This window comes from Conger conger, chromosome 6 (genome assembly GCF_963514075.1).
Source record: "Conger conger chromosome 6, fConCon1.1, whole genome shotgun sequence".
Classification (NCBI taxonomy): Eukaryota; Metazoa; Chordata; class Actinopteri; order Anguilliformes; family Congridae; genus Conger; species Conger conger.
Genome location: NC_083765.1, coordinates 17,461,328 through 17,598,254, shown reverse-complemented (window position 1 = coordinate 17,598,254; position 136,927 = coordinate 17,461,328). Strand labels below are relative to the sequence as shown.

General features: G+C 41.9%; 6 protein-coding genes across 10 annotated transcripts in view; 4 read left to right on the top strand and 2 right to left on the bottom strand.

The window, feature by feature from the left end:
- Positions 1–11,750, bottom strand: part of iqgap1 (IQ motif containing GTPase activating protein 1) — a 40,235-nt gene extending 28,485 nt beyond the window's left edge. The window contains exons 1-2 of the mRNA XM_061244632.1: positions 11,494–11,750; positions 8,578–8,680 (exon numbers count right to left, since the gene is read on the bottom strand). Of these exons, the coding sequence (XP_061100616.1) occupies positions 8,578–8,680; positions 11,494–11,539 (149 nt within the window). The 5' untranslated portion in view covers positions 11,540–11,750. The remainder of the gene's footprint in view (positions 1–8,577; positions 8,681–11,493) is intronic.
- A 4,993-nt stretch (positions 11,751–16,743) lies between these two features.
- Positions 16,744–19,601, top strand: cartl (cocaine- and amphetamine-regulated transcript-like). The gene is made up of 3 exons (XM_061246739.1): positions 16,744–17,004; positions 17,377–17,451; positions 17,982–19,601. Exons 1-3 carry the CDS (start codon positions 16,870–16,872, stop codon positions 18,087–18,089), a joined length of 318 nt encoding a protein of 105 aa, XP_061102723.1. The 5' UTR covers positions 16,744–16,869; the 3' UTR covers positions 18,090–19,601.
- A 20,250-nt stretch (positions 19,602–39,851) lies between these two features.
- LOC133131196 (cocaine- and amphetamine-regulated transcript protein-like) lies at positions 39,852–41,118 on the top strand. Its single transcript, XM_061246429.1, has 3 exons — positions 39,852–40,097; positions 40,281–40,364; positions 40,737–41,118. The coding sequence occupies exons 1-3, from the start codon at positions 39,939–39,941 to the stop codon at positions 40,842–40,844; spliced, it is 351 nt and encodes a 116-aa protein (XP_061102413.1). The 5' UTR covers positions 39,852–39,938; the 3' UTR covers positions 40,845–41,118.
- A 6,029-nt stretch (positions 41,119–47,147) lies between these two features.
- On the top strand, positions 47,148–53,938 carry tubgcp4 (tubulin gamma complex component 4). Of its 2 annotated transcripts, XM_061244922.1 has the most exons (19): positions 47,148–47,302; positions 47,775–47,903; positions 47,997–48,119; positions 48,762–48,815; positions 48,976–49,032; positions 49,184–49,263; positions 49,646–49,847; positions 50,656–50,821; positions 51,036–51,160; positions 51,335–51,385; positions 51,477–51,582; positions 51,665–51,772; positions 52,170–52,314; positions 52,649–52,826; positions 52,919–53,053; positions 53,173–53,289; positions 53,414–53,553; positions 53,638–53,670; positions 53,705–53,938. In XM_061244922.1, exons 1-18 carry the CDS (start codon positions 47,225–47,227, stop codon positions 53,648–53,650), a joined length of 2,007 nt encoding a protein of 668 aa, XP_061100906.1. In that variant the 5' UTR covers positions 47,148–47,224; the 3' UTR covers positions 53,651–53,670; positions 53,705–53,938. The 2 variants fall into 2 exon arrangements, with proteins under 2 accessions (XP_061100906.1, XP_061100905.1); XM_061244921.1 differs by having other exon boundaries at positions 53,638–53,938.
- Positions 53,920–74,456, bottom strand: tp53bp1 (tumor protein p53 binding protein, 1). 4 transcript variants are annotated; one of them, XM_061244916.1, is made up of 29 exons: positions 74,302–74,456; positions 69,363–69,574; positions 68,992–69,079; positions 68,796–68,877; positions 68,435–68,526; positions 67,903–68,043; positions 67,742–67,802; positions 67,014–67,186; positions 66,629–66,755; positions 66,124–66,218; positions 65,791–66,005; positions 64,262–65,678; positions 64,039–64,155; positions 63,652–63,867; positions 63,320–63,386; positions 63,005–63,106; positions 61,583–61,970; positions 61,094–61,162; positions 60,782–60,931; positions 59,999–60,222; positions 59,122–59,286; positions 58,422–58,807; positions 58,083–58,274; positions 57,649–57,825; positions 56,607–56,795; positions 56,013–56,107; positions 55,321–55,517; positions 54,647–54,783; positions 53,920–54,234 (listed from the first exon to the last, which is right to left on the bottom strand). In XM_061244916.1, the coding sequence occupies exons 2-29, from the start codon at positions 69,540–69,542 to the stop codon at positions 54,050–54,052; spliced, it is 5,727 nt and encodes a 1,908-aa protein (XP_061100900.1). In that variant the 5' UTR covers positions 69,543–69,574; positions 74,302–74,456; the 3' UTR covers positions 53,920–54,049. The 4 variants fall into 4 exon arrangements, with proteins under 4 accessions (XP_061100900.1, XP_061100901.1, XP_061100902.1 ...); XM_061244917.1 differs by lacking the exon at positions 74,302–74,456 and adding an exon at positions 70,942–71,057; XM_061244918.1 differs by lacking the exon at positions 59,122–59,286.
- A 5,262-nt stretch (positions 74,457–79,718) lies between these two features.
- On the top strand, positions 79,719–126,030 carry map1aa (microtubule-associated protein 1Aa). Its single transcript, XM_061244224.1, has 8 exons — positions 79,719–79,788; positions 84,916–85,017; positions 115,891–115,973; positions 116,253–116,393; positions 116,734–118,563; positions 118,606–124,678; positions 124,817–125,049; positions 125,184–126,030. The coding sequence occupies exons 1-8, from the start codon at positions 79,719–79,721 to the stop codon at positions 125,337–125,339; spliced, it is 8,688 nt and encodes a 2,895-aa protein (XP_061100208.1). The 3' UTR covers positions 125,340–126,030.
- The last annotated feature ends 10,897 nt before the right edge of the window (positions 126,031–136,927 follow it).

Here is a 136,927-nt window from a genome sequence, read left to right as displayed (position 1 = left end):
GGGCTCAGAACCTTCTGGCATCTAGAGTGCACTGCCTTCAAAGAACGCACTTCAAAGGGGCAAATGAAATATTAACACGTTTCTGCCAAACTTAGCACAGGGACCGCTATAGCCTCCGCTGGCTTTAGCTCACACACCCACCGCGAAAGCTCCCGGTGCGAATAGCAAACACACATTCCTCCGCACAGAGACCCAAACAACCTGCCAGCGTGAATGCGCGATACCTCTAATCCCTCCCAGAGCTTTGTTCCTGCTGCGGACCACAAACAGCCATTTCCTGGCGAACACAAAGAGCCTCCAGTGCCCCAGTGCTGCAGCCAGGGTACCTCCTGTGTGCAAACAGGGTGGGGACGGCCACCGAGGCTAAGATACCGGGTCGGTCTGAACCAGAACTGCGGCACACGCACACGTGAGGGGACGCAGGCGGGGAGCGTGACGCGGACCCCGCTGCACGCCTGAGTTTGTGAAAAGTAATATGTAAACCGCAAAAGCCGTACCACGTGAGCGCAGGCAAACGTGCGGCCGGTGTATTCAAACACGGCTCCCTCCACCACCTCTGAATTTCCACAGAACGCTGAGATGACAAAGGCAGTTTTCCAGTAGACTGTAACTAAGGAAACTTGTCTTTATTGTGTGAAAACATTAATGCATCACGCCGTCCGGGAAGGTCAGTGAACTAAAGCCGCGTTACTCATTTCAGAATGTAGCCTACATCGCGTCTCTGTGCTCCCTGTAAATCAGAGCAGGGTTACATGGGAAAAGAGTGTGGGGTGACAAGGGCACATTGTGCACGGGCAATCAAGTGGAAATGAGACGGGATTGGGCTGCCCTGAAATTACCCACACAAACTGAAACGCACGTCTGTTTTCCCAATGAAACTGGACGCCCGGCCAGCGCTGTCGTGGAGCAAGTACGGGACAACTCGGAGAGAGAGAGAGAGAGCCTCTCGCTATAAACCGGCCAAATACGCCATTACACGCTAAACTGCAATACTGGAATGTGGTCCGGTACGACCTCTCCCACCAGGAACACTGATAGAAAGGGTACGGCTCCTTCAGCTCCTCGCCATGGCGACGCGGGTCACGGCGGCTAACAGGGATGCCAGCTGGGCTTTTCCACTATGGGCGGTATTAACAGCACGCTCAGCCCCTGTGGAAAGCGCCCTGTGTGAGACCTGTTGCTGCTCTGTGCCGTGGGGTGGGGTGGGCTGGCACAGATAGCTCATTCATCAGGGCAGAGTGCTGCACAGAGCAGCCTTTGACAGGGACAGCTCACAGGAGGCTGGGCTGGAGGTGCTATGTTTGTGGCAGTACCTCCCTGGTCCACGCACCGGGGGTGGGGGAACACATTCACCTACACGCTGAGGTTCGCCTAACAGACGGAGGTCAGCAGCCTGTCTCACGGTCCCAATGCACACATATTCCAGATGTCAGCCAAGCAAGATGATCCAGGTACTGCATCACATTGGCCCTCAGGGGCCTCTCTCTCCCTCAAAAGGAGGGATGGTTACTAGAGGGCAATCACAACAAGTATGTGTGGAAACGCACACACGCACACATAAACATGCGCAAACGCGCACACACACGCGCGCGCACACACACACACACACACACACACACACACACACACACACACACACACCACAGCTGACACCACTCCCAGCTGAGTAAAAGCAGCAGGATCAGGGATAGACTTTCGAGCCGTGCTGCGGACCTTCGGTCTGAGCGCCCTGCCCGTGTGACTCACGCCAGCTTCCTGTTCTCTGCCAGGCAGTGAGCGCACAGCGAAGGCACGATGGAGGGACAAAGGCTGTGGGTTCTCTGTTCAAACAGCGCAGGCGGGGAGCCAAGGCAACAGGAGACCCGGCTGTTTAAAATGGCCGCCACCAACACTAGCAGGCCATATGAGGACGGTTTGTGGCTGCACCTCCCCTCCCACTGCTCAAACCAGAGCCGGCTGTAGGACTTTGGTGGCCCTGAACAAGGGAATGCCATTGGAACTGGTTATGGAACAGGGTGGGCGTTGGTGGAAGCAGTTGTTGTAAATTAACATACAATTACAATGAGCCCCAAAACTCATTTTTAAACTTGACTAGTGGGGCACAGGGATGGTTGTGGGCCTAACAACAGCACGGAGAATATTAGAGTTCATTTACCAGCTTGTCAGGCACCTTCACCCAAACGCCCCTCCCATGTTCCCACTGAGCGAGTGAACCAATCAAGGCTCTGCCCCATTCACCGCTGACAGTGAGGTTTTTGCTTAGGGTTGCCAGGCAACCCGTGTCACTCACAGGTGACAAATATAAGTAACAGCTCTCTGGAGAGTTGTACACCACAGCACCAAACTACAGAAATGCTCACACATAGCAACCTGAGGCAGCCACTATGAGAAAAGGACAGGGGCAGGTTACGCACAGAACAAGCAGTGCCCCTGCACCCAACAGCAGAAGGGGTGTGTCCCAGAAATATGCCACAATCAGTCGCTTACGCAAAATTACCTTCAAGCACTCTCACAGAGCCTCCTGTGTGTGCCCTGGGAAACTCAATCTGTTGGGTGGGGCTGACAGCGGAGGTTTGAATAGGGCCTTTTCTGTGGCCAGCTTCTCTTCCAGTCAGGTTGCCAGGTTTACCGTTTCACACCATACTGGGATACTTTGAACTTTTTAAACAGAAAACTGCCTGCAGCACGTCATACTTTTTTTGGGTGTACACCCCACCACGCCCTCTGCCACCGGTTCTGGGCTACCCTGGTCTACTTTTGTCCAGGTTTTCAACGCCTTTCGTCCTTTTTTTTCACGGCAATCCTCCTCCCATGAGGCACAGAGGCAGAGGAACAGTGCACTGCTGTCAGCCCAGCCCTCCGCACCGAGCCAGTGTGGCACAGGAGTTTACGTAACACTCCCTGCGGCCGTACGAGCAGGCCAGCACAACAGGAAATTACACCAAAATGGCTTCTGCAACGAGCCACACCGCCTGCCCGGAAACCTTCTGGGGATACAAGGAGCAGGGAGACACTCGGCCTGCAAGAAAGCCAATTTGAGATTTATAGTGTTCATTATCACCAGGCCAGCTGGTATGCTGCAACGCTGCTCAATTAATTTTTATTCCCCCCCATTTCAAGCTCAGCTGCGCTCGGTGGGGAGAGGCTGCTGTAAAGTGTTCGGTGCAGAGTACGTCTTGTTGACAGCTGAAATTCCGCAGATACGCACGACCCACAGAGAGAGGGCGCGCGGTTCACGGAGAGGAAGCCAACGGCACTGTGGGAAGTCATTCATCACACCTCACCCTGTCACAGACAGACTGGAGGGAGCTCACCCTTTCATCCTGACCCTGCTCTTACACTCAGCAAGCCCACTCACCCTCACTGTCATACACCCATAGTCAGTAAGCCCTCTCATCCTCTCACACACTCAGACAGTCAGTAAACCCTCTCATCACAGTGCACTTATAAAGAGTAAACACTCTTTTCCTTGACATAATCTTATAAACAGCCAATCACTCCTCTCACACTGCTAAACACAGGCCCAGCCTCACATAAATATCCTGATGGATGTCTTCAGAGGGCTGACATTAGGGAACCCCTAAATAGACAGAGGATCTAGGAGGATATGCGTACAGACATATGTGAACAGAAATGTAATAATTCAGAATATAAAAAGTACACATCAATTTAAACATGAATTTACATTGATATGCTACATTCAAAACAACACTGTTTCAACCACAGTGAAATCTCAGAGATATACTTAAAATGCAAATAATTCTCATGAGAAGTCTCTGCTGAAATAGTAGAACATTTATTTTAGGTGGAGCTGTATAGTGTCACATTGGGCTAAAGTGATGGTTCTGAATGTGGATCCAGGCCATGGGAGGTGAAAGCCTCACCCTGTGAGGGATGGGATTCCCAGCACCATCACACAACGGCCACGAGAAGAAAGATGGGCAGTCCTCTCATGCACTGGACGGAAACAGTCCTCTCATGCACTGGACAGAAACAGTCCTCTTATGCACTGGACTGAAACAGTTCACAGTCCTCTCACGCACTGGTCTGAAACAGTTCACAGTCCTCTAATGCACTGGACTGAAACAGTCCTCTCATGCATTGGACTGAAACAGTCCTCTCGTGCACTGGACAGAAACAGTCCTCTTATGCACTGGACTGAAACAGTTCACAGTCCTCTCACGCACTGGACTGAAACAGTTCACAGTCCTCTAGTGCATTGGACTGAAACAGTCCTCTCATGCACTGGACTGAAACAGTCCTCTCGTGCACTGGACTGAAACAGTCCTCTTGTGCACTGGACAGAAATAGTCCTCTTATGCACTGGACAGAAGAAAAAGGCTGTATGCCTGAAACTATGAGTGCTAGTCTGCACCCCCTTAATGCACAGCTTACAGAAACAGGGATTGCACATGGTGTATAAAAATAACCCACGGTTTACAACAATAACCCATTACTCAGAGGAAGTTATGGTTTAGGCAATATTATTTTGGTTAAGTTGCAGTATTGTTACTGTGTAAGTTTAATCACTAACTTACACTCAGCTAGCTCTCTGTTCCCTCGGACAGCAACAAACTAGATCAGAGATTCTCTGCAGGGCTGACGTCTCTGTTGAAACACCTGAAGAATCTGGCACTGAGAACATTGGGCGTAACTGGTTTCCTGGTGGAAAAAGACGAGCTCTGTGTCAATCGAGGCACTTTCACCCCACAGCACAGCGCTCTTCTGAATACCAGAAATGATATTGTTCAAAGGACTAAGATAATGTGGTAAATAAACACGGCCCCTCTATGTTCTCAGACATGTAGCAGTAGAGGAAATAACATTCCCAGCAAGCAGTCCTTTTTCCGGATTGGCTTCATGCAAACATACACAGTATGCACACATTTCACAATACCTCCTGGAATGAATATGAACTGGCCAACATCTCAGGCATCATCAGCCCTTGAGAGCTTGTTTTTAGGAAACATTAAACAGGATGAAAACAGCCTGGCTTCAACAGGTTTTCATGCCGATGCAGATGGCTTCACACAGTCCAGGAGCTTCACCCCTCCTCCAACACTTAACCAACAGCAGTAAAGTTGTCATTAGCCAGGCAGTTTGGTAAATGAGGGCTCATCTGCAATTACTCTCAAAACCTGCTGTTGTTCAGCGGGGGGCGGGGGGACCACACGCACGCCCTGGGAGAAAAGAGGAGCGACATGCTGCCTCTCACACCCCTGAAAGTGATGACACCCCTGAAAGAAACACACCCCTGAAGAGTGAACGCACACTGCGCATACAGCCCGAGTAACAGGAGAAGGGCAAGGCCGCAGCTGGACACCTTCAGCACTCAAAGCCCACAATGCAACAGGAGCCACTACCATCCTGAATAAAGAAGTTGGTGAGATTTGGTGGAATGCATTAGGTCATCACAAACAGTGCTGAAAGCAACGGTGTCTGACTTGTGTGTTAGGAGGTCGGAGGTCTGCCATCACACCAATAACTGAACGCTCTGGCCTGGTTCTATATGAGGGACATTTTATAATACAAGCCCTGCTACTCTCACATCCAGACATACTGTCCTGGGAACATGTTGAGCTGCATTCCCTGTGACAGCCAAGCAGAAAACAGAGAGATGGCGATGTATGCTGAAAAAAATATTTGCATGACTAAACAGAAGCTAGACATTTTGATATGACAGCTAGAAACTGTCGGTCCAACAACAAATAAAAAACGTAACTGCATGCTTCTCAAAAGCTCCTTCTTACCCAAATATAAAGTGATCTTAACTCGTTTTGGTTGATTTCCCAGTTTTGCTCCATGAACAGCAGCTCTGGGCTGGGGCAGCACAAGATCAGGCAAAAAGTCCACGACAGCAGTGGACCTGACAGACGAACAGGAGGAATTATGCTATTGGCTATTCCCTTCTCACCCTAATCAGGTAACAAAGGTCTTGCAGAGCAGGAACGTGGCAGAGCAGGGAAATTGCAGAGAATGGAAATTGGTAGATGACAGCGGGTTTAACGTGTTTGCATTTGATAGCTGCCTCCTGAACACTGCTCAGCAGGACATGCAGCAGAGCATTAGGCCGACTGCAGACCTCAGGGTGGAAATGCCTTACCCCTGCTCACATACTGTACAGCCTGCAAGATGAACATATACCATAAATAGCAAAACGCACGCCGAGCAGTTATAACCAAAAACCATACTCATCGTAAGTGCAAGATTTTTTCTTTTTATATAGGATGCACAACAGGGAGGACAAAGGTACAGTTTGAAGGTGTGACATCGAAGCAGCAGCATGGAGACTCCAAACACATAGGCAAGGCTGCACTTCACCAAGGGAGAGCTCTCAAGCAGAGTGATGTCAGCACACCTGAGAACGCATTCCCATCATTCCATGGGCTGGGTGCTTTGCATACACGCACTCCAAGCATTCCACCATGTTGACATTTCTCCCTGAAGGCTACAGTTTCCACCAAAAATCGTTCCACCAAAAACCTTTGCTTTGTGAAACCAAACAGTGCAAGTTGAAAACAGTAACAGCGACTAGCAACAGTGACAATTCCAGGATGCCAGCCCCCAATCAACTATGTTGTGTACTGCTGAGGAAATGGCATGGTAAATAAGGCCCTGTCTCAGTCCAGGGTTGATGAGGTAACTGGGAAGACACCGTCTCAGGCTACTGACAATGAACTAAGCTTAGCATAGCTTTGTGAGGAGATATATATATATATATATGACAGAACCTGTGATAAATGTGCATATAGGACCACAGTTTATTGTTATATTGCAGTACCTCACCACACACATGCATGGTAAATACAGTACAAGTAGTATGCTTGTGTGAATACAAAGTGCAAACACTCAAGCTTTCCCCTCTAGCATGCACACACGCAAAGACATTTGCACAACAACAAACAAATGTTCTCACACACACACACACACACACACACACACACACACACACACAAACACACACAAACACACACACACACACCGGAACCAATCTCCATAGCAACATGAGGTTTCTACAGCAACAGGGCGAGATATTGAGATCAGCAGGGACTGACTCACTTCCTGTTGCACTCAATCGTTCCTTCCACACTAAGACCACAGAGAAACATGTGAGACATGGGGGTGAGTGAGTACTAGCATGACAGGGGCTTCTCCTGTCTGAAACTATGGAAACCTCCATAGTGATGCTGATGCCCCAAACAGCACCTCCATGCACAAATGTCAGCGTCTCTAGGCAACAGGTCACAAAACCCAATGAAGCAACAATTCTGCAGATATAACCTTGCCTAAAAAAGAAAGTGTAATGGGAAGAGAAACTGAAGTAGTGTACAGTTTTACTGCCAAGCACAGGAAAGCACTCGACTTCAAAAGGGACCATTGATAAAACAGGAGAAGAAAGAACAAAACAAAGTGCAAAACAAAGAGGCAGAGCAAATGATCACTCAAGTGAAAGAACAATACATTCTTTCACTTGGAATACATAATGTTAGATGATAACAATGGCAAGGCAAATATTAAGACCATAAAGATGAAAGAGCAGGAAAGTACACGCACTGAAACACACAGTCACTGACAATCAAAAACACAAGCGCCATCAGCTTCATTCCAGCAACATCTAAGGATGAAATAACAGTTTCAGAAACATGACTGATGTTTGCCTGGTCTTCCGACAGTTTTCTATGCACTAAACAATGGGCAGAGAGATATTCACTACCGCTTCAACACAGCAAACTCAACTACCGTCTGGACATAAGACCACGTCTTAACACACAAGCTATCATAATGAAGCCAAAATGCACACAAAAACTAAAAGTTTACAGAACTTCCTATAAAAGACTGTTTAAAATGGTGATGCAATCTCCTGAGGAACCGCAGGTTTTCCTTTGCTAAACCCTGTGGTGCACTGTTCTCTGTTCTCAGACAGAGTAGGAGTAATGACTCATGGTAGTGCAGAAATGAACTCCATGGTCCTTAAGCCTGAAAACTGATAAGACTCATTTTTAGGGCCGGTTTCACAGACAGAGATTAAGCTTAGTCCAGGGCTAAATTGAGATTTGTATGGAGAAATTTTAATTTAGTCTAGGACTAGGCTTAAACAGCGCTTGTGAAACTGGCTCTTAATGTCACAGACTGATTCTCTAATACTACAAAATCTAAAAAGTCTTACTGCAGTCACCCAAGCAGTTTGCAAGAGATGAAGCACATGTTGAGTGCGCTTGGTATGTCCAACCTCACACTTTCACAGGGGGTTTGTTTGGAGAAATCTCTTTGGCTTTTCCAGGAAAGCCAGAAACAACTAAATGATCAGCGACCAGCAAAACCACATTTCATTGATCAAAGTCAGACCATCAGAATCTTTACCATGACTTTACCTAAACATTGAGGCCCCACTCATTGTTTTGAAGAAAACAACATTTTTTTGCGGTTTACTGGGGACAGAAGTTATTTTCCTGGAAAGCAGTAGCTGATCCTGATCTACAACCTCTGTGTTTTAACATAAATATTGTTTTTATTTTATTAATTTATTTCAGGTTGGATTTCTTACTAAATGTACTGAGAATCAACTATCCTCCTTACCGTTTGGCCTCCTCCAGGTGGCACAGGTACTCATACGCCATGTTCTGCTGCCTCCGCTCGTCCATCTCCTCTGCTGTGAGGCGCTCCACTCCATCCAGGACAGCTGCGGTGAACAACACAATATCGGTTAAAATGTCCACCGTGAGAGTGTGCTGCCTCCTTGTCATCACTGATTGGTCTGGAGAAATTCTTTAGGAGGCCATGGCCAATGACAATACAGGGTGTACTGCAGGCAAGAGAGAGGAATCTCACCCACATACTAATATGGGGTACAATCCAGGCCTGCCCTGCTCACATAACCACAATCATGAGAGCAGAGTAAGAGGTGAGAAATGGACAAGGGACACAGGGACAAGCAAGCAAGACCTAACAGACCAAAGCAGACCAAAATAAAGAAAGGCAAGATTTCAAACATTCTGATTCGTCCCCATTCAAATAAAATCCAGGCGGTTGGGGGAGGACTATGGATTGGGTCTCAGACAGTTTGTTTGTTTGCATGTTCGTTCGTCACACTGTAGTATTATGTGTCTACAACAAGGGGGCGATAAAGCAATCATAACTTGCCTCAGTTCCATTTGACCTACAGCTACAAGCCAGGAGCCGTTTTGTAGCTTAGCTTAGGATATAGGAATGCCGTTAGGCCACTGTATTGCTCATATTAATCAGGCTATTGGTGAATGCATTAGATGGCCTGATCCAGAGCGACATACATTGTACATTGGTGCGTTGTAAGTCGCTCTGGATAGGACCATCTGCTAATAAAGCTAATGGGTAATGTCCACTGTGAAGTTAACTAGGCTACTAGCCTAGGTAGGCAGATCAGATTGGATTGTAGGTTCAAATATGCTGCAATTTGCTAGGTTATGCGATCTCCTACATGGCATTCTTCGGAACAGTGTCGTGTGATTTTAGCTGAGTACTTCAAGTTAGACTACCGTTTATTAAATGCTCAGCTTCATAGCTACTACCAATTTCAGATGTCAAGCAGTTGTCCCCCACCCAAAGAAATCAGAGGTGGCGACAGTGCATGGGGGTGGGGGACAACATGTTTCCATTTGCTAGTTTCAGATTGCATAACATGGTTGATGTTACAGCCCTCTGGCTTTGCCCAAAGGCATGTTTCACACATTGGGATGTTTTACAAAGGTCTATTGAAACATTTTGGCCATAGTTAATCATACTCTTCCCAGGCTGCTGCAATGCATTCTGGGAATTAAAGGGTGCTGTGGGTCAGGCCGGGGAAGCTCGTCATCATTCAACAACTCTCCAACACCAATATCCTTGGAAAGACACATGCTCGGCATTTGGCTGTGCTCATGATATTACAGTCAAATAAACCAGGAACAGGAAAAGCAGGCATTGATATCCTGGTGCTGCTTGGAAATTGTGGGAGTCTGAGCCAGATTTTATCTGGGTTTGTAGTGTGTTTCTAACTTTGAATAACAAATTTAAACAAACGTTACCGTTGCTATTTGCACAATATTTTGGCTAATAAAACAAATCTCTATATTCCCTTTACAGTATGTGAGCCTCTCTTTGCATAAATAACTTAAAACTAAATTATAGCCTAAAATTACAGCACCATAGAACAATTCTCAAAAACAGAAATTGTGAACCTTCTGTAACATGTCAACCATTTTCCTTTACAAATGAAAACAGGAAGCCAAAGTAGTTACATTTGAAGCAAAGTTCGCAATTGTCCAATAATTCTAATAACCAAAAGCAGAACTTGTCCCAGTCAGCTGTGAGACAGCAGTGTAACGGACTGCTTTCTACTGGAACTATGTAGGCTACTATGGAGTTCATTTAGGCTACTTTGTCCCAAGGAACCTGCATAACCTGGGTTACGAAATTATGACCTCATAACGATTGATGACAAGTAGGCTACATTCAAGAGCTGTGACCTCCTCCACTGCCACAGAAAGCCCGTATTAGGAAGATCTGAAATAGTTAACCAAACCGGAAATATCTTCCCGCCTGCAAAATAGTCGCCGAAAATAGATTTTTTTTTTTTCTAGAGCAGAAGCGGCAAAGGTCGGGGCACGGAGCAGAGCGCGCGCATTACAAAGCACATAACCCTCTACTTAAGTGCGTCGGCTCTTGACACTGGAACAGCAAAAAGTCCTAGTAGCCCACGCCCTCACGTCTTAAGATTTGCCATCAAACCAAGTGTATGGCGGGCCCGCGTGGAGATAATAACTAAAGCAAAAAAGTACTGCTTTAGCTAGCTACTTGTTTGACAAGTATCGTCATTTATTCGGCCAAATTTGATAGAAATATCGAAGTCTGCTCGAAATGTGTGAGATACCGTTTTTGAAGTGCCAGTAGGTTAAGGTTACCCTTCATAAAATTAAAATATAGGTATTTATAAATAAAGAGGGCAGTTAAAAAAAAAAAAAAAAAAAAAGAGCCTAACTTTTCTTCGGTTGTGTTGTGGAGCTTTGAGAGGAAGCTACCTAATCTATGTAGGCTGTTAGATAGAACAGACAGTCCTGTTTGAATTTGAAATTTGGGAATGGTTTGCCAGAACTGATTACGAAAAAGATGTCTTCATTGGTCTCGCATTATTAATTTACCGGTCGGTAGGCTACATACATTGACGGGAGCCTCAATCGAACCAACAGATTAATAACATACAACGACGACTGTCTGAATGCATAGGCTAAGGGCAGTAATAATAAATCACTGAACTGTTATTTCAAAACGCGGAAGTGTGGTTTGCCACGCTGTGTTCACCATACACTTTTCATTTTTATATACGCTACCATGAGTTAGGCTTCTGGTCTTTGAAAAGTTAGGCACATAGTTGCAGTCTACTGGTCTAAAATCACTAACTCAACTTCCTCCAGTCAATGCTTGCCAGACAACTAGCCTGCTAGCTATGTGAAGAAGAAAAAACTTTTTTCTGATACTTACACCCATATCGCGGCCGGATCCCGTCTGCCTCTTCTGAAGTTGACATTTTTTCTGAAGACCCTATTAGATCCCCACTATCAGACTAACTTGTTGAAGTTACAGTTAGGCGAGTACAGATTATTCTCACTTATGTGTTTAAAGTGGAAAAACTGCGATTATGGAAGGCACCCCAGGCCCCCTTGTTGAGCTACACTTCAGCGTCCGGGTAAGATTTTTTTTCTCCTCCAACCTTAGCCTACTGATGTCACTGGGTGTGTTTCTTCCTAAATCCTAAGTATGCGTTTCAGGAAACACCCATCAACAGTCACTAAACCAAACTTAATCTGCAGCTCCCTCTGCTGTGCACTGTTGGTACGCTATACGGTAGGCGGTCCCATCACATTTAACCTGTTTTTGTTTCCGTTTTGTCGTCATGCTGTTCAGACATTTGCGAAGATTTAACGATAAAATAATGTGACTGATTCATATTCACTTTGCAGCGTCATCCTGCCCTATAGGCTACTTGAAAAAATTAAATAACAACAAGTCTCTGAGTATCATATATTAATTAGGGCTTTCCAAAAAAGTAAAATAATATAAATAAATAAATAAATAATAATCCTCACCTCAACTCAATGCAGATTACAAAATAAAGGATACAAGGTGTGCCATATATTTGAGCTCAGGCAAAGGTAATAGGCCTACAGCAGGGGTGTCAAACATCAGTCCTGGAGGGCCTGCTGGTCTGCTGGTTTTTCATGTGCGTCAGCACGAGAGATGAGTTTCAAAGTCTTTCATTGGCTAAAGAGTCCACACAGAGTCCAAAGGCCTTAATTGGCTGCTAATTGAAAGGAAACCACAAATACCAGCAGACACTGTAGCCCTCCAGGACTGGAGTTTGACAGCTCTGGCCTACAGTATTCTGTTATTTGAAGACAAGTCATAAGTTTGAGTCTTACTTCCACATCACAAACTATACAGTTGGCTAGATAGCTTAAACTTCAGAAAGCTTTTAAAAGCCACAGATAATTTGATAACCCTCTTCAAAGCAGTAATGTATAATTGTTTATTTTAAAGCACAGCTAAAAATTTTAGTACCAATAGAAAATGCACTAGCCTACTACAACATTGCAAGCTAGAGAATTATCCACTGAGTGAATCAGAATCAGATTTATTAGCCAAGCAAGTTTGCACAAACAGGGAATTTGTCTCAGTCCGGTAGACCAGTGGTCTCAATCAAACTCATTGCTACAGATGGCTGTGTGCATGCAGGTTTTCATTACAGCCAATCAATGCCACTTTAATTTATACCAACTACTAATTTAACTGTAACATATGTAGCATATGCATTTAACTGCATTAAAGCACATGCAAATATAGGCACAATTTGTTAGGCTATTTAGACAATACAGATAACACATTTCACATTATATACATTAGGTACAAACCTATAGCACTAATTCAGCAAATAATTGAACAAATAACATAATCAAGATCTGAGAATAAAAGACAGCATACATAGCCTTCCAGTTTGAAACCACTGCTGTAGACCATACCGTATAAGACAATACACAATAGCAACCACAGCAAAAAGATTATAAGTAAGGCATGTTAAACAAATCAAATATAGAAAATAAATAAAATGAAGGTATATAAAATGAAACAAAATAATTAAATATAAAACAGATCAAATGAATAGAATTACAAAAATTCTACAAAGATCTTGAGTGTATTGCACAGGGATATGAGTATGAGAATAGTAATAATGGTAAAGTATTAACATTGTAATACTGTAGTATACACTCACTGAGCACTTTATTACGAACGCCTGTACACCTACTTATCCATGTGATTATCTAATTAGCCAATCATGTGGCAGCAATGCAGTACATAAAGTCATGCAGGTACGGGTCAGGAGCTTCAGTTAATGTGCACATCAACCATCAGAATGGGGAAAAATTGTGATCTCAGTAATTTTGACCATGGCATGATTGTTTGTGCCAGACGGGCTGGTTTGAGTATGGCTGATCCTCTGGGATTTTCACGCACAACAGTCTCTAAAGTTTACTCAAAAAGGTGCAAAAAACTAAAAACATCCAGTGAGTGGCAGTTCTGCGGACGGAAACGGAAATGCCTGGTTGATGCGAGAGGTCAACGGAGAATGGCCAGACTGGTTCGAGCTGACAGAAAGGCTATGGTAACTTGGATAAACACTGTACAAGGCGGATGAGCTACAACAGCAGAAGACCACTTCGAATGCCACTTCTGTCAGCCAAGAACAGAAAGGTCAGGCTGCAGTGGGCACAGGCTCACCAAAACTGGACAGTTGAAGACTTGAAAAACATAGCCTGGTCTGATCTTGATTTCTGCTAAGGCATACAGATGGACCCAACCTGCCTTCTGTCAACAGTACAGGCTGGTGGTGGTGTAATGGTGTGGGGAATGTTTTCATGGCACACTTTGGGGCCGTTAATACTAATCAATCATCGCTTGGATGCCACAGCATATTTGAGAATTGTTGCTGACCATGTGCATCCCTTCATGGCCATGTACCAATCATCTAATGGCTACTTCCAGCATGATAATGCACCATGTCACAAAGCAAAAGTCATCTCAAACTGGTTTCATGAACATGACAATGAGTTCAATGTTCTTCAGTGGCCTTCCCAGTCACCGGGTCTGAATTCAATAGAACACTTTTGGGATGTGGTAGAACAGGAGATTCACAGCATGAATGTGCAGCTGACAAATCTGCAGAACATGGAACAGAATCTCAAAGGAATGTTTTCAACATCTAGTGGAATCCATGCCGCAAAGAATTGAGGCTGAGAGCAAAGTTTTTGGCCCTCAAATGTAAATCCGGCCCTAGTTTTCTTTTCTCCTGGATAATTAGTGCTACTGATTAGTGCTGACCTGACTCCCAGATAGAGCAGTTCTTGGCCCTCGAGGACTGTGAGTTGCTGATCCCTGGTCTAGGGGCTAGATACCAGCTGTAGAGAACAAAATGCAATGGTAAGTGGTCTACATTCGGTTATTTATAAGGGCCACTGCCCAGGGAAAGAATCTGTTCTTGTATCTGTTCTGTTCTTGAGTGAATTCACACTTTGGAATTGTCAGAATCTCTGAATATTAGCAACAAAGCAATTATAGAAAGCTGGAACTTGAATTGCATATGTTTATATATAAATATTACTGTACAATAATTCCAATCTGAAAATGAAAACCAACATGTACATCTGGTGTGGCATGTCTAGGGTACAGTCAGTATTTGCACAGTGAGACATTTGTATTGTTTTGGCTCCAATAACTTGGGTTTCTCCTGCTCTGAAGAGGAGCCAAAATCCCTCTTCAGAGCAGGAACTTCTTAATTTTATGTACCTTCATTTTATTTACCATTGTCCTCATTCTACAGGATTTATTAAATTAGTAATATTTTATTAAATTTTTCATGCTGTCTCATATTTTAAATATATCTGTGTCAGCCTATAAGCAGAGTAAACAAGTTCCCTCTACATCTTGGCACAATTTGTGTAATGTTAAAAAAATAATGAATTGTAATTAATCAGTGTACCTTAACAAATGCAAAACAATCTCTTCTGTGGAAGGAGTATTGATTGATAGAGGTGATCGCTGTGTTTGTTTTCAGTCAATGTGAGAGTGTTGATGTGAAAATAATGGATGTGATTAGTGATGGTTTCAGAACCAGCCCTCCAGCAGGGTCAATGAGGGCAGTTGCTGGCCTATGTAAATCTTGCAATGGCCATCAAGGACTGCAATAAGCACTCACTATACAGTATGTTAACTATACCCCTGTGTCCTTCAGTGATCTACAAAATTTACAAGCCTTTAACATTGATCTCTGCATGGTATGTCCTCGTTTTAAGAATGACAGGCAAATCAATACAATAAGATGACTCTACTTGACTGTTGAAACAGTTTAGCTGGGACTGAAAATAAATTATATCAGCCACAAACAGCACTACCTATTTGTCCTTTGCGATCTCCTATGTCACCTAAATTGCATTCACGTAAATAATAGGCAAACAAAATCATTATTGATTGTCTTGCACCAGAGAATGAATTTTGAGGTTTGAAACATTTTAGGTTAATTGATATGCAGTAATGTGTGATTTACTCCCATTTAATTACCAAATCACAGAGATTATTCACGAATAATAATCTAAAATGAAAATGGTCCTTATAAGGGACAGTATGACCTTATATCATCTGGAAATATACACTATATATATATATATATATATATATATATATATATATATATATATATATATATATATATATATATACACACACACACACTCAGTGAGTGTATTTAGGTATTTATTGGACTTATTTTTTTTTTTTATTAAGTGTTCTGCTGCTGTAGCCTTTCCACTTAGAGGTTTGATGCATTGTATGTTCAGAGATGCTTTTCTGCTTACCACTGTTGTAATGCATGGTTATTTGCTTTACTGTCACCTTCCTGTCAGCTTTGACCAGTCTAGCCCTTCTCCACTGACCTCTTTCATAACAAGGCATTTTTGCGCGCAAAATAAGGAAGTTGTAAAGGAAAGTGCCACTATAATCATCCGCAAAGAAAGCTGAGATAATAATAATGGTTGTATGGCTGACATTTTATACAGTTACAGAGGGTCAAAATAAGCCCATACAACACATGCAAAGTTGGTACAGGACTTAGCACAATTAGCACATGTTTACTATTTAATTCTGCCAAAATCGAACATTAAAAAAATTATACAGTATCAAGATAAAAAAAAGTTAACTGGTTTTTAAGAGATGTCAAACACAAAAAACCCAAACATAATAGCCAGGTTGAATGCAAAAGTATAGGGTTAGTTGTGACAAATTTGGTTGTTTTCCCTCTGTGCTGATCAAATTAGTATTTTCAAATCAAATAATGACTATGGGGCAAAATTCTCAATGTCTGCATTTATTTTTTTTAATTAAATAGTTTGTGAACTGTATTACAACAATGCCATTACATTGAGTCAAGTCCCCCTATACCAAGTATTGGTATGAAGTTACAAAACTTTGTCCCAATGTTCATATTGCACTCCATAATTATTGTGTGAATGACTGTTCACGGAAATAAGGTCACAATGCACAATACAGAAAAGCTATTTCTCTTTTTCTGATAAGGAAAAAAGGGTGGAATCTTAGATGCTCAACTTCCGATCTAAGGCCCTCAATTGGAATAATGGGTTTGAAGGCGGGGCTAGCCTGATCATAAAAGCTGCATGATTATTGTTTCACCTTTCAAAGAAAGTAGGGGCATCTGAGGTAGAGGGTTTGCTACCTCCAGCTAGAGCTCAGTGTGTTCTTAGTCCCCTTCGACGCCGCAGGAATCAACGCCGTGACACGGCCAAAGTTAGTACCATGGAGAGCTCAGGGATACTGATCGGGCTACTGTGCATCAGCCTTGTGTCCGTCATGTGTAGCGGACAATCGCGGGAAGTGTCCGCAGAGGATTTCGACGCGAAGAAATCTCCTGATTCCACTGAGAAAGACCTCGTAAGTAACAACATTAGTTTAAAAATATTTTTTTTTAATTTTTTTACAAATTTCATGTTTAGCCTACTTAATTTTAAACTTCTAAGATACTTTTTAAGAATGTCCTATAAATTGGTGACGTTTTACATGTATTTATAATTAGGGATATAATATATCTCAGTTTATAAAATTAAATGGCACACTGTTAAAAAACGTTTGTTTTGGTCATGAGAAGCAAATACTGACTGGCTATAATAATTAATAGGGTACTGACTATAATAGTCCATTAATTTAATTCAGACTAATGTCATAGGCTATTCGTGAAATAGCATACTGTTCAATTTTTCACAATTATGAAATAGAAGTATGCAAATGTTTTGTCCTTGCGCTTAGCTGGAAGCGATGGAGGAGCTGCTGGTAAAGTTTCAGAGCAGACCGTCCACGGAGAAGAGAGGAAGCATCCCGCTGGTTAGTTTATCCTGCATCCACGCTGTCATCATACATAGCAAAAAATAACATTTATACTATAAGGGCTGTGTAAACGTGTTTGTTCTTCATTTTAGCTGTGCCAATTGCCAATTGTTAGCCTATACAGTGACGTTGTGCCATACATTAATTATTTCAGCATGCTTAGTTTGTTTTCGTATTCTTTGTTTGAAATGCTGTTCTTATTCTTATCGATCAACAAACTTTCTAAACGCTCAGTTACAGCAGTTCAATTTTACGTCAGCCACGCGGAACGGAGAACCAATTAACAAGGTCGGCGAATGTCAGCTTTATTCTTCAGGCGCGAAAACAATTATAAGGCGATCAAGATAGTAGACATGCACTAATTAGCAAAACCGATTCTCAAATAAACAGGGAACCACAGTCAAGCCCTTTTCTTTTGAAATATTCAACTAATTAACGATGCTTTAATTGTTTGGCTTCTGACGGAATGCATTTCATGTTTGCGTAGCGGTTCCAACGTTCATTATGTCTCTGTCTCTCCCACATAGTGTGGCGTAGGGGACCGTTGTGCTGTGAGACTGGGGCCACGCATCGGAAAGCTGTGTGACTGCGCAGGGAGACGCAACTGTAACTCCTTCCTCCTCAAGTGCCTGTAGACCCATTTCTTCCTCTCTCTTGCACGAATTCCGCCACAACTAGAGGCAGAGCGAATTATTTCTGGCCTGGCTGAATATAACCATTTGTCTTTTATCAAAACAGCATCACCCCAAGAGCTTCCCAAGTTCCACGATTTTAGATGTAATGAACGCCTCATACTGTATGTACCTTTTAAAAAAACATAATGATGTTCTTGTTTTTCTGTTTTTTTGGCCTCTCTTGAATATTCAAATGAATAAACTCAAGCTGTGTGTTTTGCTTGGATATTATTTATGTATGCATTGTTTGGAAAATAAATAAATGTATTGTTCACCACCCTAAACAATTTAGACTTTTTTTAAAGGTGACAAACAGATATAGACTTAAACTCAACAACCAAAGGGGACAAACAGAGAGACATGGATAGACATGTACCTGACACAGACTAATGAGGAGAAGAGGTTGATCTTGTTATTATGAAGGGTATGAGATTTACTTTTGTAAATTAATATCGATGATCATCATTTGTTTTTCTCAATGGCTTTGGCCCAATTGTGGAATGACAGTTAAAATTCTCAAAACAACATATGAAAACCACCACACATTAACATCACTGGTTCACAGCAGAACGCAATTTCTCAATGCTTTCTACAAATCGCAAATGTGAAGCACATTTATGCAAATTATTAAGTGCGATTGTCTACAATTGACCCAAATATAAATCAAATAGTTCTTGCTGATCAGAATAGATTATGTTGTTTGATGTTGAATAGTTTTACTCCCAAACACATCTGTGTAGCTACTCTTTGTGTATGTCACCATGTGCAAAATGGTCATAATATGTCAAGTAGATATTCCCTAAATGTGAATAACATGGTATTGATGTAATGTCAGCTGTCACCTTGTCACACTATCAATTAAATGTATTCTCAATAAGTAAGATTGTTGTCCAATCTCTTACAAGTGTTCATGCTCTTCCAGGGTGCACTGTCCGAATGACTATATGACTAAGCATTATGACTGTCTTGATTTTAAACAATGATAAAGGGACTATTCATTTTGATGACACTGACTAATTCATTTAAACAATGATTTAATTTGAGACATGAGTTAAAGATTTTGAAAGTGGTTCTTTTGGAGGTGAACCATAATGTTTTGCTGTATGCATAAACTATTTAGGCGAATGCTCCTTTAGTTAAGAGAACATAAAAAATGTTGCAGGAAATGGGCCAAAGCGATTGAGAAAAACGAATATCATTGATAATATCAATAATATCCTATACTGAGAGCAAGTTGCAGAGATATCTGCTGAGGAGGGGAAGGGGTGTGGTGAATTGTATTAGTTTTATGATGTCCTTGATTTAGATACAACAACCACTATGTACTTTTTGTATAATGTTTTTATTTTATGTTTCTGTTTCTGTTTCTAGGCCTCTCTAACATTCAAAGGAATAAACTCAAACTGTGTGTTTTGCATAGATATGAATTATGCATGTATCGTTTGCAAAAATAAATAAATATAATGTTCTCTACCCTAAACAAATTAGACTTTTTATTTCAACATCAAGACACAAAATTGTGTTGCATTTATTGGGATAATTAAAAACAGGCTTTCTAAAATTCTCTTCGTAAATACCTATTTTATTTTATTTTATTGAATACAGCATTCTCAGTTCCAGAAAATTAGGCTATGTCCTTCGTGTATATTCATTCTTTCCCTTCCATACATGTATCTAAATGTATTTAATTTAGGTTACTAGCTTCAGTTTGTGACATGGTAAGAAAATGTGGGTTCTGTTATGTTATGGTGTGACAAAATGTTTCACCACCTTATTGTATTTACACACAAAGAATGTCTAATCAACAAAAACCATTCACATCTAATGATCCTTCAACTCAAGAGGTCTGACCAATTAGCATCAACTATGAAGATCATGCTACTCTATAATACATTTTATGCTGTGTATGTGTGTGTGTATGAAAGCCAGGCACTAATTGTAACATTGTTATAGAAATGCATATAGCTTACTCATGATTTAGAGACACATGCAAAGTGTAGGGGCAAACATAACATGCAAAATGAGCAAAATGCTGCAATGAAATTCTACAGTAGCGTCCGTCTCTGTCAACAAAGCTTATTGTCAGTGTACCCTGCACACTCAACAGTACCCTGTCATCACACACTGAAAACCAGCAAACATTAGTTATTCAAAAGATCACTCAGACATGGTTTTGCATCATGTACCACATGTGCCTATTGTAACAGACAGATATTGATAGTGATGATAAGCTCAGGCACTGAAGCTGGTCTCTTGTATTGTTTGTTTGGTTGGCCTTGCATGTGGCTTTGAATGAGGGGTTGGCTGAGACCTGGTGCCTTTGGGCTGCCACTGAGCCACCTCGTTCACACAGCTGGCTTCTCTGGGAACAGCGTCATTTCATGAGGACTCCTACGGTTGGGCTCTTCGCAAAACTCTCTATGCTGACTAGGAGGGAGCTGAGCCTTGCTTCAGGTAGACAGGTGCTTCAGAGCAGAATGCTCATAAATATTGTGCATACAGTACATTCTTGCATTGGCATAATCTTGCATTGTGTGTCCCATAATTGTTGAAGTTGTAAGAAAGGCACTTATCTCCATTAAGAAGTCAACATGTACTTTTTCTGAATCATTCCATCAATATTTTATAGATAATGGATCTATATTGAAATCGGTTTTTGATACTAAAAGAGTTTTATTCAATGGAAGTTGATACACACTTACTTTCTCAATCGCTTTAGCCCATTTCCCAGAACATTTTTAATGTTCTCATAACTGTAGGTGCATTTGCCAAACAATTAATATGGCAGAACATTATGGTTCACCTCCAAAAGCGTGTACCTCACTCAAAATCAAAATCTCATATTTCAAATGTAAAAATTGTTTCAATGAATTAGTCAGTGTCATCAAAATAACCAGAAAATACCCTGTTGAACTGTCAAATGGATAGATGTTCTGTAGTTTCAAGAGATTAGAAAGCACCACACTTCACTAAACACATACCAGCAGTTTGTAAGGGTACAAATCCATAAAACGTAATTAATGTGACTACAGTTCTTTTAAACATCCTGCAGTTCCCTGCCCCCAGGGTGGACAGCAAGTGCAGAATATACAATTCTCTTGTTGAACCAAACAATCATTCCTGCATGCAATAAAAACAAGTTGTCAGCAACAGATCTTTATTGCTTAATCTCATAGTGCTCCACTCCTGCTTGGCCTAAGGCAATACATAAAGGGCAATGCGGTCTGAGTTACTCAATGCCTTGGCCTCTGTGGCAATGCGAGATCTTTAAGGGGGCATCAACAATAGAGGCAGATAAATATTTTTTTTAATTTCCTGATGCCTCTGTTGAAAATCTGACTAATACTGTACCATGGTAACGACTTGTTAAACCTGAAAGAAAATACATTTGCTTGGGAAGACAGGACATCTGTATTACTGCATACTAGAGAGCGAAATGATCCGAAGAGTCAGATAGCTGGATCACATCATGTCTCTCTGGAGTTGAGCTGCATGGAGGCAGGCTCTAGGGCTTGATTTCCTGCCCCGCCTGTGGACGCAGCCGCTAGCTCCAGGCACAACCCTTAGCTCTGACGTGTTAAGAAAGGTGAACGAGTGTGTCCCCATTCTGCTTGAGCTGAAAGATAAATTCAGGTGACAGCAAGCTTATGGGGAAGTAATGTTTCATGTCCTCTGGTGTTGAATGGTTTAGCGCGACAGTTTGCTTTGACATAATGAAAAGGTGAAGAGAGAACAAACACCTTCAGTGATGAGGGTCTGCATGTTAGTGAGTTAGCAGTGCTGGCAGACCCGTGTAGGTGCTCAGTGATGAGGGTCTGCATGTTAGTGAGTTAGCAGTGCTGTCAGACCCCTGTAGGTGCTCAGTGATGAGGGTCTGCATGTTAGTGAGTTAGCAGTGCTGGCAGACCCCTGTTGGTGCTCAGTGATGAGGGTCTGCATGTTAGTGAGTTAGCAGTGCTGTCAGACCCCTGTAGATGCTCAGTGATGAGGGTCTGCATGTTTGTGAGTTAGCAGTGCTGTCAGACCCCTGTTGGTGCTCAGTGATGAGGGTCTGCATGTTAGTGAGTTAGCAGTGCTGTCAGACCCCTGTAGGTGCTCAGTGATGAGGGTCTGCATGTTAGTGAGTTAGCAGTGCTGTCAGACCCATGTAGGTGCTCAGTGATGAGGGTCTGCATGTTAGTGAGTTAGCAGTGCTGTCAGACCCCTGTAGGTGCTCAGTGATGAGGGTCTGCATGTTAGTGAGTTAGCAGTGCTGTCAGACCCATGTAGGTGCTCAGTGATGAGGGTCTGCATGTTAGTGAGTTAGCAGTGCTGTCACACCCCTGTTGGTGCTCAGTGATGAGGGTCTGCATGTTAGTGAGTTAGCAGTGCTGTCAGACCCCTGTTGGTGCTCAGTGATGAGGGTCTGCATGTTAGTGAGTTAGCAGTGCTGTCAGACCCCTGTTGGTGCTCAGTGATGAGGGTCTGCATGTTAGTGAGTTAGCTGTGCTGTCAGACCCATGTAGATGCAGCATGTCTGCAAATTCACTCTTCCTGTCTCGCGACCTCTTATTAGGTTAGAGCAGAACACTGCCGCATCTGTGTCTGCTAGCTGCTGACACAATGCTGTGCGCTTGACTGCTGCAGGAGGCTGGGTTGTGCAGGGAGGCCGTGCTAATTGCATTTTTCGATTGTCATGTTATCCTTGCCCACAGGAAACAAGGGACTGGGTCGAATGGCTCCAATTTATGTCTTGACACATCTTCCCCTTTTGTTGGATAACATTTCTGATATACCACCCTTCTCTCCAAGAGACAAATGAAGAGTGTTGTTGAAAAATGTAGCTATCACACTGAAGGGGGGGATATCTGAAGCATGTACAGCACTACATTTAGGCCTCCCAGCAGGGCCAGTCTCTACAGGCACTGACTCTCCCATGGACAACGATAAGTTAGAAATATTGTATGGATGTGTGTGTGTCTGTCTGTGTTTTCATTCTCTTTCTTATACATTTCTAGGTGTCCAAACGGGTGAGACTTTTATTGCCAGTGTTCCCTTGGACTCCCAAAGTATATATAAAGTAAGAATAATTATTTCTGATTTAAAGCTGGTGGCACGGATGGTGCAGTGGTTAGCACTGCCGCCTCACAGCAAGGAGGTCCTGGGTTCGAATCCCCGTTGGCCGGGGCCTCTCTGTGTGGAGTTTGCGTGGGTTTCGTCCGGGTACTCTGGTTTCCTCCCACAGTCCAAAGACATGCAGGTTAGGCTGATTGGAGAGTCTAAATTGCCTGTAGGTATGAGTGTGTGAGTGTGAATGGTGTGTGCGCCCTGCGATGGACTGGCGACCTGTCCAGGGTGTATTCCTGCCTTTCACCCAATATATGCTGGGATAGGCTCCAGCCCCCCTGCAACCCTGAAGAAACATTAAAGATTTGAGGTCCATGTGTGCTTCAGTATCCATGCTACAGTACATGATGAGACATAACCAATTATTTACTTTGATATATTGTATGTATTAACCATGTACCAAATCAGATTATATAGTATGAGTAACACACCTTTGATTATAAAAGATGAGGACTGCCTTGCCTGACAGCAGCAGCAGATTAAATTAAATAAAGTGTACAGAAGCATCTCATCAGCTTTAGTTCAATCGAATGCCTCCAAACTCATTGGATGGTGCTTTATCCCACAGCAAGGCAATGATCCAAACACACACCAGCACTCTCTGTCCTCTCAAGCCTATTGTTTAGCCTATGCTAATATGTTTTTTTCTTCTTAGTTCAGCTTCATAATGGCTTCCTTGACTTTCATTGGCTCAACTCATTGGCTGAACTGTGGTACTCATGTTGAAAAATGCCAATAATAGACAATAAAAGACAATCAAAAACCTTGAATCAAGATTAGATACTGAAAGCTTTCTCACATACATGTACAAAGGAAGTGATTGAATACACCTGACAAATCAGAAAAGACTGAGAAGCCAGCTGTCCAATTACTTTTGTATACTATGCTATATATAAGAAGCAATGTAATTCCTACATGTATCACCCAATATGGATGCAAATATCCTCAAATTAACGGTGACAGCCTGAACATTATCCTCATATTCATCGGTCCATTTCAAACCCAATGTGCTGAAGTACAGAGCCAAAAGAACATACATTTTATCATTGTCCAAATACTTACAGATTGCACTGTATATAGTTTGTATGGCTTGGATGATATGAATTGTATGGTGATAAAAGTATGGTTATAAATAATGCAAAGCAAATTATACTTTATATTAAACAAAGCACATTTTAATTGTACTTTGTTATTAATTAAAATATGATTTGATAAGCTTCCCTGTAATTACCATATTTAATGAAACAGAAAAGCCCTGTTAATCAAAATGACCAAATGACTAATTGGGCAGGGGGCTATTTTCCGCCCAGAGGATGCTTTCATTAACTTTAGAATGAGGCCTGCTTGATAAAGTCTTTTTATTTTCAAAGCATAAAGTCAATTGAAACTAAATTGAACATAGAGAATGGGTATGACTGTGGTATAGCTATAAACTGGGTGGATTAATTTCCACATCCACAAGTCTATTGAATACTGAAGTGTGAAATTAAGATATTAATTAATTAATTGCCATGCCATATGTCCAACTATTAAGAATGTAATCATAATCTTGCCACTGGAACATCCAAGCAATACCATTGATTTCATTCACATGAACTACAAAAAAGCTAAAGTATAAGTCACTTGATAACTATTTTGCTACATAAGACTAAGAGAATAAGACTAAAACTAAATAAGACTGAGAGATTACCAATGAGTTGAGTCTGACCCAATCCCAGATTTATCAATGGGGTAAGACTTCACTTGTCAAACAAAAAACAAGCAATATTTTCTTGAGATAAAAGCATAAGTTTTGAAATCTTGTTACAGGTTTACATTACATTACATTATTGGCATTTGGCAGACGCTCTTATCCAGAGCGATGTACAGTTGATTAGACTAAGCAGGAGACAATCCTCCCCTGGAGCTGGGTTAAGGGCCTTGCTCAAGGGCCCAACGGCTGTACGGATCTTACTGTGGCTACACCTGGATTAGAACCACCGACCTTGCGTGTCCCAGTCATTTACCTTAACCACTACGCTACAGTCGCCCCTTTGTTTAAAAACAAATATTTTTGCAGTGAGCTGAAGAGCTGAAAGCTCTCACCACTGATGAGGAAAAATAACCCTGAACACTGTATGACCTGAACAAAACCACCTTTGAGAGTCCTGAGTTTTGCTAAAGATAGTTTTGTGCATTTAGCAATACACATTTAGTATACTTATATTTTATTATGTTTCTTCAAAATTGTATCACACCTCGTTCAACCTTGGGAACCATTGTGCCTTACGAAAACAAGCACAACATACATAATTTATTTTCAGAGTGAACATCATTTCCCAGTTTATATTATATTTGCCAATTATCTGAAAGTAACCGGCTAATTATTGGAAATAGTTACAGTCAATTGCCAAGCTCCAGGTGAAAACGGCAATGCCCTGGTGAAGATTTTAACTCATTACCTTCTAGTTATAGATTCAGTTCACTGTTGGCTGCTCTACAGGACTGAAACCATGGTTGTGTATGACTCAAAGTAATACCTCCCTCAGGCAAATATTAACTACCCATTTATCCCAGGCATAGTGCAGGGCTGATGCAATGCTTTCTGCTTGTGAATGTGCTTTCTGTGAGAATAATCAGTCCTCAGAGAGGTCTCTCCTTCTGGAGCGCCAGATATGGCTGCTCCTATTTTCCATCTTTTAAACATTAAGTGGTAACATGCATTTGTCCAACCCTGCCCAGCAATCACAATCCTGGTGTCAATGAGGACGGGTTTTAGTGAGGAAGGCCCCTACTAACTGTGCCCTCTGTTTTAATGATTGAGAAGTCCAATTTTATTTTTTGTGCAAAATGTACTTCTCCCTTCCTTATAATTGTCTTTTTTATGTAATACTTGAAAACATTTTATAGGCGGCATTTACATTAAAGTTTTTTATTGATTACACTAACCAACTAAATCTTGTTGGTTAGTGTTTGTTGGATTGAATAATTGTCTAAAGTGCTAACTGATTCTAAAATCTTCATTTCAACAGCTAATATTCAGATATTCAGCTCTTCAAATTCAAATTCAAATTCAAATACCATTGAAGCACATTTTTCTTCCATTGCTTATTTTATAAGCAAAGTATTATTTTATCAACAAAGAAGCATCTATAAAAGGGCTAGAGAACCTTGTTCCCGGAGGGCTGAATCTGTTATTGGATGTCAACTCTGAATTATTTAAGAACCCCAGTCATTTATGTGACATGATATTTTAGTTACATGTATTTATAAGCTCAGTAATTACAGCTGAAAACTGTTTGAGTCTAATCTATGAGTGGACTGGCATTGGTCTAATTGAGACAGTAATTAGTGGAAACAAACCCTGCATATACACCAATCCTCCTGGAATGGGTTCCCCCACCCCTGATCAAGAAGTGTTAACTTTCTTCTGTACTGTTTTACAATAAGATAACACTGCCACCCATTGGTTAGTTTCAATAATACACAAACTAAAGAAACTGCAGTAAAACCTCAGTTCTATCATAACTAGTCTAGATTTCTTATGAAATACAATGGTAGCATTAGCTAATGTACAGATACACTGATTTAACCATACTGGTATGTGCATACACTGGCTTAAATATTACAACTGTCAAATGAATAACATTTTCTGAAGCAGTTCTGTATACATAGATATAATTTTCCACACACATACATTGCACTGCTGCCACATTATTGGCTGATTAAATAATCGCATGAATAAGTAAGTACGGGTATTCTTAATAAAGTGCTAAGTGAGTGTATAATACTTGTAGTTGAAACAGCACCAACATTTTAACCAAGCAGTTACAAAGTATTGTGTCTTCTTTGATCGATAAGTAATTCAATCCAAACCCTGACATTTATTGCTTTGATAAAGCAATGTGCTTGAGTGAAAGCCCCTGCCAGAGATGGTAGATGGAGAGAAAATTGTGAGATTGTCTTATTGTTTTGACAGGCCACCTTTCTGTCCTTCAGCTTGATAGATTTGTCTTTTGGATAAAGTGTATATGGCCACAATGACAACAGCTAAATATACCTGAGGCATAAACTCAATGCCAGGCTACTTATCTTAAATATACTATATGATATTTAAAGGGTAATGAACAGTACATCACAGTAGATATAAAAGACAAATATCCTACATTTACATTTACATTTTAGTCATTTGGCAGACGCTTTTAATCCAAAGCGACTTACAAGTGCATAGGTTCTACCATAAGTCAAAGCATCACATCCAAAAACTAGCAAAATACACATGAAATGCTGTTCTAAACATAGTTGTCATCATAATTGCATTTTTTTTTTTTTTTTTGGGGGGGGGGGGGGTTAGACAAGGATAGGGATATCAGAAAGGAGGGGCAGGGGAAATCAGGAGGGAGGACTAAGGTAGAGTTTGAAAAGGTGGGTTTTGAGTCTGCGTCGAAATAGGGGGAGGGATTCTGCTGTTCTGACAGTGGTAGGCAAGTCATTCCACCACTGAGGAACCAGAACGGAAAACAGGCGTGAACGTGCAGCTCGACGTAGAGCACGTAGAGAGGGAACCGTAAGGCGACCAGAGCTGGCAGACCGGAGCGGTCTAGCTGGGGAGTAGGGAGTGATCAGGGATTGTATGTAAGGTGGGGCAGTCCCCTTAGCAGCCTGAAATGCCAACACTAGGGCCTTGAAACGGATGCGTGCGGCAATAGGAAGCCAGTGGAGGCCAATGAGAAGCGGGGTGACATGAGCCGACCTGGGCTGACTGGTGATCAGGCGGGCTGCAGCATTCTGGACCAGCTGGAGGGGCTTGATGGCACACGCTGGGCTAGGAGGGAGTTGCAGTAATCCAGGCGGGAAATGATGAGCGCCTGGACTAGGAGCTGGGTGGCTTTCTCAGTCAGGAGATGACGGATACAGCGTATATTATACAGAAAGAACCTGCAGGTTCTGGCAGTGGAGGATACTTGTGGAGCCAGGGTGAGGCAGTTATCAAGAGTCACCCCAAGATTCTTTGCCGTACGGGAGGAGGAAACTACAAAGTCCTTAACAGTCAATGAGAGGTCGATTGACGGAGAGGACTTAGCAGGGATGTAGAGAAGCTCAGTTTTGGCAAGGTTGAGCTTCAGGTGATGGGAAGTCATCCACGCAGAGATATCAGCCAAGCAGGCAGAGATCCGTGTGTTGACTTGGGTGTCGGGGGGGAAGGAAATGAAGAGTTGGGTGTCATCAGCGTAGGAATGATAAGAAAAGCCATGGGAAGAGATAACAGAACCAAGAGACATGGTGTATAGCGAGAAGAGGAGAGGCCCAAGAACCGAGCCCTGCGGGACTCCAGTTCGTAGGGGGTGAGGGTCGGAGACTGAGCCCCTCCAAGTCACCTGGTAGGAGCGACCAGAGAGGTAGGAGGAAAACCAAGCGAGTGCAGAACCTGTGACACCCATCCCAGACAGCGATGAGAGCAGAATCTCATGGTTGACTGTATCGAAGGCGGCCGACAGGTCGAGGAAGATGAGGACAGAGGAGAGGGATTTTGCTTTAGCAGAGTGGAGTGCCTCAGTGACCGCGAGCAGGGCGGTTTCAGTGGAGTGGCCACTCTTGAAGCCAGACTGGTTGGGGTCATGGAGATTGTTCTGGAGAAGATAAGTGGACAGTTGGGAGCAGACCGCCCGTTCCAGAGTTTTAGCGAGAAAGGGAAGAAGACAGGCCGGTAGTTGTTCAGGGCAGAGGGGTCAAGAGTGTCTCCATTTGATACATAACATTAGTTAAAAACATCGTAAAAAGAAACTGAAAATGACCCTGCTCATTTAAACCTGCCTGCAGTGGGGTTGTGACAGCCTGGAACGTGTTTTATTCCCATTAGATTAGTTTAGCAAGAAATAATGTTCCGTCTTTGTTCCATTCCATTTCATTCATATTTTCTTCAGCTCTACATTTGCACTTTTAGTCGTTTTTAGTAGCACTACTAGTTTGTTAATAGTAATAATGCCTACATGCCTATGACACATTACCAACTGGTCCTTAGCCCTGTATAATGCTGGGTGGAGGCTGCAGAAAACTGGTATTTCTTTGTACAATGGAATGCAATTCAAAGTTCCAAGCATTAGAGGGCAGTCTCTGTCTCCAAATGCAATTAGCAAAGGCTTTTGTATCAAATGCAATGTTTTCACAGCTTTATACCTGCCAGACATGAGCCCCATCAGTGCCAGGTCCTCCCCCCACTCACTCCCACTAACATGTCCCCTACCCCTTACGCCCCTGCAGCCCAACATCATCTTGAAAGATTGAGGTGTACTGATGTTGCCATAGAGGACCCTGAAAGGACTGAAGGTCTGAACTATTTGGCATCTGGCATCTAAAGTTGACCCACGACATTTCAGTAATGAAATCTCTGACTGCTAGGTCCCCACGCAGGCAATAATTCTGTTTACATTTCATAATTTTGCAGATGCATGGCACTCAGCTCTAATTACCTGACCCGACTAAATAAAGATTCTGTGCACAGTTTATTCAAATGTCAGAATAATTGCATTTCTTATTAGATTCAAGGTGACACATCATCTGCCTTGTCTTTAAAGGTGCAATATTCCAGTTTGTTTTTCAATGAAGGAGTCTCACAAGCATTTTTAAGAAGTGGAATGTGAAGCAATACTTGTTTTGTCCACTCACAGTCTCTATTTTGAGCAGCACACAGCATATAATTTCAGTACGGCAGATAAAGACACCGTCATCGCCAACACAACAAAGCAGTATGCATTCATTGTGAGATAGAATATTGTGGGGGTGCGTGCGTGCGTGTGTGTGTGAAAATAAATATATTTTTTAAATCAAGACAATTTACTGAAAATGTATATATGTATAAGACTGGGAGGAGGAACATATTTACTCACCATCTTGGCTGGGAGTCAGAGAACGGAATTCCCTGGCTGTGAAGATGAGGTTTTCAACTCCCCTTGTTAGGAGAAGTAGATGTGGGGGAGGAAAGTAAAACAGCTGACAGAGAGAGTGCTTATAACTCACTGCAAAACTCTCAAAGTCCCAAAATCAGCAAAATATCAATTACTAATAACAATCAGTCATAATAAAAATTCCAACATACTGTATTTCAAAGAGGTAAAGAAAAAGCTGGAGTTGTTCTTAGCAACACAGTATGATACTGTACATTAGGGTCTTTTTTTAATGAACATGTTTAACATGTAGGCAGGTCATCACTGCAAAAGATAGTTGAGTTCTTAGTTGACCTTCCTGGTTAAATGAAGGTTAAATAGAATAAATAGCATGTTTTCAAAAAGGTCAAAATGTTTCTCCACCATGATAGACATAAAAGAACAAATGTGTGTAATATGTGGCTGTTGGTCGACAATAAAATTATCTTCTCCCTTCCTCCTCTACAATTATTAAATCTTTTTTTAGTTTGGTTAAAAGTGAGTAATTATTCCAAAGAATTCATTGTGTCACTCATATCTGGTTGCTTGGAGAGGGATGAACTTTGTGATTTGATCATTATTTGAGAACAAATTCAGAACACTCAACGAGAAAGCTCAGTGTGGGAGTACTTAGGAGAGTATAGATGATTTTCAGCATTATGACAAAAGATAATGTCAAAGATATAAGACATCCATACATTGTAATTAAATAAATAAGCATGTTCTTTCTTACAGCAGATAGAGCTGCACAGGCCCTCTAATTACCTCAGTATGACGCAAGAGGGGCAGGGCCACTGAATCAGAGCTGTCTCATAGTTTAGCTGCATTGACACAGAGATTCTGCTTCAGTATTAATAACGGTAACAACAGTGTCCTACAAAGACATGGACTTCAGCATTCTCCCTTCCTCACAATAAAAGAATGAATTTATCTTTAACAGTTGCCAGTCCAGCTTGTCAGAAGCCCACGGTGAAATGGTACTAGGTTGTACTAGGCTACAGCAAGGCTACATCGAGGAAACTTGTAGAATATACACTCACCGAGCACTTTATTAGGAACATTTTTACTTTATTACACCTGCTTATTCATCCAAATATGTAATCAGCCAAGTTTGTGGCAGCAGTGCAATGCATACAATCATGTAGATACAGGTCAGGAGCTTCAGTTAATGTTCACACCAAACAACAGTTTGGGGAAAAATTATTGTTGGTGGCAGATAGGGTGGTTGGAGTATCTCAGAAACAGCTGATCTCCTGGGATTTTCATGCACACTAGTCTCTAAAGTTTGCAAAGCATGGTACAAAAACAAAAAAATTCCAGTGAGCAGCAGTTGTTGAAACGCCTTGTTAATGAGCGATGTCAGAGGAGAATGGCTAGACTGGCCAAAGCTGACAGTAACGCAAATAATCACACATTACAACAGTGGTATGCAGAAGAGCATCTCTGAACACACATCATAACTGAATGTGTGTAAGTCGAATAAAATGCTCAGTGAGTGTATATGTGATAGCAGGTAATAGCAGTTAGTATGCAGCAGACAGTGAACTGTAGATCTCTAGGTCAGTGGTTCTTAACCTGGGTTCGATCGAACCCCAGGGGTTCGTTGAGACAGTCTCAGGGGTTCAGCAGGGGTCAAGACACACACAGTATAGCCATTGTGCACTAATAAAATATATACCTATGTTTTGAAGAAATCATATTTAATTTTTCCAATTACAAAGGGTTCGGTGAATGCACTGATGAAGCTTGCAAGGTTCAGTACCTCCAATAAGGTTAAGAACCACTGCTCTAGGTAGAAGTTGTTGAACTCATGGGAACTCACGTGAAAAGATGCACACAAGTAATTCTGCATCTTTGCAAAAGCAGTGCTCCACAGTGGTTCCAGCATCCTCAGAAACAGGCATCCCTCAAATGGTTTGTAAAAAAAACAAATAAATAAATAAATAAACTCCACCGCATGACGTGCTGATAGTTGCTATGCAGCAAAGAAAAACAAGTGGGTAAGGGTCTGTCAATCTGGAAAAGAGTAGATGTGCACTTCATGAGCACTTCAATTGCACAAGAATTCTTTCACTCTCACATGCCAAAAGAAGTGTTTTAGCACACGCTCACAAGAGCCAATCGCATCCTGATGACCAGCAAGGCAGTCACCATGAACAAGAGACATCACTTCATTGCTGAGTACAGATGGAACAACAATCTGATAATCTACTTTATAGACGTTTTGAACTGAAGCGTCGATTGCTCTCCATTTTCTCATCAAAACACCACCTTTCACAAGGTACCCATTTGGCACCAAAGAAATTTCCCCTTGCATTTTCAAAGAGAGAAATAACGTCTTTCCTCTGCTTAGAAATCAGCTCCTCTAAAACCCCTCGACACCATCAATCTTACTGTCTCCCATTGCTGATTTTACCCTTGATGAAGCGTTGTCTACAGTAAAGCTGTATCAGGAGCATATTAGTGTGCAGGCTTCCTTCTTCTCATTGTTCCTCGTCTGTAACAGTAGAGGGAGACTGTAAATCAGAGCTTTGTAAAGAGTCACTTTGTGAAGAGTTTGTGAAGTCATAGGCGCCATCTGACTCATAAACATTGCAAGCCTTCAGTGTCGGGGCAAGTCACAAGTCCCTTGGACACCATGACAGCACAGGCAGGAAATACATCAGGGTTTTTCTGTGTAAGTTTGTCAGGGCATTTGACAAGAGGGAACAGGCTTCATCTCATGGCTAGCCAAAATTCTGCCCCCAGCTAAGTCATTTCCTAAAATGAAGGGTACATGTCCTCAATAGTGCGACCCACCACAAGGTCAGGCCTGAGCAGAATAGCATGCAGTGGCACGTCAATGGAGCCCATTTCAGATCCCTGTGCAGGGACACTGGTGCCTAAGGAGGTCCTCTCTGACAAAGGCAATATATCCTCCACAATGAAAGACTGCAGCACCAGTGTCTCTCTGTATTTTCATTGGTTTCAGAAAAACAGGCTCATTGGGAATAGCATAGGAATAGCATGTAGTCCTGGAGAGCAACATCCTTTCTAGGGGATGACAATGCTCAGGAAAGGACATTTTCATAGGAGAAACCCCTTTTCAGGATTCCTTCCTTTTCTTCAGGAACGGACAATCATATTACATTACATGAATGTAACAAGCAGTTGTTCATGACGTGACCAAGTGTCTTACAACAGTAATGCACTCTCCCTTTGGATCCCAGGTCCTCCTGCTTTCCACTGCCTGTTCAATCCTTGTGTTTGTTAAAATTGATGGAAACACGCTTAGGCAAAAAGCCTCTAAACTCCACAATAATGATTTGCAGAGGCGTTCAAACGTATTATACCCTTGTTCAGTTCCCCAGTGGTAAAACATACCCTCCTTCTTATGAGCAAAGGTTTAGCTATCGGCTTTCCGATACTGCCAAAACTTCTGACAATAAGCCTTGTGTAAATACTCATATGCCCTCAGCACTGCAGATTTCACCACCTCAGAGTCCTAGGCTTTACCAACCAACACACGCTGCAACAACAGCGGCCTGGCATCCCTAGACCACCTGAAAATTGATATGGCAACCCGAACATTGAGAAATATTTATCTACATGAAAAATATTTTTTCTGATCAAATTCAAGTGGCTGTACTATTCAAGCCGGTACAGTAGCTTTCATCTCTAACTCCCCTAAGCACACATTCACCTCCAACTTTCCTCTCTGCCCTAAGCGTTTACTTCCAATTTCTTGTTGTTTAAGCTGAACCATAGCGCACTCTTTCTTAATAAGGGTTGATTTCCTAATGTTAGCACCCACAGACAGTATTTGCTGTTATAGCAATCAATCCATTACCTCACTGTAATGACCTTACTGTTTTGTCACAGAGTTGACCACATTTTAAGGTAGTGCTATTAACAGAAGGTCAACTATACAGCAGCTGTCCAACTGAATGTTGGGTCATTGGCAAAATATCCACAGAAACACAGGCTGGCAGAATTCAAAAGTAAAGAGTTGTGTCTCTAAATGCGCACAACAGTTAAATAACAAAATCACAACACTCGTCTGGTATAGGTATGTGGTATGTGGCAAGACAGGGTACCTCAAAGTGACACACCAAGCTAGTGCTACGAGTGGGACCCAATGTAATACCAAGCAACAAAGTAACACTTACAAACGAGAAAAATTATACCATAAACTATACACAAAGTAATACTTAGCGAGAAACCATGCAACAAATCACAATGCTGGCACCACATAGCTGCCAGAAATAGAAACAAGCAATAAAGCAGAATAAATTGAAAATCTGTGGTTCAATCCCGGATGAGCCCCCAATCTGTTATGACCCAAAATCCACCATGTTACAATATACCAAATACACCAAACCACAACTTGAAAGGGGACCCAGCTGAGACAAAACTGATGTTTTCAAAGGATGTGTAAAAAATGTATGCATAAAAGCAATATCACACTCAAGGTGGCTGTGATTGGCTTTGGTGCTCAGCCAACAGCCTATTGCCTATGACTGCACTTCTTATTGCCCAATAAGTCAATGCTGTTTGTTCAACTTTCTCATTATGATGGTACTCACAAAAAATGTGGAGCCTTGGGGGAAGTAAGAATATTCCCCAATGTTCCTGAAATGTTTTCTCTTAACTGGCCTGATAGGTGTAGAAAATACTTTTCGCACCTCGGAAGATGGGTTCGCCTCTTCCATTCAGTGACGTCATGCTGCGCCTGGACCCACACACTTCACCGGGCAAACAAGCAGACAGAGACACTGCGTGACAGCATAGCCTCTTCCCCAGTCCTATGAAAAAGTAATTACATGGGGGAAAACAGCAGAAAGAACCTTCTGGGCTCAGAGGGCATCACGCTGGCTCTGTCACTGTGAATGAAAATGAGGTGGAGCATGAGGGCATGCCTTCACCTCACATCAGACCACCAGCTGCTTTAAGCACAGCCTGATTGCCATAGACACATTGAGATAATGGGCTTTTAATAAACAGGACTCAACCCCTGTGATTATTGATAATTTACCTGGGATCTACATGGCTCAATTGCACTTCTTAGCACCGCTTGAATCCTCTTCTTATGAGCCTTTCGGAGAATGCCCGTGCCGGAAGGCACTGTGGGAGGTATCAGGGATCACTGCAAACAGAAGAATCTGAAGAAATTGAAACATTGCAAACATGTTCTAATAAAATAAGAAGGGCCTGTCGCATCCATTATAATCCATTATACAGCAAACTAAAGTCCAATTAAAGCTAATTTAAAGTATAAAGTAAGTGTGCACATTTCCCTCATCATTACACAACAAGGATGTTCTACTGGGTTCATGTCTGGTGACTGTGATGGGAATGTCATTTTAGAAAACTCCCCTTGTTCTTGTGAATGTATTCTTGAAAAAGAAGCTAAATTGACGTATCATAATGGCATTATTCCTTGATAAATAATGAAATCAACCAGGATTTGGTAGTGTCTCAGATTTTGGTAGTGTCTCAGTACAGGATATTGGTTCAGAAGGACCATAGTTAGAATTGTTATGAACAATCTTAAAAGGAAACACAGTTGTGTTTGGCAGTATCTGTTCTGGGAGCCCCCCTGGCCATCTACACAAGCATACATGGATAAGGCAGGGATAAGGCATTTCAATTAGTTATAAATTAAAATACAGATGAAAAACACAGATCCCCTGAACTTCTCTGTAACATGCCTCTTAACTCAAAATGTAATTGTTTTCCTCTTAACCTTGATTACATCTTTTTTCTCTTGAGAATATTTAGAGCAGTAGAGAATGGCATGCTCTATAGTTTCTTCACATTTCCCTGTGTTATGTTTTCTCATTATAAATAACTTACTGAGAAGTCGTGTCGAAGTCTTGATATTATTGCTTCTTCTCTTCTGTTCCTGTGCATCTCACTCCCACTGCTTTTCCTTCATCTCATGTTTAATCATATCCTTAACCTATGTTTATATTTATATCCAAAATGTATCTGCCAACTCATTTCCTTTCAATCCCGCAGGAGCAGGTACCCTAATGAACCCTCAGTCCCATCATTTCATATTGTGATATTTCCATCATGATATCTTCTCTGACCTGAGCATATAAATAATCTCCACCTATTTCATGACCAATCATTGAGCTCTGGACAATAACAATAACAGCTACTTCAACTCTACTACCATCATTATTTGATGCATCTGTAAGAATTTTAAGAAAATTATAATATTTTATGTCTTTAATATACTGTATAACTCGTTGAAACAAAAGAATGGGTTCTCCTTTCTGAAGAAGGACATGCCTCTCACATCTTTCTCCAGATACACTGAGCGATATGGACATGTTCAATTGTTCAATACATTGTATCTTTCTGAGTAATAAGAGATTATGAATTAGATTAGCATTAGCGTTCTAGCATTATGGCAGATTGGGCTGCTTGTCAGACTTGGGAATAAGCCAGATGTTGCTTGGCTACATAAAGATTGATACAGCATAGACAATACACCCTTGACATAGTACAAATTATGTAAAAACAAGACATTCATTAGTATGCAAATCAAGATGTCTAAGTTGAGATGCCTTTGATGTGGAAATCTATGATGTTGTTAGCCTTTTTTCATCCCTGACAAAAATTGCATGCCATTTTACTTGGCCCTCTGCAGTGTGTTTACAGTAGGGGATGATCTCTGACCTGCTGCTTCTATCTCAGCGGCTGGATTGACCAGTGGGGGTTACTCGTGTGTCAGAAGATGCTTTCATCCCAGCCAACGGAAACCCTCCCTTCCCTGTACAGCAAAAGTCATGTGATGATATCCTCTACACATTTTATTAGGTAATTGATTCCCTTGGCCAGGGTTATAAAATAAACCTTTGAGCTGAAATTTCTCCCTGGCATATTACGGAGTTAGGTGTCCTTCTGTTAGATGTCCTTTCCACTTACCTTGCTTTCATTAAGACATTTCTCACTGACTGTGATAGTGTACTCTGGGCTCATGGGCTCAGCAAACAAAGGGGTATCAGTACCCAAAAAAGGACCACAAGCTAAAATCATGTTTACAATACACAGGTCATACAAGGAAAATAGAATCTAATTAAAAAGGGTGAACAAGAGAGCAATTAAGTGTCAAACTCAAGCAGAAATGAGATAGTGGGCTTTTTTTATTGATGAGAACCTTGTTTTGCTCATTTAAATCCAGGCTGGCTTCTGTGATTACCTTCAGATCAATAGAGGACATCAATTGTACCCTTTGCCCTGGGGGCAAATTTGTGCTATATCATTTGGACACACAAAAAGAATAATGAAGGTGACCCGGATGCCCTGAAATAAAGCCATGTTACCCCTTATCCTGGAATGCTCAACTCAGTCTGAGTTTCGAACTTACCAAAGTGGTCATGGCTTACAAAAAGACAAAATTGAGAATAGGTACTTACATGGGGTACTGTAACTAGTACATGACATGGACAAAGTGTGGAAAAACTAGGGACAAAAAAGTGAACTAGTTCAAAATATTTCACAGAGCCCATGGAATCTGCCGATCTCTCATCTCTGAAATTGACAAAAGGAAAATATGCTTTTCTCTAATCTTTGGGTCCTCGTCCTAAAATAGAACAAGCCTAATTTTCTACTAACATTAATATTTGGAAATGAAAAATGAACGCAGCTGTTATCCCTCACAATCATTGCATAAAAATAAGAGCTAAGGCAGTGAATTAGAATCTATAGCTGCAGTTCTCATCAAAAACAAAACAGAATCAAGGTCAAAAGGATTCATGAGAATGTGTAAAACCAGCCAAATAGATGAAATTAAGCAGCCACAGTTCAGCTGAGAATAAGAGTGTGATCCTCTTGTGTTCTTTGACGCCTACAGAAAATTGGAGTGGATCTACAGTGCTTGAACTTTCTCACAGCATATTCTGGTATTATTCATGGCATTGCGTCAAAATCAGTCCCACGTTAATTATGTGATATATTGATATTTCAAAAACTCTAATCCACCTTCCTATCTTTGAATGCAAAACACATTTGGGGCTTTAAACCCTGTAGTAATGAATGGAGCCAGATGATGTGCAGTTTAATCTCCTCATTAAAAGCCTCTGTCTCACACAGGATCAATTGTAGCTTTGGCTTTGCTTGTATTGCAGATTCCCCTACCTGATTTGGAAACATTTTCATATAAGACAATATTGTACTAAATAGGGTTTATTTAATTCATGTGGATAATCTCTGTGTAATCTCTTTGAGATTGAGTATTGTTATGAGTTCATGTGATCATGCCTGCTTCTCACCACCTGGGCTTGGGCCACCCCCTGCTGTGTCCTGTGTTATGTGAGGGAATATTATGTTTGCATAGCAGGTGTCTGGAGTACAGAAGGGATAGCAACACTAGAATGTGCTGATGGTGTGGTATGTGATCAATCTCAGTGCATTGGGGTTGAGAATAAAAAAGAATGCAATGTTCTCTCATGGGTAGATTTAATCATTTTTTCAAGTGAACAAAATGGAATACAGAATCTGCAAAGGGCAGGATTAATGGCCATTCCTAACAATGTTCCTGCAAGCTGAAGCACAGCTTGATCCTCTGTGTTAGTCATGCAATGCAGTTCAGGGGATGCACATAAATGTACTCGAAGAATGTTTTCTCTCCAAAGTGAATGTTATAAGGAAGGAGCAAAATATATGTTAGTACAAATGTGATACTCTTTTTAATACATATTATTGTCATTTTTCATGGTCATGTATTATGTCTCTGTTATAGCATAGCTGCACAGCTGGATTTTAAAACACCGGTTTAAACCACTAGATCAACAATGTAACATTATCAATATCTTGGATATATATTTTTTTAATCAGTAAAATGCTACCTTGATGAATAAAAGTATCAATTTATTTCAAAAACATACACATTTCTCAGAGATTCCAAACTTTTGAATGGTAGTGTATCTTACTGGAGTACTGGCGGTCCATGTATCACTCATCCAAATAGTTCACATTGATTAACTCCAATGCCTACGTAGCTGACATTGGACTGCACAACTGAACACCGTTTGCATTCCTTTCCAACAATATCAATGTGTTTAAATAATTCCATGAGTTCCATGGGGTGGAGTTCTGATCATGCTCATTATCTGTGCAAACATTACTTTAAACACTCAATGAAACTATTCATTTTCTGTAGGCTATATACAGTTTCAATAATGTTAAATAATATACTTTTAAATAATGGTATTCAGTTTGGACTGGAGGACGCACTGATGGTTTCAAACAAAATAGTAACCCCTAAAACGGTATGGGTAAAATAAAGTTAAATGTTTTGTCATTTGTAAATCAGGAGTAAATTACATAATATATACAAGACGAGTGATTTAAGATGCTAAGTATCCATCTCACTGTCGTGTTTTAGGTTTATAAAGCTACGGTTGATATATGTAGCCCCATTCCAACATTTCTTCTACATAAGGCTGCTTATTTGGAACCTACTACCCACTATGTTTTGTATAACATTTCGTGTGTTTTGCTACTTTTCCAATGGCTTCATTATATATGTTCATTAAATGTCACGAGACACGCCCGCTGCAGAGCCGAAAAAGACATTGCCAGGGTATTCAATCCCTTTTCTTAAAATATACACGAACTACCCAGGAAGTTTACGCAATGAGTCACCCATGCAGGCTTTCTTACGTATGAAGAAATCAATGGCTGAGGAGGAGCAAACGAATTTAAAATGACCAGGAATCGTGTGGAATAGATAAAAGTGAGAGTACTGCAAGGAGAGGGCATTTGAACAAGAATCGTCGAAAAACAGAACAGAACTTCGTTCAGGACCATGGAAAGCTCAACACTGTGGACGATAACCCTGGTTGTGCTGTTGTCTGTCGTTAGTGGGGCTGAAATTGACGATTCGGAATTGAATTTGAATTTAGATACAAGAGCCTTAACGGACTTCTACCCTAATGATCCTAACCTGACCAACGAAAAACAGCTCGTAAGTTTTCTTTTTTGTTTCCAAAGCAGTTTATGGCAAGAAACATTTTGTTGTTATAATAATTAACTTTTGAGGATTTATAATTATGCTGTTATATAAAATTATGACATACTGAACTATCAACTTACAAATTAAGAGAGGAGATGCATTATCCAATAAATGTTTGTTATGTAATTTCAACAGCTTGGTGCTCTCCAAGAAGTTCTGGAAAAACTGCAGAGTAAAAGAATTTCGCCATGGGAAAAGAAATTTGGTCAGGTTCCTACGGTAAATATAAGATGCTGAGTATTAACAGACTACTTTTAAAAAAAAATCACTTAAACAGCAGGATGCAGTCTATTGTCAATCTATATGTCTCTGTAACTGCTGCCTTAGTGAGAAATTCTCAGTGCAAAATAAAGTCATACGTCATTAACGACGTCTTTACCGGAGTTGCCTTTTGGATGCAGTTATTCATTAGCTAGTGCTGGGACTTCACACCCAAAGCTGACTGCTGCTCCAACACTCCCTTCTCCAACTTCAAACGCTTTGTTTTTTAGTTTTAGAGTGATTGAGACAGACGAAAGAAGAGTTCAGTCACAATAATGTTAATAATGTATTGGGTTGCAATACAGTGTGTTCTTTCTCTATCCTCTACAGTGCGACGTAGGGGAGCAATGCGCGGTGAGAAAAGGATCTCGAATCGGCAAGATGTGCGACTGTCCACGCGGGGCGTTTTGCAACTTTTTTCTGCTCAAATGCCTGTGAAAAATATTGATTTGAAAAGTATCGTACTTTACGGTCGGGTGTAATAGAAATGGATTTACCATACATTCAAAGTATACAAATATTATTTGCATAATTTTGTAACAGAACAATAATACTCTATTGTCTAATACGCGCCATTCTATTGAAGGAATGGCGCGTTTGATAGCGATGGGGTATTAGATGACAAGAACTCACGAATATTATTGAAATACTTTACTGTCAGCTGTAAGTAAAATGTATGACTATTAAAATATGTCATATCTTGTTTTGTAAAGTGTGGTCTGTGCATCAACTATTTTTGCTGACATTTACAAACTGTCAGGGTGAAGGCAATGAACTACCAGACAGAACGTGCGCGCGGAGACATTGGACAGTTTTTCCACATTGTGCACGGTGCAGCAGTATTTCCATTCAGTTTAACACCATGGCACGTCTTAAAGCAGGGCTGCCCAACCCTGTTCTTGGTGATCTACTGTCCATGTTTTCACTCGAACCCGAAAGAAGTACGTGTTCGACAGCTAGAGGTCTCGTTGAACTGCTACTAGAATTAAGTGTGCCAAATTATAGTTGAAATGAAAACATACAGGACGATATGATCAGGAACAGCCTTGGATTAAAGCGTTTGGAAAAAAATCTCAATTTGTTATTGAGAACGTTACACCATGTGCATACAGTACAGGTGCTACACATAAATACATACATGCACGGAATTACAGCAAGTGTGTTAAACGTTAATTTAAGGGCGTTTATCCTATTAAATCATGCATGCTATTAAACAATTTCCAGTCAGCCCTTAGACAATTTCTGTGAAAAAAATATATCTTAGGGTGTTCATACTACAGATACCTATTACGATCCTGCAATTGCCAACAGTGCCCTTCCCTGGAGACAGGTATAAAAATAGATAATTGTTCATAGATTGCATAATACATATTTCATGAGCAAATCCATTTATTATCTAAGAGAGAGTACAAAAAATTCCCACGATTGCTTTTTCCTGTTCTGTGTTAAGTGCTCTAGTCTTAAAATTACTTTTAACCTCATAGTACTTCTCTTGGAGCTGACGTAATACAGCTTTGTTTTTTAACACCAGATGATGTATGGTCCAGATGGAAATTCACGCCACAGATACATTTCTGCCAGGGGTGTTCAATCCTGAAGGATATAAAATAACCCTTTGCACAGAAAATGAATGGTCATTTGTTCTGGAGAGTGATCCATTGGGATAACAAGACCACCCTCTGTGTGCCGAAACACTGGAAGATTGGACATCGACAACTCAAGAGCGTCCCTCAGAAATATCCAGTGATTCAGCATAGAGGTTTAAAATTGCAAGTCAGAATTTACAAAGTAATCAGCTCATTAAATGTATGGGTACCTGCCATTCATTGGTACAAATACTAATGTTTAAGTATAAAAGTATTTCTCATAACTATGTTAGGTCAATGGTCACTTATGTCAATCATGTTGTATTTGAGAAAGAGCATGGAAAGTTATTTGCTGTATTGAGTCAGTAGTGTTTGGCAGGTTCATGGAGCCAAAGGGGCTAAGTGATGCTGGCAGACAGACAGACAGCGAGCAGTCGACACTGGAGAGTGAGGGAGAACAGATGAGCAACTGAAATTAGCTGAATACATTTAACAACTGAGTCACAATACAATATGTCCGCAGAAATGTGATGAATAACATAGTCATCATGTCAAATACATACACCAACAGCTGACTTAAACATATAGTAAGAACATTTCAGGCAGTGCATGAGCTTCAGGGGAATAGGCAAACACTATTATTAAATGTAAAAGTAAATGTGTAGGGCAAATCAGTCAGAGATTTCAAACAGAGTAATCTTTACTCACTTCCTTTGACATGACAAAGTCATTCATAGACTAAAGAGAGAAAAACTCATATCCATTAGCCAGTGTACAAAACTGAGAGGCATTTATAGCAATACAATTTAGTTAAAGGTTCATGAGATATCATATCATATAGATGTCTTTAGAGTATGAAGTTTGTGCACCTCATTTCTGTTTTTGTTTTTTTCACTGGGGACTCATCCATTGCTGTTGTATGTGGGTTTTACTAATTAACTGCAATTTAGCTATCTGTTCCGCTGCTACCTCTATGGCTTTGAAGTTCTGTTGTTTAATCTCCCTCTAAACCACAACGTGTCATAGCTGTCATTCTAATTCATCAGTGACTCCACCCTAGCAACAGACAGCTCAATCTCTGATGAAGAATGAAGATGAATTAAAGCAACAAATAGCCTTTGGATCAAAAAGTACAAGTCCTACTCATGTGTGCCACAGGGACCCTCCTCTTATAAAGCCTGGCATTAAGTCACTAAGACAAGCCCCCGTGTATCCCCAGCAGTCAATCAAGCCCACCGTCTATCTGACTACTTTCACACTCTGTTCATTTCATTTATGCTTATCAATAATTACCACAGTTCCAGGAGGGATCTCTCTCATGGGCAAAGTTGGGCAAGTGGATGTATCTGGAATTAGAATCTGCAGTCTGGTTTCTCTCACACACACACTTACAACACACACAAATGCATGTGGGCACTCTATCTCTCTCTCTCTCTCTCTCTCTCTCTCTCTCTCACACACACACACACACACACACACACACGGCACACACACAGCTGACTAATAAAGATCTATGAAAAAATGATAAAAGCTGTCACTTGGAGAAAACACTGCGAGCTGAAGAGCTGACATTTCTATTACAGGGGCGATGAAGCTGGATGTTGATGATGCTTGACAATTAAAAGTCACTACGGGATTATTATACTCAAATAAAAGATGTCTAAAATTAACTACACCCAGTGACAAAAACATTCTTGTCAACAAGTCAATAAAAATAAGGTATTACATTTTAATTCTTAAATGAATACCAATGTAAGTGTAAAATAACTGTAATTATGAATGCCAGAGAGCTAGTTCCAGCAGCTAAAATCAATAAATTGTTTAATTAACATGAGGAATAATTATCAGGATTCAAACGACCTCCCTTGATTAGAAGAGACAATCTTTGACTTCTTCAACCAGGGGGCATCTCCAATTAAATTATATGGCAGTGGACAGACTTATGCCTTAATTGACTTAATCAATGTTCTAAGTCTATGGCTGTTTTTCTTGCCTCATTATACGTATGTGCTTGCCAAGTTGCCAAGGACTAGAGAATCTTGATGTAAGTACAAATACATATTACCAGTGTATAATCTGAAAAATACTGAAATAAAACAGAGCACTATTTTAAAACCACAACAGTTGTGCTGCTCACTGCTCACTCACTTCCCTGCAAAGAAAAATGCTTTAATGTAAAATTGCATAGGCAGATTACCCTGTCATGAAGTCCTGTAGTGACAAACCCAGAAGGGCTCTGCAGTATTGCTACTCTAAAAATGTAGTGCAATGTATTCCACAAATATTATATTGGTCCTGTAGCTGTAATATAATATTCCTACCACATAATTATGACTCTCTTCATTATGTTTTATTTATTTATTTATTTTTTAATCCATTTGACCATATAGATCCAAATTTGTATATTTGTATACATCTCTACAAGCACTGTCTTCAAACACTACACAGGCCATGATAATTAATAGTGTTTGACCAAAGGAAGACAGATATTGGATATTCACATGTTTAGGGGACCACAATTTTTCTTTGTTGTGCCCAGTCAACACAAATGAACAAAATAAAAAAGGATGGTATGTATTTGAAATCCTCACCTTATTTAAATGAGGATGTATGTCCAATGTAATAAACATAGCCATCATGAGCCCACAGGAAGATTTACACAGTGGGAGAGAAGGGAATACAAAAAGTGCAATGCCTGCCCTCTACAGGCTTAAGAAACAATTGTCAGTTCAGTGGAATGGTAGTCATGTCCTGACATACTTTATACAGTAGCTTCCCTGTGATACTAAAACATGTTATTCTACATATATTCTTATGAAGGCTTAAGCCAAAATATTTTGGTGTTTTTAGATAGTTGCATAAAATGCATATATTTAGAGAAGCACTGTTTGTCCCATACCATTTCTCAAATAAAACTGTTCAAAAACGGTGTTCCACTCCTTGTGAATTGAATACATTTTGAAAACCAAAACATATAATATATATGAAGCATGGATATATACAAAACATGTATTAAAGGTACAATAGGTAATTTCGGACTTCTAACTGTCAAGGAATTGCAGCAACAAACATCCTCAAACCACAACACTGTTTATCCCTCCCCCTTTTCTGTGAATGTGCTGATGTTGAAACAACATTGGCTGTGGCAATTAGAACCAATTTTCAACCAATGAGCTTGAATTATTGTACAGCTATACAATGTTTTGTGTCGGTCCGTCAGCTGTATATTTTGAAACCCGAATTTAAGAACTATAAACACAGGCAGAGGGTAAGTCAACATGTCAGTGAGCCTTTTTCAATGATAGGAAGGGATTTACAATGGTCTTGTAACAATGTTTTAACACAAATATCTTACCTATTGTACCTTTAAACATAATCCCATTAATAAATAAATAATCAAAAGAAACAAATATTATATTTTCTAAAATAATGTAAATGCAATGAAGCATCAAATCTTGTAAAAGTGCATGCCAAAAATTATAGAATGAAGCAGAGAATATTAGATTAATTGTGTCCCATGACATGTCTAAACTCCAATTCTACTGTACAGGTCTGAATAAAATGAATTAGGAGTAAGCAACCATTTCCAATGTATTGGTCAGTTTACTGTTAACATGCCTGCCTGGATGATCTTTTTGACGCAGTCATGTTCCTGCTGTACAATTACAATCCATTTTAACACTCTGCACACAAAAATAATAGAAAATTCACCCCATAAAACTACAAACATTGCTAGGCAGCAGCATCAGATTTTTACTTTACTGTCATTTAGCAGCTTCTCCAGAGCGACTTACAATGCAAGCACAACTGAAACAATCATGTGTCAAGGTGGAGTAATTCCCTAGAGTGGGTAAGCATAATTCCAAGACAGCAAGTTCAAGACTCAACTAACAACTTGTCAGCTACCCTATTGAACATAAAATAAAGTTTCACAAACAAGAACAAAGTTCTGAAATGAGTATTATTGAGGTGCTAGGTCTAAAAAAAAAAAGTACCAGAGGGTGGCTGTTTCAGATTATTCTTGTCAAGAGATGACATGATTTTGTAGAATTGCATCTTCTGTTGATATGTTCATAGCACATTTCTCCACAAACTGCAAGAGATTGTCCAAGCCAAGAGAATGGTTGAATTGTGCAGCTGTCTCTGCCTTCTTCATGGTTGTACTTATGTCCATACTGTAGACAGGCTGGCAGTGCAACTCAAACACCAGCAAGGGGGACAAAGGGGCAGATTAAATCGACCATGGACACCTCCACACAAGTCTAAAGGATTTCAGAATGTTTCATGTCTGACATAAATCCACTCACTGCCTTTCACGTTCAATAAGACCTATCATGCTCAATGCAGTTTCAGACGTCAACACCTCCAGTGTGCGCCAGAGTACACCCTTCTCCCTACACCCCCCTCCCCCCAAGACATTGCCGCCACTTCTTAAAGCCTTTGAGTGCTCAACCCCTCTGTCTTCTAGTGAGATTAAAAAGGCACCCCTGTGGATATATGATTTGAAGACCACAACCAACTCTAATTGGGGAGATGGCACCCAGTCTTTTTCATCTTACCAGAACAAGAGAACCAATAAAAAAATTGTAGCACTGAACTATGTCAAGGATTATAATTGTCATCCGGCATTTGAGTAAAATGGCCAAAGGATGACGTGAGACTAGTGCACATTTCATACACCAAATGGAACGAAGGAAGAAATTGAAATGCAAGTTGTAAACCCTTTTACAGCACAGAGGGAATTCCTATTCTAGACCACGGGCCAGAAAAGGACAGCCTGAAATAGGTTGGTGTTGCCATGGCAGACTGTTGGGAAAGGTCTTAAATTATTAATATATAGCATATGCACCATTATTTGCAACTGATCATGAACAATGTATGAGCATCTCTCACCAAGGTAATACATGGCCCATGATGCAAATTAAAGAAATAAAGATATGTAAAAATAATAAATACAAACTCTACAAACATGAATTAATTACAAAAACAGATACTTTCATATAGTGTTAAAACTATGCAACATATCATGAAGTATTTCTGCGCCAAACGGGTTTAATGGATGTAATGTAATTCTATATTTTTGACGTTGACAAAGTGGAGTGGAAGACTACAATCACCCACAATGCAGCGCGTTATTGTCATCGTGCGTCATTGAAATGCGACGGTAGAATCGGCGGACAAAATCTTAATACAAGCATACAATCGAGTCCTTCGAATGATCAATTAAGCAAAATGATTCATGAGATATTGTTGGCGTTGAGTGGGTACCCTGGTACCATTTTCACATGGAATAAAAGGACTGGTTTGCAGGTAAAAGGCAGCGTTATCTAATGTATACATGAAGCTTGCTGGCTGCCTGCAGGAAGTCAGCAGTTGACTAACTATATAAACTGCAGCTCATATAATCTATGATTTAAATATCGATTGGAATATATCGGATAGGTCTGATGTATGTTTTCTTGCCAGCTAATGTCAGCTAAACTAGCTTATACGTATAGCTATGTATTTAGCATATTAGATGTTCTCGCTTTGCAACGAGAGGGTAGATTTCTGGAATATTATTCTAAATAGTTAGCTAGCTAAGAGTTGGCTTGCTGCAGTTGTCCTATGATGTTTGCTTTAACGTTAGTGGAGCTAGCTAATTGTTTTTTTCGTTAAATAAATAAAAAAATAATAATAATAATAATAATAAAGTTCATAGCTATATTGTATCTGTCCTATGTAAAGAATGTAATTCATGCATGACACTTCAGTGTTCAGAGCTCATCTGATATTTCCACAGGTGTCCCAGGACTTACCCTTCCTCCATCAGAGTGAAACCGCAGTGCTGAACCGGCTTTGTAAACTTGGTTCTGACTACATTCGATTCAGAGAATTCATCGAACAGCACACAGGCCATGTACATCAGCAAGTGAGGGATCCGAAATGGAGTGTCGGTAATGTTTTCAAATGATTCATCATTGATTTTTTTTTATTAATCCTGTCTGATTAATGCTTTTTACAGGAGCACCATCCTACCCAGCCAAGCCAAGGTGGACTGCATGGGATCTACCTGCGGGCTTTCTGCACGGGTTTAGACTCTGTGCTACAGCCCTATCGACAGGCCTTGCTTGACCTTGAGCAGGAGGTAGGATACTCCGTGCTTGTACTGTGTTAAAAAAAGGATAGTAAAGCTACATACACTCACCGAGCACTTTATTAGGTATTTATTAGACTTTCACTGCTGTATCCACTTAGAGTTATGATGCCTTGTTTGTTCAGAGATGCTCTTCTGCATACCACTGTTGTAATGTGTGGTTACTTGTGTTACTGTCACCTTCCTGTCAGCTTTGACCAGTCTGGCCATTCTTCTCTGATGTCTCTAATTAACAAGGTATTTCTGTCTGCAGAACTGCTGCTCACTGGATTTTTTAAATTTTCACCATTTTTTTTTACAAACTCTGGAGACTAGTGTGCATAAACATCCCAGGAGATCAGCAGTTTCTGAGATACTCAAACCACTCTATCTGCCACCAACAATCATTCCATGGTCAAAGTCACTTAGATCACATTTCTCCCCATACTGATGGTTGATGTGAACATTAACTGAAGCTCCCGACCCGTATCTACATGATTGTATGCATTGTACTGCTGCCACACAATTGGCTGATTAGATAATCACATGAATGAGTAGGTGTAATAAAAGTAAAAATGTTCCTAATAAAGTGCTCAGTGAGTTTATCTTAACAGTCTTTTAAAAACAATGCCATGCCTTTCTTGTTTATTTCAGTTCCTTGGTGACCCACATCTGTCAATTTCTCATGTGAATTACATACTGGACCAGGTAATGTGCAATAAAGGCATACTGTTTTATCTCTAAAGTCTTTGCTCAGCTTGTTGTTCATTTGTTGTGTTTAGTTTGATTTTAATACATTTGGATTCATGCTTCGATAGAAATAATTCCAATGTTTTTTCCCCCAGTAACGTTTTCTACTCTCCTCCAGTTTCAGTTGCTGTTCCCCTCTGTCATGGTGGTAGTAGAGACAATCAAGTCTCAGAAGGTAAGACCTTCAGCAATGACTCATAAGGGTGATGAAGTGAACGATGATCTATATTTTCCATCCTTGAGTTATACACATTTACATGAATTTAAGTCATTGAAATAACAGTTCGGTGACCCTGCTTATTGTGTCTTTCCCATCTGTGAATCAGATCCATGGTTGCCAGATTTTGGAGACGGTGTACAAACATAGCTGTGGAGGGTTGCCACCTGTACGTTTAGCCTTAGAGAAGTGAGTACCATCTGTCTGTTAAAAAAATGAAGTGAACATCATTCTTAAACACAGTTTGGCTGAAAGGACATTGCTGTTCTCTGAAAAATTATTAGTAATGAATTGTCAGAGCTTCATAAGCTGCTTAAACTGTAATGTTTATTTTTCTGGTCCATAAATGAACAAAAAATCACAGAAAATGTTTAGCTAGGACATGCCAAGCACAGACTATGACCATCATCAATTTCCTGTTTACTTAGTTTTCCATAGAACATCCTTTGGTGTTCCTTGTACAGAGTAAAACCTGAAACCACCCCAAATCTGGAACATGGACTGACATAAAAAGAGCTGTTCCGGGTTTTACTCGGCATAGTTAACTAAAGTGATCCTGCTTTCCCCCCAGGATTCTGGCCGTGTGTCATGGAGTGATGTACAAGCAGCTTGCAGCATGGATGCTGCATGGACTCCTGCTGGATCAGAGCGAGGAGTTCTTTGTGAAGCAGGGCCCGAGTGCTGGAGGCGCAGCTCAAGCCCAGGAGGAAGAGGAGGAAGACCTGGGCATCGGGGGCCTGAGCGGGAAGCAGTTACGGGAGCTGCAGGATCTGGTACGGGAGCACCCTATCTGCCTTCTCTGTGCCTTCTCCGCCCCCCCCTTCTGATACCCCTATCCCTGTCTAACCCCCCCCCCCCCCCCCAAAAAAAACAAAAAAAAACAAAACAAAAAAAAAAAATATTGCACTTATATGACGACTATATGTTTAGAACAGCAGTCCAGGTGTATTTTTCTAGTTCTGGATGTGATGCTTTGACTTGTGGTAGAACCTATGCACTTGTAAGTCGCTTTGGATTAAAAGCGTCTGCCAAATGAATAAAATGTAAATGTAAATGTAAATGTGATGGATAGATCTGGACATGATCAGTCACTGGGCATCCTGGAACTACTGTCGGATGGGTTTAGAGCTGCAAAATTATTTGTTGCAAAATAATACCAGCGTGCTTTTATATTCAAAATTTGAGAGCCAGCATAGATATGTTGTAAATGCGCCATTTGAACTGCAAAACTTGGTGTGAAAGAATAATGAATGCATTGTCAAGATGAGACTGGTGCTGATGCATGTTTTTAGACAGTAGGATTAACAAGGGGTTTTTATGAAGGGGTTTGGTGAATAGAAATGAGATTCTTTCTTTAAGGCAGGGAAGGGATCATGAAATCCTGGTCCGCGAGGGGTGAGAACTGCTGGTTTCCACCCTCCCTTTATCTGAGAGTCAGGTGTGAAGACAGTCCGGCCAGTCCCGTAGCGACAATTGTTCAGTGAATTACCCAGGAGAAAAGAAAACCAGGGTTTGATTTGGAGTAAGGGCCAGATTTTATGATACCATACAAAATGTTCTGCTTTTTCTGACTTGATGCAGCGGTTGATTGAGGAGGAGAACATGCTGGCTCCGTCCCTGCAGCAGTTCTCTCTCCGCATCGAAATGCTTCCCTCTTACATCCCTGTCCGTGTGGCTGAGAAGATCCTCTTCGTTGGGGAGTCAGTCCAGATGTTTGAGAATCACAACCAGAACCCATCTTGCGCCGGTGAGAGTTCACTTTCACTGCCCTTCATCAATTATTCACAGGCATTAGTGCAAGGGCCAGTTGCTTCTTCCATTTTATCAAGTTAGACTGGCATCCCTGTGGCTTTTCTGTGCAGTAAGCACTTTCATAACTTTTCTGTTTCTTGATTGGATCTCATGTGTAAAGGTCTTCCTTCTTGTGGTCGGATGGTGTCACATTTGACTTCTCTTGCCAGGCTCTATTCTGAAGCACCAGGAGGATACGTTTGCCGCTGAGCTGCATCGCCTCAAACAGCAGCCACTCTTCAGTCTGGTGGACTTTGAGAACCTCATTGATGGAATTCGGAGCACAGTTGCAGAGGTGGGGTTGACCTGTTACAATGTTATTATTCTGCTTATTATTATTATATTATTTCAGGCACATAATCTTTTCTTGTTTCAAGCCCTGTATCCTGGGAATAAACTAGAGTAAAGATGAGCCCAGATGTTTACTCAGACAACACAGACCTATTGATTCCTCCATCTTATGTTCCAGCATCTATGGACACTGATGGTGGAGGAGTCTGACCTTTTGGGACAACTGAAGGTTGGGACAAAGTTTCACCCCTTTTAGATGCTTTAGATGTAGATTTTAAATTGTGCTTGCAACTTTAGCATTACTCTGGGTTTTATTTTAGATCGTTAAGGATTTCTACTTACTGGGTCGTGGTGAGCTCTTCCAGGCCTTCATTGATCACGCACAGCACATGCTGAAAACACCACCCACTGCTGTCACCGAACACGGTAAGAAGGCCTCCATATTCTACATATTCCACAACTCTTCCCAATATTGTGGTTGATTGTGTTTTGTCTTTCTCTCCACTAGATGTCAATGTAGCATTTCAGCAGGCTGCTCATAAGGTGCTTCTAGATGATGACAACCTTCTGCCTCTCCTGCACCTGACTATCGACTACCAAGGAAAAGAGACCAAAGGTATGGCTGACATGCTTTGAATATCAAAAGGGTAAGAAATGTGGAGTATATAAGACCACAGCTCTGAGATGCCATAAACAGACTCAAGATTTTACCCCCAGTGGTGGAACATTACACTGTGGTCAGGTCAGCTGAATTACTGGCCGTCTTCAGATGCAGACTGAAAGCCCATTTTCAGACTGCGTCTTAGCCCCCCCATCCAATCCCCGCCCCTAGGACTCTTATATATCTTATGTATTGATTCATGTTGTTATGGTTTTATTTTTTTAGTTTTATGGTTTTCACAGATGACATTTCCAGTCAGAATTTGTAGTTTGGTTGCGCTTATCCAGAGCATTTGCTCAATGCATGGAATGGAATTGAAATGTGCATGACTGGGGATCTGTTGGTGTTTTAGAGGTGGCTGGAGGTCGTGAGGGCGCTACCCCTCCCCAGGAGTCCTCTCCTCGGGAGGCTCCGCCCACCGGCTGGGCTGCTCTGGGATTGGCCTACAAGGTGCAGTGGCCTCTGCACATCCTCTTCACGCCTGCTGTCCTCGAGAAGTGAGTGTCAAAGTTTTGTTGCTTTCTCCACTGTGGATCATTTTCTAGGGCTGACATTAAGCCATCAATGTAAATTCCTTTTGTATACTTGTCAAGCTAGTTGACCGGATCAAAAATCTGTTGATGTTTCTAATTTAACCATGAGGTTGCAGCGTGGGTTTTTCTTAACATACTAGTACTTTAGTCATAGAGGGTTTCTTTCTACACCAAACAACGACCTCTGTGGTAATTTTCTCAACAATTTTAAAAATGCTTTGTCGGCATATTTTGCATGCATTATTCTTCTCCTCGTGCACGTCCCCTCCCCTCAGTGTGCGGCCTCGCCTCTCCTCAGGTACAACGTGGTGTTCCGCTACCTGCTGAGTGTGCGCAGGGTGCAGGCAGAGCTGCAACACTGCTGGGCCCTGCAGATGCAGCGCAAGCACCTGAAATCCAACCAGACCGACGCCGTCAAGTGGAGGCTCCGCAACCACATGGCCTTCCTGGTGGACAATCTCCAGTACTACCTACAGGTGTGATGTCCGTACCGCGGAGCAGGAAGTCCTTTCCCCTTCAATTCTCAGCTCGCTTTAACCAGCACAGTCCTGCCTTCTCCTCTGCGCAGGTGGACGTGTTGGAGTCTCAATTCTCCCAACTGCTGCATCAGATCAACTCCATCAGGGACTTTGAGAGCATCAGGCTGGCTCATGACCACTTCTTGAGCAACCTTCTGGCACAGTCGTTCATCCTGCTCAAGTCGGTGAGTGGGGGGCTGAAAAAGAACAATACTTTACATCACTTTACACTTCTCCGTCACAAATTAATTGATTTCATGAGGCTCGGGAGTTCAGTCGTGTGGCGTTCGCTTGTTTGACCCAGGTGTTTCACTGCTTGAACGAGATCCTGGAGCTCTGCCACAGCTTCTGCTCTCTGGTCAGTCAGAACCTGGGCCCACTGGATGACCGGGGCACTGCTCAGCTGGATATCCTGGTCAAGGTTGGGAGTCTCCACCCTCCATACACATGGCTATGGTTTAGCAGAGATAGATACAGGCTGGTACAATTTGACTGGTATTAAGGCACAAATCATGATTGAGCCATTTTTTCTTCTTCTTTCCCAGGGCTTCAGCCGGCAGTCTTTTCTGCTGTTCAAGATCCTGTCGAGTGTTCGCAATCACCAGATAAACTCTGGCCTGGCCCAGCTCCTCCTGCGGCTGGATTATAACAAGTACTACACCCAGTCAGGGGGAACCCTGGGCAGGTATGTCTGATCACGCAGGGGGCTAACGGAAGGTCATTGGGTATGTTGTGACGGCAGAATCTAAGACTACTTTTTCTTTTGCAGTTTTGGAATCTGAGCCTGAAAATATCCTCTCCAGTATTACAACAATGGAGGAGTAAGGCGGACGCCAACGTATTCCCATGTGTCATTAACCCAAACCAGTGTCCTCTTTCCATACCGACTTTACGTTGTCCACTAGCCATTTCTCATGTTTGACAGATGGATATGTGCGGAGATTATTAATGAGCGAGCCTCATTGCATCACACAGAATCTGTAACTCTTTCGGAAATGTATAAAGTGTAAATAAATTATCTATTGTAAAAGACTAACTCGAATAAAACTGATAAAATGAAACAATCACAATTTATTGTTTTCTTCCATAAAAACAGAGGAATTAAAACTATATACAGAAATAGCATGCACTAAAACTAACACAGGACAATGACGGGTCGGGGGTGTCTGGGTCGGGTGGGACTAGGGCGAGTAGTTGTGCTGGAACTGGGCGTGGCTGCTGTAGCCCTGCCGCTCTCCACAGACCAGGCTCTGGATCACCCACTCCGGCGACAGCACCGGCAGCCCCAGGGATGCTGCCCGATTCAGCACGGACGGCGGGCAGGACTGGCTACTCACCACCACGTCAAGCGTATCTGCAAAGTAGTCTGCCCAGATAAACAACAATGTGTTATCACCGTGTTGCCAAATCGTGGGAATTTGTCTCCAAAGCTGGCTACTTTGAGAACCACAAGGACACCTAGGACTCAAACGACTTGTTGGGTCACGTGTGACACTTCCCCATTGTGTATTTTAATATTGGTTTACTTTTTCTTAAAACGTCAGACTTTTTGAGGTGGTTTTGGGAAATTTCAGTGGACACTGGACTTATCAAGGACCAACTTCCTTTCAGAGTAGTCAAGCTAGTGTTAACTGAGCACACCCTGAGATAAGCTATCTGTAGGGTGTCAGGCATTTGTAGTTTACTTGCACACATAGCATTTCCAACATGTTTTTGCATTATAGCTAGGTATATACAGCAAATGAAAGGATGTGGTCACATTAGCAAGCTGAACTCACCTGGGCTGCTGCTGTCCACTTCATGGTTGCATGTGGAGGCAGCTCCACCCATCTTCAGCAGCTCGGCCCAAAATTCTGCAGACTTATCAAAGACCAGCAAGACCTTAAGGGCCTGGAACGGACTGCGGCGTGGATGCCTGTAGGAACAAAGACCACATGTCACTCACCTCAGCAATAAGAGCCATTTTCTCTGGTATATCAGATATGATGTCAGTAATATTTTCTGTGAGTTTGCCTTGAAGAATGGCAAATTGACAATTACAAATTGTATTTCTTTAACAGTCTGGATAATGTCTTATGCTGGGTCTAATGTCTGGGTGCTTAATTGTACCATATTCAATTTTAGATTTGAATAAGTAATGGGGAAGAGAACCTGAAAGCGAATGCGCTGTATTAACCCTTCCAGTCCCACGAGTGGCATATGGCACTCGGCCTTGTACCTACCTTTTCAACCAATCAAAATGACTGCTATACTATCGTTTTGAGTTCCTATTAAAACCCTACTAAATTCTAAAGTTTCTCAATTTCCTCAACCAAAGCCAAAACTCGTGATTTGGTTGGAGCCACTTCATATTGGGCTGTATGGACCTATCATATGGCAGAACATAAACCTGGCCTTTCCATCAGGACTGCTCATCTCTAATGTCTCCTGAACATCTTTCCTCAGGACTCACCATTCCACTACGCGGCCCTCCAGCCCCACACCAGCAGGCAGAAGGTAGTTCCTGTAGTTCAGCAGCTGGTTGTCATGGCAGCAGTCCCGCACCCATATGTGAGACACACAAGGGATGCCGCTCGCCAGACACTGCAAGTACTTCCGTGTGCGGCAGTGCTGGTCTGCAATCAGGAGGCTCTGATAGGCGGCCTTGCACTGTGGAGCCAATGAGCATTCACTTAGGTAATGACACTACACCAACATTTCCAAGGTCAGGAATAGCACAGTAGTTTGAGTTACTCAAGATTTATTAGGAACAGGTTAGTGCAGGGCTTTTCAAATGCACTGTGACCTGCATTTGACCATTAAAAAAACAACAAAAAATGTTTACTAAGCACCAGAAGTGTGTCCAGGTTAGCATCTGTAAAGTTCTTTGTTCAATAGCTCTACATACTTTGAAAGTGTCTAGGGTATTATTTATATGATACGTGTGCATACAGTATATCCTGGTGCCCATTAAAAATGTGTTAAGCAGCCCTGGGTTGGTGCACTGGAGTGGAAAACCTACATGCAGTATATACTGATCAGGACAGCACGATAGTGGATTTCTCTAACCGTTTACAAATTTCAGCATGAATGAAAATGGATTCCAGTCTCTTCCCTTAAAAGGCATAGAAGTTTGAAACTGGTCCAAATTTGTGCGGTCCTCACCTGTCCCTCATTAAAGTCCTGGAGAACAAATCCTCCTCCAGCTTCCAGCTGCTGCTCCGTGTAGCTCTTGTTAAAAGGTGCCATCTGCACGTACTCTGACAAAACACAAACAAGTCAGACTGACGTCCACTGGCACCAAACAGTATTTTTATACAAGTGTAATACAGGAAGGGTTTTAAACAGTTTTGGCTGTTGTGTCCAACTCAAATGAACCTTTTATGATTTGAGCTGTGCTACATATTGGTGATGCATCCTTATGTAATTTGAAGACAGAAACGGATTGCGTGAGAAACACTGCGTTGCATTTTCTTATTTTGAGCATATAATACAACAGGCAAAGGACAGTTGTGATGTCACCTTAACAGACAAACAATAGTGGGGTGGTGTTGGCAACAGGATAACAATGTCAATGGTGATTTCTCGATATACATACAGGGCACCTGGAATAGCAGTACCTGCCCAACATGCGTTGTAATTGCTGGAGCTCCTCCAATTTGGTGATGCTATCCCATCCATCATTATCCCTAATACTAAGTGTTGCGTGAGCTCAAAGCAAGCGGGTGAGATGTTGTGCACTGGCCAAGGTAGCCTCACCGTCTTCCTCGTTTGCCAGCAGCTGGTTGGTCTCGCGGTCCCTGTCCGAGGAGGTGGTCAGCAGAAAGGCGTAGCCTAAGAAGAGGGAGGTGCTAGGGGGGAGGGGCCCGTGCGTCTCCACCAGGTCATTGGGGTCAGAGGGCAGGTCGGTACCGCTGCCAGAGGTGTTGCACACGCCCAGATGCTTCCCTGTATGCAGAAACATAGAGGGAGGACCTTAACACAGCTGATCATCCTACCAAGGCCTAAACGCAACGGTTCCAAAACACAATGCTTCCCTAACAAACCCAGAATGACACCAATCCTTAGATCAAGGACCAACATTATCATTATAGCAACCCAGAACACTAACAATAAGTGACCAGGTCAAACTGTGGTCAAAGAAAGAACATGCCCTTAAAGTGGTTAGACAAGACAGAGGACACCAAAAATAAACCAACTTCCACATGAAGTGCACAACCCCCCCCCCACCCCCCATCTTAAGTGAACACTTGGGACATAGTGATATAATGAATTTAAGACATACCAGCTCAGTAGAGGGAGAAGCAAGAGGTGTTGTTCTGTGAAGTCAGAGTAATACCTCAAGTATTTTTCACAGGCGTTTGGGACTACGCATTATTTAAAATGACCATAGAACTGATGCTAAGCCAAACTCAAAAACACAATATAGTGCAGTTTCAACATGACAGGAACACACCAATGACTTATCACATATTTCACTTGTATTTTTTCAGGGCACCAAATAGATTTTCAAAAAAAAAAGTAGACATCCATTTATTTTTAAAAGCAGCAATACAGTTTCAGCCATATTACTTTTAGGAGTATGTTAAAAACATGAAGCGTCTACTGAAATAAATCCTGGTTGTTAATTTTATCATTCCATTGATAAAATGTAAAAAAGAGATTCATGAAATCATCGATTTTAAAAATATTAGCTTAAAAATATGAGAGGTCCACTACAGTTGTAATTTAAAAAGCTAAAAATGAGGCGGGTCTCGGTAATGTCAGTCATCTTGCTCCTCCGTGGCTGGGTTGTCCATACCCGTTCTGGCACCAGCTGACTTGCGGCCTCTCTTAGCGGGAGTCTTTATCTCGTCGGTGGAGCTCATTAGCTTCCTCTTCCCAGAAGGCCCTGGGGTCCTGGGGCTGTCGCTGGAGCTCCGGGTGGGTGTCTCCCCCGTGTCGCCTCGACGTTTCCGCTTTCCCTCCACCAAGTTATCTGAGCAAAGAGAGGATGGCAGCCACATTCTCAGGACACAAACACAAATGCTACCACCTTATCAAACATTTTTTGAGGCCATTTTGTCTGACGATGATGCTGTGGTTCCCACAGTTATAAGGAGACTAGAAGTATGGCGATATGATTTATAGCCCGTATAAGTGATGCTAACCCCACCCAATATGCCACACTCTATCGAGCACAGCTGGGAGGACTGGGAATGGTGGCCATTTTGTATGTCTGTTTCACGGCCTTACCCAGGCTGATGTCGGAGGCCTTGGCGAGAGGCGTAGCGGGCTCGTAGGGCCCCAGGCCGAACTGCTCCCTGAGGCGGTTAGCTTGCTCCACGGACAGGATGACCGACATGCGGCCGTACCACCTGCACTGGCCGTCCTTCTCCACGCTGTAGAAGAACTCTGAGCCCTCGGTCTTATGGCCCTTCACCACACCTGCAGACCCAGCCGCACACAGGGAGTCTACAGTTACGCCCCCCACATCACAGGAGAGGAGTGGTCTTCCCAACAAACAAGAACTCTTGCACTTCAAAAGACTGATCCCATTTCTGAACCACTTGACGAGGAGGCGTCTGAGCTGACCTGTGGTGAAGCACTCGTCGTCAGACAGCGCCGTGACCTCCGTCTCCAGGGGGATGGGGTCGCACAGCAGGATGTCCTTGCCCGGCACGTCGCACTCGTAGCCGTCGTCGAAGAGCAGGCGGAAGCGTCCGGCGCCCAGGTCGCGCGTGATGCAGCCCGAGTACAGGTACCCGTTGGACAGCCACTTGGCCACCACACGGAGCCCCACGAAGCTGCTGGAACCCCCGCTGTCAGGGGAGGAGTCCAGGGCCATGACCGTAGGGCCAGGGGTCCCACATTTGGGGGGGTTCTCCGCCTGCCGGGCACACACCCGTGTGTACGGCTCGTCCTCCTCCGAGGACAAGGGGAGTCCCCGTACGCTGTCCCTGGACAGGGCTGCGCCACCCCTAATTAGAGAAAGGGGTCTTTGAAAACTTTGCCCGACCTCTCAAGAATGTTTATTTCAAATGCTCCATACTCCTTCTCTTACCAGACTGAGCTGCTGGTATGGATGATTTTAATACTACAAATTCATGTTAAAGGGAAGATGGGTAAAGCCCACAAATAAGTGTTTGTAAAATTGACATATTAATAGAAAAGTGAAAAGTGCAGAAATTAAAGTGTGCACATGCAATGGAGGGGCATGGGACAGACAATGTAATTTGGGGGGAACTGGTGTACCCCTTTGACCTGTCCTACAGCCTGCATTGAGAGGCCTCACCTGGACAGGGGGCCCCGGGAGGGGGGCCGGCCCCGACGGGCCCTTCCGCGAGGCGTCAGAGGGACAAGGGGCCGAGTCCCCTGAGCTCTCTCCCTCTCTTCCGTCCCGTTAGACCCCCCCCGCCCCCGGTGGGCCCTCTGCTGCTGTCCGCTCCCCTTCCGGGGGCTGGAGGGACACAGACACAGAGGCGCGGTCAGCGGACGCCCCTGGGCTGCTCTCAGCAGGGGGAGCAGCAGCAGAGGGGCTCAGCTCTTCACCACCAGGGCCCTGGACCCAGCTCAGGAGACCACGCCTGCCTCAGCTCTTTCAGAGGACACTGCACCTTTTAATCACTCTAGAGCGGCTGAATCTGGATTCCATACTGCTGAGATTCATGTACTGCTGGGTACCTTTACTGCCCAGCTTTTTGTCATTTAAAATCCCACAGGGGGAGGAATTTCACATGATCTTTGAACAAGTAGCAGTCAAACTTTCTTTCTAGGTATTTGCTTTTCAATGGCAGCAGAGGCACGCAAAGAGCAAAAGCGTGGCAGGTCATCCCGAGTTGAAGAGGAAAAAGCAGGGCTGCCTAACCCCGTTCCCTTAGATCTAGGTTCACTCCAACCCTAACAAAGCACACCTCTCCCAACAGCTAGAGAGCTCATTGAACTGCTAATTCATAGAATCAAGTGTGCCAAATTGTGGAAGGGTTGAAGTGAAACCCTACAGGAGAGTAGCCCTCCAGGAGCAGGGTTGGGCAGCCCTGCTGTAAAGGGTTGATCGGCATGTGAGTGAAAGAACAGGAGATAAGTTGTTAGGACAGAAAAGTCAGCCTGTAAGAATTTTCCAGAAGGCAGCACAAGCAGGCAGGGAGGGGAGGACGGGGCGAGCGGTCAACCTTGCAGACTTGGCCCCGCGGGTGGACGGCACGATGAAGCCGGCCCTCCTGGCAGGCCCCGGGCCCCCGCTGCTGGCCCCGCTGGAGCTGTGCTGCAGGCTGGAGGCCTTGGAGGAGAGGGAGCTGATGTCCGCCAGGTCCCCGGAGGTCATGGAGCTGCCCGTACGCGACGGCGAGATGTCGTTCTCCATCACGCGGCAGTCCAGCACCGGCTCCTCCGACTCCTAAAGAGCACGGATATTAGTCACGGAAAACCGCGAGCATCGGGACGGAGAGCTTCCTTATCCCACATTTAGGAAGATGAATCCACTCAAAACTGAATTTTATGTTCTCTATGATATGTAGTAAGATATGTAGTTTCGGGATGCTCTCAAATGTTGTAATGACAGTTCACCAACATTAATTTTTTCAATTAATACATTTCCCAGTTTGTTTTAGCAATAAGCTCTGGCTGTTCGTAAAGCCTGCTTATGTCACAAACTGGCTTTACCATTTAGTTTTAAACTTACAGGGATCCTCAAATCTGGCCCTTAAATCAAAATCCAGCCCTCGTTTTCTTTCCTCCCGGGTAAATTAACTGAAAAATGGATTGCTACTGATTGACAGACTGGCTTCACACCTGACTCCCAGATAAAGGGAGCGTGGAAAACCAGCAAAATTTGAGGAACATGAGGAGCATGCACATGCGCTGTACACTGTAGATCATAAGACAATATCAGGCTAAGTTCTCCCTGGATGTCTTAACATGGGACTACCCTTGAACATGAGGCCGAAAACCCTCACCTCTGTGACCTTGCGCTCCACCTCCTGCCCGTTCTCGTAGTACACGTCTGTGATGATGCGGGTGACGGTGGTGCGCACCTCCCGGATGGTGCGCACGTGTCTGCGCACGGACTGCCCCGCGGGAGCGCGGGGGGGCAACTCCGACTCCCCCTTCAAACAGAGCGTGGAGCCAGTTAACCCACTGCACCCCAGGGCCTAACCCACCACCAGCCAGCCACACAGTTAAACAGGCTGCCCACACGACTGCATTCCCCTAGTGTCAGGCTGCCCACGACTCCATTCACTTAACGTCAGCATCAAGAGGATCCTCACCCTGCTTCCTGGGAACTGCGGGCCAGAGGCATCAAAGCTGGTCTGCTGAGACACGGCCCTCTGGCGATTCTGAAACGCGACACAAAGTTACACTGGTGACAAATACCGAAGTGTGCCTTCAGAGCACACTACACATAGCTCTCAACTTGAGAAGAACATAATATTGTTACAGCATCAGCACTAATGTTCATGTGTGCGACACATTTTCCTTCTTATTTCACTTAACAGATTTGTTATTGCCCACCTATGCGGCCATTTTTTGCTTTGTGTTCTTGCACATGCTGGTATGATTCAACACTCTTCCTGCTACACCTGCAAATCTGCTGCAAGAATCAATCCATTTTGTTTCTGGTACATAAGCACAACTTGCTGAACCAAAATGCTGTGTGTCCTACAGTTATAAGGGACTAGAAGTATGGTGACATTATTCATAGCCCATATAAGTGAAGCAAATCCCACCCGATATGCTACACACTGTAGAGCCCTTACTCTGTTAGGAGAACTGGGAAAGGTGGCAATATCAAAGCTGGTCTGCTGGGATACTGCTCTCTGCCTCGATGGGGTACCGCTGGCGACCAATCCTGAAGCCCTGCGAGTTTCCCCTTCCTCTGGCCCCTCCCTGTCAGGGATGGACCCACTGGCCCCGCCCTCTGCCAGACCCAGTGTTTCAGCGTGAAGGTCCGCTCGGCGAGACGACCGTTCCGGCGTCCAGCTCCCACCAGCGCCTGCTGACGCCAAGCCTTCTCCCAGAGGGCTAGCAGAGAGCTCTACTGATTGGCTGTTGCCAGGGACCTTCTTGGTCCGCTGACCCTGTGAACTTGGAGCCTCCCTTTGAGAATCCCTCTCCTGAGACTGGGGTGAGCTGCGCAGGTCTCCCCTGTGGAGTCAATTACGCCCAGAATTACCATCAACAGAAATACCACCACCACCAACCATTTCATACTTTTGAACGTAACAGAAACAAACTGAATGGATGTTAGCAGCTTGGAGTCACGTTTGTTCAGAACAGCTTACACGGCATTCTCCTCCTATATATGCAGCTGGGGGTTGCTGAAGTAATTTAGGTTATACACCTCACATATAGATAGAACACCACCACCCAAAGTTAAAACCTTCTGATTACAAGCCCTGTTCCCAAAACACAACACCAACGGTACTTGCTTGCAGTAAGCTGCATATTAGTTCAGTACTCTGGCTAAAGTCACATAACCCAGCTGCTGTCCTGCCAGGGTAAAGGGGAGAAACTGGGGCTTGGGAAACCTTGAAAAGGACCTTGCAGGAGCTCTGCAGCAGGGCAAGCCAGACTCTCTCCTCTCCTCCGCCTCTCTGGGGAGAGCTGACGGGTGCCCAAAATAGCAGCCCGCCCCCCCACTCCCATGTTCTCCCACTCACAAATGGGCCAGGACCAGCAAGCCGGCTCTGCCTGCTTAAGCCACACTGCAGGACCTACTTTCAGCTTTAAGACACACACACACACACACACACACACACACACACACACACACACACACACACACACACACACACTATACATGGTCATAATTGTGCAATTCTCAAAGCTTTAAGCTGAAGACGTGGTCAAGTTTGTGAGATCAAACACTTACTGCAAGTGCAACATGAAATGGCACTGTGCCCATCCATTGCTATACTAACTTAAGGCACGCTAGTGGCAAAATGCTTTTAATTGAATGCCACCACTAACAATTCACCACGTATTGATAATCAAAAACTGAAACCTTTTTAATGGTGTATAAACCAAAATAATAGCTTGTGGATGTTGAGCTTTGTTGCAAGGGATTAACAGCAGATGGTGCTAAAGCACATGGTAAATATTTTTGGTAAAGACCCAGTGTTTGTGACCTTGGGGGTTCTACAAAACCAAGAAACCAGCAGCTATACGGGAGACAGTACCTGGTAGGAGTGCAAGGCATGCTGGGTAGGGCCTTCTCTTCCACCTCCACCTGTCTGCGTGCCTCGCATACACGACTGAACACTGACTGACCGGACCTTGGGCTGTAGGAACAGAGACATCTGGGCCATCAAAAAATTGCTCTCACCCACTTCCTGTTCTAATAACATTAGCCGCAGAGCTTAAGTATATTATTCCTAATTATTATGCTATGCAATAATAATAGTACATTTACAGTGATAACATGAACTGCATCAGCAGCTGAAATCAGAGCTAATATCAATAAGCTTCCTTGCATAGCAACGGAGGCAGGTTACCTGGTAACAGCCTTGACAACAGTGGTAACCTTGGAAACAGAGCCATCCTCTTCTGATAGTGCAGGTTCTGAATAGAAAGCCACAATTCAAATTCAAGCACATATATGGTGTAAGAAGGGAAAAATAGTCGGGTAGTAAACCAGCATATAACTGGTGTTATAAAAGATGTCCAGAATAAAGAGCAGTTATTAACAATTTTATACCAAACCATATTTTGGGTAGGAAACAATCGAATGGACAATCTCAAGCTATTCATAGAAATGGCATTATGATTTGCACAAGCAAACAGAGAAGGGCAGCAAAGAGGAGGCTACTTGGAGAACAGCACTTACTCTGTAGACTGAAGCGTTCTGAGCACGAGCTCGTCTCCTCCACTGGGGTCACAAGTTTCATCCTCAAACTCAGTTTCCCATCAGGCTCTGCAGCGGCCGGGGAAGAGAGGTCCTCTTTTGTTGCCTCTCTGCTCTCCTCCACTGTGATATCGCTAGCCGCCATTTCAGTCTCCCTAGTGACATCACCTGCCGACCTCTCTGAAAAGGAGCTCATTTCTGCACAAGAAAGCAAACATTAAAATCAGAAGAAGAAAAAAATCCCCAAGAACTCCCAAATGGCAATGCTAAATGCATGCGTTCATGCACAGCACAGTTATTGCTATCGTAATCTTAAAATAGACCACTACTGCCAAGCGCATGTGAAATGAGCTGTGAGGAGCAGCCTACCAATAGGAGTGCTGTGCCTGGGCGTCTGCTTCAATTGGTTGATCAGAGGAGGCGTGGCAGTGGCCACAGGACCAATGAATTCTCCTTCTTTAGGAAGAGTGAAATGAAATGGGATTTCTGAGGAGGAAAATGGGGGGGGGGGGGTAATAAAATTAAAACAACTGAGCAAATGCCTCACCAAAAACCTAATGTCAACAAAGAGGGAATGTAGGCATGCACACACCTCCAGAGCTATCACTGGGGCTTTTGCTCCCAGAAATCTCTCTGCCTCGACCTGCTGCTCCTCTGGGGGATCGGACATCGGCTGGCCTGGTGCTCTGTGACCCCACCTTCACAGTCTGTGAGTGTCTGTCTGGGGAGGGGCTAGGGCCTTTGGTCTGGGAGCCGGTGGGGGATGCAGCATTCTTGTTCATGTCGACTCCTGGAGTTCCTGATCTTCGCAAAGCCGGAGAAGCTCCTTGGGAGCCTGGGGCCACGCCTCCTTCGCTCTGCGAGGTCACAACCGTGCCTTTCTGTTGGGAGATTCTCTCGCTCTCCTCCACCAGGATAACGCTGCTGCTGCTTGCCTCCTTTTTGGAGGTCTGCTCCTGTTCTCTCAGGACGTTCTGCGCCTTGGGAGAAGGAGCACATTCCTCCTCCATCGGCTCTGGGGAGACGGCCTGGCTCTGGGAGGGAGACAGGCAGAGACCGGACCTCTCATCCCCTGTCGTGTCCTCCTGCCTCTCTGCCTCTTCCATGTCCTCCTCCACAACCAGGTCATTTCTAACGCTCCCTGTAGCATTAGCCAGCTTCTGTGAAGCCTTCGGACTTGACCGAACCACCAATGCCCCAGAATCCACACAGACCTCAGGACTCTTGGACTGGACCTCCATCACCATGTCATGGGTCTCAAGTTCTGCGACTCTTGACGGCAGTATGGACTCAGATTCCGATACGGATGATAAACTGTAAGGGACGCAGGCACTCCGGGCTGAGGACAGGGGGTTATTTTCTTGTGAACATCCCGTTAAGTCTATGGTCACAGCTTTCTTCAGGGAGCTAGCAGAGTCTTGGTTCTGTGAACTGCAAGTTTTTGTCAGGTCAATAGTTTCTGTGGCATTTGTTACATTCAAAGCTGGAGTGGTGGGTTTGGGTGTCTCAGAGTACGCTCCCTGTGAAGTTTGCTCGTTTGAAGAGTTTGCCTCCCCCGTACCATCAAGCACATTAGCCTTCCTCATTTCACACATCTGGGATGCTTTCGGTTCACTAGGGGACTTTTTTGGTACAGGCTCTGGACAGACACCGTTTCCCTCCTTCTGGGAACTGTGGTGCGAGGTAACGGAGTTACGGGCAGATGTGGCTACAAGCCCCCCCAACTCCTCTATCTGTGTCGCCTGGCTATCTTCAGCCTCCCGCGGCTTTTCTGAAGGTTGTGCAAAACTGCTGTGCTCACTGAGAGTAGAGAGTTCTAACTGGAACGACTCAGCCACTTCGCTGGGCAGCGATTGGCTGGCAATGCGCTTCACCTCTGAGTGAGACGGCCCAGGAGATCCGCACTCCAGTGATAAGCGCCTGTCCTTTTGAGGAGCTTCCTTCATTTGTGTTCCTGCCCTGTCAGTACTACTTCCTGTCCCCAGGCTCTGGGTTGGGACAAATACATCCTGTGAGGGGGGAAAAAAGGAGGAATATTCTTTCACCATTATTCCGACTTCCAAAATTCATCCTTCACCAATTTTCACCAGTTGTTTTTTTCCCCCACAATCAGACACCTACTTGGGAGAGCTCAGGAAGGGTAGGCACAGAGATGTTTTTCTCCAGGACAAAACCAGGGGAATGCTGGGATACTGGAGTAGATGCAGAGGGCTGTGGTTTGGGTGCTGTGCCTGATTGGACAGGAGCCTGGTCCATGTCCATTGGCTCCTCCCCTTTTTTCTGTAGGCAATCTGGCTCATCGGGAGGGAGGGATGTATCCATAGGCTCCTCAAAAGCTTTATAATGATCACAGAAAGAACAACATCGTTACAAAGAGACATTCAGGACAAGTATGTTTCAGAGTTTTTCTTTTCAGAATAACTGCTTTATTTCTACCAGTAGAAGATAAATTACCTTGCTCATTCTCTTGTGCTGTGGGTGAGTTAGGTACTATGAGAGGTGTTTGGCTTAAACAGTCCTGAGTAGGTGCTACAAAATCAGCAGAGTTCCTTTGGAAAAACAGAATGACAACACTGAATATGGAGCATTAGAAATGTTTGGCACAGAATATAACTTCATAACCCTCATAATGTAGAAAGCATAATTTGAATAAATAATTTCCATGATGAATATCTAAGAACAACTGCTAACTGACAGCATTTACCATGTTCCAAAAAAGAATTAAAGGGAAAACACAACCGATAAATGACAGCAGATTCTCAGAATTTAGCGAAATATTTCAGTGTTGAGCTTCAAATTTAGTTTCCCAAAAACCTTTTTGCTAAGTCACTTGTGTGTAATTTCAGGTCCCTTCCATCAATAATGGACCAAAATAATGTGTTGTACTACTGGACATTTTAAGTGGTGGTGAGATGGGGCACTGTGTGCGGGCGGGTGAAGGGCTGGTGTGTTGGCTTACTGGGAGAGGCTCTCCTGCACCAGGACGCCGCGTCCTGAAAGGTGCAGCAGTCGCAGGGTGCTGGCAGGGGTGCACGTCGGCAGGTGCTGGCTCTCTGGCTCATTCACGGTGCTGTCCACCCCACCCCCTGGGACATCACATTACATTACATTACATAAATGGCATTTAGCATACGCTCTCATCCAGAGCAACGTACAACAAAATGCAAAGTACATAACCATAACCAGGGATAAGATTTCAACTGCTACCAGTACAACAAAAAAACAGGGGGGACAGTGGGAAAAGAACAGGGTAAAGGCCTTTTGCAAAGATCCCGCGGGTATTTCTTTGAAATACGGAATGCTCATGTTGTCAGGCGGAAACCAAAGGTGGAATGAAAACTCACCGGTCTTCTCGGCGTCGAATAAGTCATCCTGGGAAGAAGGCACCTCGTCCTCGGGCTCCTGGGCCGCCTCGGCCGAGGCCTCGGACCCCTGGCCATGCAGCAGGTCCTGGATGCTCATCTGCTTCCTCTCGCCGGACGAGCGCTCTGACAGACAGCTGGAGCTCACCTCTGACCTGGGCAGGAAGGAGAGCCAAACTTCAGATGCTTGCCCATGAGTTTGAACCTATAGAATTCCAATGGCCTTTCTTTCATTTGAATTGCTCTCAATTCAGCAAGCTCAGTCATATGCGTTATCACATTAGTTATTTAGCTGACGCTTTTATCCAAAACAACTTACATTGATTACACTAGGCAGGGGCTAATCCCACCCAGGTGCATTGTGGGGTTAAGGGCCTTGCCCAAGCGCCCAGATCTTATTGTGGCTACACTGGGGCTTGAACCACCAACCTTCCAGGTCTCAGTCAAGCACCTTAGCCACTAGGCTATAGGCTGCTACCTCATGACAGTGCAGACTAGCATGCCTGTCCATGCGCATGATGCCAGCTGCAGCTTCGTGTCACATTGCAGTGCAAAGACAACATGCACAGCTGCCACAGACAGACCAAAGAACCTGTTCTTGCTTGTTTACGGCAACTCTGGGATTACTGGCCAGACAGGACAGATGTTTGGACTATGGGCTCACCAAACCAAGGCATTTTAGCGCATGCTTTTCAGTCAGACCCAGTTACCTTTTAGATGAGTTGGCCTGGCTACCTGAAGCCACACCTGCTGCCGTTTTCAGTACAGCTCCTGAAATGCAAAAATAATATAATTTAAGCATTGATGATGACGGGCAATCAGTTCGTGGCTTTCTGTCAATAAAGCTGAGTTGTAAGGGCAAAAGCCATACCTTGCTTAGCCTGCTGCTGGCTGTCCGTCTGTCTGAGTGGAGTTCTGGGCCTCTCCACCTGGCTCTCCTCATTCCTGTCCAGCTCATGGTTCAGACCCTGGCTCTCCGACAGCTCCAGAAAACCAAACTGAGATGCTCCTCCTGTGTAAGCATACCAGCCCACAACCATTATGACTCAACTACCAGCAACATAGCCAAAATCATTGCGTCATACAAAAAATATTGTTTCTGTCACAATACTGACAGCAGTAGAGATCCTACAGCCATTCCCATAGTAATATTTCACCTGTGTACAATAAAACTGTAAGCAGTTTTTTGTCTGGGATTTGATGGGAGTGGGGTCATATCACATTATAAAGTGAAGCATTGTATGCCCATACATTACAAATGCCTTATATCCCTTCATAGATTCACTGATGTCAGCTTCAAAAAATGCTCTACAAAAAAAAAAAAAAAAACTCAACAATTAGAAATGCCAAATGACACAAGAGTCAGGGCAGCCTCAGCTCTGCTGTAGTACAGGAGAACTTGCCTTCAGACTGGGCACACTGTGTGGTGGAGTCCGCCCCAGCATCCACCTCCATCTCTTCCCCTGCACACTTCCTGGTGATAGGGGCTAGAACACTGAAAGGGACGAACAGGTCCCAAAAACACACTGAAACTCACCCAGTAAAAGAGCATGCCAGGCAAGTGACACCTCAGAAAAGGCATCGTCAAATACAATGAGGCCAGAACAAAGGGTAACACAGGAGGGCTACCCAAGACATGACTTCTTCCATAATCTCCACATTACACACAGATTCATGAGACATCAACCTACGCATTCCCACACACAACATAAGTGATGACTGTACCTCAAAACACCACTTCAGGAATGACTAATGTTTGCGTACCTGTTTTGATTGGATGGGGAGCACACTTCAAGAACTTGACTATGCTCCCGTGTGTCAGAACTCTGAGCCGATTCCAAACTAGCTAAACACAAAATGGCAGTCTTACAAGTCTAGCAAGTGGTTTAGTGATCAAAAGCACACATTTCTGACAAATTAATTGAAAACCTTTCCCATGTTAAAATGTTCAAGGCCTGACCTGAGCTGGGCTGTGTGTTCCTCTGCTCGATGTTTGCAAGGCTATCTGTCGGAGAGCACTTGCTTCCCAGTGGAGACGATATCAGCTCCTACGGGGAAATATTAGGGAACCCTTCAGTTGAAATAAGTATGCCATCATAGTGTCCACTTTCTCATACACAAATGATATTTTGCTATTAGTCAGTTCTACCAAGGTGCATGAAAAATAAATAACAGAGTATAAGAATTCCAGCTACTTTTGCACCAACAATGATTGATGATTAAAATTTTCAAATAAAGACAAGTTTTTACTTCCACATATATCCAAGAGAGGCAAAAATGGTTAAACATTCATCCCCCCCAGGCAAGTGCTCCCAATAAAGATCAATTCACCAAAACAGGACTGGGAGATGTGGGCTGCAGGTTGGAGAGGCGACGGGCTAACAGGGAGCGATAGCTACTGTCGGGGTCTTCCTCCAAGGCAGCGCTGTCGGGCTGGGAGTCCTCAACAATCAAGCAGGGATTGTCCAACTGGGAAAAACTGGATTCCAGCTCATTATTCCCAGGATCCATGTAGAATGGATGTTCTCTGATGGTAGCACTAACTGCATACAACAAACAACATATTAACACACCAGGAATTCATGAATAACCAGACAGGGGCAGGGGTCTTAATACCACATGTAAGAAAGATATTCAGGCTACAAATAATAGATATTTCCTATTCTGTTAAGGAATAGATCAGTTCTCAGATAACTAATGTTGCCATTTTATGTAATGTGCTGTGGCAAGTGTTGCTTAAAAAGTGTTCCATCTTTATTTGGCAAATGAATAGACCTGCAAGTGAAATCAGTAGTGTTCAGATACAAAACAAATGGTAATGACTTAAACATGCATTCAGTTACCCCTCCATTTCCACAGGGTCAAACCTCACTGGACCCACCCCTGTGATAAAGCCTCTTCATTTAATTTTAAAAACCGAATCAATATTTTGTAGAAACAATCTGTTACTCATCGGCGAATGTTTTCTGCCCTGGCAGTACACCACTCGTTTGATCTACAAGTAGATTTTTTTCCCTGCAATAGACGTGGCAGTTGGGCTAGGGTAATTTGAGGACAACAGGAGAATTAAAATCTGTAACGTAAACATAAAATCTTGGAACTTAAATGCTTTCAACTCCCTTAATTAATCAAGAACCTGATTGTTCTCCAGAACCAGTGTTGAGTAGCACTGCACTGTAAATAATCGAATTTAACACGAAATAGTTCATACTTTCAGTTATTTGGCTTTACGCAGTGAACACTTGGAACAAACATTTCATCGCTTCCGGAAAGAAATGAAACACGTGAAGGCTAGATTTAAGAACAAAAGGCCAGGCAGCACGGCACGAAAGGTGGACCGTGTCACGCAGTTCATACAGATATTAAACAACTGAACATGATTGATAGCAAGCGAAAGTGTAAGTTAACTTGTCAAAAACACGTACGTGTATAAGTTAAAAAAAATAAAAAAAAATAAAAAAAATTATATATATGTCTAGCTAGTGTTTGGATGTGCTTTCTAACATCCAAGTTGTGACTAAACAGACAACACGTTATTAACTGGCCAGCTAGCTAACTGAATTGTAAGGCTACGGAACCGACTGTGAACGGCTTTCTGGGATGTTTGATTGAACCCCTCCCCCTACGTAAGTTAGCAAGCTAGCTATCAAGCAAGTGAATACTCAACCCGATACAAGCAGCTAGCAAGTATGCACACATAACACAACGGCCGCCGTTTAAGGTAACTTAACGTATAACAACAGAACAATGTTATGTCTCTCGTGATCCAAATAAACCCACATTATTGTATAAGTAATGCGAAGTAGCGGATGACAGCCTAGCGAAAATAGCTGCTTTTATTTTATTTCATCTTTCGCCAAAAAACATCTACAATGCAACGTATAAACCTGTATTTTAATTGAATTCCTACCAAATGCATCGAAGCCCAAGTGTCTCCAGTCCCCGATCACACCAATAAATAACACATCGACGTTCACTATGCCTGTGGTTTCGCGGCAAACGCGACCTCACGGAAAGCTGTGATTGGTCTGCGGCACCGGGTCATAGGGCAACAAAAACTTCCTGTCGTTTGGATTCGCCAACGAAGTGGGGCTAGCCAGACAGTTTTAATTTTATTTATTTTATTATTTTTAGAGCTATTTTTAAATCTCTTTAAAAATGTCATGATCTGTTAAGTGATTGTAATGTAATTGATAGCGGAGAAAATGCGGTTAGTTTTAAATAGCAAGCGAAAACATTCAGATACCTGAAGAATGTCTCGCTGAACAAGAAGATGTTGAGTAAATTAGACTAATTGTCTTTTTTTTTTATTGCGTGAATAATCAGGCTATGGCACACTATGAGCAAAATAGGCATCGGTAACTGTCGCCTACCAATGCATTCATAAAAAAGGACCTATAAAAGAACATATAAAACGATGGGTAATGTTCTCCTTGAAGTTAAGTAGGCTAATAATTGACCTCTGTAAGTTAAATGTTCTCCTCTTCATGAAGTTACTATGTTGATAAGTGTTGTGAAAGTTTTGTTTCAGGCTTGTCTGAGGGACTTTGATCGGTTCATAATCATAATATTTATTAGTTTTACTGCAAAAACACAGAGGCATAGTCCAGAAAGAAAGTGCCCAATTATATTAGCCATTTAGATGAGGGAGGTATTTGATGAAATATGAAAGCAGATAAGTGAGTTGTTGAGCTGGTGAGAGTGAGATAAGTGCTTGTATGTGGTTAAATGGCAGCAAATTGCCATATGCTAACAGCCTTTATGCCCACATAATTTAACATCTCTACAGACCCTGCTTAGACACAAACTACTTCTATCTGTTACCATGGCAACATAATCTTTTCTCTTAACTGCTTCCTCACCACATACCAAGGAGGGTCAATGTGGGGTGAAAAATGCAAAAACTCAAAGTGAAAATATAAGTAGTAGAAAGCTATGATAGTATGCAAATTCTTTGTTAGAGAAGTAGACTACATACAGGCCCACACCCAGATAAAGAGCCACAGCTTACTTACAAAAAGAAACCATGGGACAAATGTACAATACTTAGTCCCGTGACTATGATGTACACCAATGACATGAGAGTGGGGCATTATGAACTCCAAAATAGGTGGAGCTATGATATTTTATAAGTCACTCAGTGAAATTTAGGAATCAGTATTTGGCTTTCAAGAAAAGTCCTTGTGATGTAGTAGGGTTCACATGTCCTCTAGCACACAACCCAGGCCCAGTCAAAAATGACATTGTTCTACTTGCTAACATAACAAGTGATGTCAGATTGTTTGTTCAGTTATTTGAAACCTGGTTCATTGGGTACTGGTATGATTAATTATGGTGAGTTATTTGAATTGCTCAAGAGGGTTACAATAAGTGTTGTAGAAACCCTGCCTGCACCCACATTTCAGTCCTCAGCCTCTTTCCATGTTCTTATCAGAAAATGTAATCTAGGGCAGTGCAATTAAATTTAGAAATAAGTATTCAAACAAACAGAGTATTACAAAAATGTATTAAAGTCATCTGATTCAAGGCCCTAGTGTTGGCATTTCAGGCTGCTAAGGGGACTGCCCCACCTTACATACAATCCTTAATCACTCCCTACTCCCCAGCTAGACCACTCCGGTCTGCCAGCTCTGGTCACCTTATGGTTCCCTCTCTACGAGCACCTGGCGGTCGAGCTGCACGTTCACGCCTGTTTTCCGTTCTGGTTCCTCAGTGGTGGAATGACTTGCCTACCACTGTCAGGACAGCAGAATCCCTCCCCTTATTTTTGATGCAGACTAAAAACACACCTTTTCAAACTGTACCTTAGTCCTCCCTCCTGATTTCCCCTGCCCCCCTTTCTGATATCCCCATCCCTCTTGTCTAACCCCCCAAAAAAAACTAAAAAACTAAAATAATTGCACTTATGATGATGATATGTTTAGAACAACACTTGCACTTATAACCTATGCACTTGTAAGTCGCTTTTGGGGCCAAATAAGTTAAATAGCCCTGATATAAGGCAACTTTCATACATTTGAAGTATTATCCAGGTACATAGCTGGATGGTAACTGAGGAGATTTAGTTTGCCGAAAAATAACAAACTGTTTGGTAAGTAATCCAATTATGTAACCACAACAAGTCAAATCCTTTTTTCTTTAATTCTTCTTTAATTCTAATTTGTATGATTCTTGAATCATACAAATTAGTAATGACATTATTTAATTTATCTTTTTTTTTTGTAGAAATGTGAAAATTGTGGGTAAGAAGGAAATTAGATATATTATTTAGCAAATTACGAAGCAAATCACCCAATGAGCCACAGCACAACAATTTCATTTTGAGCAGATTATTCTGAAATGGGCACAATACTATAGAGCTGTTCAGAAATTAGTTCTAAGTAAAGTTGCAAAAGAAAGAAGAGAATGTTAAGCCATACAGAAAGGTTTCTTACTGGAAAATATATTTTTCTGCATTGAGATGCAAGCACTTCTGGTATTGTTGTAGTTGCTTTACAATCACAGATCTGTAAATGTAGACATTTTTTAATGTAATTTTGTTAAAATATATAGTTTCTAAAAATGCTCATCTGACAAATATTGTAAATCTGTACAATCTGTGAAGTGATACATGGGATGACACCTACGCACAGGAACTCCGGGGGGCTATATTCCTCATACAGGAACTCTGTCTAAGAAAGATGTAGGTGGTCTTGAAGATTAGCAGGTTGGCACCCAGACACATGCCAACATCATGTATACATCGCTTTGAGGACCACGCAGCTGGCCACTGACCAAACAATGAAGGGTAGACAGAATGCAGGAACTCTACTAGACATCATTACCGCTATTAAGTCGATCGTGCTTACAGATTCGTCTGAGTCCACTGAACGACATTATAGTGTAACGATATAGATCGTACAAAAAATAAGTTCCTGCACCTCCAAAACGCAACTTTTTCAAAGGATTCGCTTGTGAAAATGTTGGAAACTACATCCCATGTAGCATGCATAAGAATGTTTGTACACAGAGGCGGAACAAAGCAAACATCACGTATGACTGTAACCGGCGTTTACGGAGCAAAGGAACGAATGCAGTTGACACCCAAAGAAAGAACTGCGCAGCAACCGAAAGGAACAATAACGATTTCAATGAGAGATCAAACATATTTTTTACATTACAATCACACCTGTCACCGATAAGAAATCAGTGTCACTTTATTTATGCTGAAGAAAGACAATTTTGTTGTTAATGCCATTTGTAAGCTAATGGTAATAAATCACAGGTTTACCTTTGAAAAGTTGAGCTTGTTTACGAGACTGGGGGGTTCTCCCGTTGCAGGTTTTGTTTAATACATGAGTTTACTGTTTAAATATTTCTGGCCGGCTGGATCTGGCTTTAACGGCGATGCATCCAATTTCTCTCGCTCTCTCTCTCCCTGCTTCTCCGGAAAGGCTGGGTGTGGGATACATGAATGCCACTTAAAGAAGCAATGGCATTTTTTATGCGTGTGCTCGCGCGTTTGGTCGTGTGTAAGACATTTATGTATGTTTAAAATGTTGAATTTACGATGGAATGGGTTGATAGCGGACACCATATTCCCTTAAATTTGTTGACAGAAGGTGCTTGGCTTGGCTCATTTTATGAGATGCGCCAAATGTAACTAGGTTTACGAGGACAACAAACGGCATTGTATTTGGACATAGGCGTGGACATTATTTTACGTCTCATACCTGCAATACCTGTATCCACTCCTTTTAATTTGTGCGCATGATCATGTTCTAAACTGCAGACGGAAATAATATGCCTGCACGGAAAACATGTACTACATGTTTTAGAATTGGCTAACCAACCAATACTCCTACATTCCCTTCTTAATCACCCGCTCTGTGGATTGTGCCCTTGTGACGGCATGGATTCGTATATGCATTCAATAATCCTACCCTCGGCAAGCAATAATTTCTACCCAAGGACTAAGTTTAGGAATACACTGTTTACTTCCCACTGCCTGTAACAATATTTACTAATTGATAAAATAATTTCTGAATCAGGCTGCTGAAAAAGTAAGAATCACAAAAAAATCACCAAAGTAAGACAACTAAAACATTAGGACAAAGTTAAAACTGCATTTTAACTTTGACTTCTGAGCCTATTACTTGGGATTTAGTAGGCATAATTACCATGCTGAAAACTGCCTGAAATTATGGAAATGATCAAATGGGCAATGTTGCCATGGTGACTATAACAGAGGTACCCTTACGTTACATTACCCTTACATTACCGGTTTTGAAATATTATTCAATCACAGGTGCACAATGCACAATCACTATGTACAATTTGAAGAAACCATGGCAATGGGGTTTTGGGAATGGCAAAATCCAAAGTTCTACAACATGGTTAATGTTCCCCCTTTTTAAGCAGAATTTATTAAAGAATTCACTCTAATAATCAAACATGTAATTTCCTTTGAAACTCAGACTTCAATATGGAAATCCATTTGATGTGAAATTAAAGATACTAAGTCAGTGGTCTCATTGTTAGAATGTACAAAAGAGTATTCTTATACAAAATTAATTTGATACATTTCTATTTCTATAAAATGCTATTGCTTATAGATTATATGTGACGTATTAATAGGATTACTTGGATATTTATTTCAGTATAGAATGTGTAAAGTAAAACAATATTTGTGATAAGTGAATAAATCATGATGAAAACATCATATGTTTAACATCAAGAGTTATGTCTAATTTGAATAATTGTATACAGAGTTAAATATGAATAATAATGATAAAATAAACAACACATACAAATAATAATCAGTGTAATACAAATGCATAGTTGGTTTGATCTGGTTACTGTGTTCAATGCTATGAATACATTAATTTTTTTTCTACTTGTAAACATTAGGATTGGAACATGTGATTTGCCATTTGTCAATTAAAGTTTGAACTTTAAGGTCAGTTGGCAACAATAAATGAACATACCAGTGATTACCATAATTTCCTTTCAGGATGAAGGTTAAGCTTGTTTAAAATGCGGTTTGTGTATTCAGTAATGGGCTCTTGTTTGCACACCGAGCAGCTGTGACAGACAGCCATGTATTTCTGAAGGACTTCTGGCTGAAGGACCCAGTACTCTGTCCTTGATAAGAGGCTCGGCAGAATCTCAATCTGAATACTTCGGCACACAGGCTGTCTCCATCAAAAATTCACCATTTTATACTCTTTGGCAAATATTGAATTCACTTTGAACCCTATGCAAGTGGTTTTTCATTTAATTGGGTGGCCTATAGTGTAGTGGTTAAGGTAAATGACTGGGACCCGCAAGGTCGGCGGTTCAATTCCCGGTGTAGCCACAATAAGATCTGCACAGCCGTTGGGCCCTTGAGCAAGACTCTTAACCCTGCATTGTTCCAGGGGGGGTTGTCTCCTGCTTAGTCTAATCTGCCAAATGCCAATAATGTAGTGTAATGAATTGGAATACTCACATCACAGTTTAGTTATAGTTTTTTCCCCATACAGAGATTCTTTGTGGGCTTCATGGAATGGAGTACCTCATAGAATCTTTTATAATAAATGGTTTGAATCATGTTGTAAAAAAGGATATCGGATAAAACTGTATGATACATGGGTCATTTGCTGTTGTCCATGCATTCTCTTAGCTACCAGACTTGGCATTATGCAATCAGGCAGCAACTGGCTCATAAGGTAGAGTATACATTGTTTTAATTAAGAAGGAGATTATTCATTTTGGTAGAGTTAATCCAGTGAAAACGAATTAAAATCCACAATTCTATTAATTCTGTGTCATTTATTTCAACCTGCTTTAAATTCCTTTGAATTGCCTGTTCTTTGGTGATGAGGCAGGGAAATTACATTTCCATCTGTGAAGCCAAAATAAAGCTGTCTGATGCATATACCTATGGCACAATGTTCATCTCAGCCATGCAGCTTTGAATTTTCGCATTTCAAGTCAACTAAAGACCATAACCTCAATTGAACATTGATTTTGTCTTGGTAATAAAAAAAAAAACATACACAGAAGGAAGTGTAACAGCTTTTCTAGTATGAGGCTGTAGAGGGCGCTGTTTACAAACTGGCAGTGTAGGGATGCTGCCCGCAATTATGCTGACTCACTGAGAGCAGCACTGTGAAGGGCAGAAACCCAGCAGTACATGCAGAGGAGGAGGAGGGGCGGCAGTGATCAATCATGGCAGCCAGCAGTCAGAGTCACCTCCCTGGCGCAGGGAGCTAATAAAGCTCTTTAATGGGCCACTGTGGTGGGGCTGGAAATCACACCAAATACCTTACATACATGCTGAAGTGCCTCTTTATTTGTGTGCATGTGTGTGTGTGTGTGTGTGTGTGTGTATGCGCACATGCCCGTACGCAGTCCATGCATGCTTGTGTATTTATATGTGTGTATGTGTGTGTCTGATTGCAGTTGTGTGTGTTTTATGTGACTGATTGATTTTGGTTGATTGGTTGTGTATATGTTTGTATGTGTGTGTGTGTGTGTGTGTGTGTGTGTGTGTGGGTGTGTGTTTGTGAATTCTGGAATGGCAGGATTTTCAGCTCTGAAAACAGAATGAAGCAAAGCGGTGATTTGTCACCCCAGTGATCGATCTAGGTTGACACACCAGAAAATATACCGTAATTAAAAAGCACCCTTAAAATCTCAGCATGTGATGATCTCACCAAAAGGAATCCAATACATTCTCATAGTGAGGTGCATATATTTCCAACGAGAATTTAAATATTTTTTGGAGGATCAGAGGCAAGAGGGAATGAGAGTCCAGGAATACAAAGTGTGGATCAATGTGAGAGCACTATTCAGAATGTGTATTAGTTTCCAGAATGAAGATGATAATTACACATCATGTTATCTCAACCCTTCTGCTCTGCTTATCTGCTTCCCTCCATCTTTCCTCCTCTGATTCTTGCCCGTTCTCCTGCCTCTCTCTTTGGACCTCTATCTCAGCCCCTATGCTCTTGGATACCTGCCCAGATTGTGGTGATTGCTGCAGTGCGGTGACGTTCTCTGGGAAGTGAGCATTTGTGGAATGGCTCCCATTCTCCTGAATGTACTGGAAGACAACAACAGCCTCCTGTCTCCAATTTCAGCTCACATCCGCCAGAGATAGGCACAGTGTGTCCTTACATTAACCTCTGAAATACTGTACAGAAATACTCACAGACGATCAAGATAAGGTCAACTTTGCAGATCCCTGTGTTAGCATGAAGCCCTTTTGATGTAAATACAACCATTTAAAGTACATGCACACCAATAAAATGATGTTACGAATTAAGAATGTTTTCACTTTCCTGGGCCTACATCATTATTGCACTATGAATTCAATTAAAGTAAGAATAAAAACTGCATAAAAATCCATATATGTTTTCATTTTCCAGTAAAGGTAAAATCATAGTATATTTTTTATACATATTTATTACTGTTATTTTATGAGTTGTCGTAGGTATACTAGAAACATTATTATTATAATTGTCATTATTACTGTTGATGGCTCTTTCATAATAAATGTATTACAAGGCTTTCTACAGCAAGACATTCTACAGCAATTCCTGCTTTCTCTAAAATGACCACGACAACACAATTATAAGTCTATTTTTTTTTTTGTAGCTATAATTTAGTGCCAGTATGACATGTTTATTATTTTACTTGGAACCTGGAATCTTTTTAATTAATCAAACCACAAAGTACAGTTTTTTAACATTAACCATTACAATCCCTTTTAGGACTTTATTTTGGAACTTAAAATGCATATTAAACTCAAATGGCAAACATCCAATGTATACATTTCCATGTAATCAAACCCTACTTTATCCCAAACTGATAGAATACTGCCTTAACACTGTTTGAGGGGCACAAACCAACACATATATCAGTGTCTGCTCACTATATGAAATATCTTCATAAGAAACTGTAGAAACATTGTTTATGTAAGGTAGAATCTGGGCTGTCAGCAGGTTCAAGTCTCCGTGTAGCCATTGAAAAGCTGCCATAAAACACTGAGCGCTTGATCATGACAAAAAATGAATGTTCAGTTTTCAAAAGTTACAAAAGCTACAAGAGATGTAATTGTTTCAGTCCTGCCCAGTACAGAACAATGCCTCATAAAAATCTGTAAATATGCGATATTGAGCTTTACAGGTAATGGATATTTTAAATACCCTAGCTAGCTGCAGGAATCAAAACATTGCACAGCGTTTTCCAGAGGTGCTTATAGGAGGTGAAGTACATTGTGAACTGAAATGAACTCCACTATCTGCAGCACTGGAATTCACCATATTTTGCCTGCTGAACTCTTCTTGCATGTCCCGTACTTAAAACTTTCCCATTGGATATGGTCATTGGCTGACTGTGACATCAAATAGCCGCATGGGTCAATAGCCAATCACAAAGAGACAATACGTCCAAATGTGAGCAGTCCACTATCCTGGGGAGCCCACCCCCAATCTTTTCTCGGTCGGAGAGCTTGTGGATGCAGTTGTCATGGAAATGGAAGAGGGCCCAGCGTCTGACCGGTGTGCGGTTGCCATGGAGATCCCTGCCGGAGTTGAGTTAAGGGTTGTGGAAGAAAGCAAGAGCACCGCGCAACTGGACCTCGAAAAGCGGCACGAGCAAGTTCAGCACCTTGGAGAGCAACAAGACGAAAATCTACCGTTTTGTCAGGGGAGCTATTATATGCTAATTGTCATCGGGGAGGTAGCATCAGAACACCAGCTCCGGTCTGTCAGGGAACACATTGAGCAGGGTGAGTGCAATAAGCATTTTGAGTTTGTTGTATTAGTCGCTTCAAATTACGCAACAAGTATTTTAATGGGTATTCGTATTTACATAGACTGAGAATAAGCAAGATAAAGCAACTTGAAAGAATGATACCTTAATCGTTTGCATGACGTAAATATTGTGTTCTTAATATTACCTTTACAAATCAATATACATCATTTACTTTTGTTAGCTAATAGTATGATTGCTCTTAATAGTAACAATAAAGAACTAATTAGCTTTTCGTCGTGCATTTAAAATGTGTAACTTTCACGTAATGAATACATAAACAACATAAAATTAAAATAACACATACTTCGAATCCATAAATTATTTGAGTTCCATTATAATGAAAGGAGACCTAAACCCCATCGCTTATGCTATTTACATTCCCATAAAGGTGCACCAGCTGGGTAGCTTACTCAGCAGAGTTAAGTATCTGTCTGTAAACAAATCTGCTCACGGAGGTATGCAGAGACAGCCACCGCCAGTGAGTCCTCTAAAAAAACATACACTGCGGCGACAGCTGACATGAAATTCAGCTTGTCAACATAAACGCCAACAACGCGCCAAATCAGTCATATTATAACACCATGAAAAGGTTAGTTGATGTGTGTTTTTTGGTGTAATGACATCGATCATAATTTATATTGTTTTGCGTGTTAAGGACCAACGGCAATGCTTGTGTTGTTGTTGCTGCTCCCGAGTTTTCCTCGGTGGTGTTGTTGTAAAACAAACACTGCAGGATAAGGGCTCATTTGCATGAATAACTCGGAGGGGGCTTGATACTGCTGCATTCTAAATAATTTGCTTGACTGCATCACCAGTCCCATGAAATGGTAAACAGACTCCTCTGAGATGCGAGTGGTACAGATAATATGGAATGTAAACAATATGGGCTATCTGCCCGCTTTTTGTTTTGGTAAACAACACTACCTAGAGTAAAACAGGATTGCTGAAATATAGAATTATGATGCTGCCAGCTGTTTTTAATAGGCAAGGATAGTTAATGTGCGCTCACACACACATATACATGCACACACACACACACACACACACACACAGCAGAACGTGATGTTTATTTTCATGACTTATGTTGATGTCATTTTCTACTTATGCTAATGGTTTAGTTCTGCCATTGTGTCAGATTTCTGACGTCTTTGGCATTCCAGCCCTCATTACCAGTGGACATTACCAGACCTTACAGTACTTCTTTAGATTGTATTTAATTAGGCTTATGAATGATAATTAAGCACTGTCAAGGGATTATACATGCATTGTACATTAAAGAGAAAAGTACTCTTGGTTGAGACTCAGAGATAACACTGTTCATTGTTATTGAGAGTTCAAATGTGTCCAGGCAGGCCTACCCCTTCTGTGATAAAAACACAATTTGAGTTAGGTAACTTGTTTGTGGATCATTTTCATATAAGACTATTTGGCTCAATTAATTATTAAGGAAGCATAATACTATGAAAAATATACTTAAAATCCTTACATGCCTCATTATTGTGAACTTCAAATCCATTGAAAAAGCTCATTCAAAATCATGGACAAGGCAGATTTACATTTTTCTCTCAGCACTGTTACTGGCAAAGATAAACAGCCGATGCCTTAGTCAGCATTCTGCCACAACATTTCTTCTGTCAAGAGTAAGATAGAAAAGCAAAAGATAGAAAAACAAACCCCTCTGTTTCTGTTTATATGCTAAAAAAAGAGCACTTCAACAACACATGACAGCAGAACAGTGCACATTTCAGCGCTAATGTGACATTCCCTGTTCTCTGAAATCACAGTGGTGTTGAGGGGAGCATATTGGAGCCCTGCTGGACTGATCCTAGGGCTCTGTAATTCTCCCATGTTCTGCCATGGCTGTGCCTCTCCCTGCCAGTGACTGGACCCTGGCTCATCTCCTCACTGCCTTGGGCTCATGCCGAATGCCAGTGGGCAAGATGGACTTGCTGGCACCGGACACACTGCACACCTTCCAAAGATGTCATTGGTCCTTCATCAGGTTAATTGGTTCTAATTAGTCCAGAGACAACAATGGCTTCCTATAGCCAGGAAGTAATCCAGTAATAAATAGGAAAGAAAGAGTTACTGGTCACACTGCTTATCCTTTCTTAGAGGATTGATTTAATTGTGTGTAAACATATAAATAGCACCTGTACCTAGATATCCTGTAATATGCTGTACTCCTTGTCAAATGCATGTGTGTGAGCTGAGCTGATTCGTTGATGTAGCTGATTTGCAATGTAAAATAAGCCTTATCACTAAGAAACGATAATGTGCTGAAAGAAGTCACTTAAACTCACTTAAAAATTAATTTAACTTAGAGCTGTTTTAAAACCACAGATCTGGCCTTGATTTCTGCAATTATTTTCTGCAAACTGAAACCTGATTTGCAGTATACTTGAAATTAGATTATAACTTGCATAATTATTGTCATGGCAGCTCTGCTGTGTTTCAATTTACACTTATTAGTTATTAAGAGTGAATAGAATTAAGACAAAGATGAGTAACAATTAAACCAACACTACCACACTAAACTACACTCTGGCCTTTGGACAAGGACCCAAATCTGACACAGATTTTCTCATTTTCAGTAAATAAATTAAATGTAATATTAAAAGAAACGATGGTGGACGATTATCTTCTACATGATATCTACTGATAAACGAAGAAAATACATAAAATGCAAAAGCACAGCAACAGGTTTTACTTGTAAATATCTCAGAAAGTATGAATATGTATATATTAACTGCGTATATAAATTATCCCCACCCATCCCTACACTCCCATGTGGAATAGATGATTACTGCAGGAAGGACTGGTTACCAATAAAACAGGTACAGGCTGGTGTGTGCAACTGGATTTATGGACAAATTACATCCGACATAAATTGAGCCGTAGAGAATTACGATTGTATTGGCTTCTCTGAGACCCGAGAGCAAGAGCTTGTGTGAGACAGCTGTTAAAATGTGCCCTTGGTGCTGCAATGGAGACAATGAATTCTTTCTCTCAGTTTCATCAGCTCATGGACTGTACAGCTGAGCACAGGCAGAGTGCTGACACACACAGCATGCTCACTGCACAGCTGAGCATAGGCAGAGTGGTGACACACACAGCTGAGCACAGGCAGAGTGCTGACACACACACACAGCTGGGCACAGGCAGAGTGCTGAGACACACATATTAGATTCACCTACATTAAAGCAGATATAACTGCAGTAAGTGCATCAGGGGTAAGTGTTATTTCTATCAAGCTGAACACCTCAGCACACTCTGTTCTCTGATCTGTCCTCGGTAGGAAAGGTGACACAGGTCTTGATGTATTGTTCCCCGGCAGTCTGAAATGATTCTGCCCACTGAGCTGAATTCAAGGGCAATCCTTATTTCCCCAATCACAGGATCCATATTGAGTCTTAAATCTGAATGTGTCTGGACGCTATATACTCCCATCAGTACTGCTTCCTTCTCACTGTGTGTGTGTGTGTGTGTGTGTGTGTGTTGTCCATGCGTATGTGTACCTCCATGTGTCTGTGGATCTGTCTGACACTGGTTGTGTGTGCTTGTGCATGTGCCTGCATGCGTATGTATGGTTAATGTATGCATGTATATGTACATGCATGCTTCTGTGTGTGTGTGTGTGTGTGTGTGTAGGTGTGTGTGAAGGTAAAAGAGTAAATGTGTGTGGGTTTGCCAATGTCCAATTTAATCTACTGTATGATTAAAAATAGCTAAGGTGAATGCTCAAATAAATTATACAATACATAAGAATATATTAAAAGATGAATTTCGATGACAGAGCACTTCTGATAATACAGGTCAGTGCTCTCCATTTCTGTAGAAAAAAAGAAAACTAAAAATAGACCCGGTTATCTCTTTTCATTGGGAGATTTTACAGAAGAAGGCAAAGGGATGAAGAGGAGGAGGGGGAGGAGGAGGAGGAGGGCAGTGTGGAAATTTAAAATGTGACACACGGGAGAATGGAAAATCACAGAAGCACTGCACTGATGAAGACTCCTCCTCCTAAATGAGACCTGACAACAGCGCCGCATCACTGCCGCCATGCTGAGCAGCCTGCTGACTGCAGCCCTGTTCTCTAATCCCCTTTCCCTGTGCATTTTCTCTAATCCCCTTTCCCTGTGCTGCTTCTCTAATCCCCTTTCCCTGTACTGCTCCTCTAATCCCCTTTCCCTGTACTGCTCCTCTAATCCCCTTTCCCTGTGCTGCTCCTGTAATCCCCTTTCCCTGTGCTGCTTCTCTAATCCCCCTTCCCTGTGCTGCTCCTGTAATCCCCTTTCCCTGTGCTGCTCTTCTAATCCCCTTTCCCTGTGCTGCTCTTCTAATCACATTTCCCTGTGCTGCTTCTCGAATCCCATTTCCCTGTGCTGCTCTTCTAATCCCATTTCCCTGTGCTGCTTCTCTAATCCCCTTTCCCTGTACTGCTCCTCTAATCCCATTTCCCTGTGCTGCTTCTCTAATCCCTTTTCCCTGTGCTGCTTCTCTAATCCCTTTTCCCTGTACTGCTCCTCTAATCCCCTTTCCCTGTGCTGCTTCTCTAATCCCCTTTACCTGTACTGCTCCTCTAATCCCCTTTCCCTGTGCTTCTCTTCTAATCCCCTTTCCCTGTACTGCTTCTCTAATCCCCTTTCCCTGTGCTGCTTCTCTAATCCCTGTTCCCTGTGCTTCTCTTCTAATCTCATTTACCTGTGCTGCTCCCCTAATCCCCTTTCCCTGTGCTGCTTCTCTAATCCCTGTTCCCTGTGCTGCTACCCTAATCCACTTTCCCTGTGCTGCGTAAAAACAGGATCACTCACAACTTTCCCATTCACAAATATGTTATTAATTGAAATTCTAATGCTGATGTAACAATCATTACTGCCAATTAAAAGCAATGGCGTTCTAGAACACTGATTTTGAGTTATGAAAAAACATTCCAGAAAAAATCGACTCTTCAAAGTGTTAAAGGCACAACCTCATCTGTGTATGCGTTTCTGTGTGTAGCTAAAACACACAGAATCACTGTTGGTTTCTGACTGTCTGAATTGTGAGATGAGTGAAATGGCTCCTCCCTATTGATCCATATGCTTGTTTGTGGCTGTGACAGGGATTCGCTCATGGGATATCAACCTGACCTCCTGCGACCTCAGCAAGCAACTCCAGCTCTTTGTGGAGCGGCACTCCGCCCAGTTCTCCTCAGGGGTCCAAGGTCAGTCGCTCCGGGGGGCCGTGCAGTCAAAGGGACATGTGGGGGGCTTTGAAATATGATCCTCTGTGACATTAACAAGATGAAAACCATGAACTTCACAGGTTTGGTGCCTATTCCCAAATGGAAAAAAAACAACATTTTCTACAATATTTCTACTTTTTTTCTGAAAGGCTTTTTAAACAGCTAGAATTTTAATCAATTTTATGGATGCCTATTTAACCTCTCTTATTAAGTGTAAAGAGTGTGGTGGGTAATCACAGTCAAAGTGTGTGTATGTAACGTGCAAATAACAAAAAATATCCCAAATAGGTTTGATTAAAACCTAGAAAAGGTGCCCTGAAGGTGCAGAGTCAGCAGTCTAGAAAACTGCCCACTGTGGAACTGGAGTTATGACTTGACCATGAAAGCACTCTTCTTCGTTCTTCGTTCTTCCTCCTTCTCAATTTCTATTCAATTTCAATGCTACAGTGTTTCATAATATAATGGTGATTACACAGCCACACCCAGCTGCAGTGATGGCACAATGTAGGCCTACAGCTACTCTTTGGACTCTTTTTTTAGTCTGGCATGAAGGCAGGGGGTTCTGACTAATTACCCGAGGTGTGGTTCAGGCAAATAGAGGCTCCAGGTGTCGTACAGTCTTTGATCAAGCAGATATAGATCGTTAACATGAGTGACTTACAATAATATAGAGAGAAATCGATTCATGCAGCTGAGCTGATGGAAAATGTAGCTGTCTGCTCTGGTTACAGTTATAGCTCAGTTACAGCCTTCCAGTGGATCCATACATCTAATCTACGTGTTTCCAACTCACATTGATTTGTTGGATAAGCAACACAAAGGCTTAGCAAAGACCAACAGGAATAACGTGTGTGTGTGTGTGTGTATGTTTGTGTGTGTATGCGAGAGGGGTTCAGTGGTGTCTCTTCCAAATCCTACTGTTGTGTGACCTCACAGGGAATATCACACTGCAAGTGCTATGCAACACTGGGAGAGTACAAACATATGCTGTTCGACTCTTCCATGTGTGGGTTTAAAATGGCAGTGTGGCTCCACTTTGGGACAGACAGTGTTACCATCTCTAACAGCAGATTTATTGAATTATGAGAAACATAGTCAGCAGGACACTTTGTGTCTTTGTGTGCAGTGATGAGCAATGTGAACACCATTGATGCAGAGAGAGAATAAATAGATGAAACATTGAACACTGAAGTAGCATTGCAGCAGTATAGACTTCAGCATCAGACAGCTTGCAGTGAGCCTGATATTGAAACGGAAATACTTTTTGCTTGCTCTCAGCAAAGGGCCACAGAGGGCGGGCAGAGAAAAGATCAGGTTGTATCGACTTTGTGCTTTGGAGCCACAGGAAGACTTTTCCTTTTCACCGGCCTCTCCAGTCGTGTTTGATCTTGAAGAGGAGCTGAGGCTGTGAGATGGGATAGGGGTATACTGCCCATTGGGCAGGCCGATCGATCTTGCCCTTCACGCTCAGGTTGTATTACTGGAGAGTGCAGATCAATGGCCTTAATGCAAAAGCATCATTCTGCAGGGGAGAAAACTGATCAGAGGGTCATGTGGAGCCACGAGTCTATTCTAATGTGGAAGGGATTGCCATGAGATCCAAATGTCATTAACTGAGACTTTTAATGTCGCCTTCACCATGCAAGGTTGAGCTGCTAGTTGGAAAGTCTGAATATATATAATGGGAATTGCAGTCCTAACCTGTCATCATATGCCACCTTATTAGAGGCATTAGTGATATATTGTATCAGCATTGGGGTCAGACCTAATGTGATCACACCTCCACTCATCCTCGAATTGTACATTGGTAGAATATGTATTGACCCTGTAGTGTCATATCCTGTAAGTTAGAGTGCATTTGCCATGATAAAAGGCAGAATAAAAGATTAAGCGACCATTTCTTGACGTTGTCAGCATATCTATGGAACCTAGCCCTTTTAAAATGCATAACGAGGTTGATAGGGTATGGGGTGAAACAATGCTTTATAGAGCATAGATTTTTAGGTCCATTAAATCATCTTATTTCTCATGGTATACGGTTCAAGCATAATAACATTTCTACAGGTTTTGAAATTAGGTTTAAACAAGCAGAACACTTTAATGAGAATGTTGAGGTGAAGGCATTGCAAAACAGATTGTCAGTGCAGTCAGAGAAAATGGTAAATTAATTTAATTCTTGATTGGATGCAAAGGAACAGTCCCGGGGTGGCGTGAGACCTCTGCTGGCGCCCTCTAGGCAAGAGAGTGGGGTACTGCAGTAGCTGCCCTCTCTTCAGATTGGGAACTCAATGCTGGGAAATGTATTATTTGCCTAATGGTAAATGGTAAATGGTTGGCATTTATATAGCACCTTTATCCAAAGTGCTGTACAATTGATGCTTCTCATTCACCCATTCATACACACACTCACACACCGACGGCGATTGGCTGCCATGCAAGGCACCGACCAGCTCGTCAGGAGCATTTGGGGGTTAGGTGTCTTGCTCAGGGTCACTTTGACACAGCCCGGGCAGGGGATCGAACCGGCAACCCTCCGACTGCCAGACGACTGCTCTTACTGCCTGAGCCATGTCGCCCCAGTGAGGTTAATGCTAAACCTCAGCAATTTCTGAGATACTCTCAAACCACCCTGTCTGGCACCAACAATCATTCCACGGTCAAAGTCACATAGATCACATTTCTTTCCCATTCTGACATTTTATGCATTTTGTTGCTGCCATATGATTGGCTGATTAAATATTTGCATTAACAAGCTGGTGTGCAGGTCTACCTAATAAAGTGCTCACTGAATGTATATAGTGTATATTCTGGTTTACTCAGACTTGAGTGTGTTACATGTGCTACAGTGTGACTGTAAAAAAATAGAATCTGGTATTGTTTTATTTAGTATTTGGATGGTTCTAGTTGTATATACATACGTAGAATGTGTACTATAAGTGGTACATAAACATTATTCAGTTATACTAATGTTTGTAGGTTATCTGTGCAGGAAATTGTACAGTAGGTATTTCACAGCCAAAGATAGTACGATAAATATTTGATGTGATTAACACTCTGAGGTCTGAGGGATCTGGAGGGCAGTGATCACAGACAGTGTTGTTGAGTTCACACAGGTCACACTGCCATGTGGACCGACTGGAGGCTCTGCCCTGATTCTCACACAGGTCACACTGCCATGTGGACAGAATGGAGGCTCTGCCCTGATTCTCACACAGGTCACTCTGCCATGTGGACAGAATGGAGGCTCTGCCCTGATTCTCACACAGGTCACTCTGCCATGTGGACAGAATGGAGGCTCTGCCCTGATTCTCACACAGGCCACACTGCCATGTGGACAGAATGGAGGCTCTGCCCTGATTCTCACACAGGCCACTCTGCCATGTGGAATGTGGACAGAATGGAGGCTCTGCCCTGGTTCTCTCCAGCAGCACACCTCTGCATAGCACTGCAGAAGCCTGCATTAATATTTACTGAGCTGCAGGGGTAGCAAATCTGTTCATATTTCTGCTGCAGTGCCTAATATCACAGCTCCACACTGCCCCCTGTAACCAATGCTGTTCTCACGCTCACCCTCTTTCTCCTTCTCTCCTCTTTCCATCATAGAATACCATCCCTTGTCCATATCCTCCCCTCCCTCTTTTGCTCTCAATAGATATATATTACCTTCATTGGTTTTTATCCTGCAAAATAATCTTTCCAACGTCATGCCTCCTGTCCTGTCATCCCTGCCCTGTGTGCCCCTTCTTTCGAATGAAAAATGTAACCCCCCAAATATATAATGCCCCCCTCCTCCTTCCCTTTCTCAGTGCAGGCTGAGTACAGCTCTGGTGAGCACAGGAGCAATACAGGGTGCTGTAGAGCACAAAGATATCTCATAGATACAAGCAGTGTACAAGAACTCAGTAATGCATGCTAAAAAGGCATTGAGTTGACCCTAGAGCTAGAAAGAGACAACATATGACTGGGACTTCATACAAACTCTGTCTATGGGGTTCACCCCGTTACTCAGGAAGTCTTATGTTCTCTCTACAGTGAAGTCCCATGTCAGACAGGATGATTTTCTTCCTTAAGTCATATGTAGAGAGAGGGAGAGATAAATTGGTGTTGGCTTTGCAAAGGTTTTGAAATCTGACAGTCCGATCTGAACAGCAATGGTCAAATTTTCGAAAAACCCTTCTCCTCTTTCTTTGCCCTGATATCATTGTGTTTGTCTCTAAATAGACAAACGAAAATACAAAAACAAATGTACTTTCTCTGTTTTAAAAAAATGACTTTAGCACAAGGAAAGATGAATAAATAAACATACTTTTGGTCGGTTGCCTGTGTCTGTGTTTAGCTCCTCTGGGACATAGACACATAGAGAGCTAGAAGAGAATAGGAGCTGCTTTTATGTGTTATATAACTGTGCTTATGACATGGCACTCTTTATTCAACTACTGTCACAGTGTTATTGTAATAAAAAAAATTAAAAAAATAGTAATAATAATAATAAAAATTAAACAATTACAATTATTTAAAAGTGAACAGAACTGGAGGAACTAATTTAATTATTGTACTTGAAATGGAAACATGACAGCATGTCAACTGCATTTTCCCAAAGTACCACAAAGATCATCATTTTAATTTGCTCAGTATACTTTCCTTTAGCACTGGAAAGCCCACTGGGAAAGCCCATCACATGTGTGTATGTGTAATCACACATATAATTTGATTTACAGCTCTCACAAATAATACAACTCTAACGGGGACCAATCCATTGAGGGATATGAGCAGTATTCAGAAGAATCTGATGAGAAAAAAAGTTCTCATCATTCACAGGAGACCTGGATACTTTGAAGCTCTCTCACTTACCGAGGCAAGTGGGCTGAGAGCTTATTCTTTATGGAGAATGATCCAAGGAAGCAGCAGCCCACGATTATCCCACAGATCTCCCCACGCTGGCCTCCAGCAGGCTGAAATTACAGTCCAGTGGTGAGGAACGCAGAAACATACTGCTATTTATCACATTATTATTCAAACATATTTTACTGGAGGATGGACAGCCTCTAATTGCTATGCAGCAGCACTGAATGCAGGACTGAGTGTAACACACGAGGAAACATTTTAATATGGAGACAATGATTACTCAACTCCAGTCTGAACAGGGGTTGCAGGGGGTGTGGGGACACCCATCAGATGGGTAGAGGTGACATAGTCTTGTTTGACTGCATGGACTGAGCCCATGGTGCCAGTTTGGTGCTTGCATGCAAAGTAGAGCTTTATCAAGGTGAAAAAACATAGAAAAGGCTAACTAACAATAAAAGGTTGTTTATTGCTTCCAATCAGTGCACAGATTGTTTAACTAGACAGCTGATATTCTACCATTTTATGTCTGTTTGCGGAGGCACCAGCATTTTCAGTGATTTGACTGAGCAGGTGGTTTCTTGTAAAGTGTGAACCTTATTCTGTTTCTCATTAGATGGTTGGTGTTTTGAGAGGACAGATCAATAACTGCTGTGAACAAGGAGCTGTATTCCTATGGTGGGCGTCTCCATGCCAAAATCGCTTCAAGCCTTGTGTTAATCTGTGTCGGCAGCCATAGAAAACGTACACTTCTCCTGCCAAATAACTGATGCTAAGCTGGTGCGGGTCTAGTTGCATGAGAGCCATTTTGGGAAAATGAAGTTGTGGATAACTGCAGTAGGTAGACCAATAGGGGTCAGTCTTTCTTCCTGCTGTAATAACAATGTCAAATCCCGATGTCCTTGTGCAGTGATGGGGGTGCTGTGTTGTAACGGACACCAACCTTCACATAAAATGGGTGCTGCACATCACTCAGGTGGCTGCTATACATTGCTGGAGGTCGAGATGACTTTTCCTCCCTCTTGTTTCAATGCTCTTTGCCTTTGAGGTCATTGAAATCAAAATTGATATTTGCTATTGCATCAATGCATTATGAATGTCCAATAATACCATGGGAATGTTCAGTTTGCTCACAGATGCTGAGAATAATATACAGTATCACAATAATACATGATCCAATACCTCAAAGACTTCCCCTAATTTTCTGTCATATCAAGGGCTTATGAAATATAAATAGTATTCATCTGGCATCAGAATAGATTTGCTCAGTATGAGCAGCAGTATGTCATTTATTATTTAAAAGTGAATTTCCAGGCAGTTCCAAACTAATAAAAAACTTCAACTTTGGTTTAAAAATAGATACTTCAATAGTATCAGGCTCTGGGTGCATATAGCTGTGTTAGCTATGTATACATATGATATTATATTATTATTAACCCTCAGATCATGTGACACAGTAACAGTTCTGTAGTCACTAGCTCCCAGGGTCTTTCTGTGTGCTTTCCAGCAGTAACATGAACTCATTTCCCAACACAACACATGCTAACGGCGGCTCCTCTGTCATCCAGGACTCCCTGTTGTCAGAGGTCTTTGTGTTTTGCTATGTAAACCAAGCAATGCCTTGCCTTCATAGTATCGTGAAGCACACTGTCTCATGATAAAACATGACTGAGTGCAAATATTTCCTTAAAAAACTGAATGGATGAATGTTCTTATTTTCTTATATAATGATTACAAATGATGATTATGATCACCTAAAATAAAATAAGCACAAAATATTGATTAGCTAAGAGTTGTAGACAAAGCTTCTACTAACCAAAAAAATGTAAGCAGTTTTTAATTATCACATACCAGCCAGCAGTCAAGTAATCAAGCAGATGCATTTGTGTGCATATATTTAAATATCAATTAAAACCTGCTTAAATGCAATAAACCTAAAATAAGCTGTCAAAACAGCTTGCATAAAACAAGCATACATCCAATGCCACATTAATGTCACTACCTTTTCTGATTTAAATCTCAGGAGAGATGGCTAAATCACCAAAGCCCATTAATATTACAATGGAGCGCACAGCTTAAACAGATTTGGCAGGCTATTTTTCTCACAGTCATTTGGTGAAGAAGGAAAGGGTAATGGAGAGAGTGAGAGTGAGTGTCTGGATAAATAGACATATACTACTGGATAAATATACATACTGATGGATAAATAGACATATACTGCTGGGTGAATAGACATATACTGCTGGATAAATAGACATATACTGCTGGATAAATAGATATATATTGCTGGATAAATAGGCATATATTGCTGGATAAATATACATTTACTGCTAAATAAATAGACATATACTGCTAAATAAATAGACATATACTGCTGGATAAATAGACATATATTGCTGGATAAATAGACATATATTGCTGGATAAATAGACATATATTGCTGGATGAATAGACATATATTGCTGGATGAATAGACATATACTGCTGCTTGTGTAATGAGAGATGAGCGGCTGCCAGCTCTGGTTAATGCTGGGAAGGCACGCCAACGCTCCCTGACTCCAGCTCTTGCCTTTGGACAGGAGACAGGCTTTCTCTTTTCAGGAATATCTCTGGCAGAGATGAGCCGGCGTCACAAGGCGTCTCAGGGGCTTTGAGCATGCGTAGTGCTGCACAGCCTCCCTGTGTGGAATACTAATGCAGTGCAGGAATGCAGCATCATCATGGCGGGCTGGATCTGGAGTTCCTCTGCGCTTTCCCCACCGGGGGTCTTCATGCTGTGGGCATACTTTACACATGAACTGTGAAACGTCGCCTTGTCCTCTGTTGATTCACCTGTTGCCTTGATTATTTACATAAACCCTTTATTAAAGATCAGTTCTGGGGGAGAATTACTCACATATATAGAATTCTAAAGAATGTGATGATGTGTATATTGTATGTTAAACATCTTTATAACAATATAGAGTATGCTGTAGATTTAGGCATGGCTCTGATCTCAGCACACAGTTATGGCAGTGCCTTACGCTGTCCTGTTGTAATTTGCCATGGAAAGGCATACAGACACCAGCCCAGTAAACGGCTATTAATAAAAACTGTGTGAGAAACTGAGTTTCCGGCATTGCCAGTCCAGCAGAGTGTCTGGGCTGAGACTGCACATGTCACAGCCTTTATCTCAGAGAGGAACGCTCTGTGGAAGAGGCTATCACTCACTGCCAAACACGGACATGTTTCAGGCACATTATCATACTGCAGCGCTTTGACATGCGTTGTCCATGGCAACATTCAGGAATCACGCATTTGCAGTGAGCAGGATGAATCTGACGTGTGTGGAATAAACTTTCACAATTCCTTGGTTGAGCTTTTCCGTTTGCTCCTATCTGCAGTGCGATCTGCAGTCCTAGCTACACAAACTTCACAGGGTAATTTATCCCCATGTAGGGGGCTCCTTTTAGTAGGGCAGAGAGGGCTAGGCTAGTTTATCCAAACAGGAGGACGTGTACAGAGATCACCGGAGAGAGTCCATCCATTTGAACAGGACGCTTGACTTTATATTTACTTTACTTTTTACAGCGTTGAAGTAACCTCTGCCCCTCTAAAAGCAGCTTCCCTGCATATGCAGGTAGGTGGTGAGAGCACTGCAGTGACAGGGCAAGTCCATCTCTGGGGAAAAGAGGCACTCAGGTTTTGCATTTTGACAGCAGAGGTCAGAGCTGAGGCCCTCTCTGTTTGGACAAAGGGCTTCTGTGAGTGCACATCAACATTCATATATTTTCAACAGCAGTGATTTGTTTATTACAAGTGCTACATTTCCCTTCTCAAACATTTGATGAAATATGGCTTTGTTGGCTCTCATTGAAAAGTATGATTATATATATATATATATTCATATTTTAATCATAATTCATTCATAATCCATTCATTCATAAATATTTAGCTCTTGAAACAGTGATAGTTTAGCCTCCCTATTGTTACATACATATGAGAAAGGAGGAGGACATTTATCAGCTGAATGTAATCAAACCATCAAAAACAATAACCACAATCACCTTTATTTTAAACAAAGTTTGTCAAAACAGTTGTGCAATATCTTTACTCTCTCCATTGTGGGAGGAAGCCAGCACCATGCTGCTGTTTTCAACAGTTCCTGTGGATACTTTCACAGCAAATCGGACTGAATAAAAATGTAATGTGTACTGAATTAAAGAACAGGTAGCAGTAAGATATAAGAATAATATCAAGATAGAAAACAAAACAGACATGAGTCTTCTCCTGCTGTATCCACTTAGAGGTTTGATGCGTTGTGTGTTCAGAGATGCTCTTCTGCTTACCACTGTTGTGTGGCAATTTGTGTTACTGTCACCTTCCCGTCAGCTTTGACCAGACTGGCCCTTCTCCTCTGACCTCTATCATAAACAAGGTGTTTTTGCCCGCAGAACTGCTGCTCACTGGATGTTTTTTTGTTGTTCCGCCATTCTCTGCAAACTCTAAAAACTGTTGTGTGTGAAAATCCCAGGAGATCAGCAGTTTCTGAGATCAGACTCAAACCACCCTGTCTGGCACCGATAATCATCCCACGGTCAAAGTCACTTAGATCACATTTCTTCCCCATTCTGGCATTTGGTCTGAAAAACAGCTGAACTTCTTGACCACGTCTGCATGCTTTTATGCATTTAGTTGCTGCCACATGATCGGCTGGCTAAAGATTTGCATTAACAAGCTGGTGTACAGGTCTGCCTAATAAAGTTCTCACTGAGCCTATGTCCAAAAGGAAGTGGTCTCTGTTAAACTCTCAGGTCATGTAATGGCATACCCAGAGGGAGGGGCTTCAGGACCATCAGCCAACAAAAACAATCACTGTGCATCTCAGGAGAGAACAAGTGAGCTAGAGAGAGAAAAGGAGAGGGATGGGTGATGGGAGAGAGGGGGGCCATGGATGAGAGTGGAGATGGCTGGCTTTACTTAGCAGGCCCTCAGCTGCTGACAGAATTTCTCAGTTAATTAACTGTGTGAAGCACCGCAGGACCTATAATGAAGACAAAACAACAAGCAGGGAACTGGCCAATGCCTTCACGCACATGCACCTCTCCAACAGATCACATTACCTATGGCCAGCTGAGGCCAAACCCTGCCATTGGCCAGATCAGGCGTGACTCACCCTGTTCCACGCTTCCCAGTGCTGACAGCGAGCTTTCTGGAGCCCAGCGTATGACACAGACAAAGGGAGGCTGACAAGGCTGAGAAATGACTGATAGCCTATAAGCCTTAGAATACCCAAAGCACACAGATCCCATCTTTACCAGTGTCCCAGTGGACCTCCCTGAGCACAAGGTCATATTCCTCATGAATCATGCAAACATACACACGGCTTGACTGCTGCAGAGGTGGAAAAAAACTACACTTTGAAGGGCAGGGATTGGACCAAACATATCTACCAATCATGATGGCAGGAACCCCTGTAGTGAGTGTCTGGCCTCAGGTGGACAGAGGTAATATGATCTTTTCGAGAGGTGGAAAAAAACACATTTGAAAGACAGGGATTGGACCAATCATGTCTCCAGGCATCGTTTCTGTTTTCCAATGTCACGAGGGACTCAGACACGTCATTAATTTGTATTTTCTTTCAGGCAAATGGCTTTTTCTATTGCAGGTCCGCTGGCTTTTGCTCAACTCATTTCAGGACACACATACAGTATCCACTCTAAAACCACATAACAGATTACCACGCTTACTCTCCTAGCTATTGCACAGTGCAGATCTTCTTTGGCTGTTTGTTTTTAATATGGATTTTTGGTGACCCAGTTCAGCACCAACAGTTCATCAGTCATAGTGATTCAACTACACCTTTTGAAACAGACATAAATCATCCTTTGCAGAGATCAATTCACTTCATTTAGCACTGTTGCTACCTAACAGGAGGAGACAATATGGGTTTGGCTTGAGAAAAGTAAGCTTATTTGGCTCAAATAGATTCCTCTGTGGTATAAACTATTTGCCTTTTTATTGCTGTTAGTGGTGCTCCATAGACACAATTTTGCCACAATAACACTGGTCTTGTCTTCCTAAGAATATTTATATTTCAACTGATAGAAAAGATTATAGTTATCAGTGTCTGCATATTAAATATTCAATGCTGACTGCAGTGAAATGGGAGTGGGAATATATTTTATGAGACTGAATTGCATGAGATTAGCACACACATACACACTTATCCATGGATGTTATATGGTATAATTCCTGGAGGAAGAGCTGTGTAAAACCCATAAGTGCTTTTGATTACATTGAAAATGGAAGAATAAGACATCAGGTAAACTTCCCAGAACATCCCTGAGGGGACTCAGATTGTCGTCAGCCAGGAGAGAGGCGTTCCTCAGAACGAACGGGCTGTTTCATGCATTATTGAAGCCCGTTAATAATTGAGTGGAGGTTATTGATCCTGGTCCTTGATAACTCTGCAGTCTGCATGCAAGGCCTGTAAATCTGCAGTCAGCCCCATCCTGCCATTGATCCCTGGGCTGGGTCCTGTGCTGTGCGTGTCCTCACACTAATGCATACACGCACAGCTGTGCCATACGTGTCCTCACACTAATGCATACACGCACAGCTGTGTCATACGTGTCCTCACACTAATGCATACACGCACAGCTGTGTCATACGTGTCCTCACACTGAGGCATACACACAATGAGCTGTACACATGCGTGTCCTCACACTAATGCATACACACACAGCTGTGCCATACGTGTCCTCACACTGAGGCATACACACAATGAGCTGTACACATGCGTGTCCTCACACTAATGCATACACACACAGCTGTGCCATACCTGTCCTCACACTAATGCATACACACACAGCTGTGTCATACATGTCCTCACACTAATGCATACACACACAGCTGTGTCATACGTGTCCTCACACTAATGCATACACACAATGAGCTGTACACATGCGTGTCCTCACACTAATGCATACACACACAGCTGTGTCATACATGTCCTCACACTAATGCATACACACACAGCTGTGTCATACATGTCCTCACACTAATGCATACACACACAGCTGTGTCATACGTGTCCTCACACTAATGCATACACACAATGAGCTGTACACATGCGTGTCCTCACACTAATGCATACACACACAGCTGTGTCATGCATGTCCTCACACTAATGCATACACACAGCTGTGTCATACATGTCCTCACACTAATGCATACACACAGCTGTGTCATACATGTCCTCACACTAATGCATACACACACAGCTGTGTCATACATGTCCTCACACTAATGCATACACACACAGCTGTGTCATACGTGTCCTCACACTAATGCATACACACAATGAGCTGTACACATGCGTATCCTCACACTAATGCATACACACACAGCTGTGCCATACCTGTCCTCACACTAATGCATACACACACACAGCTGTGTCATACGTGTCCTCACACTAATGCATACACACACAGCTGTGCCATACCTGTCCTCACACTAATGCATACACACACACAGCTGTGCCATACCTGTCCTCACACTAATGCATACACACACAGCTGTGTCATACGTGTCCTCACACTCATGCATACACACAATGAGCTGTACACATGCGTATCCTCACACTAATGCATACATACAGAGCTGTACAGATGCGTGTCCTCACACTAATACATACACACACAGAGCTGTGCCATGCACACAGCCGTCACCACTAGACTTAATCCCAGACTGAGGGATCCAAGCTTTGATCTGCTGAACAAACCCCTGCACAATGCGGACAGCTCACGAAATGTTTCATTCTTTCAATGTCATTTGGATTCATTTAATCTTTATTTAACTAGGTTGACATAAAAATCTATTTTTAAAGAAAGGCCTGGCCATGACAGCAGGCATAAAATACTGTATTTTTTAAAGTTCCATGTCAAAATGACACATAAGAACACAATCAAACCAGGAAACACGTTCTGTCCATGGGCAGGTCCCATATCCCGCTTTCTTTCTTGTACTATCTTAGCAGACGACTTCGTCCTGCTGCCACCATGCCCCAAACTCTCTTAGCATTAGTCTGAATTTGATGCCATACTGTGAGATTATAGGACCATAATAGTTGAATATTGAAAGAATTTCTTGACAGTTTCCAGGAAGTTTAGGTTGTTGTAGAGCAGCCCTGGAGAGAGAGCCCTGTGGTTCATTTCAGTGGATTAGTTTTCCAACATCGCCCCATTGCTGAATCAAGACTTTGAGGCCTGTCATCTCCCATTACAGCAGAGTACAGGGGATTTGTAATGGTACACGGCCATGGAGCTGGGCAGCCCTGGGGTCACAGAGGTCGGGGGAGGGGGTGCACGCTGCCAGTAAAATGACTGTGATGATTAGGTATTGTCCTTCCTTTGCTTGCTGAGGAGAAAAGGAGAAGGAGAGATGGAGGGAGGGAGAGAAGGAGTGAAGGCAGAGTTGTAAAATCTCAGTGAAAGATGAGCCGTCCCTTAGTGCAGTCATGTGACCACGGCCAACTGCTATTCAGAAATGGCACACGAGTCAGAGGTAGAGCAGGCGATGAAATATCTGGGATCATTCTGCAGGGAGAGATTTTGCGGTGGTGGGATGGGTGTGGCTGCGGGGTCTCTGCACCAAACAGCTGTCTGAGATTTAGACTCTCTCACACATGTCTCACACAAAAGCCATCGAGGTCCACTACAACAGCTCAGGCAGATCTACAGACACATTGTGTTTAAATGGGGAGGGGGTGGTACAGTAATATTGATTCTGTTCTTACTGGTCTGAATCGTAATGGTTTCTCAATGCCCGAGGCTTTGTTGTATTGTGTCAATGTCTTAACTTCAGAAAAACATCTTACTACCTTTTCATGATTTCAAAAGAATTTAGACTTCCACTATGTGGTTTGCTGTAGGGTAAGGTTTTTAACCACAAACCAAGAAGCTTTGGTTAAAGGTTATGGGAGGTCATCTTGCATACATTGGTGCATCAGAACATTTTAACCCACCTCTGTTATCAAGACAAAATTAGTTAGGTGGCCTTTTCACAAATATTATATAGGCCTGACTATTAATATTTCTTCACAATATTCAAAAGAGTAATGTGCTTTACACTGTATTTTGATTAGCATAAATGCAAATAATGAAATGCATGTGAATCACTGAGATGTAAAAGTGCTCTAATTGTGTTTTCATTATTGACTGCTAACACAGCCATTACAGTACCCTTTTCTTCCCAAAGTGTGGACTTACTTTTCTGCTCATAGCAAAACATTAGAGTATTATGCATCCAACCAAATGAAAACACCGACTGCATGATAATCCTGTGTCTGACATGGAGGCTCAAATTTAGAATTTATTATATACTTTATTATATACTGGTCCTGCATCTTACACAACCACCCTCATCCATCCATCCATCCATCTCTCTCTCTCTTTCTTTCTCACTGTCACTGTCACTCTCTCTCACACACACACCATTAAACCAACCTTATCAATGGTGTCTGGTTGCTATTTCAGCTTGATCAGACCCATCCTTCAGCTGCTGGGGCAGCTGTTCCTAAAAGTACCCCACAATCCGGCCACTCCTAATAGCCCTACTCCTACCCAGAGCCAGCTCTGTAATTCCCTGATTGGGACAGGCTTTCAGTCTGCTCTTGGTCTGGATAAAAATAGAAGATAAATATTTTGATGGATTGCTGTGTTACTATTAGTGTATAGACTTTTCTATTCCCCACAGACTGGTATGAAGTTCTAGCATCATGGAGAGTGTGGCCTGCATTATGAATGATAACAATCGTGTGAAGGGAGAATTTAAGGCCGACTAGAAGAACACTTCTCACCTTAACATTTCCTTGATTGGTTATGGCCACATGGTCATTATTTTACTAAAATAACGGAGTCAATATCCAGGCCTGTCACAATGTTATCTTAATGAAGTTACAGTAGGGGAGGGCTATCCGATAACAGATGTCAAAACCATTTGCCGGCAGTCGGATTAAAGTTGTAAATTGATTTTAGTCAGCCAGTATGCCCTTCTTGGGGTATTGCACTGACAGAGATATCTTTGAGAGATCAATTTTGGCTTCAACTCTGAATCACATCTATATGGATATTGCTATATTTTCATAATCATCAAAAAGGAGAGTTAGCAAGGCATATGCAGCTAAGGTCTGAAAGTGATTGCCAATGGGAACATCAGTATAGAACGTGACAACCATTAATGTACCACACTCTGCTCAGCGCTTAAGGCTGTAACATGATCAAGCCTGAAAACCAATGTATATAGAAGCAGTTCTTATTTATTTCCCGTCAGTTTTCTCCCTTAATCTGTGACTGGAGCCATATTTTGCTGCAGTATCTGTATGAATGTTATGGTTAATTGAGGGATCACAGAGTCAAGAGTGTCAAAACACTGTAGATAAAATGGCTTTCTCTGATGCCTCACTCCACTCACTCTACAACTCAACATCAATTATTAATGTCTCCTCCACTCTTTGAAGCTAGTCTCAAGTTGGAAATGCATGTTTGGACAGTAGGAGACATAAATGCTGAATGAAAATTCACACACACACACACACACACACACACACACACACACACACACACACACACACACACACACACAACTTGATATTTGTCCTTGTTTATTAACGGTCACAGAACTGTGTGAGCAGTACCATAGTCGATAGTATAATATTTGCATATAATGTATGGTGAATGTATCTTGCACTTGGATTCATGGGAGGCCTTTGGGCTTAATCAATAAAGTAATTTAATGACATGTTTGGTGCCAGTGTTTACCTCATTTTACAATTTAGATCAGGGTGAACTGGATCTCTGTGAGTTCCGTCTGGAGGTTAAATTCCTTCTAGCAAAGTAAATTTAAGTTCTCTAAACTGTAACCACATTTCAATGCCACAACATATGTCTCTGTCTCTGAATGACGAGTAAAATGTGTTACCACATAGGGAAATTAGGCTTTATTCAGCAAGGGAGGGGTTAATCCTGCCTTTGAGAGTAGCCCAGCGGCCCCTCCCTGGACCGCCACCGGAGCCCGTTCGGCTTGTGATTGCTGACGGTGTTACTGCATCCCTTAAGCTACACGACGCTCTCTACATCCGTATCTACCGATCAACCCACCGACCCCTCCCTCTCTCCGACCACCGGACGCACACAAGAACAGCTCAGCGTTCGCTCACTCTCCGGCAGCGAGACACACGGTCCTGTAGGCTATAGACACAGGCTTGCATCAGCAACGGTACGTAAACGTGTGTTTTTAATCGGTGTACACGCTCATCGCCATAGTGCATGTATAAATTGTCTTTCAAATTGTGGGCATCTTTTATACTGACACAGCGTGCGCTGCTACTATTGTATCAGATTGATATTGAGCCGTCAGGTTGTCGGAACTTGCATGGCAGCGACGTTCGTCTGCTCCTTGCCTGTAGCCTATTCTATGTAGCTTACCTATTTCGCTTTGATTTGATGCTACACTACAAAACCATTTGTGGCACTTTTGTAATAAAAAAGTAAGGTTTCGTGGCCGTTGCATAATGTGAAGAAAATGAGATTGTATATTGTAAAGGAAATGTGATTTTGAGTAGCGTTTAAGATTCAAGATTCAAGATTAAGATTCAAGATCCAGTGGACCTTGTGAGTGAAAAGGATACACAGATTTATATAGCTGTCGGAGCCTGACCAGATAGATATACTTGTTTCTTCAATAGACATTACCAAGACACATGACAAGGTGAGTAGCGTGCTGGCGTTGTATTTGTATTTGGCCATCATTTCCCCTTTTCTGTTAAAATGAAATGATTCGTCTGATGTGATGCTGAGTAACGCGAATACTTGTGGATGTGTACTACATGTCTGGTAAAGCATTCGCTCGCCCCGTCAATGTTGGCAGGCATTTTTATTATATAAAATATAAAAAGAATGTCTATCTTTTTGGTGGTGGTGGTCTTGATTTTCGGGTGAAGCTCATACCTGCCCCCTGTTCGATGTACGTGCGTGATTTTAGTGAGTAGGTTATACGTTTATGTAAACGACACATCGTCTCAAAGTCGGTGCTGCGAATCTGGCAATGGGAAGTTTGATGATCCGCTTGAGGTATGTGACCTAAATATGTTATAAATTTGAAAATTATTGGACATGAAAAGAAGGCAAATCCAAAATTGTTTGCACATGTCCGCTCATTAAACAGGAAGTTACACTAGGCTATATGGTTGCCTACATTTACATTACGAGTTGCGCGAAGACATTTTATAGGAATATAATTAGTCTACTATAAAAGGGCACATGCGAGAGCGTCATTATGTTAACTATGTGAATACCAATTCACAATTTGGTATTATTATGTTGGTATTCTCTGTCCTACCAATTCATGTGTTCCAGTTCATGTGTATTATGGACAAGCCGTCCAGAAAATGAAAATGATAAATGAGTAGGCCTTTGAGCTCATCTATGATGAGAGCTCCAATTTCTGCTTAAATCCTGAATCTCCATGTCCCCTCTGATTCACTAAACGAAATAGTTGTCATGGTGGCTTCTATATTTTCATACAATCACAATCCTGCTTACATTTTAATCTTGGAACTAAATAATTCTCTGCCTTTTAAAAATGTGCATTATAAAATTATGAATCATTATGGAATAAATTAACAATTGTGCTACTATTATTTCTACATTGAGGCAAATTGTCAATCATAAGAAGTGGGTTATTCCTAGTTGTTTGCATGCATCCTTGAGTTTATACCAGGCCGCTCCAACCAGGGAGGGGGTGCAGTGGTGGGGGTAGGGGGCGCTTTGTGGCTGTGTCCATAGACATAAGCTAGCCACCCTCTCAGTGGTTCTCATTTTCTGGTCTTTCTTACGGGAAAAATATCAGCCACAGAGAGAGCTGACAGCTTCACATGATCCATCTTACAAAAAGAAAGACTGCAGTCCTAGCTCTGTTTGTTTAAGGTAATAGCATTCATAATTAGATATTTTTATTTGTATAAATAATAATGAAAGTGCAAACAATGAAGTAAAACTTACATGTCAAATTCATAGCTATACCTGAGCTTTTATTCAGGTATAATGGTCCCATTTCAGTCCTCTTAATATGAAAACTGAAAAAAAAAAATATATATATATATTTTTTGGTTAAAAATCTAAAACGATGAGGTCTAACAAATCAAAGTTTAAACAAAAGAAACCTTCCATCAGACTGGCGTTTTCTGATTATGGATTGTGCCCAACATGCATATTATAGGTATTCCACATCAGTTTGGACAACTACCCAAAGCAATACCACATCACAGCAGTGCCAAATATGCCAAGAAACCTTCACATTGTTTTTAGTAAGGAAATATCACAGACTTAATCCCCTTATTGACTGATTTATGTATTTATTAATTCATAGTAGCAGTAGTAGCATTATAGTAGTTTCAATCTTGGGACTCCAATTACCAGTTTTGCAGAGACAGTTTTTGCTAGATTACATTTTATTTTCAATTGGGATTCTCCATACAAAACTGTTTAATCCAGAACTAAGAATAATCTGTGTCTATGAAACCATCCCTGTGAGCAGTAAAAATAAAAGTGGTAATCGATGGTCGAAACTTCATAGCTTCAATTAAATTACAAGCTATATTGTGATTGGAGGAAAATAGTCAATTGAATGCCCATTTAAGGTTTTAAGGAATGCCCATTTTAAACTTTTTCTCTGTTCTCGTGAGGTGCTTTTGTGTTTTAATTTGACTGTAGAAGTATGTTAAGTATATTCATAGGAATGGTCACGTACACATTTTGTAGAGCTGTGAGGAAGTTTCACCCCTGCTGTACTGACCGGCCAACTATGGCGATGTGGCTACAGTGTGATTGTGCTGGACTTCACAGCATTAGCATGTAATTTCCTCAATAGCATGTTTGCTTTTAGGCTTAAGCAGGCCTAGCTATTATAAGTGTATAATGTCACCAAAGAGATGAGTAATGTGTTACGGCCCATTGGTCAATTCATGCTGGGTAACTGGGACGTATATTCTTTGGTCTTTAACACATGCATGCATCAGATTATCAGGGGAAGCAAATATCAGGTAGAGCCACACTTATCTTAATGCTGTTGCTCTCTATTTAAATGCTGAGTCATTCCACCTGCCAATCAGTACTATACATGGGTATGAATTAAAAACACAATGCTGTTTTCATTTGGGTCTCAACTTAACCTGTCAATTAATGTGGACAAACTTGGGAACAAACAAACAAACATGAATGACTGGCCTAAAATAAAGACATATTAGAATAAAGATATTTTCACAGAAATTGAATTGAGATGTACCCTCAATGAGCATTCTGTGTATTTATTAGACTAAATTAGATACATTAAATATTGTTGGGCCCATCTCCTCTGACCTCCCTCATTAACAAGGTGTGCCTGCAGAACTGCTGCTCACTGGATTTTTTTTAGTTTTTCACACCATTCTCTGCAAACTCTAGAGACTGTTGTGGGACCCATCCTGAATCTCAGGAGATCAGCAGTTTCTGAGATACTCAAACCACCCTGTCTGCCACCAACACTCATTCCACAATCATTCCACAGTCACTTAGATCACATTTCTTCCCCATTCTGATTCCCCATTCCCCAATATTTGCATTACAGGTCTCAGTGTTCAGTGAGTGAACTCATTTCTAAATCTGCATGCCTGTTAAATAACTGCCAACTCTGTCATGATACTGCCATTCAACAGGGCAGTGCAGCTGTTCTCATAGTTAGACATAGTGTTTGATTTTAGTGCTGTTCTTGGTACAGTAATTCCAAGTTATCTGAACTTTTGGTTCCCAGAGATTGTCCAGTTTTCAAATGAAAATATCTGAGCAGGCAGGCTCACCTATAATAACTACTTTGTGGTCTGTGTTAACCATTACTTACACTCAAGAATAACAATTTTGTTTGAGCAAAATTGACATTTTAAAGGTTGGGGTTCTGTTTGAATGGGAAGCACCAAACAGAGATATTGGAAGTGATTGATAAATAATGTTACAGTTAATTGGTTGTTTATTTATACTTCTGTAATAGTTTAAATGAAATTGAATTTAAATATATTTCTACATACAGCCTTGAAAGGAAGCCACTGATTTTAAATACATCACCCCTATCAATTTTATGAAGCAGCAATAAACAGTCAGAAGGCTATGTGTGAGAAGTGCTATTGTTTAATTTGTTTAATTATAATACCTATTGTAGTTATAATAATATACACTCGTTCTGTGTTATAAAAATAAAAATTATATATGCAGTTGTATTTACATGTTTACAGAAAATAAGAATACAGAAAACACTTAGACATCGGCACACTGAATTATGCTTTTTATTATTATAGTGCAGAGCTCATTTGGCAGTGTTACTTGAGGGTTCTTTCTTTAATTGACCATCCTGTAGTTATTCACTAAGCCACACTGGTAGACCCCAGGCAATCCCAAACTTAGCTGTTTGATTCAGTAAGGGGATGGCATAGTTTACAGTCGCTCATTAGAGGATAGCTTTAAATTGATAGTTCCCTTTCTGTAGTATTGTCTTAGTATATTGGCCCATGTGTTTGCAATGGTTTTTGTGTGCGATGTCAGATATTTTAGATATATACAGACATTTCTGATGACCTGCTAGCTTTACAGTGGCTGGTGTAGGGGCATTCACACGGGTTCTTGTTTTACGCATATGTCAATCTCTTATGTATCTGTATTGGGCTTTACCACTTCAATATCCAGCAGTTGTAACGTTAGTCACAGTGGAATTGCCCATGTGCCTCTAAAGCAGCATGGACAACAGTATTGTGAAATGAACGAGGTTGATTTCAGCACACAGGTGCCCTGGGAACTAAGCTTTGGTTAAATCTGCTCATTTCCTCTAGCAGGTGGCCTAACGCAGGGCTGCTCACAGACTGTGATGGTATGAAGGGATGAGTGCAGGAGGCTGTGGCATATGATGTCATCGCCCTCCTGCCGTCCACTGTTTATTCTATAAAGTAAGACCTGTCAGCCTGGGTTGCTTTTAGCCAAGTGAAAAGCACATAGTTTGGCTTGCATTATGGCAACTGGTGTAACATTCCCTGTATCCTTTGTGTTAATACCCCTGCGTATTAATCCCAGTGTTTGCTGAGTGAGCCTGTGTTCACCTTCATTATTCCCACCCCTCCCCCATTCTCCATCACCACCAGCTCCGTCTCTTTCTCCCTCACTCCCTCCCTCTCTCTTTCTCTCCCACACACTTTCTTTCCTAGCTATAATTCCTCTGCATTGAATCTCCTCTCTGATATTGTCAATATTCTGTCCAATATGAGGTGGTCCTATAAGAGTCTGTTGATCTCTGACTTGAGAAATGGGCTGTCACTCCAGAGTTTTTGACCATGGATACCATTTTATTTGCTTCAAATGATTACAGTCATCAGTATGTTTTAAGGCGGCAGGGATGGTGCAGTGGGTAGTACTGCCACCTCACAGCAAGGAGGTTCGAATCCCGGTCGGCCGGGGCCTCTCTGTGCGGAGTTTGCATGTTCTCCCCGTGTCTGCGTGGGTTTCCTCCGGGTACTCCGGTTTCCTCCCACAGTTCAAAGACATGCAGGTTAGGCTGATTGGGGAGTCTAAATTGCCCATGGGTATGAGTGTTTGAGTGAATGGTGTGTGTGTGCCCTGTGATGGACTGGCGACCTGTCCAGGGTGTATTCCTGCCTTTCGCCCAATGTATGCTGGGATAGGCTCCACCCCCCTGCGACCCTGTTCAGGATAAGCGGGTTAAGATAATGGATGGATGGAGGGACTATGTTTTTAAGATCCTGTTTTGGTTATATTACTGGCCTAATGTAGGTGGTGTGCATCATACAGCCATCTATTCCATTTTCTTTTCCGTGTTATGACTCAGTACTGGCTTACATTGCCTGTGCGTGCGTGCGTGTGTGTGCGTGCGTGTGTGCATGCTTGCTTGCACATGCATGTTTTCAAGTGGGATGCACAGCACGTATGCTTCAGTACAGTGGAATCTGGGCAGTATGCCATGAAAAGAGAGAGGGGTCACATACTCTATAGGCACATATATGTGAAGAATTTGTCTATTTCTGTCCAGAAGTGGAAAGTGTTTAATTTTTGATGTGACATTTAATCAACTTCCCAAAAAAAAAATTGGCATGTTTTGTCATTTTGAATTGCTATATTGTATTTGGTATTAACCTTTACTTTTTAAGTACTTGAGCAATAATTTTTTGACGTAAGCTAATGTTGCCTAGCAGCTGACTGCCTCCCCAGGCCTGTCCACTGGCAGCTCTCAAATCCACTTCTATCTTTTTCTAAATCCTTTCTGCCCTTTAGCCTTTATTTTACAAATACGTGTGAAACCTCTACTTGTACAGACATATGCGTAGATACACAATATGCATATGGTACAAGTCTAAATAATTTTCCTTTCTAATGTGCGTCCTTTGTCCTTTTTGCCCTTGAAAATGAAAGGCTGTTGCCTGATTTCATATTTATTTATTATGAAAAAAATGTTTAAAAAAATGCAACTGCACAACTACAAACGCATGAAAATGGGTGTTTCCATTTGTATATTCCATTTCGGTTAACTATTGTAGTCAACCTTTCTGTCCGTAGATTTAAAAAAGACAATGTAGCGCATACTTGTGTGTCTGAGTCTATAAAGCCCTTCTCCACATATTTGTAACCCTTTCTGGGTTAATGTCATGCAACACTCTCTGTGTGGGTCAATATCTTGGAGTGAGGAATGACACATTTATCGTAATGTTCATCCCAAGATCATGATTTTTTCATTCTTATCAGTCATTTTTATTGCCTTGACCTGTGACCTAATGTATTCTGAAGCATACCATTTTGATGAACGAGGTGTCAGGGGCAATTGATCAAGTGTCAACAGCAGCATTTCAATAAGCACCCCCCCCACCCTTTCCATCTATTTGCATGAGCTGACTTTGCAGCTGGGAATACAAAACAGAGTTTTTAAGCTGCCGGCTACTGATGTACAGTACAACATACTGGGGGTATCTAACATAAAGGTTTGAAACTCTAAGGTAATAGATTCCATTTTCAGATGGTGCACTGCTGCTGTACCCTGAGCAAGTTTCTTAACCTGAATTGCTTCAGTAAATGTCTGGCCATATAAATGGATTGTATGTAAAAAGTATAACCTGTGTAAGTGGCTCAGGAAGAGCATCTGAATGCCTAAAATGTATAAATAAATAATATACTAGACTTTAGGAGACTAAGTACATGCTTGGCATGTTTACCAGCTACATTATCCAACCACATTCGGTCATGGGAGCCAGCAGTAAGCCCATGCCTGCCACCGTTAAATTCAAAGTGATGTGCTTTTGTCTGACAAGGTCAAGAGGACATAGGTTGTCTGTAGTGAGAGCAGGAGGAAGCCTTGCCATGTTCGCTGTGACTCTTCTCCTCCCAGTGGTTACGTCATTTGCAATTGTCCGTCAATTCGCGGCAGGCTAATGCACATTTGTAAACTTCCATCCTGCCTGTGGTGCAGATAGCCGATTCGCTGGAGGCCTCTGCCTGCTCGCAGAAAGGTCTCTCCAGGGTGGGCAGACAACTCTTTTGGGGGGGCACTGTCCACCCCCGCCTCCTCTATCAGTGGAAGGTTGTGAGAGACTGGGGATGCAGCCGGGAATTTTCCGGGAACCAAACCACAAACCGCTGTGCCAAGTGCTCTGATCTCGCAGTGGGCACCTGGCGCTACTCTAGGGGGTGGCAGCGTGGTGCCAAAGGGGAGGAGAGCCCTCCACCAGGAGAGTATGGCATGGCTTTCCCCCGTCTGGCTAGCTAATCCGCTGTTTTGTGGTGCTTTCTGGTTTTTCTTTCATCCCACACCCCAGTTCCTCCCGTGACTGCTCAGTCGCAGGGTACCGATCGGCATTATTTATTTGTTTTTTATCTGGAGGCGGGGTGTGGGGGGGAGGATGGATGGCGGTTTTCTTGCCAACTAAAACAGGATTTTTGTTCAATAACATGATGGCTTTTTTTTTTGTTGTTGCACAAAATGGCTCCCTCCCTTTGGCTTCCCTGACAGGGAGTGTATGTAGATGAAAACAGGCTTGCCCTCTCAATCCGTCATGCCTCAGCACCCCCAACCCCTCCCCTCCCCTGCCTGGTGTTGTTCAAAGGAGAAGCAAATTTTGAAAAAACATGTGAAAGTGTTGGAGATCTGTGGCCGCATCACTGTTGCAAAGACTGCATTTATTTGGACAGGGAGAGTGAACAAGGCTGTAGCTATCAGCTTCTTTCTATAGGGAAAACTCATTTTCAGTGTGAAAATGCTTAAATTTGTGGTAGGCGATCTTTGGGCAGAAGAAGAAAGATTTCAAATGTATACACCGGTGAAAAACCCACCCCCTCCTCTCCAGTCAGCCTCTCAAGGATGCGCGCCACAATTGTGATAGGTTGGTAAGGCCACCTCCTGGTTGGATGTTAGCTACAAGCGAGCAATGAAAAACAGAAGTTCCTGAAAATCTGTCCTCGGATAGTCACAGATATCTGATTTTTTTCCCCAGAGCAGTCAGTTTATTGCTAGCTGAAGAGAATTTCACCAAATATATTTATTGAATTGCCTATCCCAGCTTTAAGTTAGCTTGATTTGTATTGCTATTTGAATAAAGCTCTTTTTATTCATTACTTTGCATGATTGAGCTGCCCATCAGAAGGTTGCTCTCTGTGATTCTGTCTCCCTTACAAAACACTTAAATCTGTAGCGGAGAGAAAATACAGTTGAACTCATTAATGTGTTGCTTGAAATGGAAACACTTTTAATGTTCCTATTATGACTCTTGTCCATAACCAGACTTTTATTTGTCCTTTCCAGAATGATTTCAAACCTTAGTTCTCAAAACTAAGTCTTCTGTTGAATGTGCTCATTACCCCTTTGAGTAATACTGTTACTGTTATTGAATGTGCATGACCTTTGGTAAAGTCAGTCCCTGCGAAAGGCACCCAATCATCGGCTGTGCTTGTAATAGGTGGTCGTTGATTGGTCATTAATGGCAGACTGTGGACATGGGCTGGGGTAACAGCAGGATGTAGCCATGTCTTCATCGAGGCAGAGGAAAGACTGCGGTTAGCATCGGAACTTTAACAAGATTAGGGTTGAAGCTTTCAGCACTGGCAAAATCACATGACTTGGATCACTGTAAAAAAAAACTGGGACATAAGCATCCTGAAAACACACTGAAAGCAAATAAATGAGAGAAAATGCAAGAACTGATGAGAATAGAAAGTCAGGATGAGGATGAAATGGAGTATCATATTGATGTGTTGGATTAAAATACTGATAATGCAAACTTTGTGCCGAGGGAGAATTCCAGTGAAAGCGTGTAAAGCATTTTTGTAAAATGCATCATGGGAAACATGTTTAAGAAGTGAGCAAGGTCACTGCCCAAGGTTTCCTCCACTAGGGGGCCCTATGAAAGCCATACAATTTACTCTCAGAACTGACAGAGTTTCACGAGTAAGAAAAAATACAGCTCATTTGAAGAAAAATGCCAAATACTGACTTTTTGTGGGTTCCACAAAACCAGTCCTTGTATTATATATAATTTCAACACTTGACAGAAAAAGAAAAAGTTGAAGATGAAAGTAAATATGTGACATTATACAAATATTTCCAAGTACTGTCCAGGGTCCTGAATGGAAATCATCCAACCCATCACATTCATAAATGCTTTCCATGATATGGCTGTAGTCATAATTGAAAGTCAATTTTTGCTAATGTTAATTCTTATTCAACTCTAAATCTATTATTTAATAAATATTAAATAACTAATAATCTTTGTTCAAAACAACACAAATCAACTATGATAATTTAAACTAATCACCAGCACAAATTTTCTGACCCCAGCTTTGTATTTTTGCTCTTCTAAGATGTGAAATGGTAAACAAATATGTTAAAACAGTAATATAAATGAAAATAGTCTAATTGGGGGATTTTGCGTCCTCTATGTAATCATTACTTTTAGTTTAATCAGAGAATTGAAACCCGGCGAGGTGACTGAAGGTTGAAAAGCTGGCTGGGCATGCTGCTGTCTGAGTGCTTTCTAAACCCTGGAGAGCAGTGAAACTTTCTCACCCAACAATTACAGCGCAGCATGTAGGCAAACACACTATTTTGGGTGTGTTTAGAATGCGCTGGCGTGTCAATGCAGCACGCACCCAGTGTTGTCGGGGGATTTTAAAAGCCGTGCTTAAAATGACCCAGTGTAGTATGCCATTTGCATTTGTGGTTCATACCCAGCTGCTTGTTTGATTGTATTGATAAAGATGAAAAGATCCACTGTTTTAGTGACAAAGACACTTAACATAAACTGCAGTGCTGTTCCCAGCTGCAAGCCGGGCATTAGGGAAGCGTGGTGCTTCTCAGTTTCCTCCTGGCACTGTTGTTTGTAAGGAGGATTTTTGAGGTAAGGTGAGTAGGCAGAAATCTGTAAGGCATTCGCTGCGTTTCTAAATACATACTTCAGTAAAACTTTGTTCACTTGGTCGTGCAGACCAAGTACACTGATGAATATGTACCACAAAAATGTATTAGATTTAATGCTCACCATTATCTCAACAGTCTGACATACATTAACTTTGACCTCATATGTATATTGAGTAAGATGCATGCAAAATGTCAGAAATAATCTATTCCATGTATGTAAATGTATGTATGTAAATTCATTGTGAAGTATGTCAAGAAAATGTTGATGTTACTGTTTTTTGTCAGAATATGAATGCTGTGTGAAACAATTAAACAATAATAAAACAAAGAAGAATTTTAGTTGAAAAGTAAGGAAAAGGCATACTTAAAATATTGCTACAATTGATTTGTTACGTATGTGTGAAGTCATCTTGGGTATCAGTTTTGAGACTGTATTTAATGTGCTTTCTAGGTACAGTAGTATGCAAGTTTGAAGTTTGCATTTTGGAAGACAGTGACGATTCCTGTCCTTAGGTCATTTTATCCATCTAATATGATACAGGAATAAGCTTTCCCCACTGTTGGTCAGGATTCAATTCAACATTTCCCATTTTGCATTTTTATAACACTCAAAGTGCTTTACAGGGATGGGGGGAAACTCACCTCAGCCACCACCAATGTAGCACCCACCTGGCTGTTGCATGGCAGCCATTTTGCACCAGAAGATTCACTACAGGTCACCAGACGTAGAGAGGGAGAATTTTGGCCAATTCAATCAGGGGATGATTAGGTGGCAGGTTGAGAGAGTCAGGTTGTGAATTTTGCCATGATACCAGGGAATCCCCTACTCTTTGCAATGAGTGTCAGGGTATCATTAATGCCCACATAGGGCAGTGGTCACCAACCCTGTTCCTGGAGATCTACCATCATGTAGGTTTTCATTGCAACCCAAATTTGGCACACTTGATTCTACTAATTAGCAGCTCAGCAGGATCTTTAGTTGTTGAATGAGGTGTGCTTTGCTAAGGTTAGAGTGAAAACCTGAAGATCTCCAGGAACAGGGTTGGTGACCCCTGACAGTTAGGACCTCAGTTTAACATCTCGTCCAAAAGACAGCATCTACAGTACTTTATCCCCATCAATGCACTGGGGTTTATTTGACCAGAGGGAAGATTGTTCCTTCCAGAGACAAGAGGACAAGGGCCTGAATGCTGAGCGCTGAACCCAGGCAGACATGAGTTTTGATTATAAATTATGATAATGGTTGATGGATGGCCATTCTCTCTCACTGGCTTTGTCATTTGATTTACTGGCGCTTGATGTTACTGAGAGCGACACTGATCCTTGGCTTTGAAGGGGGAACTTTCTGAGTATGATCTGGTTGGAGTATAGGATTGTTCCTCCTGCATGCAGAAGTTTCCTACATGAATCTCACATTGTGAATATTTTTCCAAATGTGGGCAGTTGAATCAAGATGCTCAGTCTTTGGGTTAATTGTGGGAGGTTGGTAGTGTTAAAATAGCTGTGTTGCTGGCATTGCTTGCACAATGTTTCTCTTGTTTTTAGGAATCTAATGTGCCAGCATTTAACTTGCATGTAAAGTGCGGCTTGTATCAGACTCAGACCCAGTGCAGACAGAGCCCTGTCTGAAGTCAAACACTTCCTTCCTGATCAGGATGAGAAGGAGTAAAACACTTTAGGACTGAGTGATCTTTTCGGCTGCATTGTAAAGGGGTTCTTAGGATGCTTTGAGTCCCTGTAGAAATGAAGCTCAATGTCATGTCATAGGAGGCTTTCTGTAGAGATTAGCCACCCCTGCAGTTCTCTATCCTGAGCAAAGCACAACCAGAGGTCACCATGACAGGACATTGTACTCTAAACCAAACCACTTCATTTTAAGAACCGGAAATTGTTCAAACTAAAAATAACTGTTCAATATTGCTGTGATATTTCAAAGTTTGCATAGGCTGTAATCCTAACAAAAAATAATACCTTGTATCTCTTATGCATTTCTCCACAATACATGCATACATGCTTTCCTTAAAAACTACATATAATAATTCAGTGATAGATGCTCTTTCAATTATTCCAGTGATAATTCCACAGGCGTGTTGCCCCAGAAACAGGCTTTAGTACAATGTAATGAATATAAATGGCTCATTTGACTGGACTGAACATAAGTGCCTTTATATCATTTTGAAATGATGCAGTTACATTAAAATGTGTAATGGTTGTCAGTCTGAAAATGAACAATTCATATGAATGCACATAGGTTATGAAAGGCTTTATGAGTAAATATTGACCCATTTTACATTGAGCATTGTTCATGTGTCACACAGGATAAAATTATTACTTCCAGTCTATTTAATAACTCAGCAGTGCAGGGAAATATGTCACTAGTCTGTTGCACTGTATGTCCATGATTTCAAGGAAAACTATCTGCCAACAGATCATCACTGTGAGCGCCTTTTATTTCTTTCCTGCCACAGTATTGTAACTCCTTATTTACACAGTTACATTGTTTTATATCTGAGCCATTTCTATAGAGAAGTTACTTCATGCACAAGTGGTACAGGCAGACTGCAGGCACCTGTTTGACCAGAGGAGTTGATGTTGTGTGATGGGACATCCCTACTGACTGGAACCCATCCTCCCTCCCCTGCACAGGGGCGCTGGCATGGTGACTGCACCACAAGTAGCGGAGTAGCAAGACAAGCCACCCAACATACCCAAACTTTTTTTTAAATAAAAAATGCATCACATGTAATCTGTTTCCAGTAGATTAAAACATAGAAAAAATTCTCACAATAATGATCCAACATGGTACAGTCCTTTGATGCATAAAATTAGTCTTATTGTTTATTGTGTTACCAGGCTAAACAACCCCAGTGCCTACTCCGCTGTTAACCCTCAAACAGATTTGAACTCCCCCAAAGCATGTCTGAATCCTGTCTTCTGGTCTGCAATCCTCTGTCATGCATTTCTTATCATCCCAACACACAGCAGACTGCAGAGAAAAAAGCCCGCTCACTGCTTTCATTCTCCTTGTTAAATGTTCCCATTATGCATCCAGTGCTAAATATAGTTTATCTGATTAAGCACGTGAGCACAGCTGCCTCGTAGTTCTGTCTCCGTGCAACACTGCTTCTTTTTTTTTTTTTTTTTCTGAGACCGGGAATTATTTTTTTCCTACTGCACAGAAATGCTGCAATGCGTCTCACAGCACAAGACTGGGTCAATGTAACAGTGCTGGCAATAACCGCCAGCCAACTATCCCCATGGCAACAGCCAATAGGAGAGCTGCATTCTCTGTATGGAGGAGTACAATATTGTTGTGACAGCACCACACAGAGGTGACTATGCCGGTATGATTAGCTAATAAGGCTTCTCTCGGATTGCCAAAGATTTTAAAACACGGACCAAAAAAAAAAAGGGGGGGGGGGCGCTCCCACCCTCAATTGCAGTATGTTATGTGATAATCTGGCACACGCCATCACGTGTTGCTTTAGATCTGCCTCGTGAGACAGCTGCAGATTAGCAAAAGCTCTTGGTTTGCTTGACATTGCTTGTCTGTTAAATTTGTCATGCAGGAGATCACTTGAATGTTTTATTACAGGGGTACATATGTAGAGCTCAGCAGTAATGATGAGGAAGATGTAATATACTGTATATTCATCTTCACAGTATTAAGATTCAGAACCAGAACGCGGAAGAACCAAATGATTTATTTCCTCAAAATATTTTTCACTTTAAAAGCCCCCATTTGGAAAAGGTGCAGTCCTGGCACTTCAGCAGTTCTATAAATAGTTTGTGTTTTCAGTTCTTTTTTTCTTTCAGTTCAGTTCAGATTCTGTTTCAGTTCATAATCATACTCTCATGCCAGCATAAATGAGATCCTTCATCACACTGTCAGCAGTTACATCCCCTCAATCCCAAGTTAATAAAAGTAAATATTGAACAATAATGAAGGTCTATTTCATACATTCATTGTGAATACATCTATTAAAAGTTTTTTTTTTCCTTTTTATTGTGATCCATATCATAATGGATTATCTAGTAGATTTTTCCTGTCGTATCATGGTTATCTGCATTTGCAGTTGGTCCACTGGGGATTAGGCCTGAATAAGAACGTGACTGAATTAAATTATTTTTGCTGAATTCAGGTAGAATACAATTATATTACTTTATCATCCTTTGCATGAATTATTCAGAATGGAATTGAAAATAAAAGCAGTCACAGTTGATTTAGATAAGGACTTAAGATGGTTGCTTCTATAGTAAGCTAGCCCATCCTCTTTACCTGCAAATGGAGCCTTCACACATCTCCACACTAGTATATATCCCATAATGTCAGTCAACCTCTGATATTCAAAGAAGGTACTAAAATAGGCTCTGTGGAGACTGAATAGTGACCACTCTTGATTTTAGATGACTCTAATCTTGATAGCATTCTATATAGTATTGCTGTATTAGACATAATATTGATTTAACAATGATGGATCACAAAAAAAAGATGTGTAGCATTTTTTGCTTATGTCTCTTTTTCATTGTCTCTTGCAGGACAGAGAATTTTGCAGTACAAAAGTGAAGTCCTTGACACTGTTGTTTTAGTAAATCCATTGGAAGATACAATTGCCTCAGAGGTATGCTTCATTCATTGTTTAAAAGGAGTAATATCACTGAAGTGAAAACTTATTGCACAAATATTAATGATATAATACTGACATTAGTGAAGAATCTCGAGCATAGGATACGTTTGTCTTTATATTGTCGAGTCCACATTTCTCGTAAATGCATTATTGTTGATGTTGAATGGTATGCAAACATATGGCCACAAGATTCATGCAAAATGTATGCATATTTGGCATTTTAAGGGAAGCATACAGATTCATATTGCTAATTCTTCATTTCTATCCACCTAGATTAAATCAGCGATCACTGACCCTGCAGCACACAAGCTACTGGTTCTAAGTGGTCAGAGCTCAGACCAGGGCACTGATCTCATTCTGCAAAGTGGGGTGTTCACTTTCAAAAACTTCTCAGACATCTTTGCTGATCCTGGGGTATGAAAGACGGATTTTCATCATATTAATGGTGTGGTCTAATGACCTGCAGTAGTCATGTAAATAAGCACATATGCTAGTGGATCTCTGTCTTTGAGGATTCATTTCTGGATTAATTTGATCTATGGACAATGGTGGTGGGAATTTTGCAGTTAGCCTAGAGTGAATGTGAAATTATAGTTACTAAGGCCAAACCTGTTCAATGTAAATAACAAAATTGTATATGCAAGCATATGAAGAGCTATTGTAATGGTGTTGCACAATTTGACAGGTACTTTAGTCTAATCTGGTCTGCCGAACATAGGTGACCTTGGGCTATTTCTCTTCTTTCCCACTTTAGGTTAGTCATCTGTTGAGTAAAGCCACCCCTGACCACCGGGCCACGCTCACGGTATCCTGCAGAGGGGAGGGTGGCTGGAGCTCCCTGGGGCAGCAACAGCAGGCACACTTTAGGGAGTTCCTGGATTACAGACTGAACTCTGAACCTGTGCTACCTGAAATGGAGGGAGTCACCGAATTCACGGAGTACATCTCGGAGACAGTGGATGTCCCATCACCTTTTGACCTCTTGGAGCCACCAACTTCAGGAGGGTTTCTCAAGCTGTCCAAGCCTTGCTGCTACATTTTCCCTGGGGGAAGAGGAGACTCTGCACTGTTTGCAGTCAATGGTTTCAACATCCTTATAGATGGAGGCTCTGAACGTAGATCGTGTTTCTGGAAGCTTGTCCGGCATCTGGATCGGATTGACTCCATTTTACTCACTCATATTGGAGCAGACAATCTCCCTGGTATTAATGGACTCCTGCAAAGGAAGATAGCTGAACAAGATGAGGAGCAATCACAAGGCTCCACCACCTACAGTGACTGGATGAAGAATCTGATATCTCCAGAGCTTGGTGTTGTGTTTTTCAATGTTCCTGAAAAGCTGCGGATGCCTGAATCCACCTTAAAAGTCAAACGGAGCATTGAAGAGGCATCCCTCACACTGCAGTACCTCAGCAAGCTGGGGATCAAGCCTGAGCCACTCTTCAGAGTGGTCACCAACACAATTGAGCCTATTACACTCTTCCACAAGATGGGTGTGGGCAGGTTAGACATGTATGTTCTGAACCCATTAAAGGAAAGCAAAGAAATGCAGTTCCTCATGCAGAAATGGGCAGGCAACAGTAAGGCTAAGACTGGAATTATGATGTCTAATGGAAAAGAAGGAGAAATATCTGTTCCCTACCTGACATCGGTTACAGCTCTAGTGGTGTGGCTTCCAGCTTGCCCTACTGAAAAGATTGTTCGAGTACTGTTTCCGGGAAATGCACCCCAGAACAAAATCTTGGAAGGACTTGAAAAGTTAAAACACCTTGACTTTTTACGGTACCCTGTGGCTACTCAGAAGGATATATCTTCTGGTACTCCCCCTCCAGTGATAAAACAGACAAAAATTAAGCAAAGAACTGACAGCAAAGAAAGTCTTAAATCCTCTCCCAAGACACATTTAGCATCTAAAGTTGCCAAAAAAGAGGCAAATGAGCATGAGGATACATCAGTTGCTGAAACAAAGAGTGATTCTGCAAAAGAGAACAAGGTTGAAAAGAAAGAAAAGAAACTGAAAGAGAGTGATAAAGCAAACAAACCCTTGAAAGTGAAGACAGATGTGTCTGAGACAGCAAAGCAAGAAAAGAAGAAGCTGTCAAAGGAGAAGTCTCTGAAAAAACACACCAAGGAAAGAGTCTCCAAGATGGATGAGAAGAAAGACAAAGAAAAGAAGGAGATCAAAAAGGAGAGAAATGAAGTAAAAAAAGATGATTCAACTAAGAAAGAGGAGAAGAAAGAAACCAAGGTGAAAGAAGACAAAAAAAAGGACACTGCCAAACCAGAGCTGAGAAAGATCACTCAACCTGACCTGAAACCCTTCACACCAGAGGTCAGAAAAACCTTGAACAAGGCAAAAGTTTATGGGAAGCCTAAAGCAGAAAAAACAGACAAAAACAAAGCTAAATCTGCCAAGGAACAATCAGCTAAACAGCTGCTTACAGCAGGAACGACTGCTAAAAAGACTCAACGAGAGACAAAGGTAGTTGTAGAAGACAGGTCCATAGTATCTTCCCCTGAAGACCTCACAAAGGATTTTGAGGAACTGAGAAGGGATGAAATGTCCACACAGGAAGCAAAACTGGTGCATACTGCAGGTAACAGTGTAATCCCAACTCCTTTTCAGAAAGAGGAGGCTGGAGAACGGATTGTTTCCAAAGCAGCCAAAACAGATGAGGGTAAAATGACGACAGATGTGGAAGCTGATTCCCTGCATGACAAAAAACAGCTTTCATCAAAACAGAAGACTGAATCACAAACCAGAACTGGAGATAAATTTGAGGATGGGGGAGCAGACATGGAGGATAAAGATAGGAAAGATGAAGAAGAGAGGATAGGTACTGTCCAGAAGAAGACATTGGATGAAGAAGAGGATATAGGTATGGGGGAAAAGGACAGGAAAAACATTGGGAGGCTGGATAGAAAGCATGAGGAGGAGAAAATGGAGAAATGTGAAAAATATATTGCAAAGAGTGAAATGAAAAAGGAGTTCAAAATGACTGAATCTGAGGAAGAGGAAGAGGAAGATGGATATGTCATTGAAAAAGCAGAACTGGAGGAATCTGAAGATTTAAATACAATTGCCGAACAGTTGAAAATTAAAACTGAAGAGGGAAACCAAGCAAAACTTGACAGGGAATGGAATGCTAAACATTCTAAAGGGGAGGGAGTTGAAGATGCATATCACTCAAATGTGGGAGCTAACATTGCATCAACTGCACAAGGTGCCACTGCAGCAGATCCCATCTCATATATCCAAGATGAGACCATTCCTGGTTACTCTGAAACTGAACAGACTATTTCTGATGAAGAAATACATGAGGAACCTGAAGACAAGATTCCACATCTTAGATATGAAGTTGGCAGCTATGATATTTCAGTTCCAGATGATACTGTCTCTTTTGATGCCATCCATGGTATGCGAGAGATGAAAGCAGCAGCTATGCATGATGTGTCAGACTTAACAGCAAAGGGATATGTCACAGGGCAGGATCCTGCATTAGCTGTCTATTCCACCAATATTATCACTGCACCATTGGCAGAAGAAGAACATGTTTCCTCTGCTACGTCCATAACTGAATGTGACAAACTATCATCTTTTGCCACCTCTGTTGCTGAAGACCAGTCAATAGCATCTGTGACAGCACCTCAAACTGAAGAAACTGGAAGAAGCTCTTTGCTTCTTGACACTATCAATAGCATACCATCCTCAATCCGTACTGAGGCCACCCAGGGAAAGGAGTACTTGCATTCTGCTGGGACTATCTCACCAACTTCCTCCTTAGAGGAGGATAAGTGCTTCAAGTCCCCTCCTTCAGAGGAGTACCAACCCAGTGCAGCAGAGGTGGAGGCTGGAGGCAAGATCACACTAGTCCATGAGGAAGAAGATGAAGAGGATGAAGAAGATGAAGATCAGACTCCCAATGTTGAAATTCCACTTAGTAAGCTCCAGGAAGGTTATGCATCTTCTTCTTTGTTCCAGGACAGGGAAAGAGATTTTGGAAAGCACCCTACATCTATGACATCTCCTATTTCAGCGTCTGCTGTGGATAAGCCGGAACATCCACCCATCATGTATGGAATGCAGGCATCAATCTCCAAAGATGTCAACATATTTGGAAGTGCTGAAAAAGCAATATCTCCACCACCCTCTTTCTCCAGTTCATTTCAAGAGGGGGAGGAAAGGTGTCTCAGTCCTGATGAAAGTACTGTCAAGTTAGCTTCACCAACACAGTCTGGGCCTACTAGTGCTGGCCACACACCTTTCCATCAGTCTCCAGTGGAGGAAAAGACTGAAACTGAGAAGTCCCAAGGCCAACAGCAGAAAAAAGATGAAAAGGAAACCCAACAAATGGCTGTTAAAGTAGATGAGAGAGAAGACAAGAAAGACAATGCACAAAAACTATCACAGAAAGAGGAGAAAAGACCCATTTATTTTGAGGAGACAGGAAAAGAAGAGGAAAAAGACTATAAGAATAATATTTCCAGAGAAAGAGTGATGTTTGCAGGAACAGATGAAGAAGACGATTACTATGAGCAGGGGGATTTCAAAACACATGGTAAGACTAAATATATTGAGGAGAAGGAGAGCCGGTTCCTAGATGAGGAGTACACATGTGAGGTTAAATCCTACACAGATGAGAAGATAGTGGGAAAAGAAAAAGATCAAGGGAAAGGCTTTGGCTATGACTACCTGCAAACAACACAAGCTGTATCAGATAACAAACTGGATACTTCTTACTTAGGTCAAGGACCCAAAACTCGAGGTCTGTACTCCGATGAAGAGGAAGATGAGGAAGATGATGAAGATGATGCCATTTGTATGGGTGGTGCAGGGTCCAGGCCTTTGTCATTAGAATCGAGCAAATTAGATTACATGTCTCAAGATTTAACCTCTGATTACTCATCCCAAAGAGGACCCACTAACCAAACAAGAGAGACTAGTGATGGATATGCATCCACAGTGCCCATGACTAAATTCCCAACAGATGAATTACAAACTTCACCTTACCATTATGCTAAAGACCAGATGAAAGAGTTGCACGGTACTTCTGATTACTACTCAAGGGATACATCAGATCTGGAAACAAAGGTTGATGAGAAACCAGGAAAGGAGCTACCTTCTTCATATTTCCACTTGGAAAAAGATGTGACACATACATCCTCTATGGACAAAGAAGATGGTGATTTTATGAACAAAGACAAAGAGAAAGACAAGTATCATCCAGATGAAAAAACAATCACAAAGGATTTTGAATTGGATTCAAAGAAGGGAGTCAAGTTCACTGCAGGATATGATGAATCAACAGGAGTAGATGCTACTACCAGTAAGACAGCAGTCGGTGAAAGGAAAACAGGAGAAGACAGCAAAGATGGAGCAATATCATTTAACAGAATGGATCGCCACACAGTTAATTTTTCTGAACCTGAAAGAAGTGTCCATTTCAATATTTCTTCCTTCCCTGAGAGAGGACACAATGAGAAAGGTCAAATGGAAGAACATGAGAGGGAGGTGACAAGGAGACAAGATACTCCTTATGTGGATGGTAAGAGTTTTACATACACAGAGATTTATGACAATAAATCACCTCCTGCAATGGAGTCATATTCATTTGCCTCTGTTCATCAGCAGGATTACCCTTTTAACTTGGCAAAAGAGAGGACTATAGATAAGGATTCTGTAAAAAAGGACACATCATTTCTCTCAGGCGACAAAGAATTTTCCACATCATCATGGGGTCAGTCAAATCTGGAGGTCCAAACTACCACAGCCTCAGGCTTGGGTGGTATTTGTCAGAAGCAGCCTATGGAGGCAGAAAAAGATAGGGAAAAAGAATCTGCTGAACCGGCATCAGGTCACTTTTCACTGGAAAGAAGTGGTATTTTTTCTTCTCAACGACAGCCTGATAAGGATAGTCAGGAGAGTACAGCCTCCTACACTGAACCTTCAGGTCAACACTTAGATGGCAACATCCTTGCATCTGAGCATTCTTACAAAAGTACCTCTGTCGCCTGCAAATCTACGACAAACCCCTTTGAGAAAGAAGCTGTTGTGGAAAGAGGACACACAAGGTTAGTAATGGAAGAAGAGGATGAAGAGGATGATGATGAGGGTACAGGAGATGATGAGGAAGTGAATGACTCAGATTTGGAAAAAGGAGCAAAGGAGAAATCTGAAAAAGAGTCTAAAAGTCCATTTGGTGATGTCATCAGTTCTAAATTCCCAGAAATTAACCAGAAGGAAAGCTCTTCTGAACATGGGTACAGCTTTGATATCAAGGGAAAGCCTTCTATATCAGCACCTTTTGAGCTGACTGGTGGCAGCAGTAGCCAGCACACCAATGATTTTCTTGAAAAGAGCAGAGTTGGTGCTTCCACCCCCTTCACTGCAAGCTATACAGATATAGGACTAACCGGATCTAAAGGATATCCCTCCGGATTTGAGTATTCCTATGGTGAGGATAGCAAAGGTTCTTTCCTTGATAGCCAGGTAAGGGAGAGGGCACAGGACGATGACAGTCCTGATGATTCTGACTTCCCCATGCTAACTAAGTCAGGTGAAGATAAATACTACCATGGTGAAAAAGATGTCGAGTTTGATAAACAGAAGACTCCAGATATTTTAAGTAAAAAAGCAGGGGATGCCTTTTCCTCAGGTTTTAACTACACCACCACATCTGCCACTGCATATTCATCTTCCTCATCTTACAGTTATTCTTCCTCTGCGTCTGCGTCACTATCAACAAGCCGTCAATTTGGAGAAGATTTAGAGACACCCGCCACCACCTCAGACACGCTCTTTAAACCTGATCCTGATAGTGCTGGCTTTGAATATTCATCTTTCAAAGATGAACACTCCCTTGTGATGGACTCACCTTTTTCTAGCTCTGGGGGGTTAGTAAAGGATGAGTATCTTGAGGTCTCTGAAAAGCTGACCACTGCCACAACAACTGCTGAATCAACCTCCAGCCTTACAAGATTTTCTCCACTCAGTCCTTTTGAGGAGATCAAACCCTTCCCTCCATTTTCAACCACAGTAACAGAAAAGGGGGGACAGCATTCTGATCCCTTTTATAAGCCTGAATGGGCTGATGAATCAAGACTGGCTGCAGGTCCAGAAGTATCTGCACCTTATTCTCAGCTGTCTCAGTCTGCTCAGGGTCTGTTTGAGGTCTCTTCATTGCAGCAAGCAGACTTGAAGGAAAAACATTTATTGGAAGAGACAGAGGACAGTGAGGAAGAGGAAGAGAGCACCTTACCATCTAGAATTGATTGCCAAAGATCTCCACCTCTTGACCAATTGGAGCAAAAGGGAGCAACACCATTCATGGCTGGACAACAGGCGGTCACCACCTCCAGCACAGTCAGTCCTCTCCCAGATGTCCTATCATCATACCCCTCCCAAACTCAACAGGGTGATCAAGGAGCAACTTCCAATGGGCCAACAGAGGTCGGCACAATCCAGCCACAGCCTTCATGTGGATTCACCGAAAGACCACATACTGGAACATCATTTTTACAAAGAACAGAGCAGAAAGGTGTAGAAAACACTACAGATGAGAAGAATGAGAGGGATGAAGAGAAGAAACTGAGCAGTAGCACATATGAATGGGGACTGCAGCAGCAAAGAGGTATGTGTCCAGGAGCTTCCCCTCCACATTATCGAGATGAAGATGATTATGAGGAGGAAGAGGAGAGGGAACCAGAGCGTCCAGCTCGTCCTCTCTCCCTGGGTTCTGCTGACCAGACCTTTCACTTGTCATTCTACTCAGAATCAAATAAACCAGGAGATGATTCTGACTTCCCTCCTGATGTCTGTATGGGGGCTACTTCTTCATACACATCCTCAGGGTCTGCTGGTTATTCCTCTAGTGAATACAAGCATCGTAAGGGAGAAATTTCTCCATCATTCATCAACCCAAGCCCACATCACCTTTCCAGTGATGAAGAGGAAGAGGAAGATGAAGGGAGTGGCCAGTCGCAGGAAGGAGATGACAACCAACAACCTTCTGTCAAGAGGAGATCACATACACACCAACGTCACCACACTCACAGTCAGCATGGAGAGGACAGTAGTTCCCAGCACTTCCCTGGTGCTATGGCTATTGGGCTGGGACTGGCTGGAGAAGAAACGCCTCCAACTTCTGTGAGTGAATCACTGCCTTCACAGTCGGACTCTGATGTCCCGCCTGAAACAGAGGAATGCCCATCAATCACAGCAGAGGGAAACCTGGACTCAGATGAGGATGCAGATTATTTGCCCGTGGATAAATCAGTCGCAGCTGGCGGAGGAGGCAACCATCACTCATCCTCCTCTAGGTCCACGGAACGGACTCATGATCCCCTGCCTACACCAATGATGGACCCTTTCCCTCGTCCTCCACACCCTGATGTGTGCATGGTTGACCCAGATGTTCTTTCTAGTGACCAGAACCATGCAGATAAACTGCTCAAGAAGGACACGAAGGCTAACAAAGGCTTGCGGAAGTCCCTTGGAAAGCCAAAGTCAGCCTCTCCATCCCGTAAAGCAGAAGGCAGGGGTAAGAAAACTACTGCCCCTGTTAAACAGGACTCCTCACCAAGGAGATCATCTCTAAAAAAGAAGGAGGGAGAGAAGGCATCAAGGATGTCAGATGGGCAAGGATCCAGAGAAGACAACCCTGGAAGAGTACTTGTCAATGGTGTTAAGAGCAACCCTGGTATGTGGTATGATTCTGTATTTTTTATTTATTAATTGTTTGCACTGTGATGAAAAGAAAGAACCATAACCAGAAGAAGAAAGAGCCTTTCTAATGATGCATGTCTGTATTAAGAACATTGTTTTCCCTCATCCTTAGGTTCCAACTCACAAAAATCCAGTTCTGTTGTTCCCCCTGGACCGCCAATCTATGTAGACCTGGCCTACATCCCAAATCACTGCAGCTCTAAGAATGTGGACCAGGAGTTTTTCAAGCGTGTGCGTGCTGCATACTATGTGGTGAGCGGAAATGACCCAGGCAGTGGGGAGCCAAGCCGTGGAGTTCTGGATGCACTTCTTGACGGAAAGGCTCAGTGGGGTTCCAATCTCCAGGTAATAAGACACTTATTGTATCTTTTCTTTCTCTGTACAGCTTACTCACTTCTTTCCCTTAAATATCATCAACATTCCTTACAGTGGGACATTTGTAACAAAATGCCTTTTCTCCCATTTCTGTCCTCTCAAAGGTGACCTTAATACCTACCCATGACACAGAAGTGACCCGAGAGTGGTACCAGCAGACCCATGAGAAGCAGCAGGAGCTAAACATCATGGTGCTGGCCAGCAGCAGCACTGTCGTAATGCAGGATGAGTCTTTCCCTGCCTGCAAGATCGAGTTCTGAACCCACAGGTTCAGGTTCCCTGACTCAGTTTTAGTGTCTCAACATACAGTATGTCCCCCTATCTGTCTCTAGGGCTATGTAGTGGTCTTAGTTTCAGCCTCATAAATACATTCCCTCTCATTTAACACCCACACGGCTCAATTTATTGCCATTACTATCCCATTTTACTGGAGTCTTGAATGTTTTTTTTCTGTGTTTGTCACTGAATGATCACTGATTCTAGTCATTACAAAACAGATACATATAAACCATACATGAAAGTAAGACACAATACATATATTTCTCTGGATTTCTTTGGCTAAAGGTTAACACTATCTTTAAACATGACACCTGTATAAATACAGTATTGCTATCATGAAATGCAGCAATGAAATATAAGCAATCTCTATAGTATTTCACTCTTATTGTCCCCAAATGCAAGTTGTGTGTAGGGTCCCGAATGGGAAAATATATTATAATTTATTTTCTTTTAATTCAATATTGGATTTAATCAAAGCACAAGTAATCTTGCAGGATGTAGCCAACACAACATGGAAAGTTCAGCAAATTTCTTGAATTTGAAGATAAAACTGTTCCTGTTAAGTAATTTGCTCTTCATTTTGTAATTATTTATTGTATTTATTTGGCAGACCTGCCCAGAGTGTTTTACTGGAATATTATAGCAATATTTATTAAATACATTTTAATTCTTGTATTGTACCCATTATTCCTACCACACACTTGCCCTTTGCAAATAAAGTCGCTGGCCAAATCTATAGCCTTTACATTCACAAAAGGCAGTGCAACTGAGTTTTAAGTCATGTCCACATTGGATATTAATTTCCAAACCTCTGAGTGCCATCTGTCCTACTAACACCAGCTTTGGTGGCAAACCACTCCTGTGCCTCTTGGTGTTGGCACAGTGTTTATAACATTATAAACACAGTTCAGAGGACCCTTTAAAGCTTTGTTTTTAGAATTGTAGTTAAGCCATTAAAAAACCTTGAATGTTCAATAACATTTTAACATTAGTTCAGAGAATTAATCATTCGTCTGCTATATCTGAGTTGATACAAAATTAATGTAGTCTAATCTGAAATCTTGAGTTTCTTACTTGAGTTTGAGACATTTCTGTCTCTAGCAGAGAAAAACACAGAAAACAATACGGATGTAATTGTTGTGGTCGTGCTCATGCAATTTGATTATATTAAAATATAATGTGGTTGGAGGACTCTTCATTTTCATGTGGCAAAAGGTGATCTAATGCAACCTAAACCGAATTATCAAATTGTCTTCTGCTTAGCTATGTGGTTATCTATTTCAGGCAGCTAGTTTCAGTTGAGAATCTTTCATTTTTTATGTTAAATATTACATTGAACACTGTGTCTTTGTATGAAAGTGTGCATTTATTTTGGCTTGAGGTCTCAGGCTGTGATCAGGCTAGTTGGAATTGCTGCACTGAAGAGGAGGACTGTATGTCTCTACTACTGCACACAGCTCAGCTGAATGAAAGCTTTTGTTTCCAACCAAGCTCTGATTTCTTTCGGCAGAATAAACTGCTGGCTTTGTTTGAGCCCTGTGTACTCCCAAGGAGTGAGTGAAAACATGTACAAATATCCTGGTGTGTAGTAATCATTTTGGCTAACCTCACTGGCTAACCTTCTGCTTCTGATGATTGTAACGGGGGGGCAAGGGGGGGCGGGGGTGTAGCTCTACAACTATTGAGTTGGCCTTTATTAATTGTAATTAATTTGCAAAGAGGTAAATGCACATTTTATAAATACTGAAGTAAAATGATTGCAATGAAATGTCAACTAATAATAAAAAGATTAATTGAAGACAGATTTGTTTAGGAACTGGCTTAGTTTATTCACAGAGTCATGGCTGAGACACTTATCTTTTATTGTTCATACCTTCTAGGTAAAGTAATGTCTGATTCACATAGCTATTTTAATATATTTTTCAAGATGTTCAGATTGGCACGGATGGTGCAGTGGGTAGCACTGCCGCCTCACAGCAAGGAGGTCCTGGGTTCGAATCCCCGTCGGCCGGGGCCTCTCTGTGTGGAGTTTGCATGTTCTCCCCGTGTCTGCGTGGGTTTCCTCCGGGTACTCCGGTTTCCTCCCACAGTCCAAAGACATGCAGGTTAGGCTGATTGGAGAGTCTAAATTGCCCGTAGGTATGAGTGTGTGAGTGAATGGTGTGTGTGCCCTGTGATGGACTGGCGACCTGTCCAGGGTGTATTCCTGCCTTTCGCCCAATGTATGCTGGGATAGGCTCCAGCCCCCCTGCGACCCTGTTCAGGATAAGCGGGTTCAGATAATGGATGGATGGATGGATGGAAGATGTTCAGATTTTGTTGCAATGAACAAGCTCTCCGTTTTGTCGTTAAAATTTTCATTGGACCTGTAACTAATGGATTTATTTGCTTCTATATACATAGTTCTGTATATTCTCTCTATCCTTCGCTCCCTCTCACTAACAGAAGGTATGAATGTGGGCAGGAAAACAGCAACAGATATTTAGAATTAGGATTGAAAATAGCAGCAATAGAAACTGTTTGTCAGTGAGAATCCTGACTGAATTGTTTTACTCTGGTCGCTTGTGTTTTTGGGTCTATGATGAGTGGAGGCTTTGTTGAAAAATTTACCTGAGGGTGCTGGAACATTGTGGGTAAATTTGATAGACGGCAGAGATGTGATTGTCACCCATGTGCCTTGGGGATTTCGCCTGCTGATTTGGGGATTTGAGTTGAGTTGAGCTGACATTTTAGGGGTTCTCACAGTTTTCAACAGTCAGGCTTTAATCAGAGTATTGAGGGAACAACAGAGCTTGGAGTCACATCTAAAGATTAATGGTTGCTCTGGAGTAAAGAAATTATTATTTAAGTATTTGCACGATGTACTGTAGCTTAAACAGCAGGCAAGGCTGCACTTTTCCATTATTTTGGGGCGTCCAATATTGAAAGTTATTACTGAGTTACTGTAGAACAATACAGTATAGGGATGAAAGTCACAATTTTTCAAAAACTACTAGTTTTCCCACAGTGAAAAACATAAAGAATAATAAATATAACAGAATTTATTAATTGCAAAGAGGTCCTTCTCAAACTTAAGAGCTGACTAATGTGTTTTTACCAACAGTTTGAAGATACTTAGCATTTTGAAGTCTGGCAGGTTTTCAGACTTGAAATCGCGATGTTTACTTTGGCTGAACTGTAGAATATTAAATGCTAGAGGACTGTGTTTTAGAGCAACACGTAGTTGGGACCAGTGGCAAAAGGCATGTATTTTTCTGTAAACACTGCACACAAATGCTAATAGATACTTATTTAAATGTTATTTATATTTTAAATAACACTATATATTAAAATATTTTAGTGTTGCTTTAGTGTTTTAGATGCTTATCCATGACAGTATTACCGTTTTTATTGATTTTATTTGTTTTGATTTGTTACTTGGTCTCACTAACGATGATGGCTTGTTATTTATATTTTCTCTTTCTATATTACGTGGCATTTGTGAGAAACAAATTGACAAATCATAACTTCATTTGAGAGGGCAGTCATCTACCGAAGAATGATTGTTCAACAAGTGGTATTGTATTCCATGCACTGCATGACATAAAATGGTAAAGAAATGCTTGTTTAAGAATCAAAAGTACAGTAGAATATGATGGATGGGACTATGGTGGGAAGAAGCCCGTTGTAACGCATTTCCACTGTACAACTGAAATGAGGCTGTCTGACCTGTTTGAGGTTCCATATGGTATTTAATTAATCTAGAATACCAAAATAAAACATTATTTGGAGCCATTTTTGTGGGGAAAATGTGTGTAATTGCCTTACTACAGAGAATGCCTGGGCACTTGTCTTGATCAGTGCAGAAGCCAGCATTCAGAATGACATCATGGTACACTCACAAGTGTTTGTATTGCAGTCATGCTGTGCTGAGTCAGCGAGTTGTAGCTGCAGTTTTGACTAGCCTGGTTCCAGCTCTACATCATTAAGGGCCATTACAGTATGCGGGGCAGTCTACGCAGCTAACCGACAGAGCCATGCACATCCTGCATTTCAGGCATATCCACCTCTCAAATCTAAAATGACATTAAAATATCATTATGGTGACTCGACTACAAGGACCTCATCAATGAAATGAGCTGCTGAGGAGCTTGTGTCCTTACCCAGTTTTCCACTGGAGTACAGTAACTCTGTGGAATCAACGGTCACCATGGGTCAATTTCACCAGAACATAATTCTTTGTTTAGGTTACCTTGCTGGCCTTTGCATGCATTGTACGATAGAGGACAATATACAGTAGACAGGTCTACAAACCATCAACAGAATTTAAGTATCCACTAACTATGTTTGAGTGCATTGTTAAGCAGCAGGTTTTCAGTGAAAAGGCCTTCATATAGCTCTCCACGCACAAGGAAAGCCTCTAAAGAAAGCATTTCAAGGTCAGTTGTCAAGGTATCTTTGACATGGAGGATGAAGGGAGACCATTATATGTTTCAGTAGGTTTGTATCCATGAGTAACTGTTCTATGGAGACATGTAGTCTTACTGTATGTCGTGAACAACTGATTTTTTTTAATTTATTTTTTTTTAATTCATAAACAATAGCCAGAGCCTTACCATGGTCCAATTTCCTGTACTCTAGTACGGCTGCAGATTAACTGGAATCTTTATATGTGTTGGTTTTGAGTATTGAACTATTATTATTTTTTTGTCTTGTGTCTTCTACTGTCAGTTCCATTGTGGTGGAGCCAGATCGCTTGATCCCAAATACCTGCCTTTAGTAATGGGTACTCTACTCTACTGACAAATAGTTTTTTATAAAATGTATAAAACATACAAAAATATGTAGTGTGGGCTCTGAGACAGATGTGCTAACACAAAGTGACCATTGTCAATGCAGAGTACAATTAAGACCTGAAGAACTTGTGTGACATAAACGTTAAACATGAATTCTTAAATAGATGAAATGATACCGGTGAATTAATTTGCCCTGACAGTCTGACAGGTGTGAATCTGAAGGTGAAGAATCTGAAGAATAATTAAATCTCTCACTATTTGTGTGCTAATGCTATTTATACTGTTGTTATGGTTTCATTTATAGTACTTAAGGGAAAAAAAAAACACCAGTCATTTGACAATGGTAGTCTTTATCTGTTGCCATGCAAATGTACTAACTAGGGCTGAGAGGTTTTATTTACTGAAATCAGACTTTAAATGCAAACTGACTTCAAACTGATGTATACATATACATAGAACTATGAATATGCATATTCAAAACAAACCTGACTGCCAGATTTTGTGATCTGATCATTCTAGTGAGACATTTTGTTCTTTGCAGATTTTTTTTAATTGCCTATGTGATTCATTTTTCAAGAAAATATAAAATGTGAAAAAACAGCAACCCTGACATACTGTTGCATTCTAGACATCCTGACCTTTGAAATGATCAAACCATCTAAGCCTACGGATCATTCAAATGAGCTCTGCTTGTTTCTGCATGTGATCTTATAAGTTATAATCCTGTATGTAATAGTTTAAAATAAAAGAATTATCAAAATACTATTTAAAAAAAAAGATATTTTAAAAAAGCAGATTGTCTTAATGGTACTGAAATGGCACATGTTACTGGCATTGCTTCTCTTCTCGCTGTGGGATATTGTAAAGAAGGCGTTGTGATAGTTATTATTTTTGCGCTGTATTAATCTTAGTTCATCAGTTATTTTGTGTGCAATATTCTGTATCTCTTTAAATCTAAAATAAAAAGTAGAACTGCAAATTTATTGTAAAAGGGAAACTGCCTGGTGATCACCAATAAAGTACATTTATTGAAAATCAGGACAGCCTCTTATGTGTTTTTTTGTACTTTTTTCCTGTTATCTTTCCTTGCAGCAGTCTTGTTCTTGCTCTTTGGTGTCAAATATACCAAGTGAGGCCTTTAATTCTTGTCTAATATGGATCCAGGCACAAAGGCATTTCTGTCTGTATTCAGAAGGTACAGACTGCCGTCTCTGTGTGTGGGGGGGGGGGGCTCCACATCCCACACGCAGGCCTGAAGGGGAACTGAAACCAGGGGGCTGATGTAATGCCTAAAACATGTCGGACTGACTGGACCTTGATTAATCTCTTTCTGCATCTGAAAAGGGGGTCTGGGCTATAGAACAATGCAGATTGCACTGGCAGCCTGCAGGCCCACAGCCGAAAAGAGGGCAAAGTTACACAATGACCCCAGTTTCCTGGGGCGGAGGGAGGTGCTTCTGCTACTGTCATTGAAATGGCCCCATGGGTGTGTTTTTGTACCATGAAACCGAGGAGCAAAAGGGGTCCTTGCACATGGCCGGGCGCGGCGGGTGATTTGGAAGTTAGTGTTGAAATTGTTTTGCACAAGCTGCGGGAGTGTTACAATGAGCGAGTGATAGAAAAGGAGAGAAAGCACCGTTTGTACACAAGAGTGAAAGGACGAATTGAGCTGCCCAGACAAGCAGCCTTTGAGAGAGGGGAGACAGGGAGAGAGGAAGTGCTTGCACAGTGTGAGCCCTCTAGTGTATCAGATTCCATTACTTTTTCTTCATCTGATAACACGCTTCTCCCACATATCATTTCACCAGCATAGGTCTGCAAAAGGGCATGATTCCAGTGAGGACAAATATCCTGAAAAAGCATATCTGTTAGGCTCAATATTGAACCTAGTCCATGCACACATTGGCCACACATTTGCAATGCAGAAGAATAATATGCAAACAAGCTGCCATCACAGGCCCCCGGGAAACAGCAAGGGAGAGAAGTCTACAGGGCAGATTTATGCTTGCTCACCAGCAGAGATGATTCCTAAGCCATCTCACATCCATGTTGTCCTGTCTATGAGTCTTTTTCATTGTGATACACTACAATGGATATCCAGCCCCTGTCACAGAACTCTTGATGTACTGTAGACAAGGCAGGGATGTGGAGTCAACAAGAAATACAGATTTTTCATTGTATTCCTAGTTTGCATTTCTCTGCTTCACAATGCACACTGGGTAAGACTCTTTTGCGTTTTTTGTGTTGCCACCTGCGAGATAAAAGGCTTTTTTTCTGGCAAATACCGGTGAAACATTTACACAAAGATATGGCAAGCAAAGAGCGCTTAGACCGAAACACTGATGTGGGAAGGAGTGTTGGAGCAGGTTTATTCAGGTTGACTTGTCTTTGATGCATACATCCACTTAGACTCAGGGTGACCCTCAGCAGTTGTGCCAGTGTGTAAAAAAACCTATTTTCTCCATTTTGTTTTTAATCAAATAAACTGGCCCCAGTATTTGCACAACAAGTGGACCATTGAGGTGAGCACAATCCCAGCTCTGAGGGACGGGCCAGTGAGCAGCGAGCGTCTCGAATGCCAGGCTGGCTCAGGCTCAAGTCCGAGAGCGATGACATCATGGCTCGGGTCACATGGGCACCCTTTGCCAGGAGGTGACAGATGTTACTGGATTCAAGTTTTCGCTTGTCTTTTTCAATCTTCCTTTCATTTTGAAATGCATTGATTTTACAAAGGGGACAAAGGAAGAATAGGGTCATTGTCTTTGTGAGTAAACGCAGGTTATGCTGTGCATGGGGTGAACTATGGGCTTCATCAAAGACAAAAGCACATTTCCCAATCAAACAGCTGCCCTGCAGGCACGCACTACCCAGACAGTTCACCGTCAGAGAACACCGATTACTGCTCTACCAAACTGCTACAGTGTACATTAAACTAGTACAATTACCAGAGCCCATTACCTGTTCATGTTAACTGTTAATGCTCCAGAACAAAAAGCAACATTGAGATTAATATTTGCAGTGGCATGCAAGACTATTTTCATCATATTATATTATCTTGATTTTAGGAGAACTTTAGGATTCAGAAATATTTTTGCTAATAACTCCGAACATAACTTTTTCACCCCACCACGAGTGAGAGAGAAGGGAGAAGAGGATGAAAGCAAGTACATCAACGATAACTTTCCCATGTGCACCATTAACAGGGAGCAGTGCTCAGGCAAGTATCCTACATAATCTGATGGGGGCTCTTTGTAAAACTCCCTTGTGTGGTTTTCATCTTCTCTTGTAACAGACTGTAGAAACTATACCAACTGAGGATTTGGTATTGATTTTCATGTGAGAAACAGCGAGAACATGCATTCATGCTCAAAACCATTTAACCTAGCACATACCTATACCAATGTCCAGAGTTTCAGTAACCTGCGATGCTTTTGCGATGCTTAAAATGGTTACGAGTGGCCAAGTATATTTAGGAACATATTCCAACATTATACTGTGCATGTAGACAAATGTGCTTTGCTTGAATAATTATTGGTATGGCTATTCCACTATTTTAAATATGTTAAAATATTTTATATGTTAAAATAATTGTTTCACTTATCAAAAGAATGTTTTAGATTTTTTTATTTCATTTATTTAATCCATGGCTCAGTAGTATGTGATCCATGGTGCTAGTGTTTCGTGGTCCACCATGTTTTACATTTCAAAGCAAAATGTTCTGTTCTCACAAGACATTTTGCCAAGCAGAGAACAGAGTCAATGACAGACAGTTAATTTATGTCTCTGACTCTACTGGTTTATTCTTTGCCAAGTGCACCAAAATATACTTACATGATGACACGCCAGGTGAGATTTCCATGTGGGTGAATATGCATCCCAGAGTGCATTAACTGATACACTGAATTATGTGATTCATGCACTGGGGAGATAGGGGTCAAAAATCTACTTACTCCAGCCAGTATAATCCTTCAGAAAAAAAGAATGAAAAAAAGAAAAAAAAGTATTGTGGCTTTAAAGTAACCATTTCCTCCCCAAAAGAAGACTTCCAAGAAGACCATGATGAATACATTTTCAAATAGAACACAATCCAAACATCAGTGCCAAATTGCAAGAGCGATGACATCATGATTACCTAACTAAGTAGCCTACTATTAAATAAACTGAATAAGAGCTACTACAGTATTTCAAAACGCATGAATGTTGTACAAGAACGTTTTTTAACTCTGTTTCCTCCATTAAGGGAAATACTGTAATTTCATAACATAATGTCCAATTGAAGAAGTATTTGCTTTACCTACCTTAACTTGGTGAATATTTGTTTGGGGAAGTAGCTACCTTTGGAATGCCATTGACTGAATGCACAAAATGGATGCTCCCTGCAGTGTTTAAAAATTAGGCCCCCAAGTGGGAGACATAAAGCAGGAGTCAGAAGGATGCCTGTCCAAAAATACATTACAGGAGTATATAGAAGTGAATTTCTTGATTCTTCTTGTTTTTCAAAGAATGGCCCTATAAGCCAACACAGTGTGAATTCTCAGCTGCAGTGACACACATACAACATAAGCCCTTTCCCCTTCTGAGTCAGTACACTATACCCCTTTGTTCTCCCAAAATTAGAACGTGCAGAATTCTGATTGGGTTCTAATGGGTTGTCTCAGGTCTTCTGATGACAGAATTCCCAGCTAAAAATGGGTTTGTTGGAGGGGCTGGGGTAACTGTGCTTTGTGGGTGCTGGGGAGGGTGACTTTTTGAATCTGTTATTTGAATTCAGTGCTGGCATAACCTGGCTGCCATCCTGTCTGTTTGGGCCCAGGGACATAGACTCATCAGGCATCCCACCAGGCAACATGGCCTTGGCAAAGTGTCTGGGTGAGGGGCTGCCATGGCTATCTTTATTTAAAATAAACTGAAGAATGGATTTGGAAGAGCAGAGGGGGGAGCAATCACTGAATCTAATTGAATACACTCTCTTCTTTGTTTTGTCAATGAGAAGTCTATACTTAATTCTGTTCACCTGTTGTTAACAAGAGCGGCAGGTGGTTGTGTGTGTGTGAGTGTGTGTGTGTGTGTGTTTGTTGGGGGGTGGGCAAGGGAAGCTATCTCAAGTCTCTCAAAAAGCATTAGTCTGGTTTGTATAATCAAACATAATTTTATTCCAGCTTTGAGACTCCATAAGACTCATTTGAGCTTTGAGTACCCCAACATAGGATAATGAATTGGAAAATAACTAAACAAATGCAATTGTGCCGTTTCAGTGGCATTCACTTGGCTGATTTTGACATTCTGTATAACATGAAGGTTTAACCTTCTCTCTCGTACCACCTTGCATTGCCAGTTATTCGGTGAGATACTGTTTATCTATATTCTGTGTGTTTCTCTCACTTTCTCTCCCACATCACCAGCTAGTCATCTCCATGGCAACAGACTGATGCACGTAATGAGGGATGAGTCATGGTTGACCTTGTGTGGAGGGGAAGGAGTCATTTCTCAGGAGTAATACAGGCCCTGACTGCCTGAGCTCATTGCATTTCCTGCCCATCCAAAGCTTTGGCAGGTGGCAAGCGCTGCATTTCGATTTCTATGCTCGGATTTCCAGTTACACAAAAGGCAGAGTTAAGAGGAATTCATTTTAACTGACTGCAGCATTTCATCAGATTACAGAGGACCGTTCGCTTTCTTTTCCTTCCCAAACTCTGAACAGAGGTCAGGTAGGCAACCTTTATGCAGCTCTGCCTGCGCCTCTAAATGCACATTGGTCCTCTTCTCCGATTTAAAAAAAGTCAAATCTCTCAAACCAATTAATGTGCAGTTCATATGGCCAGATGAAACATGACTAGTGTCATGTCAGTCTAGTCCTTTACTCACTGTCTCAGTATCCCCTGTCCCCAGACCACAGTTCATGGAGCACATATTTTCTGCACGTTTCATTGGCCTTTCTGATCGGACTGTTCATGGAGTTGCTGGTGGAAATGTCATCTCTCCTCTTGGGCTCATCGGTATACTTTCTGATGAAGATAACTCAGTCACACATTCATGATATGAGCACCCGTGTACTTGATAGCTGAACTGCAGAATCTGTGCCTTACTTTCCCATTTATTTCAGGAGTTAATGATGAATAGACTAGTTAAAACAATGTACACTAAGTTGGTTTTATGTACACAAAAACGGTAATCACTTAACATTGAGGACTTTTTAATCCACCTACCATGAACTGTGTCCTCTTTAGGATTCTTTTTTTTTACCGTTTTGTCAATGCGTCTATTAGGGATATAACCGTATACGATTACATTAGAAGAGTCTTACTCACTAATGAGAGCACTATTCCTGTTGCACTGCCCTCTCATCACCATTTTAATCAAAAACAGTGACCTTCTAAAATGCAAGTAGACTAAGAGCCCAATTAAGCAGTGGCATAGACATCTGGCTATATTTAACATAATGAGACTGTTAGGGAGGAAAATGACACAGTTAGCCATCTAACGATGACATGATCCACGTTTGTGCAAAAAGGGACCTACTCCACTGAAGCGAAGCACAAAACATAACAAGCTCTCACCTTCCAAGACTCACACTGGAACACAACATCTCCAGGAGAGTGGAGACTGGAGAGTGAAAATAAGCTTAAGGATTCAATTGAAAATGCGTTTCAGTCTACCAATGCAAACGCACGTACAGAGACTCTCACTGGTGTCACACTGAGACACCCGCCAGCTTCATTCAGTTTTATGTGATTAAATTCTGCTACCCAATTCTGTTCCAGGAGATCTACAGTGTACCATCCTGTAGGTTTTAA

Coding starts and splice junctions, on each gene's coding strand:
- cartl (XM_061246739.1), top strand. CDS start 16,870: ATGGAGAGCTCAGGGATACTGATCGGGCTACTGTGCATCAGCCTTGTG. Junction 17,005..17,376: donor ATTCCACTGAGAAAGACCTC/GTAAGTAACAAC, acceptor CCTTGCGCTTAG/CTGGAAGCGATGGAGGAGCT. Junction 17,452..17,981: donor AGAGAGGAAGCATCCCGCTG/GTTAGTTTATCC, acceptor TCTCCCACATAG/TGTGGCGTAGGGGACCGTTG.
- LOC133131196 (XM_061246429.1), top strand. CDS start 39,939: ATGGAAAGCTCAACACTGTGGACGATAACCCTGGTTGTGCTGTTGTCT. Junction 40,098..40,280: donor TGACCAACGAAAAACAGCTC/GTAAGTTTTCTT, acceptor TAATTTCAACAG/CTTGGTGCTCTCCAAGAAGT. Junction 40,365..40,736: donor AATTTGGTCAGGTTCCTACG/GTAAATATAAGA, acceptor TATCCTCTACAG/TGCGACGTAGGGGAGCAATG.
- tubgcp4 (XM_061244922.1), top strand. CDS start 47,225: ATGATTCATGAGATATTGTTGGCGTTGAGTGGGTACCCTGGTACCATT. Junction 47,904..47,996: donor CAGGCCATGTACATCAGCAA/GTGAGGGATCCG, acceptor TGCTTTTTACAG/GAGCACCATCCTACCCAGCC. Junction 51,773..52,169: donor CCAAGGAAAAGAGACCAAAG/GTATGGCTGACA, acceptor TTGGTGTTTTAG/AGGTGGCTGGAGGTCGTGAG.
- tp53bp1 (XM_061244916.1), bottom strand. CDS start 69,542: ATGGATCCTGGGAATAATGAGCTGGAATCCAGTTTTTCCCAGTTGGAC. Junction 66,219..66,628: donor GTGCAGGAGAGCCTCTCCCA/GTAAGCCAACAC, acceptor GTTTTTCCAAAG/GAACTCTGCTGATTTTGTAG. Junction 61,971..63,004: donor ATGCCTTGCACTCCTACCAG/GTACTGTCTCCC, acceptor TTGACTCCACAG/GGGAGACCTGCGCAGCTCAC.
- map1aa (XM_061244224.1), top strand. CDS start 79,719: ATGCTAATTGTCATCGGGGAGGTAGCATCAGAACACCAGCTCCGGTCT. Junction 79,789..84,915: donor CAGGGAACACATTGAGCAGG/GTGAGTGCAATA, acceptor TGGCTGTGACAG/GGATTCGCTCATGGGATATC. Junction 85,018..115,890: donor GTTCTCCTCAGGGGTCCAAG/GTCAGTCGCTCC, acceptor TGTCTCTTGCAG/GACAGAGAATTTTGCAGTAC.